We start from the raw sequence: 144179 nt of genomic DNA on the forward strand, positions 1-144179 counted from the left end.
TTCCAAGCATATTTCTCTAAGGGGATGCCCAGTAGTTATGTGGCATGAAGGTTTTACTGAGCTGAAGGTACCTTGTGCAGCCTAGTGTCTCCATAGTCACCCTGGAGAGTCAAGAGCAGCCCTGGATGTTTGGCATTGCCACTGGCAAATCAGCTAGAACTAAACCTGTGGAAAACATGTGACATTTTCCCTTGAGTGTGAAAACCATGTTGTACAGCCACAGCATGCCATTCTTGGGTGCCTGCCAGGTAGAGCTCCAGGCAGGAAGGGTCTGGCTGCTCATGGGTATCTATCGACTGATAAAGCAGCAAAACAGTGACACCTCATCCCTTCCACAGTGCTCTGCACTCTCTTCCTCAACCATGTCATGCTTGCAGTTAGTTTGCCTAAACATTCATGAAAAGTACACTGAGGTCTAGAACTCAGGAAAACCTTCTTTTCTCCCCACACCTATGCAAACAGAGGATTCAAAAGGTATAACTGATATCTCAAGATACTAAGAACTGCATTTGCAAAACTGTGAGTTTGCAGAAAGTTATCAACACAAGGTGCAGATGAAAGAGTTTTAACAATCTTTTCTGGATACTGAGTTTAATGGCCAGTTTTGATTTCTGAGAAGAGCTGAAGATGCACCCAAAGGCACTACTGCAATTTAGCCAAACTGTCAAATGAAGAAAACACCACTCAGAGGGATTTGAAGACATAAATAATCATGTCTGTGTAAGTGATCTACCTTAACAATCACATTCCACCCATTATGATTTCCTTAAAACTCAGGTTTCTGGTGATCTGGATGGGCCTTCCTCTCATTTTAAATTGTCCTGAAATTAGTCTTTTTCATTCAGCACAATTTTTTTTAATGGAATCTTCTTTCTCTCAGTTTTTTTTTGGTTTTTTTTTTCTGTATGCAAAGCTGGAACTATATATCCTCCTCAGCTTTATTATTAGTAGGCTAGACAAACCTTGTACACCTGGAGCACACTCATTAAATACCTGAAATACAGCAACATGCAGAAACATCAATGGACCCCTGAACACATACATCTTCACTATACCTGTTGCAGTGGTGGCTTGAACTTGTACATGCTGATTAAAGGGTACTTTCACTTCATCTGATGTTTTTGACAGAATTCCAGATTACAGCTAGAGTTCTTTTTAATTGCATTTAGTTGCGTTAGTTTTATTTAGTTGCATTAGTTTTAGTTGCATTTAGTTTTATTTCAAACTTCATTTTCCCTAAGTTCTGACTGCATAATAGTCCAGAAATGTTCCAAACCATCAGTGCCTTCAAAATTTGCATCATCTGCAGTGATGCAAATTAATGCATCTGTTTTTTGTCAAGGTAGTCATGAAAACACTTTTCAGCCCTTTATATTTGATCAGCCTTTGAACCAATACTCTCTTTCCAAGAACTTTCCCTTTCAGCTCAGCTAAACATCTTCTTTTTAGCCTTTTTCTTGCTCATCTTATTCTTTTTCCAATGCTTTATTGACATTTCTGAGACGCTTCACAAAAACCTTAGCTGAACTGCTGCTTCAACACATTTTACTCACACGTTCTACTTTTCAGGCTTTTTACCTTCAGGGTTCTCAGCTTTTCATAAGATTGTATTCTACTTCTTATGCCTTAACAACCAGAACTGAAGGAGAGTAAAAGGGCAACAAAAGCACACGCATCTAAGAAAAAGAAAAAAAAAAAAGTCAGGAAATATTTATCCTTTCTTCAAAATTCTGAAAGTTTTTAGAACTTAACTCCAATATAAATGCTTAAAGCAGAATGTAGAAGTAAGGAATAATAAAGATATGAAACATGTAAAATAGAAATATTAAGTCTAGAGTCACCTAGAAACTTCTCCAATGCCTTTCCAAGATTGCTGCCCTGTGTTCATGTCCTTACAGGCTTTAATGATTCTCAAACTTTTTATTCAATGCTCCTAAGGAAGAACTGAACAGAAGCTAAGCCAGGACTACAGTTAGTTTTGACATCTTATTAACTCAATTGTGAGATAACTTTCAAAGATAAAATATCTTGTTTAGCTTTCCTTCTGAATAAGTAAGCTTTGTGGCTTCTTTCCTACTTACCTCCTTTTCTGTTTGTAAACTGCATCCATTACTGCCACAATGAAGGTTTATCTCGTGAGCAGGGAATCAATATTCATGTGTTTACCTACAAAGGGAAATAAAGGGGAATTGTTTTGCCATCTTTTTCCACCAACTGTGGAATCATAAAATAGGCCTTACTTTATTTTATCAACAAGTCAAATATATTTAGAATTCTATACTTACCTCAGTTTACATTTTAAGTCACTTTGGTAACTGTTTTGTTACAATTGGAAAGCATCTCTAAGCTGCAGGTTCTTAATGCAACTGTAAAAATTAAGCCTCTCTATCTGTAAACACCTAAAACCAAATAACTGCAATATAAGCAAAATATCTGCCTCTTTCTTCTGCTCTACAAAGAATAGCAAGTGCTGAGATCTACATATGTATCAAAGAAATGAATGTCCATGGATTGAAGTGAATGCAATAGGGGGGTAATACAACACCTAGTTCAGATTAAACAAAAATGCTGCTGTGGTACAGTGTTGTTTCTACTGCTTTGATTGCTATAGAAAGAACACTTGTTTAAGAGGAAAAGGTGCCATAAAACTGCAAAGCCTTCCTACTCTGCCTTTGCAAGCAGGTGATTATGTCAATCACTAGGTCTATACACAAAATATGCCATGAATTGTCTCTCCAGTTAGATGCTGTTTCAGCAAAACGAAGATGGGTAAGACACTACCATCAGGTCCAGCTTAAACCCTACTAGTAGAAACAGCCTGCTACACGAGTGTAGCCTGCATTGTGGATCACCATTGCTAAAGCTTTCCAAAGGTCCTATCCATTTGCCTCACAGCAAAAATCATGAAATGTCAAGTGTTCTCTGTGTCTCTGTGCACTGAGTTACAGTCTGGATTAGATCCTGAATCCAGAAGATAAGTAGCCTCCTTGCTGCTCTGTTTCGATAGTGTGAGATTGAGACCTTCTGTTTCAGCCCTTCCATAAAACACAGAAATAAATGGAGCAGTTTATTCTGCAAAGATCCTTCAATTCCAAGAGCTTTCTGCATCATCCCTGGGGTAAGTATCACACCTACTCCCTGCAGTAATGTTCCAGCCTTTAAGATTTGGGCTGAGATGGAGCAGTTAAGACTCACAGTCCTTTTCAGTGTTTGTGGGTCAGCCAAGGTGGCAACTTAATACCTTTTCTAAAAAGCCAACTGGTCAAGTACAATGCCTATATACTGACAAACCAGAGTGCTGTGGCCTTCTAAAGATCAAATTACACTCTTGTGATCAGAAGCATATGATTAATTGTAAACATGAGGTTTACAAAACAGTCAGTGGTAGATAGTGGTAGTATTCAACCTGTTCCCATTTCTTCATCTGTCAGCAGAAAAATTTCCCATTGCAGTGCATTACAATATGGGAAATAAATATAATCCCTCTATCAACACAGCTGTATAAACATGTCAGAACCACTCTGAACAGGAAAAATTACTAAGCAGCTCACATTATAAAAACTAAATATCGGACCAAAACTCTGAACACTTTTTAGAGTTTTCACTTGATTTTACAAAAGAGATTAACTGGATTCAAGGTGGGCTTGCAGACAGGCTATTGTAAATTGGACCAGAAATCATCAGCCACCTACAGTCTGAATTTGACCCCATTATATTAAACAAAGAGCCCTGAGAAATAATTGAGCTGGGAGCTGCACAACAGCCTAAACCCCTGCTGGTTGACAGTGTCCAGCAGAGAACAAATGAACCCACTACTAATGGTAGTCAACAGCTTCTTCAGAACACTGAACTTACCAGCCTCTAAGGATAAAACATTATTCTGCATAGTCCTTAAACAACCAACATGATGCAGAAAGCTGGCCAAATTCTTGGCTCCTGTAGATTGCTAAAGCTCTTTTGCAATCAAAAGTTCATTGAGAATTTAGATTATGACTCTATCAACTTTCCTTACCCAAACAAGTATGTGAAAAGAGTAACAAACGAGCTCCAACATTATTCTGTGCGTAGGATCTTGCATTGGCATTGCAGATGGGAGGCTCTCTCAGCAGTCTGGGTGCAACGACAGAGTACCCAGAAGCACTGATGCACAATGATCATACATTATCATGCACACGGGTTGACTGAACAGGTGTGCTCCTCCCCAGGTGAACGTGTCAGTCTCTAATGTGCCAATAGCTCACCAGAAAACACTGTCACAGGCTCTGAAGTTGGTTCTTCCCCAGTGATGGCAGCTGTTGGAGAGATGGAGGCAAGATTAGGTTTTTTCACTTTTTTATTTTTAACATAGCTGAGCATTAAGTAGTTCCTGCTCTAGAATAAATAGTGTAGATGTACTGCTATGTGTTTTACAGGCATAATGAGGAGTACTGTGAATCTACAAACTCAAAAGTCTGACTTTCTGGCAGTGGTCACTGCTATCAACTATGGTTGGTGACATTCATGCTTCAAGTTAATGAAATAAAAAACAAGCTTCCTACCTAAATTAGCTGGAATACAAAGCCCAGCTGCTTTGTGGAGAAAAGAGAATTAAATAAGCCATGCCCCACTTAAACTTCCCAGCACACTAAGACTTCTCTCTGAACCTGCCACATCTCCAAAAAATGCTTCCATTCTTTTGCAGAAGTCAAAAGAGCAGGTAATTAGAGCAGAATCCGAAGGTGCTTTCCCAAGCCAGGCCTGACCTGCTGCTCCCATGGTGCTCAAGCAGCTTCCCCTGGGGCAGGACAGACACGGACCCTGCCTGACTCTCCTCTCTGCTGAGCTCTGGGCTATGGACAGGGCAAACCCTTCCGTCTCGTCAGACACAATGGTGGGGAGGAGGTCCTCCCTTCCCACTTGGGGCAGTTTCAAGTTTCACTCATTCCTCCACAGAGGCCTGGGCTGTCTGCAGGGCTTGGTTTTTACAGGGTTTATAGTGGGGAAGAGAGTGGCCAGCACAGAAATCTTAGTTCATCCAAAAAAAGAGCTTGTACTTGCTGGAGTGTCTTGCATTTTGTGAGAAACAAAATATTTGGTTTATATTTAAACTCTCACAGTGAACATTTTTTACTTGACAAATTGATCAGTGAAGGTCTTCTCAGGTTCTTCCAAACACCCTTCTGAGTACTGGAACTTGTGGAGAAGGTCTGAATCTCAGCACAGTCTGATGCAGAGACAGTGTATCATCTGCAGCATGTATACAGGGTACACCAATAATTCCAGTGCCATGTAGAAGGTCAGTCTGATTAGAACTCTTTTGCCATATTCTGTGTTTTGTCTTTTTTTCCTGCAACTGATCAGGGAATCTCAGAATTAATTAAATCTCTTGATGTACTTAGACAGCTTGTGGAATAAGTGGTAAGATGTTAGAGATACTGAACTTGTTCATTTGATTTCATCTCTGTAACCTGAGCTCCAATTTAATGCTGTACTTCTACCCTCTTGAAGATTAATTACTGTGTGAGTTAGCAAGTCATCTCACCAGCTTTCATTTGTGAAGAGTGGAAGTCAGTAAAAATGTAATTCAGGTATTACTCTGCCTTTGTTCATGACCAGTGAAAATTCCAAGATTTAGCAGTTAAATATATTTAACACTACAACACTCTTTTCTTGAAGCCAGCTCTAGGGCCAGCTCATGGTTACAGGTGAAGGAATATGACTAACATTTAAATTCTGTTTTCAGTTCTCTCAGTACAGACAAACTCATCCACAGTTCCCACTATCAGAGGAGTTTTCAGGATTTACACTTGTGTTAGTGATGAGATAGGAATTCTTTAGATTTTAATTTTTTTAAGCATATCACAGCTTTATAGGAATAACAGCCTTAACTTGGCAGGAGTGTCACAGGACTGATTTTACAGTTATAGTACGGGACTGCCCTGTTCCTGCTGGCTCTGCAGCTCTGAGCTCCAGGGTACCAAGGTGTCCTGTTCAAGATACCCTGCTCTGGACCACTAATCTCTCTAAATAAGATGAGGTAAATGCAGAACTCAGTGAAACTCCATGTTCTTATAGCTCTGCCATGAGGACACTCCAGCGAAGGGGACCAGATGGCAGCAAGCTTGTGTTTGTGCCAGAAATACAATTCTGGTAGCAAAAAAAAAGCTCAACAGCTTGAAAATAAAACAAGGTGGAGATATAGGAAAGCAAAGGGGTACAACAGACTCTTCAGTTTAAGAGTGATACATTCAAGAAGCTTTAGGTTGGTGGACATTAACTTATTTTGAAAGATTATGATCAAAATAATTTTAATTCTAATTTCTCAGGCTCTCGGATAACCATATTTTCTTATCAAAATGAAATTGATTAGCCTCCATCCATTTTCAGAACTGCTTAAGAGGTGAAAATCTACCCTTAAACACACCTGAGGTTTTAGGTTGTCTTGGTTAATGTATTTAAGTCCAGCAAGCTCAAGCACTAGCCACATACAGAAAGGTTCAAAAAGATGTTACATGCAAGCCCAGAAAAACCTGTCTTGCAGTTTCCACAAACCTTACTTTCCTTACTTCCAAGAGCAGAGGTAGCTTTGTAGACAACGGCTCTTTGTAGTCTTGACACTTGTCACAATTATACCTCACAGAACAAAAAGCCCTTCAAACTTGTTCTTCCTGATGTGCAGAAGCCCACCCCAGCCCAGTGGGCACTTGTTTTGCCAAGGAAACTCTTACCCATCCCTAGGATCACTGGAGTTCTTACTTTATTGTCAATATTGTCACTGCTCCTTGCAATGCCCGCTAACCTGGTTGTTCTGCTAATGGCACCAACATCCCCACCCTCAGTATGGCATACATTTTTACACAGCCTGTGCACAACACAGACACCAGTTATTCTTTCCTGGAAGGTCTTGTACCAGGAGGGCTAAAGGTGGCTTCTCAATTGATACCCTTAGGGTTAATGGATTTTTCCAAGGGATTGTTACCCCCAGGATTCAATCTCTGCATTGTTTCTCCATACAGCTTTAAAAGGGTTGCTTACAGAACCATTAAGAACTCATAGCAGTTACCTCCAGAAATACTATTTGTTTTCTTAAGATTCTTTTAGGTTCCTTAAGTTATACACCCTAGAAATGCATCCAAGCACAAGCATCACGGTCTGCTTTAGCAGGGTACCAGGTTGTCTGTTACAGAAAACATGCAACAGGTCTTGCATTAATTCAGACGTCCATCCCTTATCTTGACATCTGAAAATGGCACCTTCTGGCAGCTAGCTTCCCCTTTGGTATTGTCTTTCTTTTAAGGATGATGTATAGTGGCAATTTTGCTTTATCTGCTAAGACCACCAGCAAAGTGACAAACCTGGTTTTTTCGTTGGCAGTGTTTTTGATAACCCATTTGGACTGCTTTAGTGCATAGTAATAAGATGTCTAAAAATCCAATGTGTGTCTAAATTAAAAAGGGGATGTGTGATTTGTGTTGCCTGTGTGCATTTGTAAATATCTGTGAATTTTCTATATTGCTGCAACATGTTGAAATTTTAATGTTTTATCATTTAGTTAAAACAAACTTTATCCTAGTGTTGTATTACATCAAACATCTTGAGTATTACATTATTTTTACATACCTGAAAATCCATGGTTTGGCTATCAGTTCAGCAAGATTTGTCCTGCAAAGTAATTTTTAATTGTGATGGGAACACTGAAAGAACCTCCTTCTAAGACTAATGACAAATTTTTGTTAGATTTCCTAATCTGAAGAACCCGTTCAGAAATTCATTAGTAGTAGAATAATAATTTTCTTCTTTCTATAAAACTTTTAGAAAGAAATGGTCATTAATCTACTAAGAAGTTTTTATATTTCTCATACCATAAAACATAAGGCTTCCAAAACCTCTTCAAAAGGCCTGGATCTACACCTGAAAGTACTCAGCAGCAACGGTAATTGAGATGTTTAAAGACAAAGGAGAAAATTACATATATTATAAAATACAAACTATATTATATGCAAGCTGGGGGTAACCAAGCAGTAGAAGGCATTCGTTCTGTTCTCACCTTTGAAGGAGCCAGTGGCTCAGAGCAGCTGCTTTGGCTGCTTTTGTTTGTCACATTGAAGAGGAAGAGCAGGAAAGCAGCAGCTCTCAGAGCTTCTCCTCCCTGGGGTAAGAGGTAGAGGATAATTAGGAAACCCTGCTAGTCAGTGACTACACTGGAGCAGCTAAAAAAGATGTCTGTCATCTTATACTGTCTTAATAATGCACCTTCTTATTTCATCTTTTCTAACATCTGCCTGTTTCTGTAAATCTATGCTTCCAAATGAAAAAGAAATGCTATAATGTAAAGTCTCATCTAGTGTTGAAACATATAAAGTATTCAATATTCCCAATGCTGATATCCTTAAAACTGGGGTACAAAGCTTCTGCCTCAGCATCCAGCATCCTGGTATATTCCTTCAAAGTGTTAAGAGATGAGAAGACTAATAGGTCTTTTCCCCTGAATGATATAGCCCAGTTTATGAGCTGGAAACACATCAAAAGCAGCTTTTAGCTGCTGTCATCACACATTGTTATGCCATATGATTTCCCTCCCAGTCTGCAGTGTCCCCCTTGAGCTAAGGCAAAGACAATTACAATTCTTTCTTTTTCTCAGGAAAAAAATAGAAAACCACACTCCAGCACTATGTTCTTGTTCTTCCCCAACCTGGCAGCTCATTTGCTTCTTGCTTTGGTTAACTTCTTGCCAGGTTAACTAATGATACTTTTTCCCCCAGGCTAGGAGGATCCACACATTTTCATCCAAGGGTCTCGTCTGAACAACAAAGTTGTAACAGGGGCCAAAGCAGAAATCAGTGTTTGGTCACCATATTAAATAGTTCATGGTTTTTTATCCACGGTTTCATCCTTCAGGCCCAGTACTCCCCAGGGGTTCGCAAAGCTTACCTCTCTGAGATTGTTCTATGTCTCTGAGGTTGTCCTGATGTCTTCTTACAGCATCTTTCACTTAAATTTCTAAGCAAAAGGCCACTACTTACAGTCTTGATTTTTGAAGACCAGTAGCTTCCAATCAGCCCGGAAAATAATATTAATAAATCTTTTTAAAAAATTTTTTGTCTTCTCATTCCAGTAAAGAACTGGGGGGGAAAAGTTAAATATCTGAATTTTCTACAAAATGGAAATTCTGGCTCCCCACTGACACTCCAAATGGTGTTGAGACTCACCTTCCTATGAGCAAAGTGGCTTTTGATTTTTTGTTTGTTTCACTTTGTGTCATTTTATGTCACAAACTGCTAATAATAATAATAATCAGAAGACATCTGTATTAGGAATCTCCACACCTGTCTTTTTGGGAAGTTCATCTTTTGATACAAATCCAAACTTTGCACCTGAGGCCCACAGCCCACATAGAAAATATGAGCAGGTTTTGGAAAATTAAGCAGTGTTGTGGCAATGAGCATCAAATTAGATTGTCGTGGAAATTGCAGCGGCAATGACTTCAGCTTGTTTAAAGGTGTGAGGTTCTCAAGCACAGACAAAAGCCAAGGCTGGAGGAAGTCATCTAGCCTAGCTAGAGCTGAGTAAAGTCAGGGGTCCCAAGCCCAGAGCTGAGATCATTGGGAAATCTGACTTTCCTAATGCTGTTACTCCCCTGCCTGCCTACACATCTGACACAGAGGTGAGGTGACAGCCAAGCCCAGCACAGTAAGAGCAGAGGCCAGAGAGAGATGTAGAGGGGGCTGCAAAGGCCATGAACAGCAGAATGATGTGAGCTGGGTGGGAGCCCATCCCACCCCGGCAGACACTTCAGGCACCATTCTGAAAAACTGGAACCACATTACAGGATACACCCTGCAAATTGCTGCACCATCCAGTCCTTCAGGCAAAGAGCCCATTTCCCCACGTGTTTCAGGCTCAATTCAACTATATGTGGGATGAAGTGCTTGCCATCAGGACTGCCTAACGCTAGCACTGGGCTTGTGTAGGGGAAGGGCTCCAGGACTCCTCCTCACAAGGCCAGTACTGTCTGGATGGGATATGTCTTTAGGTGATTATGGTTGAGAAACACTCACATTTCAATAAGGAAAGGACTACACAAGTTGGCGCAGTGGGAGTTTTGCCTGAAGTCTGAGACTGAAGGCCCTCAGAGCACAGGGTGTGCTCTCCTCCCCAGCCAAAGCTCAGGGGAGCTGAGCTGCTCAGCAGCTAACAGGTACAGTTGGGAAGGCTCTTAGGTGCCTTTTTTCAGCAAACAAATACATTCCCCCACCCCCTTCCACTTAGGCAACACAGCGCATGGCTGTTTTTATTATGGTTCTGTCACTTCACACAGTCCAGCTTTACTTCAACAATAAAAATATAGAAATATAATTAGCATCTTTGTTTCAAGGCACTGAGTTTTTAAATTACCATGTGTGACAACTGTTATGGCAGTGAAATCGTTAAAATCATGTAAATACTTAAACCATGTAGGCCTGGGAGATTATAGTTTCATTAGAGAAAAGGCTATAAAGTTAGACCTAGGTAATTACCTTTCCCATTAATGCTCGAAAATTCTTTGCTCCACTGAGAAGTGATTGTGGTGCATCATGCCTTCTGTGCTTTTACATTCAAACTGCAGGAGCTTTTATTTCATCAGCACAAACTGCAAGGAAACAGCGGCAGCCTTCCAGGTGTACTTTGCAAATTGGGGTTTAAATGTGGAACACATCAAATTAAAATTCAATATTAATTATTTTGTCTTGCTAGGAGCCTGAGTAGTTTAAAGCAGCAAGGGTAATTGTCTAACTCATTGTATGTGTCTACAGCGAACTTAATCATTATGTCAGCTTCCTAATAAAAGGTTATTATAGAAACAAAGATCCCAATTTTACATATGGTAGGCAAGGGAGAATTCGAAGAGCTAGTCTCCAAGGTAGACTTGAGGTTCTTGACAAATGATGCCCATGCTGTGATCAGATACTTAACAAGAAATCTCGTTATTAACTAGGCCTGTACAGATAATTAGCACTTGAGCTTCAAATTTTAAATCTGGCTTGAGATGTATAATTTATCAAAAGCTCTAGCTCACTGTCAAAGTCCTATAATAAGGCAGTGTTATTGATGAATTGAGATTAAGAGCAGATTGAAGAGAAAATTAGGCCACTGGTTAGTCTGAAAGGTCTGATTTCAATATTTGCAGTACTAATTTGGTATTATTTTGGTAAATGGATGTGGTCCCCAAGTGCTACACAGTATAAAAGAATAAACTGTAAGTCATTATTCTAACAAAAAAAGTATTGTTTACTGTATGCTGAATTTTGCAGCACTAGCAGTCTGCTTAATAAGCTTCCTTACAGGATAAGTGTACCTGTTTTTATTGCATTAATTTATTATAACACATAGAGAATGCTGGGGTTTTATTCAGGTTTAGAAAATGTAGCTTCTTTACGTTAAAGATTATTTTACATTAGACTAATGATGATCGTGTATGCCAAACCCTAGTTTAGCTGTTTCATTTCCATCTTTGAATTTTCTTTGAAGCATTCTTCACATCAGAATGCAGATAAGCAGCATTTCCTATATTCAGGCTACATAAAAAGAGCAATCTTTTTTTAATGATCGCCGGTAGCAATTCATTGCAAGTGGTTCCAAGGGAAAAAAATGAAAGAGTGACTGTATGTAATCTATCTACAGTAAACTGCAGCTGCAGGGGTGTTAGATACACATTCATGACCCTTAGCATACTAAATCTTTTTGATACACATACTAAAATGACATTTAGGGCAATATCTGATATCCAGAATTATGTTGGATAAAACATAAGGTTGGGACAAGTTCTATTTGTTTTTCTTGGGGTTTAATTCCTAGCCAAAGCACATGGATCATATAAAAAAGGTGGTGTTTTACTATATATCCTATCAAATATTTATCAAATGCAACTGTGTATCATTGCATATATCTTATATATCACATCAGTATCCTCCAACAAAATAATAATGTCAGTCACTGCCTGTTTCCAGGAAACTTTGCCCCGACAATCCCCTGTAACCCCGTTATTGGCAGCAGCTCCTTTCCTCTCAGTTTCCAGCTGTCCAGCGGGGTACGCCAAGTCACAGCAGGACCTTGGGAGTGTTTGTATTCAACTGTGGCACTGAGCTTTATGGAGATTTGCCTTGTATATTGTGCACTTGCAGACAAGCGGGATTTCCAGGACCCAGCGGGGGCTCCCCGGTGTTTATGCTGAGGTGGTTTGCTGGTTGGCAAATTGCTTTGGGCCAGAGATGTGTGACAGAAGAAAATGTATTGCATTAGCTTTTCTATCAATAACATCTTAACACTGACTTATAACACAATTGCTTTCATGCTGATCCAGCCTCCTAATTTTAATTTTAGGACTGATTGAATTTTGCAATCAGGCATCTTTGGCTATACTGGAAAGAAAACCCTTTTCTTCCTTCCTTAGAAATAATACACTATTAAAAACATAAGCGACAAAAATATGAACAACTTCTACCACTCTAATGTGTCTTTTTCTAATACATATTTACACAAGTTTTGAAAATGTTCAATTTTTGATATATGCATTATAATAATTTTAAGAAGACTTAAAATAATTTATTCTTTTGCTGTTACTCAGCTGTACGTACTGGAGTATCATTTTGCAGAACTGCTTGAGTCTTAATAGATTTGTAAGGGATCCAAAAAAAGGAGGGTACTGAATTCTCAGCAGACAGAAATGCTAATATGTACTTTAGTGTAGGTTTTCATTCAGTCATTTACATTTGTTACTCACCTATTATGGGCTGATCCTGATCTTGTTTATGCTGATGACGCTTCTGAAATTTGAGATCAAGAGACTCTCCCAATTGAACTAAGACTTATATCGGTGTAAGATGTGAATCTGAACATCTTTAGGGTCTTTAATTTCGGATTAAAGTGATCAATAAGCTCCAGTTTAATGTTAGTCAGAAAAATAATTTAGGAAGCGTTTTAGAACTTTAAATTACATTTTCAAGCATACTCAAAGATAAAAACATTTAGATATTTCAAAATTTGACAGGAAAAAAATAGTAAGTATATGCCAAACAGAAACATGGGGCACATCTCAAGGCTCTGTCAATTTAGAACCTTGGAACTCCTCAGATAAGGCTGCTTTCTAATAAGTTTAGCTACCCAATTGTCTGACTTTAAAGTCCTTTTACATGAAACAGTCACACAGCTTGTAAGGGGAGATGCACACAGAAGTGGTGGTAGAATGTATGTTTCTATACTTGATTATAGTCATACAGCAAATCTCATCGCAATATAGTACTTTTCATGCATTGAGGTAGGAAATAACAGCTACCCAGTGATCCCTGATTAAAAGAATGGAAATGTTTATCGTACAATACCTGGCACCCTACACTGCCTCATTAGAAACAAATGGGTTTTGTACCCAGGTGGTTCATATACTGTTGTTCCTGTAGCTCCTTTTTAAGTGACTTGGTAGCGCTGATGTAAATGCCATTGGTGTATGAAAAGTAGCACATATGACAGCCGAGCTTGAGGATTCCTTTCAGCATAATTACAAACTGCGACTACTTAGGGCAGCGTGGCACAGGAAAACAGAATTTTGCCAAGACACATTCCTCTAGCTAGCCCAGGCTATAGGTACTATAGCATCATCCCAGTTATAAAATCGCGGGCCCTTGGCGATCGCTAGAAGAGAGGCAGAATTGCGCCTTTTCTGCGCACCCCCAGCAGTTGTGGCGCACGAAGCTGGCGGTAGGAGCTCAGGAGCGGGCACGGGAGGCAGCGGCCGGCGGGCGCGCACCGGGAGCACTGCCGTGTGAGGGCAGCCCGGCCGGGAGGGCGCCCGGACAGGATCGCGCCCCACAGGGATGGCGCTCGGACAGGATCGCGCCCCACAGGATCGCGCCCCACAGGGATGGCGCTCGGACAGGATCGCGCCCCACAGGGATCGCGCCCCACAGGGATGGCGCTCGGACAGAATCGCGCCCCACCGGGATCGCGCCCGCCAGCGGCCCTAGGCCGCTCTTGCGCGCGGCCGCCGACAGGGGGCGCCCGCGCACCGCGGAAGGCCCGGCGCTGAGGGGCCGCGGGGCTGAGGGGCCGCCGGGCCGGGCCGGGGCCGCCCGCTCCCGCTGCACCGCGGCCGGGCCGGCGGTGACGGGCCGGGGGTGCTGAGCAGCTGCAGGTGGCGGCGCCGCGTTCTGTTTACATCGGGCGGAAAAGAGCGCGATGCGGAACCGCCGGGTTTTGGCTTTTTCCCTGAAAAGGGCGAGAGCGGCCGCCCGGGCGGAGGACTGGGATGCGGTGCGCACCCAAACTTCAGGAAAATAAAGCATTCGGGATACAGACCGAGGCACATCAGCGGCCGGCGGTTCCCGTTGGGTTTGCACCACCCAAGGAGCCCTGGGGCTCTGCGGCGCCTTGGAGCGGGCAGCAGGAGCCGGAGCAGCCCGGTTCGAGCAGGCGATGGTGAAGAACAGTGCCTGCTACTATAGAACTACACATCCACAGAAGGGTTTTAAAACATACGCGGAGTTTGAATTTTGTCTCTTCTCCTCACCCCCTTTTTTTTCCTAAATTTAATTATTCCGGAAGACAACTGTCCGGGAAACTCACGGCATTTTCCAACTGGAGTAGAGCTCTATAGCCTGTGACAATGCACAGTGGTTGATGAGTTAGTTCTAGAGGCTTCTGAATTTTAATGATGTTGGAGATGATATTGTGTGTCCTTCAGCTTGTTAGAGTGACACTAGCACTCCATAAATCATAATACCTGTGTATTGTAAAATCAATACAAAAGTGCTATCTCAGCGCTAAACCTTAATAAGTTTTTCAGTGCTCTAGCAGCCTAAACTTTGCTGTAATGCCATTGGACCTGCGGGTTGGGATCAGAGCATGCTTAATTTGTTTTGTAATAGAGACTTTTCTTTAATGAAAGACCGATTAGTAAAGCTTTGGTTGCCACTCTAGTGATCAGTTGGCAGAACAACCTCTGCAATTAAACTCGTGTATCTCTGTCCTGAAGCAAAAAAGCAGGCTTAAACAGTCAATAAATGTTAATCCAGTCAGAACCTGTCTGTGCCTTTGAAGGCTGCCCATGAGGGGTTTTTCAAATCACATTTTTTTTATCATTTTAAATATGGAGGTCCCTATAGAGCTGATACGTAGTGTACAAGGCCTCCCACTGCTCTGTAATAAGATCTGGCATACTAACAGCTTTCTGTACAGATCTGTCATCGTTAGGTTTGTTTGTCCCTCCCCATTCCAGCGTAACTATCTGTATAGTTACTTGTTATGAAAAAAAGCATTTTGCCTTTATCACACGTGAGAGTAAAAAGGCTGCTTCAAAAAAAACACATCACTATGGATGCATATGATTTTTATAATTTACAAGTATTTCCCTCAAACTTTTTTCCATTATTATTTGTTTCTTTGCGGGATGACACTGAGGGGAGGAAGTTTACGTTTATGCATAAACTGCAAAGCATACATGGGAAGTATGGAACTGCCAAACTGTCCTTGAAACAAGCACAAAGAGAAGCTGAACCTTATTTAGATTGCTGCTGCTCTCTAGGATATGCTTCTCATGAAACACTGCCAGATACTCATCCAACAGCTTTCCAGTCTTGTCTGCTTGCTTTCTTTGCCTATGAACAGGGTAACAAAAGCAAGCTGATAACTAAAAGAGTGGGAGTTAACAGAAAGCTGTCAGATAGAGTTGGGGAGGGCAACTCTTCTGGAGTAAAAGAAAGAAGCAATTCCCAGTCTTTCTGTTTGAGGAAACAGTCTTTGCTATGAACTTCATTTTCTTTCATATCCCAGCCTATTTTTTTATCCACTCTTCCATATCCCAGGCTATTTTTCTATCTACTCCTTTAGCTGCATGCATGATGCACATAGAACATTAACATACATGGGAGAGTGTGTTAAATTTAGCCTAATCATAACTGGCATCTCCCTTATGTTGTTTTGTAGGATTTAGCTTTTGTTCTTCATTGTGAGACTGAGAGCTTCACAAAAAAAGATGATGAGATTTGTATGAATCATTGGATTGGAAAGAAGAATTTCCTGCTGGAGAGAGAGGGGGAAAAGAAGGGTATCTTTTTACAAGGGACCAAATTCATCACTAGCACAACATTCTGATTTCCCTGGAAGTCACTGTTCCTTGCCAGCATGACCCGGGAGTGTTTGGAGAGCACAGAAGGGAAACTTGGCCCTCTGGACAATACAACCAGTACAGTGCAATGATGCAGGGTTTCAGCAAAGGCAGTAAGTGCCAATACTGTGATGGGATGTTCACTGCTCTTTCCTGTTGGCTGCCACAATGGTACAAACCACCAAGTTGGCTTTAGTTTAAGGAAGGAAGCCAAGGGAATAATAGCTAAGTGTAGTACTGTAGTCATTATTATTAACTACAGTCATATTACTCATAAATATACACATATAACCTCCATATAATTATTTTCAATTATTTTTAAAATTTAGACTTCTATAAAGATCATTATAATTTTTTTTTTAAAACACAAAAATATACATTTGAAAACTACCACTCATCCTTCTTGTTTTTTCAACCCTTGCCATGGTGCAAGACCAGTCATGGCAGTGACAGAAGTCATAATGTAACCACCCTGTATATATGAGGTTGGTGGAGTTCAGCCTGAGGTAAACATTTTTTGCAATCATTTGCTGTAGTTCCCTTTTCATTATATGTGATTCCATCTTTAGTTTTGATTGTTTAATTCAGCCTAGTTATGGTATTGGTACTTGCCCTGATTTACCTCTTACACCGCCTCTGATTTCAGCCCTCTGTATGTATTTCTTTCAGCAGCTGGAATTATGCAGGATCTAGCAGACTTTTGTCTTCCTTCACCCTCCTGTGTTCTCAGCAGTCACTGTCAGCAGCCCTTGGATTCCTGTTCAGTTGGGTTATATGCAATGTTGCAGAAATCATAGAGGAGATTGTTTTAGAAGTACAGAAATCAAAACTGCTGGGAAAAAGGAGCCAGACAGCGCCTTTCAGAAAAAAATAGTACAAGCAGAGGGGTTCCAAATAGGCAAAGGATATCTTTAGATATTAGGAATTGCTTATTCAGCGCATGAAGCTGTATAGGCCATAGAATTCTAGGCAATGACAGCACAATAGCATGGATATTGATGGCTTGAAAGTCCAACTGATCCATGAAGGATTATGTTATTATGTTCCTCTGGTATAATACATTAATTTTTGCATGTAATTTTTTTTTTCCTAGTGGGATATGTTAAATAAAGTTCTTACATGTTTTTGACTGCATTTGGCTCATCATGTAGTTTAGTCAGCACATCCCCAAGTTTAAGAAAACAGGACTTGAGCCAGACAGCTGTTGAGTACTCCCAGAAGGGAATCAAAGGAAGCAAACACCTCAAGCAAAACTGTATGTGAGATACTTACTATCACAGAAGACCTACTAAAGGATGAAGAAATGCAGCACTTACAGAGAGAAGATGCTCACAATGTCTAATAAGACAGGGAAAAGTGAGCATGAGGATGGACAGAGATTGGCTATGGCCTTAGGGTTGGCCCATGGCTGTGTATAAAATCCCTCTAGGTGTTCTGCATACGTCTGCACACCTAGCCCTGCAGTTTATTTAAGTATTAACTAACCTTGCAAGAAAACAAAGCTCAAATGAGCAGAATTGATGTTGATTTCTTAACTTGTTGATTTCTTAACCATGTTTCTGACAACATGGTCACAAAGCTGACTAAGGCCAGTGGAAGGCAGCAAAATTAGGGAGCCATGCACACCCTCTTCATTCAACAAATTCAGTTTATTTGGTGTTATTGGTTACTCAGCCAGCATGTTCTGGAGAGCTAGAGGTGTATGTGTGAAGGTGAGTTTCCTATATAAGCTGGAACTGGGGTGGGGAGGTGAAGTGGGACATTAAGCACTTGGTTTTGTTTACTTTCCCCGCGTACTAGTGCTTGGTGAATGAAATCTCCATGGTCACAGCCTGATCATGATCATTTTTGCAAAGGGAGAATAAATCAGAAAATTTAAACCCATCCACAAGGTGACAAATGGTGCCTGAAGAGGCACATACATATCTCCTACATCTGCTTCATGTGCTTTTCCACTTGCACTCTTGGGTTGCCCACAGGTTTAGGTCAGGTCAGAGTCACAACAGCTGTTCTGAGTGAGTGCCACCTCAGCAGCTGGAAGGAGTAAAGCAGAAATTTGGAGCAATTCTCCTATGAGCCACAGTGATCTGGGCAGCTTCTCTAATTCTGAGACAACTCAAAAGCTCTTCCAGAAATTTAGGAGTCTCTGTCTGTTTTTTTTTTAGTGGACTCACAGGGTCAACTGTGAGTGGCTGCAGGAGGTGAAACTTTAAGCAGACTACAGCCTTATAAAATTTCAGCAGACACATACTTGAAAGCCTAATGATCAGTTTAGGTTGGCTTAATTGGGTTTATGTGTTCAAGGATATCCTGGCAGCTACTCTGGGAGAAAATTAAAGCTGGAACAAAATTTTGTTGATCTAATGGAGAACCTGAGCCTATGTCTGCATGAGAGGCAGCTCTTACCTGACTCCATGTAGTTGGGGAGATGGGCTGAACCCAAATATTTCACTGTTCATCAGCCATAAACTCTGTTTTGGGGAAGTGACAAAGCTCTGCTCTTGGGAACCTGGTGAGTTTGCTCAGTGCTGCTTACTCACTCACTTTCTCTCCCTTTCAAGTCTCATCCACCCATTGCAAAAATGAGTCCATGATGAATAGACTTTTGAATTGGCTTATAATTGGTTATTCTACTCTATAATATTAATTTTCATCTTCAACTGTTCATTGATCGAGGAATACTGGATGTGGATTGTTAGTTTTCCTCGTGACACTTATATTGAAGAATGATTTGGAGAGCATGTTACTGCATATTGATGACATTCTCCATCTCTTATGTCTTTTTAGAGTCTTTCTCTTTACTTCTTTGGAAGAAGTAAATTTAGCTTCCAAGGCTTGCATATTTTTACCTATTTAAAAATCAATTATTATTAGATTTTTAAAATGCCGGAGAAAAATAACAAAACATCCAACTGTATTAAAATTAAGAGACTCCCCTGAAAAAAGAATTAGTCAGCTTTGCTTCTCTTACCAGTCTTTCTGATTTGCTTTCAAATTCTTCCACTTCTCTGTCTATGCTGCAGTATTTCCAGGTGCATGGTAGTGACATGATTTCTTGGGCATTCTTACAGACCACAGTGAAGCTGAAACAGAAACATTTACAGTCAAGATTATTTATGCTAGTCAGCTCACTGCAAAATGTGTGAATATAACAAGCTACGTGGACACTTATGAACTAATAATGCGCTGAGATCATCCATAATATGGAAATTCAACAAACAGCAGTTTGCCACCCACAACTGGAAGAGATGACTCAGTTTGATCTCTGGGAAAGGCTGGCATTGTCACTGCTACATGCAAAGGGGAGAAGGGCACTGATGGCTGCTCCACATGAGTGTTTAGCGGCCTGGACGGTCCTGCAACTCAGGGGACACAGATCCTCCCTTTGGCACAGCTCTTCCAAGGGCTTCAAGGGCTATGTGCCCTCATGTGAGTTACTTTCGTGTGGAATTTTTCTGTCAAAGCTGCTTGGTGGTTTTCATGGAGTCAATCACACCCTGTGAAATAAGTTCATCATGCAAGTGCAATAACCTGCTTTCAAACTGCCCTTGATGATTTAATTTCAAACAAAAAAGCATCACAAGTCTGTACTCTTTGAACCTCAAACTTCCATGCTCTTAACAACTTGCTGCAAGAGCCTGACAAATAATGTAACTTTGTTTATTTAAAAATTTGTTTATTTTATCATTGTCTTCCAAGAAGTGGCAAAATTAATTTTAATTAAGATTTGTATTTAGGAAACAATCAACAAACCACACACATAACCACATGCACAGCTTGATTTGCTGCTGGGGTGAACCACAGTATGCCAAGCTTCAGCCTGAAGCTAATTTTTTACAGCCAAGTTATAAAGCCCTGAAAAGGGGGTTTTATTGTGGAAATGCTGGCAGAACCATAGTGGTGCTACTGGCTGCCTCTCTAATTAGTTTAAAGAATGGAAAGTTGTATTTTGCAATATGTGGTGAGCCCTCTTTTCCTGATGTTGCTGGTTTGCACTGAAACTACAGGATTAATTTGATGTTATTACAAGATTGAGAAGATGAGTTTTTTGCTGTCATGAGAGGTACTTTCAGGCAGCAAACTGGATTTGTACTTTCAATTATATAAATATTAAACGGTGCAATTTTGATTTGATTTTGGTGACAGTAGCAGATCCCTGCTGTGTTCGCTCTACTTTGAAGAAGATGTGGAGTCCACATGGTGTTTCTTGCATGTTTTCCAGAGACTACTTTTAAATTCCTTCAATAAAAGTTACTTTTATTCCTGTTTAAGTGTTTTGTGGTGATGTTTACAGACAAACATCCTGCCAGCAGACTAAAGTAAATAAAAGACGGGACACCAGTAACATAAAACACATCATTTTACTACTGTTCTCCCACCACCTGCACTCCATCTTCGCCAGAGTTCCCCATTTGTAATTATGCCTACCTGCACTGGCTTCCAGTGGTTTCAACTTTTTCAGAGCACAGGGAAGGTGGCAGAAGCCATTTACCCCACCACTTTCATTGTCTACTGCAGGGCTGCTGTAGTATCACTGGAGTCAAGCAACTTCTGTAATTTACCATCTCTTCAGCAATAAGCAGTTACTTTTTAACTAAGACTCTGTGGCTGTGCATCCTATTGCAGTGCTAACTAGCTCCTGCTAACAAGTCCCCACCTTGTAGACCAGCTACCCGTGACCAGTAAAACAGGAGCATTCCTTCTTCCAAAGGTAGGGCAAACATAAGGGAAATAAATACCTGCAATTATAATATTACACAGTCTCATGACATATCAAGCATATCTTAAAAACAGGCATAATTACACAAAAATGAATCGACCCACTGATTTAAATGAGACAACTACGTGATTAAGCGCTGTGCTATACTTTCATTTTCCTAATTTGTTTGCTTGGGATTTTTTCTTTTCCTAATACAGTACCCATGGTGTCTGAAAAATGGTACTCACAGTTGTTATATAATTGCTGTTTCTGCTGTTGTTAGTGCGCTGGGGCTGGGCACAGACCTATGCATCCAGGGAGGGCTGTAGTGAGGGTCTAAAAATTCATGTATATTTGTTTAAAAAAGACTGCTATTCCTTCAAGGGCCTACAAATCCTCATTAGTTATTATACTGTCAGGAAAAAGTGTTGTATTTACACCTGAAAACAAGCCATTGCAATCCTTCTCTCCTTTTTGGATAAAAATGTGACTTCCTAACAATATCTCCTGCTGTAGTTAACGTTATACCATTTGGCACTGCAAGGATTAATTGAGAGACAATAGGAAATTAATCTATTCTCTTTCTTCCAGTCCCTGCTTTCTACTCCCATCCATTTGCAAGGAGTGCCTATGTCTGGTACTTGACAGTACCTGCAAAGGCTTTGACATTGAATTTAGTATGTCTGCTGAGATTACACTAAAGGGAACAGTGGATAATTTTCTAAGTGCTAATCCTTAAAGCAGAAATTTGTGCTTGTTCAGCAAAGCAAGGTCTCCATTTCCTTTCTTCTTTTTATTTTATTTGCTGCCACCTAGGTGGGAGGCAGCCTCTCAGGAACGACCCGATGGGCTGGTGCATCACGATTTGACTCAACCAGATCTGACCCAAGAAGCAGTGCTCAGAATTAGATCACAGTCTCTGCATGCATTTAGATCTGCAACCTACAGTAGCTCTGCTAGTCTGCTGAGCAACCAGACTGGCTCTGATTGAAATTACCATTTTGATGCTCTGACCTTCAAATCTCTTAATAAAGCAGAAAACGAATTGTCCGCTTGTCCTTCTGGCTCTGGGGAGGCAGAGTGGCACCAGCTGAGTGAGCCAATACAAGATTTAACTTAATGCATGCTTCCAAATACAGCACCCAGGCAAGAAGGGAAAAAACAATTGAAGAGGCTGATCCTCATTTACAGCAGGGGCTGCTCCCACTGTCACACACAGAAGGTCGACAGGGGTCCTGCCAGTGCTTTGCTAAATGGGCAGTAACAAACACCTCCTGCTCCAGCACCTGGGTACATTTTAAAAGCCACCACCAATCCCACACTGCAACATTCACTCTGAATACTTTGTACTTACATAACCACATGCAGATGTCTGGCCACTCTGGAGCTGTGAGCTCCTCTTCACAGTGCAGAGGAGAAGGAGGAAAAATGGGGGGTTTCTTCAAAGGTGGTGATTGCAGCAATGGGGAGTAAGTTCTATGCTAATCTGAAGGTCACATAAAAGGTACACAGGATCAGTGATACCCACTTCTAGGGCAGTTGTACCCTATGGAGCCTGGAGAAAAAGACAATTTCATCTCTGAAAAAGAAATTTTTCCATTGAGTGCTGTGTCACCACGTGATGTTAAGTAGTAGGTAAAAGCTAGTAGTCTGGTATAAGCAAGAGAGGATTCAGCAAAATAAACCAGATTATTTTATATCTGTTTGCATGGTTTGCATTTCCAGAATAAATACGGGAAAATACCAAGACATCAGCTCTCAAGGACTGTAGATTGCAAGATTCTTTTTCAGCCAAGAGATATAAAAATAATTATGTTGTATTCTATGCAAAAATCACTGAAACAAGCTATACCCATTTCCCTGCCAGACTTGGTCACAAAAATAAATAACCTTTCTGCATGAAACTATTCATCCTGAAATTCAAAGAAAAAGAAGTGAAACTATTTTCCTAGGTCTATTGTAAAAAAAAAAAAAAAGCCAACCAAAAAAAAAAAAGAAAAAATCAAACAAAAAAAAAATTGGAGAAATAGTAAAAGCAAATTGAGAAGACCGATTAAAAAAATGAAGATTAAATGCATAGATATGCGAGAAAGGATTTTATGATACAGTATCCATGAAGCTGATAACTGGATCTCATTTATTAAACATTGTCATTATTAAAACTAAAATATATTGATGCTTTTCATGAGAATCTACAAGTACTTTTATTGCTTTGTAAAATACTATTGAATTTTACTCTATAAATCTAATCTGTGTATAGATTTTAAGGGTGTTCACTTACACATACTTACAAGCATGCATAATTAATTTTGAAATGTACCTTTTTGTGTTCTTTTAGTAAAATCCAAATCTCATATATTGCAGCTGACCTAGCTTTTTCATATAAAAATCTGTAAATTGCAACTTAGTGTATCTAAATAGCATTGGTCTGGAAATGTTTTTGGAGTAGAACTTGATTTTATATTTCCAGTAATTCCTGGTTCCATCCTTGAGGAAATACGCTATGCCCACCTTTCTAAAGCTATTTTCTCTTTCAGATGAAAATGGTAAGAATAATAATTAGTATTTTTACTATAGTATATTGTCAAAGTGGAGGAAAAGGGTGACAAGGTAAGCACTGAAGAATTGCCTGAAACCTGTCTCAGTGTTCCAAAGAGTTTGAATAGCTGTTAAGAGAGGAGCTGGTTTGCACAAACCACAATTTTAGGGAGGCAGATTCATATGGAATAGACATGGAGTGTTACTCAATGCTGCCTCTACTGAGCAATATGATAACCTAGTTCTTTGTTAATCAACAGGCAAAGAACAACAGGCAAAATATGCTTAAATAAGCAGAAAATTCATTACCCAAAATTAATTACTGAAAAATGAGTAGGAAGAAGAAAATACTTAGTACTATGCTTTCCTTCTGTTCCTTTTGAAAAATTTTAATTACATGTTCCAAATATCTAAAACATTTATGAAAAACATGTGAAGCTAAGATCTGTATCCTTTTCTTTTAGAGCTCTTTAACAGACCTTTGGAGGAGTCCCAGAGATGTTAGCCAGCCCATTAAGGGTAATGAATCTTGGCATGAAAGAACAGCAGAGCAGCAGCTACACGTGAAGCAGCCTATACCATAAATTATCTCAAATACAAACCAAATTCCCCTTGTTTATCATGTATATAAAGCACCAGCATTCAAGATTCCCTCCAGAAGTGCTGGACTGTATGTAATATTACTCATAGCATAACAAGGTCTAGTTCTGTCATTGCAATTGCTTCTTTCCTCAGATGATAAACTACAGACATGCAGCAGTAGGAAGGCTATCCAGAGATATAAAAATATCAACAGGTTTAACAAAAAGTCTGGGGCAACTGCATGAAGACATGAATAAATGCCCCTGTAGATGTCTTTGAAGTATTTAATTAAGTCACCATCACTGATAAAAGTTCATTGCTGGTGCAGCCCAGTGCAGGCCTGTGGACCTCAGGACTGAAAATGGATTGATTAGGAGTAACTCAAGATCAGAATATAGCAGAGAATGTGCAAAACCCACCATTCTGCATGGAAATACATTTATTGCAAGCAATACCCCTTAGTGCAAATATTTACCTGCCTCTGCTATCTCTGAGAAGGAATCCCCACTTGTGTGTCTGGGACGTTGTTAAATCGATGAAAATAGCCCATTTTAGCACAGCCCTTCCTGCTGCAGCCATGCAGACATCATCCCACCAAAGGTCTAAGGGATGATCACAATCTCCAGGAGCCAGAATACAAGTCTGGAAGTCATAAAGGATTAGAAGCAGAGAGGTTGCTGAAATAGGAGCTCTTGCCTTGAGTCCCACAGGCACATATTCTTAGGCAGGCAGGCAATGCTGACATGATGCTCTGTCAGAAGTTAAGCTGTGGTTTGTAAATGTATTTATTTAGAAATGCAGTGGAAACCTCATCCTGTGCATGTTGCATTTGCACATCAAATAATGTTGGTTTGGTGGGTCTTTCTGATTGTATTTCAGCAGTCCAGGTCTCCCTGGTTTTTTAAACAGTATAACTGGCAAACTGTAGGTGAGGTGATTTCCCCTAAATACCTGAGGTACAAGGTCATGCAGGTGCAAGCAAAATTGGATGCTCTTCCCAAGGAATGAGGTAAAACCAATGTTGTTTGAGAAATGTATGATCCTGTAATTATAACATTTCCTGTGCTGGGGTTATCAGAGTTTTACACTTAGAATGCACACTGCACTTTCACTGACTGAAAAGTCAGCCAGAGACCCTGAATGTGAAACTGAACTCCAAGGTAGATGGCCCTTCTGGAAGTCAGTTCTACAGCTCAAGGAAATGGAAGCATTTCTCTATCAGATCGCTTGAGAGAGAAGACTGTAATTAATTGAAAGTCCTTGGAGGTTTGCAATGCTGGAAACAATTCCCAGAGAGGAAGGTATCAGTACATAATCACAAAAAAGCTGACAGGTATGGGCTGTATATCAAAGATTTCTGCAACATTTATCTGGCATTAGTACAATATAGTGTGGGAATTTGTGTTTTTTCCTACAAACAAATACAGTATACACTTATTGTTTATATGTACAGAATCCATCTCGTATCTATCACCTGTTCACACGCACACATAAATGACATCCTGTTATGACTTAATTACAGTCAAATTTGAGCATCTGCAACATCTTTTTTGTGATTATATATTTCTTGAAAAGAGTTCTTTTGTATAATTATTGCCACCCCTTAAAAATTATCTCACAGAACAATAATGTATGAAGCAGATGCAGCCAATAAGAACATAAAAAAATTTTAAGTATTTCCATAAGACTCATGCTACTTGGGAATTTGTTATCTCTTGCAGCTGAAAGATTCTATTAGAATTTGTGTATAAGCCATGATAGTTTTCTGTGGCAGGTTTTGTACATAACAGCAACTTTCTTTTTGGTTCAGGGCAAAAAGTCAAGTTTGGAGCAGTTGCCTCAGCAGGAAGATAAAAGATGATGGTTGGTAATTACATCAGGTTTGCACTGTTGAGCAGATGTTCTTGCAGATAGATTTTGGCTGGCATTTATAGAACATCACTAGTGAATCTCATGATGGCATTGGAGGAAAGCTGCCACAAGTAGATGGAGCTTCCTGCTTCTAATAAAAAGATTTTGAACAGAAGAAATAAATTAAAATAAGAAAGAAGTGGAAAGTGTATGAGACAATCTACCTCACAAACTGGTTTTGGGGTTTTCTTAAAGAGTTAGTCTTAACACTAAGTTACCTGAGCATAGCCCAGTCAGTCAGAACTTGTCTTAACAAGCTATACATGGTACCAGTTCTCAATGTCCAGAGGGGTCACAATACTCTGCATAGGTCCAACATTAGAGAAATGGAGGCAGATTCAGGGCTGGAGGACATGGGAGCAGCAAAGAAATAGAAAGCTAAGAATACCCCTTACCTGCCTTAGACTGACAGCAGTTCGAAGAAAACTGGACAGCAACCAAAAAGTCAACACAAAAGTTGTTAGAAGGAGAACTCAGCTCAACTTCAGTGTCTGAGTTTGTAGTGGTAGAAGCAATATAGTGGCAAAAAGGATTCTACTGGCATCTTTGTAGGCAATTCCAAATGATTAAAAATATTAACTAATTATAAACCACCATTATTAACCACTGGGATGGAGAAACATTATTTCCTTCCCTGTATATTTGGAAAATGAGCTGCTTAAGCACACACAGCAACTTGGCTGCAAAAACATAGTTGTAGCTCAAAATCTCCTACTCTCAACCCTATGCTCAGTCTGTAGATAAGTTTCTGAACAGGTCTTTTTTTAGGTGTTAAGCGCAACGTAAAAAGCAGAATGGTGAAAACACATCACAGTCTGCGAAATTCTCGGTACTTCTACCAAAACAAGCTTCTGAAGTCTGAACACATTTTTAAATCAGCCACTTCAATGTAACTTTCTACTTTTTTTTTATGCACTGAATAATGGAAATACAATATCAGAACTGGAGCTGGGCGCCTGATTTGACTGTGCTGTGGGCTGCCAGAATGACTGTTAATGGAAAGATTTATTGATAAGAAGTGTTTTAAAAACAGGGCATTTACAATTAGATTAGAACCATTCCCCTTCATTCTACCTATCCTTAGAAATGCTGACTTTCAAAATCCCCTCTTTATTGTGTTGGGTGAACAATGCTAAAATAAGCTGCAAACCTGTTCTTACTGGCAGGTGCCAGCTTGCAGAATCAGATATGTGAGCTGCACTCGCTGTATCCCAAACAGGGCATCAGACACTGCAAGAAGTGTCAGATGGAGTTTCCTGTGCAGCACCAAGGGTGCTGGGAGTAATAAAAGAGACTATGTGGTTGCCGTATGATTTGCTTTTAGCTCTTAGTTCCAAGAGGAAAAATTTTGTCCAACAGTCAAATTACAATAAATTCAGAAGCTTTCTTAAGGCATTTAGGGCTAATACATGTCTCGACTGCAGCTAAAGTTGTTGTTTATTATACTCACTCCAGGACTGGATTTTGCTGCAGTTCTTCAAGGTGAAGAACTGTGTTACTGTCGTGAGAAAGATCTGAATAAAAAGATGCCTAGAGTAAAGTTGCTAGAAGAGAAAGTATCCAGCATGGGGAGGGACAAACCAGCAAGTGCTTACATATTGAAAACTTGAATTTTAAAAAGTAAATTAACAATAACCTCAAAATATCTCTCTCAAATAATCCTCTTTCCTTTCTCCCAGTTTTGAATTGAACTAGACAACAGAATTGCAGTGAGAAGGGTATGGCCTCAGGGTCCACAGCGGGACAATGCTGATGCAGGGGGCTCTGGTTAGTATAGATTTCTAGTTAGTATAGATTTCTGGTTAGTATAGAAGAAGAAAGCAAGCAGTCCCAGATCTGTAGTGTCACTGCTCACAATGTGTGTTTGCCCAAAAAGCCAGAAGACAAGAGAAAGCCTTTTCTCTCAAGTTTACACTTAGGTAATGAGCATATTTTTCTTCAGATGCGCTTGACTCCTTCACCTAAGGAATAATTTGGTTATTCTCAACAGTATGATTTGCCTTTGCAGATGTAAAACACAAAAAGGAATGCAGAACTCACATGGCTAATGCCTAATTCCACTGTGGTTTTTTTCATGGTCTCTCTTGTCCACTGGCAAGGTGCGTTCATTCTGCCTTGCCTCTTGCCTCTTCAAGTGCACTGAAGTGCAACTGGTTCATTTTTCCTGGGAATCTACAGTCTGAAAAAGAGGAAATGCAATTCAGGGGTACACTCCAGGTGTCATACAGAAAAGCATCCCAAGGATGGAGACAGGATAAAGAGCCAAAAAGTGGAGGATAAAGGAAAGGTTGAAAATGCCTTGCTTCAAAATGATAAAATGAGATTGCCTTGGTTACTATGTGATCCATACGGTGTGTTCTTCACCCATTTTGAAGAAATGGTACTTAATTCACCATACCATCACCTATATTTGTAATTCATCAAATGAAAAATGACACATATTAGAACATTGAGGTTTACTGTTCAAGTGATTAACTGAGAATCATTTGTATGATTAAATGCTGGAAAATAATTTGATTTCACATGAACCTATAGCATAGTTCTCATTACACAGAAGTGCTGCATATTAGTTGAAGCAAATTAACATTCAAAGAGTTTCTGGAGTAGCTCCTAATCACAGGCTGTTAATTACTATCATTACATTTGACTGCTGAAGAGACTAACCAAGGAATCAGTCTCATGATCTTGGCATTTGAAAGTGATCTTCACCAATAAAAGCACGTCAGACATACAGAAATTGCAAATTGCTGAATTTGCTGACGCAGTGGAAAATTCCGCTGACTATAAGTACCCATCTGGTGATAGATGCATTCTTGACACAGTTTCAGTGTTTGGACTTAGGAAATAATGAGTATCAATGTCCTAGCTAGGGAATATGCAAAGATGAAGGAGCCCTTTGTATCGTTAATTAAGGAAAGTAGTAGCAGAGCTCGTTCACAGATAAGCGACTGTACATAATAATCATGTATTTATGTGAGGAACTGTTATGCTATATTACTATAGTAGCAATTAGGTTTTCACAAAGTAGTTTTATTAAAAGGCATACTTATGTAATAAATAAACAATTAATTTCCGTGGCAGATTAATTACACACAGCTTAAAATGGTCACCATGCTAAGTGAAACGTACAGAGCAGATTCTTACAAAGGCAAATGTACAACTACATGCTTACAAGTGAATTTATTTTTCACTTGTAAATCAAAAGCTTACATGCATGAATTTCAGGATGGATGCCTCTGTAAAAAGCAGATCCATATGAAATTTTTGCATGAAAGAAAGACTCAAGCTGTACTCAAGGGACGTGGAAGGCCAGCCTATAAACCCAAGCTAAGAGAGCAGAGGAATCTCTTGAAAATGTCCAATGCCCCACTTAGAATCTGTAATCTGATGATATGAGAGATCTTTCCTGTGGGCTCTTCTAACATCTTTTCTTACCTTGGTCTTTAATTTACAATATAAAAGAACAGGGAGGGGATAGCTCTATTTTCATCCATATGTCAGGGAACCATTAACATGCTTTCCTTGATACGGTATAGGCCTATAGAATTTGGAATTAATATATTGTTTCCATTATTTCTCACATAACTCTAAATTATATTCAAAACAGTGCAATGACATAGAAAAGTCAGATGCTGTAGTACATTAATATTTCATAAAAATATGGTTTAACACTTTTTCAGTTCATGAATATCTGTAAACAGACAACTGCCTTCTTGAATACATTCATTATTGGAAGTTATTGTACTATAACGCAAGGAAATAATTCCTGATTTGTTGCTTGTTTACAAAATAATTTGTTGCAGATACTCTATATTCCTGTTGATGGCATGCTGCAAAAGCCAACAAGCTTTTCTGGACAGAAAAAGGGTTATGGCACTTCTGATACAATGGTCACCTATAAACAACATGTTGAGAGTTTTGCATGCTATAAATGTTTAGGAACTCAAAAAACTCAATTATCTTTCAAAGGAATGCAATTTTTTGGGGTGTTATCAATAACCTTCCCAGGAGGGGGTACACTGAGAATACCAGCTCAGAAAACTGCATGCCAAAGTAGCATATAAATTTAGTAATTTCTCCTTCAAAGTAAATTAATGCTCTGAATTGTTCAGGCTATACTGATGGACAAATACAGATTAGGACACAAATCCTGCCTTTGAATGTGCAGATGAAGCTCCTGTTGTGTTCCAGTTTAATGAACACCACTTTTTTTCTATAACTGATTTGAAATTTCTTCTAAGAGATTCTTTGAAATTATTCTTACTTTCCTGGCTACGAAGGAAACCCTCTTCATCCACAAATGGTGCTCCAGGAGTTAAGGGGAGCTAAGTTTAAAAGTTGAGATATCTAGATATTTTGAGGTGGTGGTGGCGTTTTGGGTTCTGCTTTTTTTTTTGAGTCCCCTGCCCCTGCCATCCCACAGATTTGGAGCAATACAGGAACAGTAACTTTCAAATTATCTCAGCAGAGATGGATCAAGTGATATCCCCACGATTTGACACTGCAACTGAAGAGCCTTAGTATCTAGAAATTTAAGGGATTTTGGGCATCTGCATCTTATCTCATAGTTCTAACTTCCTCTGGAACATAGAGAACTAGAACTCAGCCTGGTAGAAACAAGGACAACCTAAGTAAAGCCCAGGTAACTTTGAGTTATTTGTCTAGTTTGGCTTGCAGAAATGACTCTGTATCATCAAAATAAACTTAAGAACAAAATATAGACAATTTTAAAAATGTTTTATACATTGAGCATTATCTGTGACTACTTAGTTCCTCCTAAGGAAGTCTCAATTACTGTCCTTGGCAGGCTACCCGTGACAGTGGGATGACAATGTCAGTAGATCCAAACAAAAGTTCTGAATTAAGGAGTTCTTTGTGCTTACACCACAGCCACAGCAGTACTTTGAATAAATAATCTGAGAAAACGCTTTGCAAAGTAATGTTCTTTTCCCCTTAGGCTCATTGGAGTACTGCTTTTGAGGTCTACTAAGTCATTCTTAGGGTTATTAAAAAATATTGATTGCATCATTGGGCAAAAAAAAGTATGTTTTTAAGCAACATTTTTTTAGTTCTTGGGCAGCTCTATCTGCCAAGGTTGTGAATTTGCCTTTGTACACCACCGTTGTGTTTCAAAATGGAATGCAAAGTTGTAGGTAAGTGTCTGAGGCATGAAGTCATTACATAGCAAGCCCTGTGCCTTTCGTATTTCATGGGAAAATAAAAGCAGCTTAAGCAGCCTCTGTCATCTTTTTTTCCCTATTGGAGAATTCCCACAAAGCCTCCTCCTGAAAGGTATTGGAAAGAGAGAAGTTACCATCTGCCAAGTCTCCTCCCAGTTTACAACACGAGTGGCTGTGAGAAGTCTCCAAATCTGGTGTGGAGTTTACTCTAGTGGAGTATCCTTACCCTTTCCTGCAGGATTTTCTGCAGCCACAAGGATTTGGACCACACAAATTTGGTAGGATTTTGTTGCTGCTGCTGCTGCCAATGTTTTGTAGTACTAAGAAGATACAACAAAGTTCAGTTATAAAATCACATACACGGGAGGGGCTGAAAGCATGCCCAGAATCCCACTCCCCTGCACTGAGGCCACACTGCATTCAGCTACAACAATGGCTAAACAGCTTCTGGTAACCACTGAGAATCCAGAGACTGTGGAAAGACCTGCAAGAGGCAGCAAAGACAAGCAAGTTCTTTTATCAGCAAGCTATATTCCCATCATGCGAGGCCACAATTCTATCAGGTGATAAAGATTTTAAAAATTGCAAAATATTGGAAATTACTGCTCCTGATCATTCCCAAGAGATGATTCCTTCTCTTTTAAAGGAATGTTCTCCTGAGAAAAACACAGCCAATTCTGCTTTTTTTTTTGGGCCTGGTGTTGTAAATTTCTCCCCCCAATATTTTAGTTTTTTCTGTACAAGTGAAACAAAATATTTTTCTACTAATCTAAGGAGACATTGTGTATTCTGTACTTTTTATTTCTTCATCATCGAGAGTGATGAAGAAATCAAAAAATCAAACTAATTTTTCAGATTTCTTAGTGTTTCCTTTATTTTATTATGTTGCCATTACTGGCAGAAATAAGATCAAGGTGCATTATTTAATATTTGCTGCAGACTTTTGGCAAGTAATCTGAAATGTTTACTAAGATTTTCTGGTGCCACAGAAGATGATGGTTCAGACCCCAAGGCTGTCCCAGCTCTGTTTCTCAGTAGGAGGTGCCTGTGGCAGTCACAGTCCCTCTTGAGATGCAGTTACCCTTGGCCCCACTTGCTCTTGAACCTCTGCCTCATGCTTGAAGCCCAGCTCTCCACCTGGAGACACAAACCAGCCCATCCCTTCCCAGCTGCCCCAAGCAGAGAATTGTCTGTCACCACAGGGGTGGCACTGTAGGTGATCAAAATGAGGAGGTTGCATCAAAATTCCCAGCAGCGCCTCAGCTTACTCAAACTGAATCCTTATCATCTCACTCAACTAAACTACGCATCTTCTTGTCTGCTTTGGATCTTTGCTGCAGGCTGCCTGTGTTGTGCAAGGCACAACATCCTTACTAAAGATGTAGCAGGGACAATGACACTTCCTTCCAGGTGGTAGAAGTATGATCAATAAGCCCAATATGTGCCTGCTCACCATGACACGTGACATTTAGAAGAAACCATCCTTTCTGTCCTTTTGACCCATCCTTTCTTTTCATGGAAATTTGTCCAGTTAGCTTACCTCATTTATTAAATCAGCAAAGTACTGAATCATGTTTAAAACATAGCAACTTTATTACTAAAAATCAGACTGCGCACTATTGGAATGCCCAGAAGATTAACTGTAAATTAAAATTGTAAGTTTCAAGGTGAAGATACCTGCATGTATTAAATGGTTTCTTGATCACATTAGAGTCTCCCCTGGAGTAGTCACTTCACAGAGTTCAAGTAATTAAACACTATTTCTTTCATTGCAACCCTTTGGTCCTTTTGGTTAAATGTGATTTCTGTGGGTTGTGGTTATCCAGATTGTTCTCAGTGACAAATTTTTCCTACATAACTGATTAAATATCTGCTTGCCACTTTATCTTGTTAAAATATGTTTGTTCATTGTTTTAGGTGTGGATGACTGTGAGGGGTGGAAGCCAGGAAGAGGGTAACAATGGGACAATTAAACCTGTGCAGAAGGGACTTGCCTCAGGTAATCCTTGCCTTGCAAGCAAGACCCTGCCTGGACAACACAGAGGTGTTGTCCAGAAAAAGATTTCATCAGGGACCCCAAGGAGAGCAGTTTGAGGGCTGCAACACAGGCAGTCAGCCACAAACACAGACAAAATGCTTCAGTTAGCTCAGGGCACATCCTGAACGTACAAATCAATGACAATTAAAGCAGATTATGAAAAAGCAATAGTGGATGGTTGGGTCTTTGTGTGATTAAAGTGAGCTGAAAGTGCACGGCCAGATTCTTCCCCTATGCTGATGCTACATTACTGTAGCTCTGAGGAGGCAAAGTCTCTGCTTTCCTGGGGACCTTTGAACCAGTTCCTGACGGGAGATCAAGTAATGACTGGGAGCCAGTTCTATTCTTGAGGCTCTGCTCAGTAACTCAACTGCCCATGCTCACACAAGACATATTACTGTAGCAACTCCTGTATTTTTTTTTAGAAAACTTTGGGTCAGTTTTAATGTATCTTTGATTAGCCTGTTTGTAAATATGATCTTACAAGGATCCAAAGGCCACAAACATTGCCTGAAAGTATAAACTGGGTTAGGACCAGATATCCTCCTGGATTTGTACTTCCTCTCCAACAGCCTCTGGTTTTTCAGGAAGAGAGTAAAAAAATCTAAGATGTGTGCAGAGTAATTTCTCCTCAGCTATATTAACCTAATTTCCAGTAACCAGATGTTTATGGACTGGCTGTGTTGAATGTTTTCTCAGGATCACTTCATTTAATTTTTACCAAATAGCTCAAATATCTAAGAATTTATCTAATCACTTAAAAAACTCATTAATAATTTTGGTGTTCAGGATATTCTGTGGCAAGGAGTTCCTCAGGACCATTGCTATTTGTACTTGACAGGGCTCTGCCAATCCAAAGAGTCTGACCCATTGACTTGAAGCAATTTTTCTTCAAAGCTAACCACAAGCATAAAGAGCAGCAACAGCCCTAGAGAATCTGTCATATGAGAGCAGTGTGTTTAAGAGAGGTAGTTTCCTTAAAGAGGTAAAAATATCCAGGCAGTTTGCACAGTTTCCAGTGGAAGAATTATATGTACACTTTAGGAAGTAAGAGAAGTGAGTTTCCACATTTATGAATGAACACAACTGTGCAAAGCCAGGTATAAAAGCAAATAAACTTAAAGGTTCCCTGCTGCAACACAGCAAAATTAGTGAAGTGCTTTCAGCACAGAAATAATGAATGTGCTCCAGGCTTTTGGCTGCAGGGAGAATTCTGGTTCTGGAGATCTGCACAAACTGCAAAAGCTTGAAGAATATTACAGGGGAAAATGAATTGCAATTAACTAGAGATTATTTTAAAGCAAAAGAAGGTCGAAATAGTTCCATAAAGATACTGAAAGAAAGTTGAGGATGACAGGGTAGGTGACCCAAAGAGATTGCTACTATGAGAGTCTAGAAATGATTTCACAATAAATCAAATCTTCATCTGGATATATGAAGTCAACAGCATCTTTCTACACATAAACTTGGGAAACTGAAATAGTAGAAATAACCTACAAATTAAATAGATACGGCGAGGACAGCATTATTGCTGCCTATTCCAATCAATAACTACTCCCTCTTATCAATGATCAAATTATTTAGTAATGCAAATGGGGACATAAAGGGGCCAATACAACTGGAGGGATGTTGCAATCCCTAACCACTGTGTTATTTTACTCTGGCACTCAGACTTGAATAACCACTGAGGCAAAAACATATGTCTAGCCAATATCACATCAAAACAGCATGGGCAATGCATTACAGATTAGGAACTGGAGTTTTGGAGAGTGTAGGTCTGTACAGAACCACCAGCAGTTGGTGTCAGAACTCAGAAATCAAGGGGGAATGTCTGAGCTCAAGTACACTGTTTTATTGAAGTGTACCTGATTGTCCTGGGCCACTGTCCTCTACCAGCAAGGATTGGTAGAAACTGCCAATCTACCACAGTTCTATCACAACAGAAAAATATGCCTGAGCATGGAAATGAGAGGAAGAATTTTGTTGGTATAGCAGAACCCATGTTCCTAAATTACTCAAACTTCAGAGCTGAGTGACAATGACACTGAACTGCAGTGGTAGCTGGGAATGGTGGTAGAGGAAAAGGCCAAAGCAGGGAACAAAGGCAAATGTAAGCTTCAAAGATGCAGCAACAGTTTGTCAACACCTCTGTCAGCTCTTCAAGATGCATTTCTACATCTTCATAATCAGAAGCAACATCAATGCATTGCATTTTCTCTGTGGTGGGCTCACTCTTTCTCCCCAAATACTTCAGTGCCCCTCATTCTGTCACTGGAAAGCTACCAATCTGTCAATCACAGCCCCTGATGTCTCCCCAGTAATTCTTCCTCTTGCTTTCCAAAAGCAATTGCTGCATTCACAGCACTCACAGCAAATCAATCTCTGCATCCTGCCTGATCACCAGCTGCTTCCAGCACCTCCCAGCCCAGCTCCATCCATGCTGCCCTTCCACTCACCAGCAACAGCTTTCAGGAGCTTTCTCTGCCAGTGCTGCTTTGCTCTTAGACACAGGCTCTTGGGTGGAGTTGAACAAAGCTCTTCAGTGGTACCCTGAAATCTTAATAACACTCTTTCCCATCAGTGCCATATAAAGATAACAAGGGAGAAACACAATCAATTTCATCTCCAGTGTGAAGTGTGACATTTCAAAGAAGTCTATGGCAGATATTTGTATGACAGATACCTCACAGTTGTTCAGAAATCTCCTTTACTCTCTGGTGCAATTATAGCATTTTTATAGAATTTTTAGGAGCAATTCCATATAGTTCTTCTGCCTGCAGAGTGCAGCAAAATCCACACTGTCTGAATGCAAAGTTGTGCTACTCCTTGCTCACCTCCATAGTCTGTGGTCACCTCAATCAGGAAAGGAAACTGGCTCACCTCATCCTGCCTGCTGTTTCCCCTTCATCTTAACTCATCCTTGAGTTTCATCTTAACTCATCCTTGAGAGCCAGTGTAAAGGACAGAGCAGCCATGCCCATGAACCTGCAAAGCACTGAGAATAACTTAATCCAAAGAAGGGGTGTCAGTGGGCCTTGCAAAGACAAGCTTGGTAATTAGAGGGAGAATCCAAATCACAGAGACTGGAGAATACTTGCCCACAGCCATGGAGGTGACTGTGGCACAGCCAAGTCCAAACTTCACAGCTCCAGATTTTGCCCCATGACTTACCCAGGACATCAAAGCATTGCCTTTGTTTCCTTTCAGCTCTCCAACACAAACAAGTATGTGACTAAGGTGACAGCAACAGGAAACTCCAAGAGAGTTTTCCAGCTCCTTGTTAATCTTGATGCACATTTAGAGTAACAGTTCCATGACAGGTATGTCAAACCTAGAAAATGTAAAACTAGCAATTTCAGGCCAATATAAAGAATACAAATACCCCTATTTGCAAGAGGGTATGTTGCATTTATCAGGATTACTTCAGCCTTTGAGTTTTTTGTACGACTTTTCCCCTTGTTTTCTTTTTGCCTCAGTAATTCTACTGAATATGTGTGTGCTTGTGCAGGGGATGCCACTTCAGTCATACTACAGTAGGTAATGTTAAAAATGTGTGCCCCTTCAAAATCGCAGAGATGTGTGTGGTACCCCTTCTGCCGTGAGAGACAGGCCTGCAGCACTGAGCAGCTAAATGCTTTCTGGTGGCAGCAGTATTTTTCCGTGGCTGCGTGCTGCTGAAGTGTTTATCTTTGCTCGAGTTGCCTGGATATTGCAAAGCTACTTGAAATGATTCATGGGTCTGACAGATGTCTGGTACAGCTGGATGTGTCCTTGATTATCCCAAAAGTCTGGACAATGCTGTCATTCACCATTGCCCAAATTATCTCTGTATTGACTGCAGAAGCCTCTGTGACAGTACTGTAATGGCTAATTACCCAGGATACCTTTGATACTTACTTTATAGTGCTTTAGAAGAGTTTAAAAAAAAATGAGTGAGACAGAGGGAGAGAAAACGAAAGAATTGAAGGAAACACATACCAGTGAAAGTAATATTCTTATACATTATAAAATAGTACATGCTTTACTCTACATGAGACTATACTGCATGGGCTATTTATATTCAGCCTGTCCTTTGAAAATGGTCAGATTTCCAGCAAAATAGATAAGGATGAAATGCACAGAATCCTGACAATGATAAGTCACGGACAATAGAAGGAGCTATTAGCCAGGAGAGAATTGTATGTAAAACATTCTTGAAAAGAAGATGATGAGCAGCCATTTGCCTGCTTTATATGTTGCTGGAAAAATAACATTCTGCTTAGTAGATAACAAAGACTGTCACAGGTATCAATGCTAAACATGTATATTGTTATCTTGTTAAACTGCCTATAAGGAGGTATGAAAGTAAAGATCTCCTTTCCCCATGCTGTCATTAGTGTGCTTTGAAAAAAAAGCAGTTTCTGTGACATTAATTTATATTTAAGAAAAGGGGTGAAAGAAGATAGAGTACAAAAATCTCATTTTAGTGAAGATGAGGTCTTAATGACAACCCATGCAAAACATAACAGCAGATCTCTGCTTTTTAGGGCTGTCTCTCTTCTCATGGTTCAGGACAGGTCCTGACTGGAAAAGCGTGTGAAAAAATCCTTTCCCCTCCCCCCCCCCGAGTTTCAAACAATTCAGAAATTGCCCAAGATTCACCATGGTGAGGTTGTTCCCACAAAGTCAGTGATGAAATTCCCATTGGCTTTGGTGAAGGAAGAATTTACTTACCAGAACAAACCTTCCAGTTCAGACTTACGTGCCATCTATACTGAACTGGAAGATGCCAACCCAGTAGCTTCTGTGGTGGTGAACCCATGATTCTGTCCAGAAACCAAATTAGAATTAGTTGACCCAATGCCATCTGCCTAATACTGCCTTAGTGACATCAATATAGAGAATATAAAAAGAAAGATCACACCTCTGATCATGTGTTTATTCATCTTGCTTACTATTTATCTTTGTTACCTCAGAGTAAATAATGTGTTTGTTAGAAGGTGATGGATTATTGACAAAAACATTTGGATATCCCTTCAGATAAAATAATAACTTTCTGTATAACTCAGAAATCAACAGTCCAGCTAAATACTCCGAGAAAGGTGCCATTTCCCTGTTTTTCAGGCTCTTCATTGAGTTTATGTATTTTGCAGGTATATATGCTATACAAAGTCATTCACTAAAATATAACTGTTAAATAAAAAATAACAAATAGAATGTCTGGTGTTTAAAATGCAAGTGCTATCCATTCATTTTATTTGGGCAGAAGTAATGTGCTATTATATTTCTTACTATGACTGCATTATTTTTACAATTAGGGTTCTGTTACTGTTATTTAAATTTCAATTTTTTTCTTTTTATGGCTGAAAACTTCCTTACCTTTCATTAAGAGCAGAAGTGTCTATTTGTCAATCTGTTACCATATCTGCAAAAATTAAGAAATAAGATTTCAACATTTGTAGCAGAGGAACTAACCACAGACAACCACAGGAAAATACTGTCTATCTCTTTGCATGTTTATGGCACTGCAAATGGAAAGACTACACATTAAATATTGAGCAGAACAGAAATGTTTTCTGAAGTCCCATTGCTCAAGCTTCTGGAGGCTGAGACTCAAGTGCATGCAGGAAAATTAGGTTTCTACTTCTTGCAGTGTGAGCTAAATCCTGACTGCTACAAAATCTTGCAAAACTTTGTTGCAAGGCAGAGCAAACTCTTGGTAGCACAGGCTCACTGAGAACATGCAGCAAGGTGTCAGCTAAGGACCTGCCCTGACAAGATATATTTGAAACTGCTAATAATTATTAGAAAAGTTTGGCTAGAATAAAGCAATCTAATCTAAATAATCACTTGCGCTGATTTCAGTTTTAATTTTGCAGCATCTCAATACCTGGAAGGCATACATAGGGGCTGAATGTATAAATGAAAACTGTCAGAGAAATTACAGAAGAATTCAAGTACTTTTGTCTGCTAGAAATACAGATGCTTTCTCATGCAGTCCTTTTGAGCTGAGCAGTCAGGAACAGAATAATTTCTGGTGTTTACCTTTTCATCTGCCTAAACAGGATTGTGTGATGCTGGGAATACAGAAAACCCCAAGGTTGTTTAACACCAGTTATATTTGGTGACAGGTTTTGCAGTGCATTAGACTTCAGCTCTGGACTTCCCAATAGCTTTTGATCACACTGCATGATACAATTACCTAATTACTTAATTTGGGGCCATACACACAAACTGTCTGAGATGAGTCTATGTCTTGCAAGCTTTCCTTGAACTCAACATGTAGAAGTGAGACATTGACTGATGGTGTTCTGATGTGGACATGTAGAGGCTGTGCTTTTACTGGAAATTTCTGAAAATATTTAAGTTACAAACAAACAAATAAACCAACAAAATCGAAGCATTCTTGTATTTCGCATTTCCATACAATTCAAAAAGACCACTTACTGGTATGGCTGGGGCTGGATGGGACAAGCAGGAAAAGGTAGCACAGAGCAGTGCTCTGCCCATCCTCAGCCCTGAAACCACTCTTGATGATGGAGCCAAGAGATTGCCATAGCAGGTACTGCCCCTTATGTTCCAGTACCTCTTTATTTTGTTCTAAATTATTGACTATTTTAAAGATATATCTTATATCAATATTCCATGCCTGTGCTACTGGGGATGAAGTACTTGATAGACTCACCAGCCAGCTGCCCAAGGAGTGCTTGTTCCCTGCTTTGACGGGCAATCTTTGTACCATGATTTTCAAGGCACACGTATTTTCACTTGTTGTACCTGCAGCACTTCAGATGAGTTTTGGAGAGAAGGTCCATAGCCCCTTCTAAGGAAGGCTGTATCTGGGACTGCCAAACTAATCTCTCACTCTTTCTTCTTCCTAGTCACTTTTGAAAACCTAGAATTCAAAAAAAAAAAAAAAAAACCAAAAAAAAAAAAAAAAACAACAAAAAACACTGTATGACACAGATTTTACAAGCCAAAACAGACTGTTGACTGGGAACAGGGTGACAGTAATGATATCTATTGAGCAGCTTTTCCATAGTCTCAATCTTGAACAGGATCATTCTCACAAAAAACATCACTCTCCCAGCTAGCTGTCAAAGCCATATTTCTCCTCTCTCACCTCTTGTCCAATTGCAGATAACAAAGCTAATTGTTTTACCACAGTAACTCAAGGCTGAGAATTCCACTCACATCCCCTTTACTCCTACAAGGAATTTCTACCAGTCTTCCTAGCTGAGTTTGAGCCAGCCCATACATTTATGCTCAGATCCAGATGGGACCTGAATTGGGACTATCCAATTCACAATTACGAAATGAGAACTGGGATGCATAACAGGTTGTGTGTGGAACAAAAATACTTCACCTCTCCAGTGACTTTTGTTTTGGGAACACAGGAAATAGATAGGGAAAATGTTTTCTAAAGTAGGGGGGCCTGAGCTCTGCAGAGAAAGTGCTGTGCCCTGGTCACATCCCATGGTAATGACTGCAGGGGTACTGTATGAATTTCTTTTATGCTTCCTATGGAAAAGAGGCAGAATGTGAACGGCAGAGCTTGAATTCACTTTATACTAATGCAACAATTCAGAAATGCTAATTTTAATTAAAACTTCCTTTAGTATGCAGGAAATACGCTATACACTTAGGACTTAAGAGTTTTACTGTAATTTTGTTTTAATACCTAAATTAAATACTTGGCAAGAGACAACAAAATGGGCATTTTGCATAGGCAATATTTCCTTGGATTTAAAGGTTGGCAAACACAATTTTTGCTATTCACGATTTTAAAAGACTTTACCACAATATATAAAAGAATAAACATTGATTAGTTATTTTCACCAGTTTTTGAAAGATCTAAGGGAGCTGGGGGCAAAAAAGAATCTGTTCAGAAAATTGTCACAGAGCCCCATAGAGCTCAGTATTACAACTACTACTAAGATCACTGCAACTTTCTTAACAGCTGTCAGACACATTTACAATTCCAAGGATTAAAAGTTGCAAATATATTATAAACTTCACCACATGATATTTTCCAATAATACAAACAGCCTTTGCAGCTAGGGTAACATGAAATTCAAAGGAGAGCTTTGATTACATCTAATCTGGTAAAGAAATGAAATCATAAGCACCCTTATTTCAACCAACAAGGAAAGAAAGCAAAATAATACATCAAATCCCTGAATAAGCAGTCACAATAGACCTTTAAATAACCCAACTTTCTACCATATTTTATTATCCTTTCCTAGTTTTATAGCATTATCTGCTATAGAAATGCAGGGAGATTTGTAAAACACTATAGCATTTAAGTCATTACATTTTATAGCTAATTTCTAATGTGGATTTGATTTTTTACGAGCGCAAAAAGAATCTAATTTGCATTAGTGACAGTAACTAGAGAAATTTAACACCTGGCAGTGGTTGTACCAGAAATTGAATATTAGTTACTTGGGTGCTAAAAAGCACATTCATACCTTCAAGGGGGATTTTTCATTTATTTATGCTGTACTCTCATGTTTATCATTACAAGAGTGTTCTTGCATCATGGTGGAGGAAAACTCTCAGGAATGTAAAAATACCATGCACTCGATAAAGGGAGTTAGCAGCAACAGCAGCAAAATGAATCATTTATGCACTAAAGAACGCACAAACCCAGAAATAAATCTCCATTGAGATATAAAATTAGAACAGCAGCAATGTACAGACAATTCATTTCCATGAATGCTTTTTATTTATTTTTCCACAGATACTGCTGCTTTCTTGGAGCAATGTATTAGACCCAAATTATACCTCCATTTAAGGAGAGGGGGGGAAAAAAACCCAACAAACTATAGCTGACATGAAAAAGAACCACATTTCCACATGAACAATCCACGTATTTATAAAGGGTGGAAAATTAGGAGCTGCAAAATAGGCAAAGCCACTGTAAAATGATATGGGAAGTGACATTTTACATAGCCGGCTACAATTAACACATTGATGGCATTTTGCTGGGCTCCTTGCAGTGATAATGCTGTTGTCAAATGTGTTTAGTGCACCAAATCTCCTGGAGCCTTCAGCTAGGCAGCAAGCTTTTGACAGATTGAAGGTTCGGAGATAGGCTATCATGACAGATGGAAACTGGCACCGATGTTCAGCTTTCGCCGATCACAGGGGACCTGCCCCCCTTATTCTTCAGGGCTCAGCTCTGCAACCTTCCCCCTTCTGATGAAAGCAGGGGATGGCATTGTTAAATAGTGCATCTGTGTGAGTTAGACTACTCTGATGAAAGCATAAGGCAGACGCTCTGTGAAGCAAAAGACAGCCTCTGCTCTAACTGCATTTTAGATAGACTTGGGGAGGACTCCAGGGAGCTGGGATAAAACTTTGGTAAATTTCAGACAAAAAGTAAAAGCCAATGCTAACCATTAAATGGTGCTTCTTATAGATCTGTATTCATGGGCTGGAGGATTCCATACATACAAACAACCAGGAGCTATTGTGCGAGACTCCATAGCAGCCTCTTCATTACTGTTTGGATCATATATTGAAACTGGTCTCTAAGAATCCCATCCAGACAGCAGATCCAAAAAGATCAGATATCCACATGAAGGAAGGCTGTGAGAACAAGCCTGCTTTTCTGTGAGCATCCAGCTTCTTCAGAGGCTAATTAAATTATTAGGAGAGGCTGTTCTTGCAACTGGTCTTGGTTCTTGGATGCAATGTTAAAACCAGGGTGGGAGCTTGTGTTATTGAGCTTTACACAGCTGGGCATAAACAGGCAGATAATACAGTTAATTAACCTTTCACCCCCCAACACCTTTTGAAGAAAGGCATTTGTTATTTTTTTTAATCAGCCTCAGGATATTTTCAAGGCACTTGTCCTGGCTATATTTGCTTCTTTCTATCCCTGACAAATTCCTGTTTGATTTCTTTAAACTGGGCTGTAGAGCTTTCTTTTTGCTGTCTTAATCTTCAATTCCACTCTCGCTGATACAGTATTTGGAGCAGCACACTGCAGCCCATTTGAGGTATGATAATCAGCTGATTAGCTAGTGAAGTCGTTTTCCCTGAGGCTCTTTTGTGTGCAAAATCCTCACACTCAATTGACATGTGGACATCATAAAGCTGATGAAATGCAATTGTAATGAACAAGAGGGAGAGGCATCTGCAGCAGTCTAAATGAAAGACCCTTCCCTCTCGACATGCTAATTCAGAAAATCTGCTCTTAGCTTGTACTCCCTCTGGATCCCAATGGATGTGAGTCTCCATGAATGCATATTCAAAACAGCATATTAGCCTCAGTAGCAAGTGAAATTTGAGCCTGGATGGACCAATTCTAGTTTCAAGACAGATTATGCTGCATCAAACGTAGTAATGATTTGACAGTTCATTTGTGACGAGAGTCCTACAGTCAAGGTTTAATGCACAGACAGGCGCAGGTGCGCAGCCAGAACCAACAAAATCCAAAGGCTGCCAGTTAGGAAGCCTCATGCATGTGGAAAGGTGAAACATACTTAAGAAATTAACAGTATCTTCTTTAAAGCATCTTGTAGCAATGGTTCTACAGCCAGACCTTCCTTGTATGTCCATTGAGCCCCGGTGCAGAGGGACTGTGAAGGACAGCCCAATAAAGCAAAGTTGGTATGTACAGTTGCTGTACATTAGTCCCAGGATGGACAAATTAGAAAAAAAAAACAGAGGATGGATTGCTTTCTTAACCATGCTCTAGAAAGATAACTGTGTGTGCCTTCTCCTTATTTAGGCCAGCTCTGTCCCTGGAGAAGGTGTGGGGACACAGACTGCTGGGACCAAGCAGGCGCCCACAGCGCGGGCTGAGCTGTGCCAGGCTCTGTGCCTGCATGTACGCTGGATGCAGTTTTTCAGCTCTTCCCCAGTTCTTGCCCCATTTTGGGCTCCTCTGCCTCAAAACGCTCTAAACTGTTAATTGCTTTTACTGTGTGTGGACACCATACATATATAATGTTTTTTCTATTCCTTTGTGGTTTTTAAGACAGGGAGAGAAATTCTAACCTGTATATTCCTGTTACATAAGCATGTTTATCTGTGTATATATACACTTATATATGTATTTTTTAAAACAACACTTGTCTTGAGACATCAGAAATTCTTGAAAAAATATAAAATTAAATTTTATGAGTCGAAAATAATTTCAATATAACAATAAATTCATACATATACAGCCTTTGCTACACAGATGTTTAAATACTAGTTAGCTGACATGTTCTAGTGGCTAGAAACTCCATCTAAGCTCAGGAAGAGTCATTGCTTGACAGGACCTTCATATCAACCCAGTGAAATTTGTGCCATCAGGCAGGAAAACAAGCCTGAAGGAGTCTGCCCTCACCTCTTTTCCTCTGTGGTGGCCAGGCATTCAATATGCAGGTAACAAGGGAGAGGGGGGTGGGGTGTGTGCACCACATTTCTCTTCAGTAAATTTGGTCTAAATCCAATGCATATTAGGCATGACTCACTACTGGTGTGAGAAGTTACCTACAACAGAGTTGAAAAGCACACAATCCCCAGCAATACTTCCCTTGCTGATGTTCACTCCATATGATTGTGGTTATACTGCGCTTACTTCAAATTAAAATACATCTTCTATTTGCAGGGACATTTCCTATAAAGATTTAATTTGCAATTCCATGTCTTAGGGTTTTCCACACAACTGTTTCACCAGGACACAATTTAAAGGAACCATAAAACCTCCTTTAATTACAAGAGTTCCTACTTTTTCAGCGTGCAGTGTGGCTCTTTCAGCAGCACAAAAAAATCTCACCATGCCCTCTAAATAAGTATTGGTGGTAATGGCTGCTGTTAAAATGGAAACCTCCTAAAAAGCCAAAGGACACATCTTTATTCTGGCAACGCTGAATGGATGGAACACTGCTATCCTTTACATTCTTTTTTTTCTATTCCAAGCTGGTCTTGGGGGAATGTGAGGAACAAGTTTTTACATCTTCACGGTTTTACTTGCCTTTTTTTTTTTTACCTTCAAAAGAGGAAAAATGGGCTGGGAGGTACAGCAAGGAAGATATCTTAAAATGGCACAGCTCCTGCCATGGATCTACTGAGGACAGCTCTTCATCTTGCCAGGAGCTGTGGAAAGGAGGGGGATTTCTCTCAGCTGGCCTCCAGTTGCCTTGGCTGGCTTTATTATGGCCAGCTGGCTGATACCAAGGCACCAGCACTCTCATCTCTAAATACTGCCCTCCTCGTCAGCCAAATGATCTGCCTTCATTGTGTTACAAGGTAGCAAAGCTACCAGAAAGTGGATTTGGGAGAAATCCCCCCGGGTGAGAAGTCTGGATTTGGGAACATTCTAGCCCCACACTGCAGGAATTGATCCCTATTGATTGGTCCCCAAAGTAATGCATCTGAGCCAGTTTCCTCTCTTGTGAGAAGGGCTGTGCCAGGGATTTAACCACGTTGTTTTGAAACCTAATTATCCAAAGAGCCCACCAAAACATGTACAGATGCCATTTTGTGATGGTACACACATGCCCTGCATGGAAGAGCAACATTATCAGGGGATGTGGCTACAGACCTTTTCTGCTTACAAGGTACAAAGTAACAGATTAATTTGTGTAGCTTTAGTTTATTACTGAGCCTTCCCAAAAGAGGGATATTATGAAGTCTTTACAGACTGAAGAATTAGGGACCAACAGTTATTGCTGAGACTAACAAGATAAATATCATAGATGTTCAGACACATAAATATAGGAAGTATACACGAAGTACCAGCATTTTTTAAAATTTCCCCTCACTCACCAACTCAACAGGTACTTTCTAGTAATAATCATGGCTATAATATTATTCAGTCACTATCCATAATCTATTTTGAGGGCTGGGGCAGGTAAGGGAAGCAAAAAAATCTGCAAAATCACATTAGGTTTCTCATTTAGTTCTACTTACACATTCATGGCTTCATCACCACCAGTGGTTTGAGATCTTGCAACTCCTTATCTCCTAGTTTCTGCCACGTGTTCTTAGTGAGGCTCAGAAAGTGGACTTTTATTCTCTCCTTCTCAACAGTCTAGAAGAGTTATATGGACTCATTAATCATGAAAATCAGTATCATTCTAAACATCAAACTTTGATAAGAAGATAAATTACATTTCTACTACACGTCACAAGCTTGGTTCATATTTGTACCCCCTTCAAGTCTGCTCAAGTAGAGTGTAAACCAGTGTCCCATCCAATACATTACAGCAAGAATGCCTAGGCAACCTTTGTTGCCTGTTGCTTCAGAAGCATCAGATTAAAAAGATGTTTAACAGAGGGGTTTTTCCTTTTCTTTTTTTTCCTCCATTGAACGCTTCAAACTAGTTTGGCAATCTTTAAAAGGTTAATGAGTACTGTCTGCTACAGAATGCCAAACTGATCTAATTCAGAAAATGAGAAAACATTCCTAAAATGTAATCAGCTGTCACTTAGGAAATGACATACAACAAGATAAAGGTGTTTTACATTTCATTGCCTAAGCAGAACTTCTGAGAGGTCAAGAGAAAACATCAGGAGGTTCCTGTGCAAAATGTGTCTCTCCAAAACTGTTTCAATCTGGAAAAGCGAACAGTAGTCATTTCATGCCCTGGTTTCCTTCACTCCAGGCTGTCACAGCTTGATCCTCCTTTTCAAGTGCAGCACCTTTCACTTCTCATTGAGTGGCAGCTTTTGTGCATCCCAGTCCTCCTCCAGAATCTTAGGATGATCTGAGCACAGGACAGCTGGACATTGCACAGCAGCTCAGCAGTTTCAGGACCTCCTTCTTGTACCTTGGGGAGGCCTTCCTGGGGCTGGAGGAAGTCTCCTTGTCCTTTCCAGCAGAGCAGAGAAAAAGGAGATTGGCTTTGTGGGTCGGGGCAGTAAGAGAAGGCAGCACTTCTTTGCTCTGTGCAGGAGCAATCCTCAGCCAACAGTTTTTGTCATGGACCCATGGACAACAGAGCTTCAGAGGCCTTGCACTTCTCCTTCTAAACACCTGCTGCAGGCCAGTTTGGCAGACTCATATTCTAAACTTCTGCCAAGTCTTGGGAAGAGTTGTAAAATTACATCATTTTTCCTGAGTTGAAATGCTAAGTAATTTTAAATTGTTGATGGAATTAAGAAAACAACTTCAAATAGTAGGATCTCCAAATAAATGCAATGTCCTTACAGATCTTCAGACACTACAATTTCCTGAGATCCTGAGTTCTTGTGGCAGAAATGAGCTCTAAGCTGGCTGCCAGATTGTGCCCCTTTACACAGCCCTTTCCTGCCACACTCTGCACAGCATCTCTGCACCACTAAAGCCTTTAGTGATATCTGACAAAAACATCTTTTCACCTACAAGCAGTAAAGATACATCCCTTTTTATTTCATTTATAGAGCGCAATTTAAAAAAAAAATCCGTCTTGAGTGGCCTGCCAGAGGCTGCTGGACAACCAGAGCATGGTCCAGTTTTGCTGCTTTCCCAGTTCCATTTTTCTCCAGTGTCTGTGCCCAGCTCCACAGAACTCCCAGGAATGACCCCCAGACTTTTCCTGAAGTAATATGCAAGCAAACCATTAGTAGGTGCAAGTTACTTGGTGTTACTTGTTGGAACATGATGCAATGGGCTTACAGCACTTTTCTGATCACTTCAGCCCTGCACTGCACTCCATAGCAGAGGAATATCCATAAACAAGACCAGCATTTATTACAAAAAATTTAACCCACTAAGGCCACCTTCTTTTTTCCTTCCCAGGTGTACTTAGTGAGCCTCACTTTCTGCCAGCAGAAGGAGTCCTTCTTGCTTCATCTCCAGATTTGCAGGAGTATGACGTGTTCCTCCTTGCTGGCTGGCATAAACCACCTTCCATACATTCTGAATGTATCAAGAATGCTGTAAAGTTTAAATTGGGCTATCTGTAATTAGGTATGTTTTTAAGAGTTTGTGGGCAATTTCAGAGCAGGGCTCTACCATATTAACAGTTTCACAAGGAGGAAGCAGAATTTAAATAGAGGAAACAAACAGAAACACATTCTTTATTTGTTGGCAATGAAATTCATTTAAAAAAGGGGGGGATTGCAGTAAACTGATTTTTTTTTTTTTGCATGGCAGCTTCCTATAGACAATATTTAATTAACTATTCAATTAATTAAATTGACAAAAATACAAGTAAATTATAATTCTTGGTAAACAATGTCACCTAAAGAGCCATTAACTCAATTTTTATCACATTTGGAGTTGGTGTAAGTCTAATGATTTTTTAGTTTACCTGCAGTTAATGGTCTTTTATTTAATAGCATACAGGGAGGAGCAACACCAGATTCCTGGAATTTGAACACAGACATAGAAAAGAACCTACTTGCCAGTAACTGAGAGGTTTTCCTCCTGCCACCCTAATGTAAGGAATTACTACAAGCCAGTATTTTTATTCTGTGTCTTTACAGAGAAATTCTGGTATTGGTTATTTTTCCAACAGATACATGGAAAAAGAAAGCATTATTAGATTTCACAGTCTACTTTGAGAAAATTTGACAGAAAAGTATAAAGTAAAATTTAACAGAAGAGCAACAAGTCTAATGGTTACTGGTGTGTTTCTTATACCCATTAAATAATATAGAGGACCAAAGGACAGGAAAAGAAGAAATTTCCCAGCCCACCTAAGTGCAAGCACCTTTTGGGGTTTTTGTCTCAACACTACAGATACAAAGACAAGAAGGGTAGTAGCAGGAGAAACAGGGACAAAACAAAACCAATAAAATGCTCCTTGTCTCTTAGCTCCTGTGAGCTTTCCTCAAGGACTATCCTATACCTTAGTTAAGCTTGAGAGTCACATCCCAAGCACCTCTGAGCCCTGCCAGGGTGCTGGACAGGCTGCAATGTCTTTGGAGGGTTTGGGAGCAAGACCCCACAGTTCTACCTCTGCCTGGGAAGCCCAAAACACAGCCTGGGCCGGGCACACTTTTCCTACCTTCCCTTCCTTCTGTAGAGATTTTGAGCTGTAAGCTTAGGAGCAGACTGCAAACTCTCTGGGACAAGCAGGAGCGTGTGGTTTAAAGGCATGGTTCTGCAGCAATATAAAGGAGTGGTTATTACTAATAACAATATCTAGGAGCTTAACCTTCAATAGTATGCTGGCTGCAAATAATAACTTTCTAACTAATCAGCCAGTATTTTTTCAGGATCAGCAATGACAGCTCCACATCAGCTCACTTTCTGCCAGTGCAGTGGCTGCACAGGACAGTGGCTGTGCTGAATACAGCAATGCCCACAGCTACCACAGATTCCCAGGTCTGGCAATCAATAGAAAGGACCCTGTCTCTTTTATTTTCTATTGCCTATTTAATGCCTTTATTGATACAGTACTTGAAGTTTGCCATTAGCTCGTACATATTCCTATATCCCTCCCCTTTTGCAGTTTAGAGTACCATACAAACAATAAGAAACAAAATGTGTTACTTTTCTAAACAGGCAGGAAAGTTTAAAGATTACTGTGTAGTATGGCTTGATATAAATCTGTTGAGTTGATATAAATCTCTGTGTGGTACTTCAGATCATGTAGAAACTGCACATTTTTATCAGGATTCTCACAGTTCTGAATGGACTGTAAGTTCATTATTTACAATTGCTTATTTCAATGAAAACCAAGAATCAAAAAATTAACCATACAGTGAGAAAAATGGCCTGTAAATACAGGGCTGCAACCAGCTCTCAGGACACCCCATTCCATCCCAACCTGCAGTGCCCCCACCCCCATGCTGCTGCTCACCTCCTGCAGCTCCAGGCTCCCAGGAACCTCCTCTCTCAACCTGCAGCTGGGCCCGTGTCTTCAGGGCCAAGGAGACACACGTGGTGTGGCTGCCCACCACAGACACAGCCACCCAGCACCTTTCAACTCATCCTCCACTGACTTCCAGTGCTTCCCTGAGATTGAAATTGCAGCTTGATGAAACTGGATGCAGCTGGAAAAGGAAAACTAAAACCTGCTAGATATACAGTGTTTTGAAAATAAATTACTTGCTTCCCTAGTCATATCTAGGAGCAACACTACCTACAGAAATAAGGCAAACCAAAGCCATCCCAAGCAGTCTTGTGTGCATGCCACTGGCTGACAGTACATCAAGTGATCCTGCCTCAAATCAATGGCTGACTGCTAAATGTCACTCCTACGTATGACATTGATATGTTATAAATAGGAAGATTCATCCCAAGTGTTCACTTACACACCCTTCTTCATTCAAATAATTGCTTCTCCCTTTTACTTAGCCTGGACAAAGCTCTTCAATCTTGCCAAGACTTTGGAAGATCTTAGGGAGTCGTGTGGTTTTTAGCATTTATCAGAGATGGAGAGGTGAAGGCACTGCCTTGTTTGCAGAGAACCATTCACACAGTGCTGGACCACAGGTGCTCCAGTACCCCCCACACATGACAGCAGTGAACTCTAAACTCTAATAATTAGATGAACACACCTAATAGGGCTAAAATGTGAATCTGCTTTTGTTTCCCAGTAGAAATCATGAAATCAAGGAGGAGCACTTCCCCTTAATTCACCCCAAACATAGGTAACCTGCTTATAAACCCCAAGCTTATTTTGGTCTTCAAAGATAATTAAAGAACAGGCAGTTCTGCCTAAAGTCTCAGCAAACTAATTACTGGCAGAGAAGTTTGTACCAGTGTAGTTTTCTGAGCATTTCTCCAATCTGACAGATCAAAGGATGGTCTCTACTGTCTTGACTGTTCACCTTAAGTGAACCTCAAAATCAATCACGTCTGAACAGCACCTCTAATAAAGCAGTTGTACACTCTGCTGATGCTATTGCTGCTTTTGAATGGCTCCACAATGACAAAAATAATGGGAAAAGCTTTCTATAGTTTTGTTTTTGACAAAATGAATGGCTAAAATGATGTCTTTTCACTCACTAGCCTCAAAAATCTTTCACAGTTCAGAATCATTGCATACTCTTCACTGATTGCTTTCACTAAGAGCAGTATTTTCACAAAGCGCTTTAACTAATATTTTTTCCCTATTTCTCAGGACTACCCAGCATAAATTTCCTGGTGGTAAAATGGCTGAGTCCATTCCTGGGTGAAGCACCCTAACACAGCTCACAACTTTGGGGAGTTATTGCAGAAAAATCCCTGAAACCATCAACCTAGCACACAGCAGCAGGCAGAGGCAAACATCAAGTGGCATTAGCAAGGGACTAAAGCAATAAGCAGGAGGTGATATATTTTCTACAGAAGAAGATCTTTCACAGCTGTAAGCCATGTGGAGCTCACCCAGGCCTGTTTGCAGAACTGTGCTGCCAGAAACCAGGGCTTGTCTTGCAAAGGGTGCACCATAGGCCAACAAAGATGATATCAGGTCTCTAGAATCTCAGTCGTAAGAAAAGCCTAGGGAGGGTTGAGTTATTTTACCTAGAAAATAACAGCCACAGATGCGACCTAAAAGCCATTTTAACAATTTTGGGAAAGCTTTGATAACATTCTTAGGGATACTTTGGTCATAGTGGCAAGACACTCACAAAAAGAGAAGTGTAAACAAAAATATGGGATTAAAGAAGAATTCAGCAAACAGAACTATTTCATGCATAGATAATAAAAAAACAGAGGCAGTGTTCATTTCTACTGGAGTCAATGAGTAATTATCATTGATCTGAATTGGGTAGAGTTATCCTGTAGTAAATTCCCAAGATGAACAAAAACTTATTGCACAGCCATTAAAATGTTTTCCTCAGCTATTAATTTCCAAGCAAAAGCAGCAATGGAAAAGAGAAACAACCCAAATAAATGGTTAAAATACAGTAGAAAGAACAGGTGACATTTCTTCTTTCTGCCTGGGAGATCACACACCGGAGAAAGTTTCTGGATCTGAGTTTTCCTGAGCAGGCACAGAAAGCTGTATTTTTCACAGATGAGAAGCAGATGTCTATAAACCAAGAGTTTACTGCTTTGTGCCCCTGTCTGTGCATTCAGAGATGGGGAAGAGAAATTGTTGAACGTTGCCACTTGGACAAGAAACCAAGGCCATGGGAGTGGGGATCTGCAAATCAGGTCACTGTTTAGGCTGATTTAGGCAGGAATGCGCCTGCCATTGAAACAAAGCAGCTGTGCTTCTCCTACCAGGAGCACGTGTGGGGAGACAAGGAGCTTTTGTGATCCCTAACCAAGGGAATCTATGGGTAACCATCAATCCTGTCTGAAGCAGGGGAGAAGCAAGTTCATCCAGCACACTGCAGGAAGGGAAATGCTTCCCAGAGCTCTGACAGAAATGCTGGACAAGCAGCTAAATTTCTTCCCAGAAACTGCTCTGGTGACAATGCAATACCTCCTGGCTCCCTTCAGCCCACCTCTCGCAATAAATGTCAGCCTGCAGCCGTATTGGGCATAATTAGCCTATGATAATAAATTACCCACATTTTCAGGAAAATATTAGAGACCATCATTATTTGGAATAGAGCCGCATTCAGCTGCACAACCCTACCTAATATGATGGATGGAGCAGTCATAGCACTGAATACATTTATCTAGAAGGAAGTGATTATTTCGAAGATGAACACAGTCAGATATAAGTGCATATGAATCATATACTACTGCACACTGGAGAGTATCAGAGTAGCAGGGGTTGTAGGTCAGCTGACCAGCCCATAGCTTTTAGTTGGTAGATTATTTCACACATATACCCCAGGATTTTACAGCTCAGTCTCAAAATCCCTCTGAATTTAAAAATGATTCCATGTTTTCTCTTGGAAGAAAAAAAAAAAAAAGATATGGGAAGGGATTTTTTTTTTCTCCTACCTTAGAGACAATCTTTAGTGTTAGTTGACTTCACTGCCTGCCCACAGATATTGCCCAAAAAAACCCAGGCAAGCATATTGTTAAAATAACTTAGCTAACACCTATTTATTCTAAAAAATAAATAAATAAAAACATAAGGACTTGTGAGAACTCACTCCTGTCCAAGTGACTTCAGGACAAAACAGAAGTCATTACAGTAGAAGAGTCTTATTATCACTACAGCAAAACCATGCTTTCCTTTTTGACACATTTTAATTCCCAATAACATCTCTGCTATTTTCCAGTCATTTTAGTAAAGTGAAGAAAATAATCCAGGATCACGGACAAGGCTCACAACTCTGTTCTGCAACGGTGCCCTGGCACTGGCAGCATCTTGAGGTTTTTTTCTCATGTCTTCTAATAGTTGGCATACCTGTGCAGGAAGATAAGCCCCCTGCTCAGAGCCTGGGGTCTGCAAAGGACTCTGAATTAAGTCAGATGCTTTGAACAGAGTACTGGAATATGCAGCTGTACGTAGATTTGCCTTTCCGAAATGTTACAGCATGAATATAATTTTTGCACTTTCCTCTGAATTATGAGCATACTTGTTTTATGCATTTGGAACAACAACTGGACACTTCAGGCAAAGGAACCATACCTTGCAACTCAAGCAAAACCAAAGTTCAATGAATTTTCAGTTGTATTCCATGTTACCATCATCATCACTGCTGGAAGAGATGGTGTTTTTCCTCCCCTCAATCTGTCCCAATAACAAAAACAATTCTGCCAGCAGAATCCACGTCTAGATTTCTGCAAATACAGGTCTTATAGTCAGTCTGTGGGAAAGCTTACCAGCAGTACTAACCATGCAACATCTCCAACTGTGAAAAACTAATACATTGACCTCTTTGTGACTCAGATACAAGTGAAAGCATCTGTTTGGATAAGAAAACCAAAAGCAATTTTTTAAAAGCTGAAGTTATCTGCTGTTAGACATATTTAAGATGAGTTACCACTACACGTAAGGCTACCTTTTTTATTTTAGATTTATTGTATTTCTTGATAGGTCATCTGTTAAACATATTTATTACAACAGGCATCCATCCTAACATATAAATGCCTTGCTCATTGTAAATCAGAATTTTAGGCTAGTTTCTGAACATGGTACTATTCATATCCTAGAGCCTAGTCAGTGAAAACAATATTATAATTTCATAAGGCTTGATGTAAAGGGATATTTCTTTGGATAAAAAATAAATGTTTTCTATAAGAAATGAAGTCTAACTCTTTTTTTTGAGATTTCTCTGAAATAGTTAATTGTTTTAAACCATGGAGCTATTTAAAGGTAGGAATCAATACTACTCTCAAATTGCAAATATTGAACATTTCAAACCTACAATAAATTCAGAGATGTTTAAACATTTTAGGATAATCTGAATATTTATTTTCATATGTTTAACACATTTAGGAAGAAGTGAGGCACCTGAAGCTCTTTAATAATGCTTGCTGAAAGTGGCTGTAAAATCATAAAGCAGTGTGACTCATGTGGAAAAAAAATTAAATTGAGTGATCAGGGAGGAGCCTTTTATGGCTCAGTCCATATTCAGGAGCTGCAGTGCTTGAAGGAAACACTCATATTACATCTAATTTTTCAGCCTTTACAGAGCAGCCCATCACTTTTCCTCTGGATGGAAAGTTGGAACCAAGAGCTGAGCAAGCCTCTTGCTCTCCTGCACTGAGCTGTCTACACAAAGCCCTAAAGCATTGCTTCAGAGTTAGTGTTCAACCCAGAAAGGGCACTGCCACAGCATCTCTGATGCTGACATGGAGAAAAATTCCCTCTCCTCTTTTTCTCCTGTGAGAGCAGGGTCTCTCCAGCTCTCCTCTCTTTCACCAGCTGACGATGAAGGACTTGCCTCCAACGTGAATAGGAAATAATGGAAAAATATTTTGTCTGTTTTGTTAGTGCTTTGGGTTCTCACCTGCACATGGTCATAAAAGAAGAGATTTCCAGGTATCCTCACTCTTGTTGTTGGGGTATTTCACTCACAGTTTGTCTGTTCACACGAAGAAGGCAAAAATGGGATACCTTTCCACAGTCAGGCTTGTTTCCTCATAATTCCTGGTCAGTAGAGAAGAAAATTAATTCAAGATTGAGGGGTTGAAGAACAGAACAGAGGAAAAAACAGAATAAGAAAGAGAAAATAGTGAACTTTTTGTTTCCTGATTGGTTCTTTTATGTAGTTCATTCGTCTTTTACTATAAAATTGGTATTTTCAGGTAGGAAAAGCCCCAGTCTAGGTGAAAATTTATATTGAAACTTCTTACTCCTTCAGGAACAGGCTGCTATGGGTCCCCCACCAGGTCAGTAAGTCTTGCCAGTAAATCTGCTCCTGTGTTGGCTGCTCTCTCCAATGGTCCACAGGTACTGCCAGGAGCCTGCTCCAGCATGGGCTTCCTACAGTCTCCTTCAGGAATCCAGCTGCTCCAGGGTGGGTGGGGTCCTCCAGGGGCTGCAGGGGAACCTGCCTGGAGCACCTCCTCCTCTCCTTTGCTGACCTGGGCGCCTGCAGAGCTGTTCCTCTCACATATTCTCACTCCTCTCTTTGGCTGCAATTGCTTCCAAGTAATACCTTCTTTTACTGCCTCAAATCTGTTATCCCAGAGGTGCTCCTGCCATCTTGGGCGGGCTCAGCCTCGGCCAGTGGTGGATCTCTCTTGGAGCCAGCTGGCATTGGCTTCACGGGATACAGGGAAGGTTCTAGCAGCTTCTCACAGGAGCCACACCTGTAGCCCCCCCACCACTACCTAGACCTTGCCACAAACCCAGTAGAATTCCCGATATGCAGTTTACCTAATTCACGTGTGCACATTTACAAAACAGACTCACACTTGCAAATTTTGGGGCTGAAATAATTGCATGACTAGAACTTGGTGGTTAGAAGAAAGAGGTTGCTAGTTAGTAACTCTAACCAATATCCTCTCTGTCAAGGTAGAATTAAGCTGTCATGTTTCTTTAAGTGTTAAAAAAAAAATTCCTTTATAAATTTCACAAAATGAACTCAGATATGGAATAGAGATGTAATGATCATCTGCTTTGCTTTTCTGATAGGAGTTTGACTCAAATCCCAAACCTCTGAAGGTATAAGACAAATAGGAGACTTGCTCAAATTAATTTGCTAAAAGAACAGGTAATGATGAAAATTATCCCCACATTTGATGACAGGGAAGCCTGTGGTCATGCACACCCAGTCACCCACGCATCCTGTCACAGGAAACAAAGGATGCATATCAGAACTGAATTGCTAGGAAACCACTGCAAAAGAGCTATTCATATACTCACAGGTAAATTAATTAGTAAATAAGCAGCAGCTTATATGAAGCTGCTGCATCCTCAGCAAACTTACAAAGCCACAAGAGGCAGCAGGTCAAATCCATTTTTTTTTTCATTGTCATTCTGCAGCTATGTAGCAATTATTCAATGTAATGCACTAAATACAGGGTCAAGCTTTTTCCACCAAAGGCAATGTCAAAACTCCAATTGACTGCAATAGGAACAGAAATGGGCATTAAGCAGGCAGGCAGATTTTTCCATCTCCACACAATTACTTAATACATTCTTTATAATCTTTCTCTAAAGCTGTTAGTGTTGTATGAGATTTGTCCTCCAAAATATTTCTCTAATCTCTGGACATTTATTACTTAGAGATTGCTAAATATACAGTTGAATTTTCAACTTACTTCTTTGCAATGATGTCTTCAACTTCTCTGTGGTTTTGGCTGTGTTTTTACTGTTGGGCCTCTGGGAAGTGTGGTTTGGATAGTCTTTCTTTTTCTTCCTCCTCCTCTCACCAGCCAGAAGGTTGCTAGAATTCACCTTCACCTCAGTCAAACTGCTCAGAGACCTGTTGCTTTGGAATAGTCACAAATTAACAAAATTTTTTACAGGAAATCACATGGAACTGAACTTCATCTCTGTCCATGGAGTCAATGCTCCAGATCTCACAGAGACAGGGATAAGCTATTAGGTGTGATCTTCTTTTAAGCAAATCTACACATCATTTTCTGCCTTTTTTTTTTTTTTGTCATAATTTTTGCCCTTCGTAAGCATTTGTAAACTATGTTTTCAAGTTTTTGATTTTTACAAATATATGCTATTTGATGCATTTTTACCTTTACCTTGGTTTGAGTTATGTGAGTTAAGAAAACTGAAGAACAGCAAGACCCAAGAGCACCCTTGGCGTGGGGTTGTCCTTCCCAGCCTCCAGCAACTGATCGTGCAGGAGTTCCATGAGCTGGAGGATGATCCTAGTCCATTGCTCTTAATAACTGCTGCTGAGCTCTCCCACAAACTTCTCTAATCCATCCTGGTTTTCAGCCTCCATAACATCACAAAACTTTAAATTCCAGCCAAAGGATCCCTTCTTGTGTGTCCTGTTTCCTTCCACTTTTACTCAAGGCATCTTCAGATCATCGCTGGCTCAGATGCATTAAAAATGCCAGGGTTTTGCCTAATACAGTATTGCAACAATTACTATAGCAATACAAGCCCTTGAGCATTAGGTTTCTGAAGGACAGTGTTGTGTAATTTATTTATACTATTTTTTTACCTTTGTGCCTTCTATATAAAAACACATTCATGCCACAGCAGGGATTTTTTAAAAAGGCAATACGTTTCACAATTTTAAGCCATTCTACTGTATTTCTTGCTAATCCAAGTTTTTAGTAAATTTTGTACTTTCACAAATGCAAGCAAATTTCTGCTGCTCGCATGGAAGTACTTCTGTTATTGGACTTGCCTAATTCTTACTTGATTCCTTATTTAATCATGAGAACAGCAAGTTTCATGACCACTCCTACCACAAAATTCTTCCCATGCTTTTTCCCAGAGGATATGCGAGAGAAAATCAGGATCAAGGGTAACTCACAATTAAACACAACTGAGGCCACAAAATATTGTTACATTATTCACCCAGTATGTAAAATTCCGACGTGAATGTCGTAGAAAAGGGGTCACTACAGTTACATCTGGTACTTCAGACAAGAATTAAGGAAGTTTTAGCCATCATTTCAAAACACCTTCTCAAGCACATTAGTACATCATCAAAAATCATCAGTCCTAATGCCACATTTGTTCTCATTTGCTATAAAGAACCATAAGAAAGAAGTAAAGCATCCCTCAGATGTGCAAGTATTTCTACCCCAAAAAAAGTGCATGTTTGTCATGGGTTCAGAGATGAGGATACACCCCGAATCTCTAAAATCCTCAAACATACTTCCCTAAATTCAGGGGAAAACTTCCTTTTAGTTTAAGCTCATGGGGATTTAGTGCAGCAATGAAGCCTCCTCCAGCACCAGCCTTAGCTCAACCCCTTCCATTCAGACTGCCACTGCTTATTCTACAGAGTGGTTCAAGATCAGCTCCTGGCTCAGGATCTGGTCCTTACCAAATGCCCAAAGCTTCTAACCCTGGTGCAATGCTTTAGAAATTACTTGCTTGCGAGGGTTTGTCTAAATAAATTTTAAAAAACACATGGTAAAAATCCAAGGTAGCAGCACGCAAACATACATCAACATCAGTCAAAAAAATCAAAGCATGAATGCACAAAAATGCAAACAATCTCCCCTCAGAAAATGGGTCCTGTTTTCAAAGTTTGCATTTCTGTCACAAATGCACAAATAAAGCACCACTTGCTAACCATGGTGTTTGAAGAATGTGCCTCTTGCTTCTCTTTTACAGCATTTCCAGCCCAGCCTTTTTGTCTGTGGAGATAGGCTAATATGTAAATGCTTCCACAGTTTCTTCAAAATAAGAAAGAGGTCCTGGGAATTGAAATTCTATTTATATTTATCATAACTTGATAAGATAGCCTGTGTTTATTTAAATACCCTACCATTATTTCTTCTTAACAACAGGCAGCTCTGAAGTGCAGTTATAAGTCTGTTTACACCACACAGATATCAAATTGACTTGCTAATGGTAACTTTTATTCGGTATCCATGGGTTACTGTGTCATGTGATTTGACATCAAGTACAGACAGTGCTGATTAGTAGCATCCAGTTCTGTCCATCTCTGTGCATCACTGAACCATCTGGTCATTTATTCACTAATAAGCCCCTAATGGCCCAAATATTCACCGGCCTGTCATTGTGACATGGCATAAAATGCCTACATCTTTCAACTTGCTTTGACATGTTGCTTGTTTCACATCAAAACCCGTCATTTACAGGAAAAGAGCTCAGAGGGGTAAAAACTTGACCTAATCTGCAGTGTTAACACAAAGACAGAGGCTTTGTTATCTGGTAGCCTGACTGAAAGCATGTAAATGGGCATGAATTCATTTTGTACATTTTTCCATGCTCATTTTACAACATTCTTTAAGTTTGGTATCATTCCTAATATTGGTTTTTATGTGGGTTTTGCTGTGAAATCTCTTTTCTTTATCTGTTAATATCCTTAGGAGTGCTATAAAGGGAGCTGGATTTCCAGAGACATTTGTCAGTTTTCTATATGGAAAATATGTATCAATGGGAAAATTACAGGCAGCCACAGAAGTTTTCTAAACCCTTCTATTAAAGATTAGCATGATTAATAATTTTACCCTGATTTTTTTTTTATCTTTGCCTAGATAGCAATAGCCAGTGTATTACTTTCTGCCCTAAAGGATGTGAGATGCAATAATTATTTCCAGTTTAGTGTGTTAGATTTTGCAGAATTGTTGTGGATGAGAAGAATCTTGCCGTATATAATTGCATAGCACATTATTAACTCAACAGTCATGAATACTCAGTAACTGAAAAATCTCCCTCTTCAGTCCCATCATGCAAAATTGATGCAGAAGCAGGAGGTCACAATCAATGCTTTATTTTTTTCTTAATCTTACTGGATATAGCCACAGTTAAAATAGTTTAAAAAAAGCAAACACCCATTAAACTAATTGCTGTTGAAATCTTGGTTAATACATCATTAAAATGTGATTAAAGCATGATGTAATTGATTGTAACTAGAACACTTAGGGTGGTTTTATTGCTCTGCAGCCATTGGTGTGATGGGACACATAATTCACCCAGTATGTTAGCTTCACTTGGTGTGTGCCTCTATTGGCACACTAGCTCCTTGAAGCAAGCACGCCCCGCTCCACAAAAACTTCCATTGTGTCGCCTTCTGGCTGTTACACTGGTTGGAAAGTGATAAGTAAAGCAAAAATAACAATATATTAACAGGTCAGATTTGCATCCTTTTTTTTTTTTTTAATAACTCTAGTGTTTTAAATTTTCTATTATTTTCCTTTTTTTTTGTGTGTGCTGACATTGTGCACGTTGCCAGTGGTAGTTCCTGTTAACGACATGAACATCATCCAGGATAAGTCCTCTGACTGTGCCCGCTAGAAAATTTTATCAGAGAAATCAAGTCAGCTAATGAATCAATTTGAATGTTGGCATCTCCATGCTGAGACTCAATCAAGTTTAAATTTCATTTAATATTAGTTAGTTTACAATACTTACAAGTCAAATCCTTGAGCAGGTCTTAGGACACATACACAGAATTTAGTCTATGCATTCAAATGTTTCTGTTTTTTGATTATTCACTTCACCAATCCTTGCTGCACAATGTGATCCTCAAGGGCATCAATAAACACATTCACTCCTGTCTTATAAGCTTGAGAATACCTTTTGCACTTACTCAGAGCCCTCAAACCTTAAGAGGGCTGAAAACAAGCATTGTTTTGTGAAAAATATTGAGGTTTTGAAACTATTCTCTATTCAACATTAAAATAAACCCTAACAAAAACCAAATCGATCAAGATGTGAACTGATAACTGACTCCCTAAATGGGCATCTCATTCATAATGCTGTTAATTTCTCTTACTCTAACAAAAAAAAAAAAAATCCCATTTGATACATAGAAAATCTTTTTGGCAACACTTAATCAAAGAGAAAAATTTCTATTAACCAAAAAAAATCTGTTTTGATGACCTGTCAACTTCTGATAGAAAAATCAGTTTTGTCAACAACACAAACATTGATCAATTCAGGATACATTCCCCTTTGTGCCAGCTGGACTTAATACCAAAATACTAAACATGGGCTCTCAGATCCTTGTAGGTTTTGGTTACAACATTTTTAATATACTGAGTATTCTCAAATCAGTACTTACAATGTTAAGTAATGGTAAATATATCTATTGAGTACAAGTGACATCTGTGGAGTCATTCCTTTGCATCTTAGGTTTTCCAGATTTTGAAAATAAAGTAAATTCATGTTGGCTGAAAATTTTCATTTTAGCTATTTCAGTCTTACTGACACTTCCAAAAAACTTTCACAATTTGAATATTTTTTTTAGACACTGAACCTTTGAAATTGTTTTTAATTTGTATTATTTTAAATTTAGTTGAAATAAAAGTGATTATTTGAAATAAATCAGAGATTATAAAATATATATTTTAGGTACATTATTGAAGTGAACCAGATTGTATTGAAAAAAAATTATAATATTTAGTAAGAGAATGAATTTTAGCTACTGCCATGACCCTGATGTCTCTCAGGGAAGATGTTCTGTTTGTCTAATGGGCAGTGTCTCAGAAAAATTTCAGTTCTGCTCAGTGCCTAATAAGCCAGGGCTTACCAGCAGCTCTCCTGGAATAGTGCTGGTGGAATGGGAAATGGAAAGAAGTGTTTACTGCTGTGATTTAGGGGAAAACTTCCTCAGAAGAGTTACACTGCTCTGTCTGGAATAATGTTTTTTTCAGGAAAATACAGCACAGACTCTCTGAAAAGCATCTTGAACACTGTGGTTTTTTTCCTTATTACAAGATTTGCAAAAAACTTTAATGATGCTGTTAGTAGCAGGAATGCAGACACAAATGGCACATTTTTTAAACTAAAAAGGCATGATTCATTTGAACAAGTGTAAATGTGTCATGCAGTGACAGTCGTAGGTATTGGGTGGTAAAAGCTGCAATCATCAGCTGGCTTATTTTGAACACAGAACACTTAGAAAATATTTGATCCTGTTTCTAAGTGCAGAAATGCAATATCATCTTTCTAACATGTGCAGTTAATGGTAGAAAGCCAACTGTGTACATATGGATAATATATAGGCATTGCAATTATTGAGCCATGACTTCAGCTAGATCCCTTAGAATCAGAATTAGCAAGAGACAGCACCACCTATTTTTTAAAAAACAAAAAAAACAAAGCAGAAGAAATAAACCAAATGCTTGACCACTGCTAAAACTCAAAAGCTGTACTTTTTCAGGAAAAGGTGTTTTTAATGGCTGATGTGCTACACTTACCAGACACAAGTGGGTACATCCTCAAGGTGGCCATTTAAGAAGCCAATTAATAAGTATTTTAAAGAAATCTTACCATTACCATCTGAAATACAAGATTGCATTTATATCACACTATTTAAGCAAAGATCATGCAATAATAAAAATGGGAGTAGATGCTATTAGTAAATTTAAAACAGGTGAAAAAAAAATTACATCTGAGCAAATGAAAAAGGAGAGAAAAAACCTGCAAGCCCAATCAGTGGAGTAGCACGGCTGTCCTGGATACATTGCTGCTATAGACAGGCTAACTTTGGCCATCTTCCCCAGACCTCTTTGGCAGAGTGTTTAATTCCTAGCTCTTCAGAATAAATAGCAGTATCTTAACACTGGTAGCATGACAAACTGTCTCTCTACAGCAAGCAGTGATGCTTCATTTTTAATACATTTTTAATTCAATGTAATAACAAGGAAAGAGTTCCTGGCCACTGATGAAAAAATCTGCCACCAAGCTTATACACACTGAAACAGCAGCATGTTGCTACTGTTCACTTAGATGGAAATTAATGTGGTAACAGCATGTTTTAATACTGAAAGCCAAAAATGTAAAATCTATTAAACCAGCCTCTGAGTATTTTTCTTCAAAATACCCATTTCATATACACAAGTGTTTGTGGAAGTGGTGCTTGTACAACCCACTAAAACAGCAAGCATTAATACTGCATGCTTTTAGATTAGATAAGATCATAATGGTATTTTTTAACGTTCCACTTAATTACTTCCCAATCCTGCAAAGACATTTCTGCATTTGTTTAACATTTCATAGATGAATATTTCCCTTGATTTAATATGTATCCAAGTGTTTGAAATATTAGGGCCTGAGCACAAGGCTAATTATATGCAAAGAGCATTTGTAACTCTTTTTATGACATCAAATGTCCCATATTTGAACCTAAACATGCCTACTGCTCTGGTTAATTGATGACTTTCTATTAAACATTACTTGGAAAGCAACTGGTAAAAAAATTGAATTTTAAACTTGCATATTTGTGTATTCATACCCAAAGTGATGCTGATCATACAGAAATAAACGTCGTTTACTAATGCAGCAGAAGTACTGCTGATACATTAACCACACTATAATCAAGAATCTAAAAAATAGCATATGGGTCTGCATTGGCAGACACACAAAGTGCACACTGTGTGCACCCACGTGTGAGAAAATTTATAAAATTCACATCCATTAGTACTTACAAACCATTAAAAGAAACAATCTAATTAAATAAACCTCAGATTGGGTTAAATAGATATTGTAAGCTGCTGAACAGCAGCAGTGATATTCATAAGGTGATTTGAGATGCTGACCTAGATTTTTAGTGATTTTAGTCTGATTCCTTTTTTTGAAACCATCATCACAACCACTCTGTCCCATGACATTGATCTCCAGCTCCCACTTTTTGCTACGGTGATGTCAAACATTTTAACAGGCCATACAGAGGAGCAGAAGAACAAACTGCCCACTTCCACACCTGGGTGTTTGCACACACGGCCAAAGTTATCAGCTTCCTTGCATTTCCACACCCACTAATCACTCACAAATGATCTGATCCCATGTTTGCTCCCCAAAGTAATTAAAGGTGATTATCCCAGGGTCACCAGCAGGCTACCGAGAAGTGATTGCTACCACAAACAGAATGACTGGAAGTGAGAAAAGCACAACTGTGAGAGCAAATACAGAGCCATGCACATGGAGTACACTCTTCTGCAACAAGAAAATAGTGACTCAAAGTGCAGCACATCAGCTGCACTTTGATACAGCAGAGACTCTGAGCTCCACAGCAGAGATGCACAGAGAATGCTGCTTCGCCTGCCCACTGAGGCAAGCAGTCTTGCATTATTCTACCAGAACCCATCGTTGCTGTAGCTTAGTTTTAAGGTTTGCATGGGAACTAACAGAATCCCACAAGGGTCCTTGGGTGGCAGAAGCTCTCCATGCTGCATTTTCTGCCAAGATATTAATTAACACATTTTAAAATTCTGTAACAGAGAAAATGTGATTGGTGCAGCAGATGTTCTATCACCACTAACATTAACAAAAACTTTGAGCTTTCATCAGTTGAAATGCACCTATCATACAAAAATAAGTAAATAAATTTGAGATAGACCTGTCATATGGGCCTACCACTGGAGTTTGTCACTAACAACAGGTTTCCTGGCTCAGCAGAAGAAGGCTGTACATATGATTTCTTGATCCACTGTATCTGATGACAATTTCATTTGTGAACTGGCTTTCTGTGGAACTTGGGCTACAAAAACTACACATATTCTTCTCTCAGCAGTCAGTCTTTTCAAACACAAAGGTAGTTTTATTTTGGATACACACTTTCTAGCAATCTACCTGGAGTCTCCTGAGAGATGCTTAGATTTTAGTAAGTACAAATCCATTCAAAATTAATGGCATTTAAAGATGTACAGTAATTCTGAAAAAAGAGTCAAAACAAACTCAGAAACACAAAATCACAAATGCTTTAGTGGGAAAAAGGCTCATGGTGTACACCCACCACAGGGCAAATTAAAGCTGTAGCACAAGCCTTGATCTTGTTCTACAACCAAGTGTTAGAGTGAGCATTCATCACTGTGCATTTCCCAAAGGACCCAGTCCTGAAGACCTCATTCAGGCAAGCATTTTTTGGTTTGGCTCTAAGACGTTGTATTTTTTCCCTTCAACCTTGGCCCTGCTGCTGCCTCCTTTTCCCCTCTGCACTGAGCAGATGGTGCCCTTTGATCTGTGTCACTACCAGTTTTACCACTGCAAATTGGCAAAAGTATATCCTGTTTTGCAATGAAAGCCAATACCTAATACAGGTAGAACTGCTCTTTCTTCAGCCTGTTGCATGTATCAGAATCTATTTCTGCTGACCAAAATCTGGAGGAATATTTGACTCATCTTTACCTGCCTATACAAGAACAACTTGCAGACAAGGGCAGAAGCAGAGGGAGCATGGGAGCCATTCCATGCAGGCTATTGCTGCTACACCAGATCTTGGAAAATAAAGCATTGCTGCTTTTTAAAAAAAAATTCTTTCTTCTTTCTGCTATTATGCAGTTAAGTATCTGAATATTGCATGTAGCTAAACCGAAAGACTTCCTATGTTTTTCTCAAACTTGTACCCTACTTTTCTCTTATACATTTTTTCATCCCAGTCCAAATTTACTGACAGTGTCAGTAGCCCACTGTAGTGGCAAGACCCAATACATTTGTCCTTTTCATTCCAAGTTCTGACTCATATTCTTTTGTCACACAACACATCCAAAATTCAATTCTCAGAAGCAAGCATTAGGGCACGAATCACCAGACCTTTCCCTCCCTTGTCATGCAGCACTGCTCGCTTACTTTAAGAAGATGAGCTTCCCTTTAGCTGGCTTACCTCCAGAACTAATTATCTGAGATTAGTGACCTACACAAACCTCACTGATTTCAAGGAAATTCACCAAGCAGGCTCCAAAACAAATGCAAACCCCCATTTTTCCCACTAAAATCATATAAGAAAATGCAAATCAAAGTAGAAGTTAGGAGGATGTCACTTCTATAGTTTCAGATACTCAACATTAACAAGTCTTCCTGGTTTTATACATTTATTTACATTTTCTTTTTCCTCATTGATTTATCCCCTTGTTTTTTCCCCATAGGGTAACTCCTATTAAGGACTATATCCTGTCATTACTCTGTTTCAGGTCTCATTTTTGTGCCTTTTTCTTGATCAGTTGTGCTTTGCCCAACTAGCAAGATATCACCATTAAACGCAGCAAGTTTCTGATGTAAGCAGAAAAAGGAGAAAATAAGAGAACAAAGGGCATAAGGATAAGCTTTTCCTTTACAGTCCAGACCAACAAGGATTGATAAACTGCCCAGATAAAGGTTGTCTTCCCCCTGGTATGAGCATCTGAAGGGATATAAAATGTTAAGTGTGGGGATAAATACCACAACAAAGGAATAACAATGCTATTATTAATATTGCTTCTGCTTTAATTAATTCTCTTGTGACTATTTCATGTGTCATGTAAGGACCTTCATCATATCTGAACCTCCCAAATGCAATGAAAATACTTTCTCCTCGAAGTCAGAATCTCTTCTATGGAAAAGCAAAGTTTCCCTAAGTTAGCAGTTTCTCACAGTTTAAATGAGAGGAAACTGTTTGTTAGTAATTTCCAGCTCATTTTTGACACATAAAAGAGAAGCTTAGTTTAGACTACTTAGCCCAACAGGTTAAGGATGCTAGGAATTAAAAGTTTGGGTTTGGAAGGATTACATTGCTGGAAAGAGAATAATCAATACTATTTAGTTTTGGCACCTTCATATTCTTTTAATTTCTACCTACTGTAAGAAAAACAGTGCTAGGCAGCATTCCAGAAAATGTTGCTGAAACAAAGCAAGTATAATAAAGAGGGCTGTAACTCTTACTAAAAGAAAGAAACCAAGATGCTGAGATAAATCATTCATATTTATTCATATGCTTGTCTGTAGAAGGACCATAACTTCTATACTCATTCCAAGACTCAGTCTTCTGACTGAGTTTATACTGGCAATATTCTATTCTATAGACAAAATTATCAACCTGTAAGACTGTATGTTAAAGCCAGAAGGATTATCTTCATATATTATTAAATCCAAGGTATAAATTATTAGCACTTACTGATACAAACTGCAGTGCTTTCTTATTCTGAGAATAAAAGAAATATAGTCTAAATGAAGTAAAATAAATGTAGAGGATGCTCTTTTTATAAAGCAAATATTATAATGCCGTTGCAGAACTTCATTAACTCCATTGATTATAGCATTGCAGGGAGGTGGGGTTTTTCCTACTTTTTTGTTGTTATTTTCTTCAGGTTTTTTACAATTAACTAAGTTTGCACTTTATTTTTTTAATGTGCAACACTGTAAATGAGTGTGCTAAGCATTATTGGCTTATTTTCTTCAAACTCATCAAATGCTGTCCAAACATTTATATCATACACAGACTTGCTGTTCTGTAATTTTGCCTGATGTTGAACCAATCTAGTGCTTCGGCTCAAAAGGGCTCTAAGTCTACCAGACAACAAACATCCTGATATCCTATACTACATGTATAGAAGAACAAGCCACTTCAATGTTCTAGTTGTTCTAGGATAAGCACAATTCATATATTATAATTCAGCTATTCCATTTCTTCCTCAAACAGGTATTTTCCTCTGATGCTGATCAGAGGAGAAGTTTAACACCTCCCTCAGTTTAACAAGGGTAAGATTTCTGCCACGCAGTAATAATGTAAGTTTGTAGTACAGAGTGTTGTAAGAAGAAAAGGCAGAGGCATCAAATTGAGGAGACCAAGACCCATCATTCCCAGTCCCACTTCAACTCTGAATGCTTACTGGCTGGAATGATCTCAAACCCCTCACTTGTTACATAACCACTTTCTTCATGAAACAGAAGCATGGGTAGCAGAGTATCAGGGGCATTGAGGAAAAAGAGTTGAGATGACCCATAGATCCCAGGAAAACATTAATTTCGCTCCTGTATTTTGAAGCCAATGAATCCTGTAAGAAATTAAATGTTTGTGAAAGAAATGGTTGTATACATTCATTGGTTCACTTTTTCTAAACTCTGTTAAAGTTCCTGCTTGAAGACCTTTAGAAAAGATGAGAAAATTCTTATTTACTCTCTGAGAAGAGAGCCTTCTGTGTATTTAACTTACACTTTATTTGTTTTTAAAATATATTCAGGCATTCCTGTGTGATTTCTTGCTAATGTTTAATGAACCGAATCCTTTTAGATATTTGTCTACAGCTGCAAAATTCTCTGCTGGCTTCTTCCTCAAACTAGAGGTTTTAGCCCCAACTTATTAATAGATGCCAGTGAAAACATCAACTCCAGAGACCTTCCCAAGTGCCTTGTTCAGCCCGCTGCCCTTTACACTTTGCTTGTAACCGATAGAGAGTCTTAAACCTGCACCTCCACACGTGTGGAAGGCAGACCAGGGGCTACTATCTATGCACTGGTATCCCTGTGAAAGGCAAGCCAGGCAATCGAGCATCTTGATTTAGTCTCCATGCAAAAGGTCAGATTAGGCTCTCTCCTGAGGTCCTTGCTGTGCTTCTGATTCTGTGCTCATGCTGTGACGCCTACAAGAAATCCAATAGCCAGATCAAGTGGGGTTGTAAGGAACATGTGATGAAAAAAAATCAACATTTGTTACTCAAAACCAGAGAAATTCAAAACTGTCACACACAGTCCCCTACCTGCCCTTTCTCATTACTTTTATTATTCTTTACACACAAGCTTTTCATGTCCAGGATGGCAGCCAAACCCCCACAAAGCTGTGTGACTACCTTCCCTCACCTCTCAGGTAGGGTCTGCCCACCCAGTACCTCAGCTCCTACACTGGCAGCTGAGACCTCTGCCACAAGGAGTTTCCTCCGTAGCACAGAGCCACCAGCTCAGCCAGAACCCTTCACAGTATGCCCCCTGCTCTTGGATGCAGAAACCCAGCAATGGTGCTTTGTTCCTCCCTGGAAGTCCTGTTCAAGGGCATCATGGTCTTCCTCACAATCCAGGTAGGAAAAGCTGCTCAGCAGGCAGACAGCCATTGCTTGTATTAGCTGGAGGTTCCACACTCCTTCCTAGAGAGGTTCCATATACTGAACACCTGAGTAATTCTGTGTGGGAGGGAAGAAAACCAGGAGGGAACCTGGTGAGGTTCGCCCACCTCCCCAAAAACTCTCCTTTGCTAAGTGTGCAGTCAGCAATCTCTTCCAAGGGTTTTTAACCCCTGCCAAGGTTTAGGCAGACTGTGTGTGGCAGCAGCACTCAGCTCTAACAGGCTGTAAGCTGGAGAGCCTGCTAGGGACAGGGCTGCGTGTGTGGTCAGCACCATCAGTAACAAAATTCCCTCATGTGGGGAAATTTGGGTCCTCTTTCCTTGCAGAGAACATCACACAGTCTATCTGAGGGAGAGCAGGTCTCTTGTGCGCTGTTGGTAACCTGCTCTCCAGTTACAGTAGCAGCATCAGAGTTAACTAAACTCTAAAACTGTTAAGATGGAGAAACCTTAGACAAATACAGCACTGCTGGGAAATAAATATTAGAAGAAATTCAGCTGTTACCAATCCTGACTTCCTTTAGACATGGCAGCTGAAGAGAGAGAGACCTGCAAGAGCCCTCTGTAGGCTATTCAAACACCTTATTTAAATTTTGTAAGAGGATCTGAAACCATAATGATGGTTATGTGTAAATATCAAATACCTCAGTTATATCAGGGATCACTTGTCCAAAAAATTTTTTTTCTGCAAAGGATGCCAAACACCTAGAGACTTAAAAATAAGATTCTAATACATAACAAAAGCTTTCTTTTTCTTTAACAGTAAAATCAGAAAGATATGCTGAAGCTACAGCCCGAGAAAATCCTAACATAGTCTTGAATCCATGTTCTACCAGAAGATTTTCCCCTAAATTTTTAGTGAAACACATCTTTGGGTCCTAATTTCCAAAATATTGACACAGAACCTATCTTTCATAAATAAAATCTCCTGTTTTAAGCAGCTATACATCGAGCCATGAGGCTCTATAATCATTGCATTTTAAAATTTCTTTTAAAATGCAGTGCAGTTGTCAAATATGTGCTCATTTTAGTTATGCATAGGTAGGTTTGCAGTGGCATCAAGTGTTCAATTAGCCTATTCCCAGGTGAACATTGTCTGCAGATATGTCACTGGAGAGATCCCTTTCACATCCTTGCCTATTTGAAGATGGCAATAAACCAGTTCTCATAGCCTACTCATCTCAGACTGATTTCTGGAGCTGTGTTGTGACAATACCTTCCTACAGGACAGCACTCTAGTAGCTCTTCAGCAGAAAGCTACAGAGGAAGGGATGCACTCTGCTGTGGTGCTTTTCTTGGGGGGAGAGGTGCAGCCACAGCAGCAGCTCCTAAGCAAAGATACTGATTAATAATGGTCCTTTAATGGGACCTGCCTGTGAGTCAAGTGAAATAGGGTGGCTGAAGCACCACAGCACTTTGCCAGTACTCATCTGAGGAACATCCTGGTCTAAACCTCAACAAACACCAACTAAATGACACAAACTCCTGCTACAGGGAAGTCTTTGGCTCAGGCTGGTGAAACCTCAGTTGAGCACAGCCAGTTTAACCTAGCAGAGCCTCTCCCTTCACCGTAGAATATTAAAAGTGTCACATAGTAAGTAGAAACACCAAAAAAAGTAATAAAAAAATGACGTGTTTTCTTTTTCCCCTCTTGGCTGTTTCTCCCAACACCACCATACAGGTAATTGTTATATCACTACTCACCCACTCCTGGAGAAGTATGCAACCATGCCAGAAATCTTTTTTTTTAAATGGTTGGTGTAAAATGAGCACGATCTGACAGGACAGCCCCCACACAGACCACTACATACAGGTAGTTCTTGGTTTCCCTTATTTGCCATTAAGAACCCCCAAAAAGCAACCAAAAGACCCTGGCCATTCCAGCTGGCCATTAATAAGCTGCTTTCCCGTGCTCCAACCCCTGATCCCCTCCTGAAGGCCAGGCCATGCTGCGGTGGCACTAATGGACAGCTGACGCTGGGGACAGGGGTGAGTCCCACGCTGGTGACCAGGGTGTCACCCTCCCTCCCTCCTCCGTGCCCCGCTGTCCTGTGCCAGCCGCCCGCGCTCCTGGTGTTTGTCACCACCGGACAGACAGCGGGGCGCTCCCAGCGCTTTACAACCAGTGAAAATCGGCACCAGCTTCCTCATTCTGGCACAACATGTCTTCGCTTTGAAGTCTGGTTACTGGTTTTTACAGTTCTATTTTTAAAATGTATTAAAGATGTTTAAAAGTGGCAGGGACTTCCAATAAAAGCCGTGTTGTCCAGAATCAGGATGCTGGTCCCAATTTAAACCGGCTGTTAAACAATAGTATATCCAAATAAAAGTTGTCTGATTTACAAAATACCTCAGACTGATTGAACATTTATTGTCCAATTTTTCTCTTTTCACGTCTTCAGAGAGGTCATTCTCTCTATTTTTTTTTTCTTTACATCTGCAATGCTTTCAAAACTACTGTATGGAAAATGAATCCACTTACCATATTTTAAAAATAACTGTTAATGGCATATAATAAAGTATAATAAAGCACAGAGGCTAATAAAGATTTACATTTCTGTTGGCTCAATGACTGGTTTAAAGAGCTTACATCATTGTCAGAGCTCCATCTTTTGAATCACACCCAGGAAATACTGCTTCTGTTTTTATCATTGGGCATTTCTATTTCCTAGTATAACTTATATTTAAAATTTTATTTCTGCAACACATCTAAATTTCTATTTGGAGATGTGAAAGTAGATAAACAGGACAATGCCTGAAGGACAACATCACTCCAAGGAGGAGCCTGAGGGAGCCAGGGCAGTCTAATACCCTGAGTCTTTCTGGAGTTCCTTGTGACTGACCTCCTGTTTCTGGGCTGATCCTGGGTGAATCATTTCACATGTGTCTCGTCTGTTAAAGCTGAGCTCCTCAGAACAGGGGTTTTCTTTTGCTTTGTATATTTATGCAGGGTAACTCTGTAACTTAGGAACTTACGGTGCTACTATTACAAAGCAGCATAAAGCAAGCATAACATGAGTAAAAAAAGTCTAACAAAACTTAATGCAGAAAGGGAGGAAGTTTGATGACCCAGGATGAGTCAGCCTCTGCATGAAACTTGTGTGCAGATTTTCATCACTGAACTTTGCATTTCAGTACTCTCAGTGTTCCTATCTTTTAGTTATGTTCTAGAAACACAAAACTGAGACAGGCTTCCTGCCCTATCAAATCCCCCAGTCACATAATTCCGCCATAAAGCTTCACACTAATATCTAAAAATCTGCAATATTTTCTAATACCTTTGGCAGACACACATAGTAAAAAACTTTGTGCAAGACTGCTATGTGAGAAACACACTTGAACTTTCTGTCCTGTCAATCCCTTTCCTATAAATAGGAAAATCCTTATTTCCCATTCCACAGACTGGAAAACTGGGGCAAAGGACAAATAAAGTAACCTGCTCAAGGTGATGCTGACTTGCACTTGTACATCGTCTGCAATGGATGACACCCCTTGTCAGATAAATTGCACAGTAATAGCTAAGTTAGGCCTTCAAGATTCATGGTTAGCAAGTATTCCTAAAATTCTGATTAAACATTTTGTTTCCTAGTGGTTTTAAATTGGATGTGTCATTTTGTAAATGACAGATGGCTACAACAGAGTTAGTGATCAGGTTTTTAGTTTAGAACAGCAAATACAGGAATACATTGGCACCAAGTTTCAGGTAATTCTTTCTACTGAACTCTTGCCAAAAGTTCTGTATTTGTGTTATGCTTCTAGAAACAAAGATCCGTAAACAGGTTTGTTTGCCCTAAGTAAAATCTAGTATGCTGAAAAAGTCACATTAAATAGTTATTGATATAAAACACTAAGCAGCAAGGAAATAAAAGCAAATCCTAGCTTGCCAATTAAAAAAAAAAGAAAAAAACCCAAACATTCATACATAAAAGCATTCACTTGCTCCCACCCCAAATTAACCAAACTATCACACTGAAAAACACAGCATATATCTATACATACACATGCACATATATATAATGGAATAAATGGGGAAGTATGCTGTACATTTTACAGGATTATTAACTACATTTAATGTATTCATATAATTTTCACTTACTTCCCGTTGACTGTTTTTGAAAACAGCAAGGTTTGACCTTCATACAGAATACTTTCATTCACACATTTAGTTCTACTCATTGGTTTCAGCAGCTCAAGACATTGCAACCTACATCACATGAATGTTCAAGAAATCCAAAACACATGGAGGAATGCAAACAATTATTTGTACAGGTCAGAGCAGAACTTTTTTTCTATTTCACGGCAGCATAAAGGACTTCAGCAAAGAGGTCACAATGCTGTCAGCTCACAATGACATCCGAAAACTCCTCCAGAATCTACAGATCTCATTAAGCCAGCCCATACAACCCATCCATCCCAGAGGTCCACAGCACCCTGCGCTGGGCAGGACTGGCCACACTCACGTTTATTCTGCCTTGGCTTCTCACTGAAAGCAGGGCCCACTCCTACAGCCACTTACAGGTGCAAGCTCCTCCACGCACCTGGAGCAAAGCCTGCAATCATGCCTCTGTCTTCAAACAGAAGGGCTTCCACCACTGGTGTTTCATCTTCAAAAAAATTCTGTTTAAAGGCAATAATTGGACAGTGATTGTAGCAATGGATGAAAATTACTCCAGCCTTGACAATTCACCTACTGGTAATCAAACCATGTGCAAGTTTCAGCACTGTAAACCCTTGAAACTGAAAAAACTGCAGTTTTTTTCCCTGTAAACTCTTCATAACAGTCACTGACTGTTATTTGGCCATTCTTTTCCCTTGGCAATTAGAATTTGAGTTGTTTTAAACCTGATCTGATAATTTTGCTTATAAACATCTGTTCCCCAGAAAATGCAGTCAACATGCAGAAGAGACATAAAATTGAGACTTAGGTCTTTTAGCTAGCTTCATTTCATTGACTGGAGCTACATAAAGTAATCTAGTGGAAAGAAGGGGTGACTTCCTGGAAGTATCTGGAAGAAAAGAGGGCGGAGAAAAAGACTGAAAACTAAAACAAAAACCAAACCAAACCAAAAACCCAAAACACAAAAGAAAACCTAAATGCAGGATCGCTTTGATATTGGGAAAACAATTATATAGTTTTTTGAAGAATTATTAGATGGTACAGGATGGCTTAAACTGTTGAATTGTGCTGTTTCTACTTGAAAAGCCAGATAATACATGTGGTTTCTAGCACCCACTCAGTGTGGGTGCCAGATGAGGGATCTGAAGGGTAGTACTAGGGAGAGTGGGAATGAAGAGGCAGCTGCTTAAAGAATTAAGCTTCTGTGTAAACAAAAAATAAAAAATTCATTTCATCATTTGATTAAATTTCATATTTTTTTATGAAAACCAAGAAAAATTAAGCAGAAAAAAAAGAGCTTTGCTGAAAAAGGAACATCTCAGGAACATTAAAAGGAATATTAAAATTTGCTAGTCCATAGCAGATTCAGATCCTGCTACAACAAAGGGTCACATTTGTTACACCTGGAGCCTCACACTACCAGTCAGCTGCTTAACTACTACACAATGCTATACCTTTTTACATTTACTTATTAGCCTCTTTTTGTTGAGTTCATCTATGTATGAATTTACAGTACAGTATCACACCCATATTTCTCCATTACTTAACATTTGGGCTAGGACACAGCTATTTCAATTATTAATGTAGTTTTTCAATATTGAGAACATTCTTGATTCAACCTGCAAGATGCTGAATGTGACACTTTCATTAATTCTATCATTTACAGGGTGGGCAGTATGCCCTTCTGCTAGTTTTTCCTTAGACACTAGAGCAAAAGTAACAAAGGCACGAGTAGATTATCATCTACTGAAAAAAAAATATATTTTAGTTTCTGAGATAGAGTGGGTTTACAGCTGTTCCAAGTTTGCTTTGAGAACCTGCTGCTGTAAACTGGCTTCTGGAGCTCGATATCCGCATGCAATCTTCCTGGCCTGTGTGGGCAATCATAGCACTTCATTGTCCAGTGCTATCATTACAATATTGTTATCATCTGAGCTTGAGTCTGACACTTTCTCTAAGACCTTTCAAATAACCCCTTTACTAGGCTTCAGTACCAAACCATTCAGGGCAAATCTCTGCTTTGTGCTTGTCAGCCTTAATAGACTGGATGTCACTTTTGCCTGTAAAAAGTGCCCGCTCTTCAGCTGTCAGTCAGTCCTTGCGGTGTCAGCCGAGAGCGTGGCTGGAGCTGCTGGATTAGAGGGTAGTTACCACAGCTGTCAGATTACTGACAACCTGACACCCACATCCCCAACTTCCTTTGACTGTATTTGGTTTCCATCTCGCTCCTTGGACCTTTCTTAAGGTGGATCCCTATGCTCAAGTTAAACAATGTTGCAGCCAACTAGGAAAGTTTTCTTCTTGTCTCCGACTCTGTTTTCAGCCTGGTTTGTCTTTTGTAGACAGCACTGTCGAAGTGTTTTACAGAAAATGTTGGTAATTTATAAGGGCAGAAAATAAATTTGCTCTGGTCTCTAAATTAGCAGCATTATTTTTTTGAATCATGCCTCTGTTTTTTGAAGGCATTTTAGTTATTGATACCTACCTTTAGTCAAAGGTGTTGGGGAGCTTATACAGTTTTCTTCACATATTTTAAAAGTACTCAACACCCTGCTCTTTCAATGCTTCTTTAGTTCTGCTCTCAAAAGGTTACAGACTATGCAATTCTGTGAATAGTTTACAATTATTTAAAGTGGTGTGCATTATACCAACACTTTACAGAACCTGCCTTGTGTTTCATATTCCACAGTTTACACATATGTTTCTCCGACTTTTAGAGGATAAACTAGAACTAACCAGAAAAAAAACCAAACGAAAACCGCACCAAAACTTACATTATTTAGGATCAGAAATAAATTCACACTCTTGGCTGTGTCTTCACTTTTGAGGGACATAGTTTGCTCAAGCTTGTTCCATTGCTCTAACATCTCCCAAGGGACAAACCCTACAGCTCCATTCCAACCATGGCTCACCAGGGTAAATCATCTCTATTCTGCCTGTAGTTGATCTTGGCCAACTAGGCTGACACAAAGACTGCTTTTAGCCTCTCTTCTTAGATTGCAAAGAGAAACATCTATCTGTAATGATGCCTCTGTAGGCTTATGAAGAACTGAAGGGAAGAACATTTGACCAGGAGCCTGTCCTGTGAACAAAGCACATACAAAAAGCTGGACAAAATTTGTACTCAGGTATTCCTAGCCTATATTTAAAATCTCAACTTCTCTGCAGAAAAGGTCAAACTCTTCAATTATATTTTTTAGTTATTTGTTTCAAGATAATTGCAATGTGTCATTTAAACCCAGCCATTTTATTTTTAATCTCTTTGAATACAAATCTCATGGAAACAGTTTCATGTTGTGGAGAAAATGTGGCGAGGCATCATTAACACTAAATACTGTGGGGCAACCTATATCTTAGCATACATAAAATGGAAAGTATCCAGGCTATATTAAACACTGCTCTTCCCATTTCCATTTTTCCTGATTGTATATTCATTCTTTGGGTTCTTGCAGTTTCAGTACACTTGGGTGCATTGCCCCAAAAAACTAATGAGATATATCCTATCTTCATTAGCTGCTGAATAAGCACAAGCCAAACAGCTTTTTCAAGAAAGATCAGAGAACTGGAACACAACATGAATTGTTTTGCCCAGATGAAACCTGCCTGATCCTTTGTCTCAATTTTTAATTTGCAACTCTTCTATAAGATTGCAAACACAAATTGCTTCTTTTTTGTAAAATTTAAAACGCAAGATGGCTTATACCTAATGAGCTTTACAGTGATACTATTAGCTCCTCCATAAACAGGGCCACTTCAATTTTACAATTAAATTTGAATTTTTGTTTAGATAGAAACTACATTATGATGCATGAACTTTGCTACCTTTTCACAGTTGTTTTCTGTGTTTTCTTTCTTATTACATTTCATGCTTGTGCAGCTATTGCCTCGCAAGGCAGACAGGTGAGATTATGGATACTCCACACCTCATCTAAGCTCGCTATTCAGAAAGGCAGGCAGCAATGGTTTTCTCTCTGGAACCAGGAGGTCAATCATCCAGATTCTCTCTGGAGAGAGAATGGCAGCAATGGTTTCCTCTCTGGAACCAGGAGGTGACATCCAGACCCTGGGGGCGCATCAGTGGCACCAGCTTGGTTCGAGGCAGCCTGGGTCAGCAGCAGCAGGGCTGGCACAGCCAGGGCAGGCGAGCCCCGGGCCAGCCAGGCTCTGGTGGTACTGCCCTGTGAGCAGGTACCGGGGCAACTATGGGGACACAGGTCATCAGCTGGGTGGAACTTCATGACAGCCTGCTGCTGAGGAGGGCAACTGAGGGAAGCTGAGAGGGGCAGAAGTTCAGTATCTTACTAAGCTGCTTTCATTGATAGACTGATTTCTGGTTTGTTATCACTATATATAGCAAAAACAAATAAGCAAGCAAACATGGACTTTTGCTGTGTTTGTCACATGTTTTTCCAATTGGTATGAACTGCCACCTCAAAACACAAGTGATAGGCTTTAATTTCCAAATCCTGCCACTGTTCCAGGTGCCTTTAAACTTCTTCCCAAGTTCCAGACACTTTACTCAGTTCTATGATGGGGGCCTTACCATATTGCAAGCAGACACAATACCTAGGAAGAACTTCAGGATTTGGTCCTTTGTTCTAATCATAAAAGATAGAGTACTAGCAGTTCCCAGCCATATTTCTGGTACATGAGATTTCCTTGGGAAATCATTTAAGGGGAAAGACAGAAAATACCTCCAAATTAGTGACAAGGGTTCAAGAACATGCATAGAGTGTTGTTTTTCTTTTGCCTATGTCTATCCCAAATGAGCCAACTTTATTTAAATGTATTTAAAATACTTCTTTTAAAACTAGAGGCTATCTCAATAGACTGCACTGTAGTATATTTTTAAGTGAAAAGAAGATCATAAAAATGCATTATTAATCCATTTCAGCTGAACAACTGTCAGAAATGTCATACCTAAATCTATTTGCAGAAATTAACGCATTATATTACCCAGTAGATACTCAGGCACGATTCACAGTTGTGGATAAATCCCTGTTTGAACAGATGGGCTGAAATGTTGGGACATCAAGCTGAATAATTTGGGTACCTCCCAAGTAACCTCCATAACCATGGGTGTGTTGTTATTTTTCTTTCTCACTGCCAGGTACAGCTAGAGAGCAAAATCCAGCAGTGCTGTTCCATCCGCCACGCTGGCACCTGGACAATATTCACAGGATTAGCTAAAGGAAAGAGCACCGCAAATGACAGCCACACCTTCACCTTCCAGATGCAAGGTGAGGAAGCACCACATCTCCTGTAGGACAAGTCCTCAAACTCTACTGGAGGCACGTCACTTCTCTGCTCAAGAGCTTTCAGGTAATTTGTGGCAGGATGAGGGGCTGCAGGGACTCACGGTAGAGCTGGTGGAAATGCCAGTGTGTCACATTGTGACCGGAGCCAGAAACCACCTGGAGGCTGATGAGTGGGCCTCTCCCCACGGCCAGTTCACCAGCAGGGCTGCCTCCACAGGCATCCATGGAATGCAAAGCGGGAAGGAAGCTGACCTCCACTGTCTCTGTGGCGGTGCAGGCTCGGTCACACACAGAAACAGGAAGGCTCTCACCCCATCTCCAGGAGTTCTCTTAACATCCACCACTTCCTGACCATTATCTCCCTGTAGGAGCGGAAAGCTCTGAGGAGAAACTCCAACACTACAGTGAAGGGGACTGCTGCTGCCACAGACAGGACAGCAGAATCACACCTTGGTTTCCCAAAGAGCCCAAGGAGAAGCCTAAGAGGAAACAATTCTTTTCAGTCCTTGGAGGAGTGAACACTTCAGAAAAATCAGATCTTTCCTTGGTGACAGCAAGGACCAGGCTTATATTCTAGAGCTAAAAAAAAAAAAATCTTTTGTTAAGAATCATCCACTGTGCTCAGGAGTCAATTTTAAGCTTTAGTACCTTGATTTACTACTCTTTTGCAATGCCCCATGTATATTTCACTTGCAGAACACCACTGGTGAGTATAACATTAACAGATTGCTTTCTAAAATTCTGTTTTTTTAATAAAGGTTTGTGAGTTACAGAAGTGCAAAAATGCTTTAAACCTCTTAATTTGTTTTGTTTACTTCTGTAGGTTAAAAAACAGCCAATTGTTTTTAATTGGTTTAAAAAAAAATCGCTCGAGGCAGAAACCTGGAAAACCAATCTTCTGTCTGGAGTAAATTTTTACAGCTGCCTTTTAAACCTCTGAAAATAGGGTTTATAATGGAAGTGCTGACACAACCTTATCTACAATATATCAGTGTGAACTGTACCGCTATAATAAGCAGTTATTATGTATGTGTGAAAATAATGAGAGCCAGTGTCTGAAGAGAGTTAATGTAAAATGCTAAGCAATTGTGGTTGGTTGCACAGTATAGGTTAATATTCTTTCATATAGCTACACTTTTCCCCCTTTTGTCCTCCAGAACTCCTAATGAAAATTCTGATACCTGACGGTAATGATAAGCAGCCATTCACACATCCTTTGTGTCAAGGCTAGAGCATTAATGCTTTCCTTCATATAACATTTTGCATAGCCTAAAGCATCTATTAAAATCCTTTGTAAAATTCATGAAACAAAAGTGGTGGGTTGAGTCTAGTGGGAGAGCAAGTAAGCTGCTTATTAGCAAAAAGTCAAAAACACAGGGCCAATTACAGATCTGAACAAGAAAGGCTACAGAACAGCATGGGGAGTAATTCTTTCTTCAGCCCAATGGGCTCAAGTGAGAGGCAACCTAGATAAAAATATAGCAAATATTCTAAGCAGTAATTAAACTAAAATGTTTGGAGTTTAGAAATAGCTCTATAACAACTGAAGGATATGCTCAAGTAAAACAATTGTCTGGTCTCACATAGATGCTAAATTGGAAGGATTTAAGACTGCTCCCTAAAGGAATGACTAAGGGGTAGCCAAGAAGAGCTGAGAGCTCAGGAGATATGTAAAAAAATCTGTTTGGTATTTCAAATGCTATAAATTAGATAAAAAAATGAGCTTTTCTACTGAACAAGCAACATAAAACTGAATAAACCACAATAAGATTGCCCTTTTTCTGTTATAAACTTTACATTAAGCCTGTCATGTTCGATGACAGCCTAACAGACCTCATTCTTTACCCTTTGGAATTTGAAAGATTGGCAGATGTCGTGATTTCCTTAACACCAAAGACCTTGCAGATAATGTTCACCACACATACTTTCAGTCTGAAAACTTCTCATCCTTACTTCCAGAATCACCAGGTAAAATTCCCAAACAGAACTTGAGATTTTTCTCTGGTCAATAATTGTTTCTGACCCTGAGGAAAATCTTTTATTGACAAAGGAAAAACGTGACATGGGCAGCAATTTTTATGATTTGCTTTATTAGTCCAAACATGCCCTTACATTCATAATAATGAGCTGCTTTGCACAAAACAGCTCTTTATTATGAACAGAGGGGTATAATATTGTTAAGTAAGCTGAGTCAAAGCAGAGCTAGTTGAGGCTAGCTCTGAACTGAAAGCAGTTTTCCCTTTAAAACATCCCTCCTACCCTTTAAAATCTTTCGAAAAACCACACACAGTTATTTTTTAAAAATTGGAATGTGGTAAGAATCTCAACTGGCATTTTCTAACACTTGGTTAGTAAAGTTTGTGTGTTGTTATTCATTTACTTTTCAATGTAAGAATTGTTCCAAGATGTTCTGTAACTCGGGGTCATTATGCAACTTCTTAGGGGGTCATGCTTTATTCCTGTGAATCTGGGAGAGAATTTAACACCTATTTAAAACAAGGAAATCCTGGCCCTGCATTTTGCAGCCAAGCAGTATCAAAATGCAGTGGAGCTGCTGTGCCATATGGTGGGAGAGAGGGAGGCAGAAGAAAAGCTGCAGAAGGTTCTGCAACCTGCCCCATGCAGCCAAACCCTGCACTCACCCTCCTGAGCAGGAGTCTGGGGGACACCAAGGCAAGGGCAGTGGGAAGTCACTGACTGCCCTTGCTCTGGGGTCAGGGAGCACCTCTGCACGTGGGAGAGCTGCCTGCTCCTCTCCTGGAGGGCAGGGCTGTCAGCAGGATGGCCAGCAAGTGCCCTGGATTTCAGGAAGGGTCCTGATTTCTTCCCTCCTGCTGTTCTTTAAGCCACGCCTTAAAGATATATTCTTAAGCAGATAGCAACAGTGAAGTTCAAGTTACTCCTGATTCAAAAGCTTGCAAAATGTACTAATGTAGCATAATTAATTAAAGAACTTGTAATATGTCTTTCTTAGTCAATAGCTATAATAAAATAATCCATTTCTATTTCTAATACATTTCACTAGAGAGATTTGGGGCCTTCAGATTTTCAAAAAGTGAAGGGTTTTGTTTTTTTATTGTATCCCAAGTAGTCATATAACAGTTCAGCTACTACTTCATCAAACATATAACAGTCTAATTTAAAAAAAAATTGTTCAAGAAGCATATAGCATGGATGACATAATTGCATTAGAATAAGGAAATCAATTGAGCCAACCAGCCTTTCACTCCAGCTAGCCATTCACATACATTAAAGTCATCATGTTGATTGGAGGAGCATAAATATGACTGAAGTGTGCCAGACTTTCTATCTAAATGAAAAAAACCCACACAAACCGAATCTACAAAATTATTCCAAATATAGCATCAAGAAAGTCTTGTGGTTTGTGTTTGCAAAATGAGATTTTTTAAAATAAGATTAAAAAAAAAAGATAACCCTGAACAGACAAAAGATTTCAAAGCTCTATCTCCCTGTAGTTTCACTAACATGTTAACCTACTTACAGCAATTAGTGCTTCATTAGTAAGGCTAACTAACTGTTGCTATGCCCTGTAATGATTTGCCAGGTTTTCTATATACAAGTGCATAATCAATGTTTTCCAATTACTGCTATAGTGCAACCACTATTTCAAATAAACTAGATAATAATACAAACCCATTACTGAATCTGAAATAGCAGAGGCATTTAATTGCAAGGCAGTTCTTTTCAGCTTTTAAAATTTTTCACACTAATGAAGTGTCATACAAAAAAGTTGTATTGATTTTTCCACCACATGGCTTCAACCACAAATATGTAATTATCCCTTTTATATCTAGCAAGGGGATTAAAATAATCTATAGTATATAGCCTTTACTTATCCCTGATGGGTCTAGTAGTACTTTTACCCTTTTCAAAATATGCAGCTTTTTGATGAATGAACTTTCAGTAAAATGTTGCTTTATTTGCTTCATATCTCTACTTTTCTGAAGTGGTCTAGCGTGCAAGGATCAGAATTTTAAGTCTGCAGTTCTACCAGCAACAGAGGAAAAGGAAGCCACAAAAAGGAAGCCACAAAACAAGGACAAGTCTCTACTGCAGATCAGGGCCATATCACCTAATTCTGGTCCTCTTCCCCACCTCAGCAGTCCACATCAATTCAATTAAGTGCCCAGAGTCAGCATCTTGCCGGTAACATAACTTTTAATTAGCGCTTTCAAATTCTTCATGGAGTTCCCGTGTAGCGCTGCTGGCAGAGAGCTGCAGCCCTGTGGCCCAGCCTGGGCAGGGCAGCTGATCCCTCCATTTCCCTGGAGCTCCAGGACCTCCACAAGCAGGGCACCCCCTCTGCCAGGAGGGCTCAGTGGCCACGTCCCCAACAGGAGCGCTGGGACCACACCCAACACCTACAGCACTTGGGATGTCTTATTTTCTCAGCACCAGTTGGGTGCCACAATTTAAAACATTATTTTAGGAAAAGCAGGATCCACCAGATGCAAACTATATCAAAGGAACTACTCGATGAGACTAAGACATGTGATAAAAAACTACCTTGTTTTCATGGGTGTTGTAGACATTATTTCATTCCTCAAATACCTGGAAGGAATTCCAGCTTGATTTTACAATGGTTTCTAAACCATTATTAAAGAAAATCCATAAAATGCTGTAACACAGATGGAAGCAAAAACCCCATCAGAAAAGTTTTCTTTTTTAAACTCAAATGATCACAGGTATGACATGAAAAGGGGCCACCTTCCTCACACGATTAGAGCCAAAGCAGCATCTCTCAGTAGTGGTTTCACTAATATGTTAATCTATTGGCAGCTGTGAGTTCTCCCAAATATGCTGAAATTCATCAAAATTAGCTGGTCTTCTGTCTTGTGGAATATATGTTTTCATGACAAACTTTTGCAAATCAGACATAATTGAGAATCATATACCCTTAACTAGTATATGATATATAACTAGTGTATATATATATATATATAACTAATATAATAACTAGTTAGATATTCTAAAAATCTTATAAATATAAGTTGAAACTCTTGGATAAAATATAAAACCACCGTACAGCCATTGAATGAGAAATATTTTCGTAGAGGTAGGTATATTTTCCCTAGATTTTTTTTTACAAGTTACTATTTGAGGGCCAAATATTGACCATCTAACTAACCAGACAGAGGAACCTATCTAAACTTGTTACTAAAATCTAATTTCATTAACAATAAATACATTTACTAGACCACTTAAAAAAGCTCTAAGAAAAGTTAAAACTTGCAAAAACATTTTAAATATGAGAAAGTATTTAATCTACAAAAGAGCAGTACAAAGTTGAAATATCACAATGCTAATTTCTTTCTCATATGAATGCACACTATTCCTGGCAGTAAATACATGTGTCACAATAATTTTCTTCAGTAGTACAATGGACTGGGAAATTCCATTTAAAAATTAGTATTTTTAACCATAATAAAAATAATTTCAAAATTCAATGAAACACAAAATTATGTCTCATCCATATTTAGTGCAGAATAAAGCTGTTCCGTGATTTTTAACGCTGCAAATCTCTCGGTGCTGCATTTTGTACTTTTACAAATAGGTCAGTTGCATGTCTCCCTTTTCAATGATTTCAAAATATTATAAAATACTTCTACAGTCATCATAAAGTTTACAATAAGGCAATTCAGCATTCTCTTAATTTCTTTCTTCCTCGGCATGGAGTGATAAATAAAAATCAATCTATTATTCTTCTTCCATTAAAATGCTTTCTATATCAATTACAGAGAACAATGACTAAAATTGTATGCAAAAGTAAAAAAAATTCTCCTCAGAAGAATTTAAGAAAAATATACACACTCCTTGTGGAAGTGTGTTTCCAGGATAATAAAAGGCCATTACCTTGACCGTTGACATGAAGCCATCAGAGTCATATTTATTGATGAAACTTTCAGCTCCCAATCTGCTGCACTGAATGAGCATCATACAGCTGTCAGCAAAGGCAGAGCACAGAAACAGTGATAGCTTGTGACATTTTCCTTTCATAATTTATGAAAACAAAATACCTTAGAGTTTGCAGAACACCAGAAGAAATATTTTAGAGTAGCCCCTTTAAGGAAAAAGCCCATGAGATAAATATCTTAATTGTTTATCTCTATTACCAGAGAAACATACCTGTTAGATTGATATATCCATGCAGAATTAATTGATAATGCCTAAGTAATGTACTCAATGACAAAAAGAAATGCTGCCACACTGCAAATAAACAAAGTGAAAAAGACCTAAAATTAGAACCTTAAAGTAATGGTACTGTGAGAATGCTTTGGGGTTCTTTACAGGGAAATACACTTGAAAACCTTTATAAAATTAATTGCATTAATAAATTGCTATAATAATTCGCATAATTTCAGAGGAAATAAGACACAATTAGATGACAATTTAAATATTTTAAACTCAAGGTGAACATTTTTTAATATTTAGAAATGTTATTTGCACATATTAGAAACAAACAAAGGGGAAAATATGTCATGATGTGTTGTGTATCTTCCACCTTCTCATTTTGTGTTGGCTGGATAAGCTACAAAAATTAATGTGCTTGAAGCTTCTCAGGTACCAGTACTTCTGCTCACAACTCATGTAAAAAATGTTTGGATGCCAAGCCCCACTATGCTGTATCCCCTTCAGGATGGATGCTATCAGCACCAGATAAACTCAGAATCTTACAGCAGTCCTGCCAACACCCCAGTTCAGGATGCTCAGCACAGGCCTCCCACTTTGCCCAGGAAATTTCCCTTTACAGGTTGAGGAAGCATTAAAACCCGCACAGTATGCACACAGTAAACATCCTCCCCATGTTTTTCTCCACATGCTCTTCACACACCAGCTGCCACCAGGGAGGACACTCTACACTCACAGTGGGATGCAGTTTCTCCCATAACAACCCAGATTAGAATAATGCATATTTTATATACACGTCCATATTTCTGATTAGCTGAGACTTTCCACCTTTGAAGCTCCCAAGGGAGAGCTGTGTGCAGCTTCCACTGCTTGGCAAAGCTTTGGCAGCAGTTTTGGGGAAAGAGGTGGCTATCACAGAAGTGTTTATTCACCAATTCATTATACCTGATGCACATTTTAAAACTGTCCACTAGAGCCCAGCAGGCAGGTTTAAAACACGCTTACCCAAGACTGGGAGTGGTAAGGTTGTGTTGTGACTCCTCTCAACACGCCCTGAACACACCCTGGCCAGCATCAGCCCTGGAGAACACCATGTCTCACAGGGAACACTTTACAGACAACTTCCTTACCCCTCCTGAAGAGCACATGAGGAGCTTAGTGACCTCGGCACTAACCTGGTTAATAAAAGATGATGCAAAGTTACTTTCAGACATTGCACTGGTCTCTTTACAAGATTAATAGCTGCAGCAAGGGGCGGTGACAGCTGCAGAAACAGGACACTTTCTACAGCTGCAGTCACATGACAGATCTTGGAAGTTTCTTGGTGCTGTGGAGCAGGGTGATGGATGGATGCCCACCCACTCTGGCACCGGCACCACACAAGGGCAACATCTGGATGGAGCCTGGAAAACAAACGTGGGAGCAGGAGAGAGAGGCAGGCAGGCAGGCAGTGCTGCCAGGCTTGGCTTGAGGAGGAAGGGAGCATTTGTATCAGTTAAGGATCTGACCTCGAGCCTTATGGCCATCAGCAGCAAGTTCAGCACCCGTACCACCGCTTGAAGGGAAGATTACCAAAGTCATTAAACAAATGATTAGCCTCCCAGCAGGTCAAAAATAGTGAATCAATCCACTTTTGTAAAGCATTACGGCCAGAATGTGTGAAAGCTTTATAAACCGATACGCTATGGATTTCTGGACAAAACCTCTTCTCTGCCTGCTTATAATCTTTTTTGGATTTGCTCCCTTTTGCTTAATAGAGTCTTAAAACTGCATCTCTTCTCTTTATAATTTTATAATAAGCTCTGAAGAAACAGTCAGGTTTTAAGCCAAAATTCTAGAAAAGATGAGTTCAGAATACCTTGAAAAACAGGCGGAACTGTGGAGGAAGCTGTAAAAGTAAAAGTACTGTAGATTGAGTATTGACAACCACCTGCCTTGTGCTTGAAAAACAAGTGGTTTTAAAAGCAGGATAATTTTGATGAGGACTTAAAAAAACCTCAACTCTGCACTTGTGCATTGAACACAACTGAGCCTCCTATGAAGTATACCTGTCTATACCTCTTTTCTTTAGAAGTATTAACAAGCATGCTTTCATCGTCTAAGCAACTGCACAAACTATCATGTTTTCAAATAAATTACAAGATAAAGACTCAGCAAATATTATATGCCTGCCTGTATATTCTAAGGCTTACCTACCTATATGACCACAAATTAGACAACCAGCTTGAACCCATCACATTAGAGATGTTCACAGCCACAAAAAGTCTAAGGTGTCTTTGACCCCAAAGTAAGAAATTAATCATCTGCAAGTCCTGCATTAGATATTAAAATAAGTACATTTAAGCCTAACCCATAACTGCAAATTCAAATGCTGAAATTCTTCCTTTTAACTTCTTCATTGGTAAACTCTTAATTAGGTCAAATTCTGAGAAGCAACAAACATCTGGCAGCTGCAGTGGTTTGCCCAGCATTTGTGCTCAGGTCCCCTCTGGATGCAGCTCCCCGGGAGCTCTGCCAGAACAGCCGCTCAGAGAGGTGTTAACACCTAGAAATTATAGTGCCATTTCTAACTAACCCTGCAAACCATACTTGTTGCGTTCACATGGATATGTGTGGCTTGGGTAAATAATAATTTATGCCAGACTTTTTTCCTCTTGTGACTTTAGTTTTGATATCACATCATGATTCAAAGCCCGGTGCACCATAAATTTTCTCCAAATGTGTAGTAATTCCTTGGCGCAGTCTAAAGTTATGATTCATTTATACTGGAGTGACAGCATAATACCTAGGTGTCAAAATCCATTAAAACTGTTCAATGTCTTCTGTTTATTTTTAGAACCAATTGAGACTTAACTGATGGTGAAAAATATACAGTCAAGTGTGTTTACTTCACCTTTACAAAGAATCCGTTATAGTCCCAATTAATTTGTTATTCCTGTCACAACAGGTACTGGATACTTCAAAACTGTCATTACCGTTTCTCTCTGTTTCTTTTGGGTTTTTTTTTTATATGAAGGCTTCTGTTTATTTTTAACCCATTAGTAGGTAACAGTTTATGTTTTTTTGCAAAATAGGAATTTCACATCACTTTCCATTCTAATTAAAATAAATGTGATGAAAAAATATGTTTCCCAATCAAATTACATTTATTGTGCTCAAAATTTTCTGTGTCATAGCCAGGAGTCCTAGGGCTGAGTTTAGTGACCATTCTGAGGATGATCTAACTTGTGTATCACTACGATTGGCTAGATAGAAATTAAAATTATGCTGTGTGCCAGTTACAAACACCAAAACAGTTCTTAGCAAAATTCAGAACATCTTTTGCCATGCTAAGTTTTAACAGTTCATTCTTGCTATTGAAAATTCAGAACATAGTTTCATAAGGGGGTAGGGAAGGGCAGGGAGAGAACCCCACAAGACCTCCATGAGATGGGTTCTAAATGTCAGTCAGGCACCAAAGCAGAAGCCATCAGGATAACTCTCTGCAAATAGCTGTAAACATAACTCCAAAGAAGAGTTTCTAGTGGTTGTGTTAGACAAAGTGCAAATGAAATACTGATGTCCAAACTGTTTTTACAATACTGAAACCAAGTCATACGATGTTTGGGGAAACAGCCATGCTATGAAACAAGTATGTTAGGAGTCAAATGAAGAACTGAGTGTACCTGCACATGCTGGTCCTGGTGCTAGTCTGTTCTGGGTGCTGCCTACAGTGGACCCCATCCTTCCTGGGGAGATGGGCCCACAGCCTCCTCTTCCCCTTCTCCCTCCCTTGCCTGGGGATTTTGGCACATGGCAGGAGCTCATCACGTCCCTGCCCACCCAGGGAGCAAAGCAAGGAGCTCCTGGTCCCTGCCCTCTGCTCCAGCAGGAAGTCAGACGGAACACTCAAAGGGGCAAGGCAGAAAGAGAACCACACACTCAGGACTTGTGGCTAAGGGTACCAGCCTAAAAACAAGCCAAAGCCAGGGCATCACCTCCTCATGGGTTAAGAGCTGAGTGGGCAGGAGCTCTGGAGTATGTATTGCAGTTCATAGTTTTACAGCACTCAGGATCCTCTGCTTTGTGGCTTTTACTTCTGGAAAAATAAAATACAGGATTATAATTGAGTATAGGACTTAACATTACTTAAATGCATCACTGGTGACCCTGCTGCTGCCCCAGCAGCATGGATTGTCATTCATTTCTGAGGCATGTTAGCTCACTGAAGCAAAATGAGACATCACTTTTTTTTTATTAATCTGTTATAAGGATTTTATTGCAATTTGGATGATTATACTCTGTAGTCATAACTATGTAAAATTAAGCATAAATAGCTTAAGTGACTCAGAGGAATAGAAATTAAATAGGCCTATTGGAGTAAGTCTATCCTCCTATCATTATATTATGCTATCTACATTATATTTTCTGGTCTTTTGACTTGTTCAGTTTAAAAAATCTCAGAAATGGGGCTTTCAGGATTTTTTCTTTTTACAATTGCTGCCTAACCTAATAGAACTTACATTTAGTTAAATTATTTTAATACTTAGTTTCACTACAATTGGGTCTCTTTGATTCACCCTAAGGACCGTATCTACTTCCTGCATTCTTAATCATTCATTACATCCTTCCCCTTCTTTTACCAGTTACAAATGCACATTCTGCCCTCTCCCATGTTGGTGCTTTAGCTCTTAGAATACAATTCAGAGCTCTTCATTAAGGCCATCATGTCTAAATCCTGCAGCTGTTGCTGCTGGACACCAGAGTCCCGGCTCAGTGGGAAAGACCTGAGCCCAAAGCCATGTCTCATCTCTCCCTTGTACCTTGGACCATTTGCAGATTTCCATACTGACCTCATGCTATTGCTTCCTGCCACAGTTATAACCAAGAAAAAAAGCATTTCAGTAAGAAAATAAGTGGAGTCCCCTTTACAAAACCATCCACACTCTTTGCAGGATGGGGGTTTTCTAATGGATTACATTTTTGCAAGAGATCATTTTCAGACATTTCAGAATAACTACATGAAGTAAGGGGCAGCACTGCAGTGGGAGGAACAAGCAATGAAAGACCACAAGGAGCTGCTGAATTATCAGCTTCCTCCATATTATTTCTTGTAAATTACTTGTTTCTCAGTCCAAACTGATTTTTCTGACTCCCCTACCTGTAAAAACATATCAGCTTTTGCTACCGGTTTACAAAATTAGGACTTATTCCTCTGAGGCTGCCCAGAGTGACCTAACACACTGGCTCACCTCTCTTAGTCTGCACTGCCTTTGTACAAGAAAATGGAATCAGCAGGAAAAAAAATCCCTCACTGCATCTAGCTGCTCTTTGTGGACATCAGACGCAGTAGTTTGGAGCAGCTTGCATATACAAAAGAGGCTCTTTTTATTCACAAAATCTGTACACAACTTCATGCAGCACAGCAAAATCAAACAGCCAAGCACTAAAGGGTCCAGCACAATCACTATCGCAGTGAGTCACACTCTAGGGACTCGTGCCAGAAACTCACAACTTTTAAGTCCAGTCATGACCAGGAATAATGTGGCTTACACCCACTTAAAGCCAACAGGCCTTATTTGGGTAGTTTCAGTTCTCATCAGCTAACTCTGCCTTCCAACACTTATCCTTCTCTAAATCTGTATTTATATAAATGCAGGTCTTCTGTAATAAAATGTAATGGTCTAGTGAGAATCTCATGTCCATGTGTTAGGGTTGAGGAAAAAAAAAGGACAAGGGAAATTTTGGGGAGCATTGTGTTAAGTATCACAAAGCAATCAAAGGCCTATGGTTAGATAAATACTAACATCATGAAAATACTATCTTTAAAATGTCAGTACTGAATTTGTCTTTAGAAAGAGTGCTGTGGATTGCACACAAACTCATCTATTTATTGGACTGGTTTAGGAAACAGGCAAATATTTGAATCAAAACTCTTCCTACTACAGAACAGTTTTCAAACGTGCAACACTCACAATGAAAGAGCATTAGAATTCTACTTGTACAGCTGAATTTTTTTACTGTGAAGCATCAGCATGCAGGATTGGAATTTCTAAGGCAGAAAACACATTTTTCTCAGCAGTAATGCTTGTCCACAGGCTAAGGGGTGGTTTTGACCACAAAGGGTGTTGGACTTACCCTACCAGCTTTCAGGTCCTCCTCAGTACAGACTTTAGGACAGCTGCTTATGCAAGGCTGGTTAATGCATCTGAAATCGCAATGCACGGGTGTTCCTGTATCGATTTTCTGGAGTGCTTTACATCTGCAAGAAGTAATTCCATAGTTATGAATCTCTGGATCCATAAGCACAATCATATGACTTTGAATCAGCTGTAGAACAGAGAAATAGTGCCCATTTCACAGCTCTTGCTGGCCTGTGGTTTTAGTGGTGAACTAGTGCCACACTCGGTGGCACTTAGTGCCCACTGTTCTTTGGGTTTTGTTTGGGCATTATAATCAACGTCTGTAAGAGAGGGAGGAGATGTGAAAACCTATGTAATCAATGGCTAAGTCTAGATAAATCCAGAAATGATTATTTGGTTACTTCAGCTTTTTCTTTTCAAGGAAGAAACCTCATGGAAAGCTCTCTCCAGCATTAAAGTGAGCTTTCCTGCAGTTTGTTTCATTCACAAAGATTTCTCTCTTCTCTAGAGAAGAGAAACTTGAGCACCCAGTCTCATCCCATATTATCAGCTTCAAACAAAATTTAATACCTTGTGTTGGAGAACACAGTTCAAATAAAATAAATTCCTGAAGAGATAATTTGTGTTAAGAAATAGTCTTGAAGGCCAGAGATTTTCTCTTTTTTTAACATACAAGGAAAAGGAACCAATGCGGGTAGGATGGCAGGAAAATATTTGTATTTGCAGCCACTCCCACAGTTTTGTAACTAAGGGGAAGGTTTCTTCAAGTTTTAATAAGACCTTGCTTTCCTCATTCATTCTTTTTTCCTAAATAGCTGTTTCAAAGTAACACACAGACTTCTTTAGCTTTCACTGTATGAGCTCACAACCAAACTACGAGGCTTTTGCATGCACACTTATGGTCCATCATTATGAAATGTCCCTGGTTGGGCAGGAGAGGTGCTCCATCACAAACAGCCATTCATCAGCGCTTGCCACGCCGGCTCACACCTGACCCCTGCAGCAATAATGCCGCATCAAGTAGGCCAACTACCCGGTTCAGCAGCAGAGCAGGGAGCAAGAGCCAGCCTCAAGATTAAGTGCACTGCTTCAGGTTTGCATTCCCAGGAGCTAGGCGGGCTCATGTTGTATCGATTGCAGAAGTTTACCAGTAAGTACCACAAACAACAATAGCCAGGTCGATGATCGGCAGCGCCTGCTCAGTAGTCCCCCCGGAACGCCGCGTGCTCCGGCCCAGGCATCGCGATCATGACGGCTGAGTGCGGGGTGAGCAAGGGTTATGGGCAAGGGAAGAGTGAGAGCCTGCAACATCAAGTGACATTTAAGCAACTTACACGTGGGAGCACAATGAGAGACAACGATGCAATTATATTTCTCCAAGTTTCCAACTGCAGCAAAACCCTGTCATCTCTCAGTGTTTGTGTGTTCGGCCAACTCCATGCTCATTGCCCTAAACAGCTCTTCAGGAACAGCAGAGGAATACATAAATGCAGGTATTAGTGAGTATAAACTATACTCGGTTTAGTAAGAGCAGAGCAAAAAGTTTCCCAGCATGTCTCTTCTAACAGCCACAAAGGTTTGGCATCAGGATTTGAGGAAGAATCTATTTATAAAATCACTGTGTGTTTGCTTTGAACACAGAAAACCTCACAGACTGGTCAAAACCCTGGCCAAACTTTTGAAATAAAATATTTGTTCTGATGCTATGATTAAATAGAAGCCTGTATTTAAATCACTCTAGGATTTAAATGAGAGAAGCCCTGAGAGTTGGACTTGATGATCCTTGTAGGTCCCTTTGAGCTCAAGGTGTTTTGTGGTTATATCAGGATTAACATCCAGATTTATTAGCTACCCTCCCATGTGCAACCAAATCCCACAGCCATGCTGAAAATCCAGTTTTAACTTTTTTACTGTGTATTACATAAACGTCTACCTAAAAGCTCATACTTAGAAGTATGGAAGTTCTACTGAAATCTTATTTGGTATCAGTATTAATGAAACAATTTAGAATGATGTTGTAGGAATCTACAGAAATTCCAAAGCCTACCTAGGCCTAAAACATGTTTCAATTATCCTGAGAACTTAATATGCTCTTAAGGTGCTTTGTCTATATGAAAATTCAAACATTAAAAATAAATGACAGTGAGATCAAAGTCAAATTGGTGCATACAATATACTTAAGTTATAGTTTCCAACCTTTCAAATAATAGAGATTCTAAGGCAGGGTTATAGGGTTTAACTATAGTATATTTTTTTCTTCTCCCTGAAAATGAAGACCTACCTGAAAATAATTCTCCCCATGCATCTAATAGAAAAAGTAATTAAAACCTGAGCAAGCATACTTCTTTTTCTGTTTATATAATTATCTTGGATGTCCAAAAAGATTTCAGTACCATGCATATAAATGTCATTTTTCAGATCGCAGCATAGTACCCATAATGATGCTTTAATTGTTCAGAAAAATAATATTAGTGTCATTGCAAGTCTATGAAATTTCTGAAAGAGTCATTGTATTTAATACAAGTATTTTTAAACTACTGCTGTAACTCAAACAAACTCCATTCCAGGTTTTACTTTGGAGAACATTTTTTTTTACTATATTAGTTCAATTGTGTTCAAAAATAACTGAATTAGAAGAAAAACTCTATGGAATCTATATTTTCTTCTGTGAGTATACTGGAGTAGTTCTAAAGGACAAGTTAGGTGGGTGAAATAGAGAAGAAAACACACTCTTAGGTCTTGATTAAATTTTTTTTAAAAAAGCCAAAAGCTTTTTTGTTTTTCCTTAAAAGATGAAGGTATGTACTCCAATAAGACACAGGGTAAGAACATCCCTGATAGCTCAATCTATTCTGAGATAATGTAAGAATTAGGTTACAAGCTTGCCAATTAATTATGTTATGTGACACTTGGGACCAGTTGAAGTCTTGCTGATGTGATTAAACTCTTTTTATCTGCTCTGTGGAAACATTTATGCTGAAGTACTTATAATGATTTCAGTTTAAAAATTATTGTTACATAAATTTGATAAGAGGAAAACAAAAATGTGGAAATTACTTCAGGCTTTAGACAACAAAAGAATCCAAGTGCCACAATAGGCAGCTGATCTCATCTATATCCTTGCAATTAATAGGAAAGAAGTCTCACTCCACGATCTTTGTTTCATCTCTATTGTAGAAGTGCTTAGCAAGCACATTATAACCCACAGGTTTCCATTAGGCCAGCACACAGCACCAGTACTTTATGAATAACACAAATCCTGCAACTATAACAGGGGAATAGCATAACAGCCTGGAAAAAACTCACAGAAATGTTTTTTAAAGTGCCATTGGGTACAGGTCTTTCTTCACAAGTAACCCCTCAGAGCCATGCTGTAGCAGCAGGGGAGGGTTGTTCTTGTATCACCTTCCCACATCCCCAGCATCATCACAGTTTGAGGTGGGATTGTCTTCCGTGAGACAAAACCATGTGATCCCATCAGCGCCACTCACCCAAGGCAGTAGGAAAGTACAAGTGTCACTTTCTCATCATTCTTTCTGCTAATAGGTAACAACCATACAGCTCTTTCCTCTAAGCTGAGTGTTGTTACCTGACAGAAGTAATTAAAACAAATAAAGAGAAGAATTTGCGTCTGGCTGCAGTAGGTAACTCGCCTTGACAGGGTTTGATTGTGACAGCGCCAAAGCAACGCTTGGTGCCACTGGACTGTAGGCAGAAAGTAAGAGGCGGTTGAAGGGAAAAAAACAACAAGAAATAAATAAGAAGAATTTTTGCCTTTTAACCACTCAAGATAAAATATAGTCTCTTTGTCATAGTCAGTTTATCGCATTAAGCCTGAACTAATATTTTCTAATCATAGTGACCTCATCCTGCCAGAATGCACCGGCCCCTAATCCTTGCTGTAATGTTTTCTCATTAGCTGCTCAGCATTGGCCACACTGGTTGTAGCAGCTAAGCACCGCCTCAGGCACCACTGGAATTAATTACCAGAAGAAACACTGCTGTTTTGAATTGTCATCTTGAATTTATCACTTGCCACTTAATGTAACTCATCTGACCTAATAGCTGCTCGGTGTCCCCGGCGGCGGCGGCGCGGGGAGCTGCGGGTCCCACCTGCCCGGAGCCCGGCGGGCAGCTGCTCCCGGCCTGCCCGCAATCCTGCCCCGCAGGCAGAGCGCGGTAACGATGCCCGCAGCAAATTGCAGATGACCCGCAGCGCGCCCCGCTGCCGGAGCCGGGAGGGCTCGCCGGGAGCTCGCCCGCGCAGCCGGCCCCGCTCGGAGACAGCGATCCTCATCCCGCTGCGTGCGCCAAGCGCTCGTTTCACTCGCGTTACATTCCCAAAATGTAATCCAAGTGACCGTTCATATACGGATGGAAAAATGGCTGCAGGGGAGCTCACAGAACTAGACCTGTAGCATTTTCTCCCAAATCGTGAAGAAATTGCTCCTTGGAAAAGGATGGCGGTCAGTAATACAGGTATGAACTGCCTCTACATCCCTCCCCCTGCATACAATTTCCGTGTGTGGCAAGATGAAGGATCTTTCTAGGGTTTGCATCTTGAAAGTCCATAATAAATGCATTTTTTTGCTTAAGGTAAAAACATTTACCTGGTAAAAAGTACAAGTTTTGCTGTGCACACGCTCTCATCCCCATGCCTAAATTTTATTTGTGAAGAACTTATAATTGCAATTGACTCATTTCACCATTTTCTGACAAAAATAGGAATAGCCAGAGCACCCAAATTTCTTCTCAAAGCTGTGTATTTGCAAGCTCCATTGAAGTGCTTAACTCCATAAAAGATGTAATTTTACTGTTGGTGAAAACAGGGATGACTCAGTGTAATAAGCCAAGACTATCCTACAGATAACGTAAATATCAAAAAAATTGCCTTTTAGTAGGCTTCTGACAATAACAATTCCGAACACGTTTCCTAGGCAAAAAGGTTTCCTCTTGTTACCACCCTGTATACTCATCACAGTAAACTTAGAGAGATGTATAATGTGATATAAACATTAATAGTTTCACAATTGTGTTTTAGAAAGACTATTTATAGAGAAAACACAAAATGCCTCCCAAAAGTATACTTAGACGTAAGCCACCATAATCTTCTTGCTCATGCAGCAGGAAATCTAATACACCAGCTCAATAAACCTGTAGGAAACAAAGGTTTTATGTAGCATTAAGAGTCACAATATTAAAATACCACATATTACATTCAACTACTCTTACAACACTCATTTTAAGAGCCAAGAAAATTAAGTGCCAGTTTGAGAGTAATAATATCAGAAATGCAGAACGAGACTAGAGAAGCACAAAACTAAGAGGAGCCCTCATGATATATTTGATGCTTGCATCAGATCCAAATATTTGATAGTACTGACATTCATCAGAAAATACTGCCCCAACACACTAGTATTCCCTAGAATGTGCTGAGAAATGTGAAGTCTCATCAGCTGACTTGAAGATGTTATTTCAAAACATATACTTTACCCTCTTTATTGTTAAGAACAATAAAGTCATCATGATCATGGATGCGTCAGTCAAAATCCATGTTTAAATATAGGCACATGGGAAAATACATGTATGGGTTTGTGAGACTACATTAAATAGGGTATAGAGATCACTGACCTTGTGGTGGAATAATCTAGACAATTCCGTGATTTAATAATTAGGTCCTTTCACAAAAAGATTATTATTATTTTTGGAAGGTGTTTAAGTGTTAACCTGGTAACTACTCATCAGATTTTCAGTATAGGCAATGCTTTGTAGGATTCAACTCCTGGACACGTGGCTCTAGAACAAAAGATAAGCCCAAGAACTAAGAGTCTCTACATTTCCCATTTCCAGAATACAAAGTATTTGCTTCACTTCCAGCTAGCAGTAAAAGATATAATCTGTTAACAATTCATATATTTTAGATACCACAAAAAGCCTAACATAGCTTTTGCATTTGTTTTTAAGTTCACAACTGGATACTCAGTGGGTTAGGTTTGAGGAAAACTGTTGGATGGAGAAGAAAATTATGTTTTCCAGCCATTCATACTTTGAAAATGGTTGCTGGATGGACAGTTTGGAATGCTTTGTTAAAATTGATTAGTAGATGAGGAATGAGTGGGGTGATCAAGATATGTTTATCATATAATTCACACTTGCTTATATTGTTTATGCATTTATCTAGTTATAACAGCTCCTTCCAATCCATGCAAGTAAGTGGAAAGAAGGATTATTTTTATCAAGTCATAGGAAGACTTCAAACCCCTTTAAGAGCATGAAATAATTTTTTTTTAAACAGCATATCCAATTGTAATTCCAAGCAAAACTTAGATAAACATATCATTGAATAATACCATCTTCACAGTGGTAGTATAAGTATTCTGAGCTGATATTTATATCACACATTTGGAAAAATGACCTTAGGTGTGCATTTGTGGAACATAAGTGCTTATTTCACCCTATTCTTTAATTATAAAAATCCATATTATAAACTGGAGGAAGCACCAGCTGGCATAAAAAGATTCCTTACTAGAGTAAAGTATATATAAAAGCAAATTGTGTCTATTTGGTTTTGGGAGACTGAGTTTATGCAAGCAATTGTCATGCAAGCAGAGTTGGGAGTAATAATGTGGCCTTTAATGACGGAATGATGGACCTGCCAAACACTAGCTCCTGCCATAGACTGCTTGTATTTCCCTGCACAAAGATGCCCATCTGGGAGTTATTAACATATTCTCGTCAATTCAGAACCTGCTTTAACATAATCCATATTTGCTGGAGAAAGTCCAACATCAGCCAGAGAACAGTGGACACGTGATCTGATGACACATTTCAAGCAGCACACATAAAGCATGCTTGGGCAGCTAAGCAATTCAGAAATGCAAATAGCAAAAACACTTCTCTTCCTAGATAAAAAGGACAAATCCCTTCTGGCATAACATCTTCTAGACTTTTGATACTGAATGGAAACAAAAGAGGTAGGAAGGGGACAGGTAGGAGTTTTTCATTTCATTCCAAGCACACTGACACAGCCTCGCACAGAAGCTGCTGCTTTCAATGCCCAGCAAACGCTCTGCTGCATGGGGGCAGTGAGAGAGAATACAAATTCTCTGCTACCAGCAGTATCTTACACTTGTTTGTATGGTACTTATGAAAGTGAGCATTGTTTATTTAAAAGGACCAGAACTCATCATCAAAGATACCCTTCATTAGAAAATTATTTGGTCCTACAGGTCAGTCTACTCCTGGAAGCTGATGTTTTCATAGAATTAGAATTTCATTGCTCTTTATAATTTGGGGTGATTCACTATGCCTAAAGTTTTCTGAAGTTTGGCATTTATTTTAAAGTCTGCCCTGGTCCTTCTGAGGCCTCACTACATTATCAAAACTTCAGTGCCAACGGGACACTGGCAGTGCCAGCACTCACAGAGGGCTTGGCACAGCACTCCCCAGTACAGTGCTCCAGAAGGCTGACACCTAAAACCAGCCCTTTTTAAACCTTCAACTCAATGGAATGTGATGTTTACTGACCTCAGTTTCTGAATGGGTAAAACCCCAGAAACTATTTTTTCCTCCTTTTTCATTCTGTCTTACTCAATTTTGTCATTTTTGGTGTTCAAACTAATACTGCTTGTGACCTTTAAAGACCTTCAGGGAGATACCACTTTTCCCATCACCCAGCCACTATGGATTGATTCCAACACATCTGTGAGCTACAAAAGGATAGTGTAAACAATAGCTTCCCATTAAACTTCAGTTAAACATTAGGACTGCTGTCGAAAGATCATAGTTAAAGATAACTGAAGTGTTACTATATTCCTTTGTGTAGCTCAGTCATGACCCTAATTAATGTGTCTAGTTTAGACATGCATCTCTTTAAGTAATGGGTGGTTTGTTTGGACAATTAGGCAGAGTTGACAAGGAAATTTTCCATCAAACTGGGTCATAAAAAGTACATTATTCAGCATTATTATGAGTAAAACACTATTTATTACCCGAACTTTACAATACACCATTATCAATCATTACCTGTCATTAAGGTATGTTAACATGAGATCAAAGAGACAAAGCCAACTTAAACAAACAGGGGTGCAGAGAAGGCTTTTAGACTTGCTTATTTAAATTGAAACAAGTGTAGCTGAGTCCATTGATTAGCTAGAATTTCCTTTCAACTGAAGATGCAAATCAGGTAATCCCAGCAATCTCAGAGCAGCCCTTACTCCTTGACACAGATCACAGCTGTGCTCTTTCCAAGAGAGTGGTGGCTGGATGCACCCATTACAATTGGGGAAAATCCCAGAGGGCTTTCTGGCTGCAAGTTTAGATTCCCTCTCATGTTAACTCTGGCCTATGCTGTTATTTGACCATTCATTAAAAACAAATAATCTAAAACAGAGAGAGAGTCCTGATTTTAAGGAGTTCATATCTTCCAAAAAACCTGAATCACTGATTCAGCAAGCTATTCCACACCTCTAAGCCCCAGTGTTTGAGACATGGAAGTGGATTCACATTGACCTAAATGCCATGCAATGCTCTCAAACACAAACACTCAGTACACTTTGTGTCAAACAGAGAAAGGCCTACAAGAGTTCTCTCATCACACTCTGTGCCACGGATCTCAGCGGACATCCTGAAAATCAGGAAATGATCCCTGAAAGCCCAACCCTGTAGTGCACTGAATAATACTGCTCTATGAGCCACATTACAATCAAACTGATGCAGTATTTCCTTGAAGCTAGCACAACATGTAAACTGTTGGGCAAGGTTTTCACTCAAAAGAACAGATTTTAGATGTGTGAGCATGTTTGGATCTTTTCCAACCATGCTATTTAACAGTCTTGCTCCAGTTTGCAATTTTATTGTGCCCTGCATGATTCAATGTTCCAGAGAGCTGAGAAGGACAAAACTGGAAGTCTCAAACTATTTCTGATCATCCAACCTTATGCCAAATCTTTCTGAAATTTTTGAACTACTTGAATTCCTTGTTTCTCAGTACACCATTGGTAATATTTTTTATTTTCCAGATAGGTTCTAAGGTTCTAAGTCATAGACACACATCAATCCTCATTTCCACAGAAATATTTCCCTCAAAAAGTATTTCCATATCAAATGCATCCATAACATACTCTTATTTCTTCTATTGATCACAACTTCTATACGATGATAGAGCCAAACATTTAGAAATAATTAATAACTATTCTCATGTTTTCTCTGACACTATATATATCTGGAAGGCTATTGCCAAGGAAATGGTGCTGTGTCAGAAATCCAGTTTCAGAAGGCAAATGAGGAGTAGATAGGCAGAAAAAGGGTACATAACCCAAATTTGTCAAAGCAGGCCAATTTGCAACCTCCCCAGTGCAAAGAGAACACGTGGTAGGGCCAAGTAGGGTTCACTTGAGTAATGAGCAAAAGCTATGAGGTAGGAAAAGAATTGTAAGAGAAAACATTAATTGTACCTCATACTTTTCTGGTTAATTGTGGTGTTTTGGGGATTTTTTTATACCATCAAGGTGCTCCATTAACATTTTATAAATATTCTGAGAAAATAAATCTTGCAAGCATCATGACACTGGCCACATTGATGGAGCTACCCCTTATATCAGAAAAGCTGATGATTCTCCACTTTGCACCTTTAGAAACAATTTCATTGAAAACACCACTCAAAATTAGTACATTTTCCTTTCATTCTCCTACCTTTTTTTGGTGTAGCTGTTATGTTGCTTTACTCAACCTGGTCTATTGCACTGCATATTGCCGCATGATTTTACCTTTTACAGCTCATTTTTAATTGCTTATCATTGCTACCTTTCATGTAAAGAGACAGGGCTCTGCCATTCTTACTAATTATCCAAATCACTAGTCACTGCTTGCATGTGTGTGGCCTTGCCTAAAGCTTTTAACCACAAGTTGTGTCACTAAATCAAAGCAAGTTGGAGGTGTCTCTGCTGTAGTGATAAACTAATAAAGGTTACATGGCATGTCTTTTAAGCCTTTGGAAATATTGTTTCTAGGATTACAGCACTCAAATACTATGAATAATTTGATGGAGGCAGGGAAGGCTGGAAGGTTATCCCACGCTGTGGGTTGGTGCACTGCTGTCCCACTGAGCTGAAGCCACAACTGCATTTACTCAGCCTCAAACCCATCTGTTGACAAAGCCCACCACAGTGAGGGCACCACCTTTACACTCACCTCAGGATGGCTCCAGATTCAATATTTGTGTTGGGGACCATTCTGGAGAAGCTCTTCATCCTATTCACACTGACCTGGGCCCACCTCTTGCCTCACAGTACACTTCAACTTACTCTCTTAGGAATTTTAGTGTTAATTAACAATATCCCATTTTTTTAAATGAAGTAGTGAGATCCAAAATTGAGAAAAAGCTGACATGTCCCTCCCTGTTAAGGCGTGGTGGCAGTGTGTGTGGGCATGTGTGCACTTTTGCCATGCCTGCTCTTGGACAGGATCATAGTGATGCAGCCAATGTGTCAAGGCAATCACAACTTGTTTTTCTGAATGGATACACCTTGCCCTGTCTCTCACATACACATCCACTTCCTCTGTATAGCACTTCATCCTTTATTTTTCACTCTAAAGCCATCAAAATAAGAAGTAAAGAATTAGTTGTACCTGTCCAAAACTTTTCCCTTGGCCTTCTCAATTGCAATCAAATATGAAGCAGGGCAGGATTTTTTTTTCAGATTTTCCTCAAAAATACTAAGACCTCCCAAAGTAAGTCACTGTACCATGAGAGAAAGAAAAGGGAAGAGAAAGCATCTTCCAGTAGACTGAGTGGGCTCATGGAGCAATAACCCAATATATGAGGTTACTTGCACCCATTTCTGACTCTCAGTTTCCCTTCTTATAAATCAGTCCCTGAGGTAAGACTAAAATGTAGTTTATGGTGCTCCATTCTCTGCTCTCCCTAAATCTTTAATAGAAAATGGTTCATCTGTGGCATTGCAGGTGGAGGCATTCATTCTGAAAAAGACACTTGGCTGGATTAGCAATGGCAGAAAGAGGAATTTTCACTTTCCAGCCCTGACCCTGGCCCACGTGGTCCGGACTGGAGTGTACACATGGGCCATTTGATAAGCCTGTCTGTGTCCACTCTGACAGAGCTTTCCACCCTCAGCCCTGCAAACCTTGCCCCCAGCAGAGTTCAGACAGGCCACTCTGCTCCTAAGAGTATTTAAGCTTTGATGAATCTGATTTCACCCTTTACAAGAATATGTTAAAAGAAAAAAAAATATCTTCGGTGCTAAATGAAACAATTACTGAAATTTCAGCTAAAATCAAAATTAAACGCATTTGATTGGTTCACATTTTCCTGTTTTCCTCTGTTTTGTTTTTTGTGGTTTTTTTTTTTAAGACACTGGTTAGTAATTTTACATCCTAGCAGGAAAATGTTAAATAGTTATATTACACCGTTACACTTAAAATAATTAGATTTTATAACATCTCTCCAGAGACAGATATTTAATACTCTATAGATAGGTTAATTTATCATAAATCAGTGTAATATCTTCCTTATTTCTGTTCATTCATTTTCAAGCTATGATACCAGGCCTAGAATAAGTCACACACTAGACATCACACAGAGATTTCCCATTTCATTAAGAAATGCAAAAACCTTCCAGCTCCTGTTGACACCAGTTTTTCAGCTCTGCACTGTCTCAATCAAAGAAGAAACTTCTGTACATGAAAACAAGCACAACCACCAGTTAAGGTGCTCTGAACTGCCATCACACAGAACTCATTCAGGTCACCACAACTTCTTCATGGTCAAGTACACAATCTCTGTTTCCCAAATTTTCTAGCATTACACTTGTCCAAATCGGGTCGACCAATTTCTTTTTTTGGACAAAGTCTTCGATAGAATTCAGAGGAAGTTTTTTCTGAATCAAGAAAAATTTTTCAGAGTAGTTTGCCTACCCTTCATGGTTATGAGTGCCAGAGCCTCTCAAAGGGGGAAGCCTCCCCCAGACATCTCACTAGCACCAGCTCATGGCTCATGAGGGAGCAAGGGCTCTGTGCTGCAGCCAAGCTGGGCGCTGGCAGAGGGTGGGCTCATCAGGGCTGAGCTCAGCCGCTGCTTGCTCTGATACAGCTCTTCTCAAGAAGACCCAGAAGGTTCAAAGAACATGATCTTCCGTTATTATGAACATCCATCAGCTTCATGCGGCCACATATTCCTCTTTCAAATGGATGAACACAGGGCAAATCCCCCGTAAGCGCACTAAAATCCATCCACAGCAGCTCTAAAGTTGGTAGGAATTGTGTGTCTGTTCTCTCATGGCAGGTCACCCACAAGGCTGAGCAGGCCTAAATCCTAATCTATTTTGCAATGAAAGTATTGTGTGAAGCATGCAGGATCTGGCCTCAGGGTGGACTGGTAAAAAACCAAACAAAAAACAGGTCACTACCCCATTAATCCTCATTACAGATGTTACCAAGGAGGAAACCTTTCTCTGATATTTGCATTTCTGTCTTATCCCTTGCCCTTGAGTCAACTCAGTTTTGACTTTCAGCGACTGGGGTGTTCACAAAGGAATAAAGTTATAAAACTGGCCCAATCTTCTGCTGGAGTAATGAGAAATTCATGTTGTGTTCTTGGTGGGTTTTTTGTTAAATCACAGCCTTTGCTATTCACTAACAATCAAGTGCTGAAGAGCCAATAATTTACAAAAGGAAATGTAAACAACTTTCTCTGAGGAAGGACTGCACACAGTAAGCTGGAACCTCCTTCAAGTTAATTGCAACACAGTTCACTAATGAAACTTTCCATCTATTAAATCTTAACAGGCATAACTATAAAAATGGCGCCAAGCTCTCCCTCCTGCCTAGGAATGCCCCAGACAGCATCTGCAGAGACTTTCACACTTATTGTCTTTGCAGGGATAAGCTATTATCCCTAAGCAGCAATGGCAGCACACCAGTAATGTGGTTCTCAAATTAATTTGAATGCTGGCTGCAGCAAAGATCATAGCAGTGGTACCTGGTCCTTGCCAAGTACTGTGCAGGAGATCTGACCCAAAGTGCTCTGAAGCTGAAAGGAATTATCTTCCTTTGCTTGCATTGAGTTCAAGATTAGGGTGAGGATGGGCAAGGACATGACCTGCACTTCTGCCAAGACCTGTGCTTGCCTTAGAGGCAAAAAATTTAAATTCTACACCTTCACACCTGTTTAAAAGAGAACACACTGTACATCTCTCCTGGCACACAGCATCTTACAGGGACAACCTTTGCTTTTTTGTCCTCCTGTAGAACATCATGATCCACTACTGCCCTTAATCTTACGTTTAATATCCTCTCACCAATGCTTGTACCTGCTCAGACTCTTAACTGACACTTGTGTTTCTTATCTGCAGGAGTTATCCAAGATCATCTGCTGGATGCCATCAATGCATTTTTAAGCCTTGCTTTTCTGCCACCTGCTCCATGTTTTCAGCTGTCCTTTGCTCCTTATCTACAAAGCATTAAGAGTGACCCAGAACACGTGGATTCATTCACTCCTGAATACTTTAGTGACTATTTTATAAAAGATTAAAACAATTCTCCGTGTCCTGGTTGACTTGAGACTTGCTGTCCAGAGAGGAAAAACATCCTCTAGCTCTTTTTCTTGGTTCAGCAAGAATACTGAAATTTTATGTGAAAGGCTTTTTAAAAAGTGTCCTGAACTATTTAATTTCCTACTGAAAATAGGAATCTGCACTCAATGTCAATTTTTCATTTAAGAGGAATGACAAAAATCTTGGCTTGCAGCAACTGCTTGTTTACATTATTAAAAATATTAATGCTCAGCTACATCTTTCCTTTGTATGAAATAGTCCTAGAGTAATTGCATGGCTGCTAGGTGCCATAGATATGAAGCTGAACTGTTCTGGAAAAGGATATAATTGCAAAAAGGAGGGCTGGAGCTAGAGAGTGGAAAAACATCCTGTACTCTTGTTATTTTAGTAACAGATTCTAGCATCAGATGCCTTGAAATAGCTTTTATATTTTTTACAGAGATGGGGGAAGAAGTGTATGCTGATCTTGTACTCCTGAGAATTTCTCTGGAAGTATTTTGTTGAACAAGCCTTGGCAGCCCATCAGCATCTCAGTTCAGGGCCAAACACTGAGATGAACCATTAACAGTTCACTAATGAGTTCTGGATCTAGCAAACACTTCCTATGGAAAGTTATAGTGCCACCCACAAAACAGATAAAGCACTTCTTGAATTCTGAGAGCTAGTAACTGACCTGTATATTCCAAGTACGAGTCCCAAAGTGCTTTCCAAGGTTTTCCACCTCTAAGAAGGGTCCAGGCAAGGTGTACATAAATGTTATATACTAGCATGACACTGAATTAACTATAACATTAGAGTATTCCCTCGGCAGGACAGCAATGGAGTCAGTGCCAGTCCACACAAGTTCAAAGTGAATCATTCTCTGCCTAAATCCCTTCACTTGAGGGGGCAGGCAATCAGATAATGGTAGAGGGGAGCTTTTTCCCTTTCCAAGGTCAGCATCATCTTTTAGTCTTTGAACATGAAATTAACTGTTGCTGGTGAGTATCGTGGACCAAGCAAATTTTGCAGACATCTGGCTCACAAGAAGCCAAGTTGAGAAGCAGTTCCAAAGGCATAGCAAAGCACATGGCTCCTGCTGCAAGGCTTTTGTGAGAGAAACTGGGAATGAAAATTGCTAAAATAAAATTTAATGGGGTATCCCTAGATTTCATCTGTAACCCTATCTTGTCCCCTTCAATGTTTCATGTTGGAGCTGCCTTTATTTTCTGTGTTCGTTGTACAGCAGACTCTGCATTTTGGTAGTGAGCAATGACTAAAAAGAATTCCACTTGAATTATTTTGATCATTCATTATCTATCCATAGGACAATATCAAGGCATTTCCAGTTGTGTTTGGAATGGAGATACTAGGAAGTGGGATAATTATCCAGCACAGCTCTACTCTCATCCCATTAGCCAATTTTGAAGTATAAACTTAAAGTAATACTAATAAAGGTAACTGAGGTGTTTTTCTCCAAATCCAAATTTCTACAGCCATGAATGTCTTCCCACTATACAAACACAAACCCACCACTGCAACCCCACCAGCAACCAGCAAGTCCCTACTCACATTCAACTTCAGCTGAAATGTCTGCGCCATTTCTTTTTGCTTAGCACCTTTGGCTTGCACTTTGGTACAGCTGCATTCTTTCCTTCCTTCGAACTTGCAGTTGTAACTCTGTTGAGTGGCCAAAGGTGCCCTCAAGGCAGAGGCAATCCATGCAGCCACTGAGGCCGTGCAATGTATGGGGTCGTGCACCCCGAGCAAAGGGACTCTTGGGGTGCAGCAGCAGCTGCCAGCAGCAAGAGCAGCTGATGGGGCTGGCACAGGCGGAGCAGAGCCTGCCCTGTGTGTGGCAGGTCTGGTGAGGGATAACAGGCAGCCTTCCTCTCCCAGCTCACTGCAATGTAACAGCACCTCTCTCTCACACGGTGTCTGCGCACCGCGTTGTCACACAAACTAATCCCTCGCGCTTGGATGGCAGGCCTTGGGCTTTAAGTGACATCCAGTTAACTGGGAGGTGACTGGTGGCCAGAACCTGCACAACCCATGTGCCATAAGATCAGCTTGTTTGCTCCCCAGCCAAGGCCCACTTTCTCCCAGGATGTCTTTGTCTCCTCTTAAGAGTGGGACAATTCTCTGTACCATGGGAACCAGGACAATATATACAAGAAGGGAAGCAGGTGACTGATCTGTTTCAGTTGCTTAAGCAAAACCTGCTGAAAAATAAAGAAGCAGCAAAGAACAGGAAACAAAAATTGTTTCTGATAATCATCACACCCAGTGAAACTCTCAAGCTAGCAGAGAGTTAAAAATACTGATGAAAAATAAAGTCATACTTTAATGAAGAATTTCTGCATTAAAAAGAAACCCTCCATACAAAATAAGCAAATTATTCTGAACCATCACAAGCATATAATTTTCTCAGCTTGTGTTCAAACTTTTCATCCCAGACCTGTTTCAAGTTAATTGCATCCTCTGTTAAAACTTAGGTGGAAGGTCTTTAGATATTCTGAATACCTACATGTAATCCTATCACAATGAGAACAAATGTACTATGAACAGACACTGGAAGAACAACTGATAACAGTAACATCACCATGCTTACACAGACAGACAACCTGCAGCTGGGCACTCCTTACTTCGAACCTTGTGTGCCAAAGACCAAAGAGAAACACAAATAATTTTCCTTAACCAAGACTTGAATGAGTACTTGAAACTTCAACTTTTCCTTGTTATCTCTGCTAGAGTCCTTACAATTATACGTACACTTCTTTTTGTTATGTTTCGTGACAGCTTCCCAGAACCTATGAATAACAGCGTGGTAAGATTTTTTAAAGGATGTGCATATTTTTAAGGAAAATGAAAAATAGGATAAGGCTGTGGTGTTCAACCTTTACTATACTGCATGATGGATATAGAGCAGCTCCGCAAGAATTTATGAATACTACATGCTGACCTGGTTATTGAAATGTTTATTGTTTGACCATATTGACTTAAATCAACAGGACTATTGCAGAAATAGGGAGAAATCACTCAAAATAAGATGCCCCAATATAGCTTCTTAGAACTAGTTAAGAAAAAATTTCCTAAAGTATTTCCTGTTAAGATTCTGCCTCCTGAACAAAGCAACGGTATAAGTCTTCCCTGCCATGTGAAGCCGCATTTGGAAGCAGAATAAGGAACATTCATGTTCTGTATAGATAGGAAGCCAACAGGGAGTTGTTCACACAGGGGACATCTGCCAAAGCATTTAGATTTTTCATGCTTTGTTTGAGCCTAGAAATTGATAAATTTATAGGCAAGACAGAGACAGGTCTGAGAATTTCAAAGTTATCTTTTTTACTTCAAATTTCAAGTTTATGCAACTGAATAAAAATACTTGGCCATTACCGGTATTATAATTTGAACATATCCCCAGCTAGAGAAGTATGATTATGAGCCCAGGTCAGTGTCCTGGCCTACTGCACTGCTTCTCAGCATTGCTTTTTGCTACATAAATGAAAACAAAACATCTGCCAATTATTCACATCAAGCCAGAACTTGGAGCTACAACAATGTGGCTTAAAATAAAAATCAGCTTTTGTGTTTGGTTTTGCTTATTTTTCTTCACAAAAGACTCAGTTGTTTCAGTAAAAGAAAAAAATATTTAGTGTAAATATTAAAGTTGTTAAATTCTCACGTTTTGTGGGTTATTTCTGTAATACATGACAGAAAATGAGACTTCAAATTTTTAGCTGAAAATTATTACAATTAATTGATTACAAAGATACAGTATACTAAAAGCATATGATAAAGAAAATTATTACTAAATTTTGTATTCAGAAGTATTCTTTCATTTCAGAGGATTACAATTAGTATGTGTCATTGGAATGAAAGAAAATAAAATTATTAGTAGTAATTATTTAGTAATGTCTCTCTGTATATAATAAACAAGTTTTCATTCAAAGGAAAACCTTTAAGTCCAGCCAGCACACATTCATTTGCCAAAGACTGAGAAGCAGCATATTGAGAAATAAAACTTCAGACAATGCAGTTATCAAAATTTCTGACGCAGTCATCAAAAGATGCAGACACTAGGTATAGAAGCCCACCAAAATAAGAAAACCAGCAGAGCACCCAGCTGTAGTCCCAGTGCTGTCAGACAGAACGAGATGGCAGACACGTGTTGGGAAGCTGTGAGTGCTGATGCCTTGCTTGCCCATCCCAGCCACAGCTGCTGGACGGCATCAGGAATTGGCAGGAGGTGAGGTCTGGCTGCAGACCAGCAGAGGACATTTCTAACAGAACAGCCTGTGCTGCTTAATAATTTTCTGGGTAATATGGAAGTCCTATCGCATCTGGCCAATCTCACTATCACCCTGATCATGAAACACTCCCTCTTGATTTCACCTCCTAGCAGGAGCAAGCAGGAAGGGCAGCATGACAAGCCTGAATTGAGCTAGGCATCCTTTCAGTCAGTTACCCACAAGTGCCACCTTTGCCATCTGTTTTCCCTCTGGGTGGCTGCATTGCCCTCTGCAGAGGGCTGTGCCCTGAAAGCAGTCCGGGTGCAAAGCTGCACCAGACTCAGCAGTTTATGCAGTAAGAAAGACATTTTGTCGAGAGCAGGTGACAGGAGAGCTCCAAAACTGGTGTGGGTAACATTGAGCGAGACCTGAGGATCCAGCTATCAGCCATAGGTACCACAGGAGGTCTCCAGGTGGCTGGGCAGAGGGGCCCATCACCCTCCTCTGTGACACTTCCAGGAGAGGCACTCAACGTGGAAAGCTTCAGGTGGCAACACCATTTGCAAGTTTGTGGGGCTTGGGAGAGTCTGGTACTTGTTCCCTCACACCCAGCCCCAAGCAGACAACTCTCATGCCCCCCCCAGACATTCTGCAAAAGCTGTACTTTTAATAGGGCTTGCAAAAAGACTGAGGGTTTGCTTCTCAAATAAAGAAGGGATGAAAGGAACTTTCCTGGGGTTGTGCTGGCTCAATTCCTGTTTGATTGACTGCTCATGCTGTTGCAATGGTGGTTATTAGAGCTGGTAAAAAACACAATTTCTGTCCCACAGGAATTTCCTATACTTCAACATTTGTTTTCATTCTGAAACAGCATTAAGTATTTCAAAATAATGAACACTTTCGTAGATTGAATGGCCCTAAAATAAATTAAAACATGTCATTGTGCATGTGTGCATGGGCACATTTTCAATCCAAAGGTCTAACCTCTTTTCTCCCCTAGCCAGTCACAAGGGTTTACAATAGTTTTATTTCCAGATTCATCATATCAGTATTCTAGCTGATTGCTATTCCTTGGGAATACCAGAGTGACCTGAGCTGTCACCACACTGCTTTCCCCCCACTCCCGTCTTAGGTCCCCCAGTGTGCAAAAATCTAAGATATCTTGGGAGCATAAAGCAATCATTTGAAGATTTCTCCAGAAAACTCAGAAAGCACTGAGCTAGCAAGAGCTAGATGCTACACACTTGTTTGCTTCCTGTCCTTTTGTGGGATGCGCTGAAGCGAGAAGGTCATTAAAAACTGTGAACCTCAGGGCTCTTGGCTGTCAAATGGTCATTTGGTTCTACAGATAGCCCAGGCAGCTCACAACAGTCTGTACCCAGAACTAACACAATTGCACTTCTTGCCTAGCTGCAGTGCACAATTAGTGGCAAAATCCACCTTCTTTTATCTAACATGGCAGCGTTTTGAGGGAGGAGAAGGAGGATGCGGGAGCCAGCAGCTGGCAGGAGCAGGCATGGGATGACCTGCAGGGGTTCTCCAGCATGGTAATTGCTGCCTTGCTCTCTTCTTCCCCTTTTAAAGCAACACATAGCCTAAAATGGACAAGTGACATTCTGTGCCTCTCTAAAGACACGCATGAAGGAACCAACTGTCCTATCTGCACACCTTCAGGGTTCCAAAGAGAACCTCATCACTATTTTGCACCATTCACCCCTCACAGATCCTGCCATCCCTGGCTAAATCCCACAGCACTAAGGTTAATACTGCATCACAGCCTACTAGGTGGAATGTAGCTGCACAAGTGTCTCTTGACTTGAAATAGTCTTTATGAGAAGCTTTGCTTTAGGGAAATAATGGCAGCAAAAGAATGTCAGATTTTGCTCTTGTCGTTGAAGAACAAAATCTAACAAGGGTGGTTGTCAGCTATTATGCTTTTGTACTGAAAAATTGTACAACCCTTTTAAGTTACATATAATGATTTTATAGCCTTTTAACAAGAGGAGCACCACTGGGTAGAATTTTAACAAGAGAAGCAGGATTGGCAATTTATTAATTTATTTTAAAACAGCTGAATTCCCCAAGTTCTTCCTTGATTTAAGCTACGGCCTGTATTACAAACAGAAGGTATTATAAGCATCTAAAGCAGCTATGGTTTTGATAAAACTCTCTTAAGTAATGATGATCCTGCAGCATTCAGACAAGTCAGGGGTCAATATGACCTTATTTGCCTGGGCCTTTCATTAGGAACACTTTTTCTGCAGTACCATACTTCTGGTACCTCTGAATACACAGAGGATTCATGCTTCAGTTCTGCATGTATTAAGAATGCAGCCATAGCAACTACTAGCATTAATGAACTATTTGCTTATGCAGTAATAATTAACTTCCATTACATTACTTTGTGTGATTACTTTCTTAATTGCCTGAATTATGCATCCATTTAATATTTAATAACCATTCTCAGAAATCAGACACTGGTAAAAAAAAACAAATTGCTCACAGTTTCCTTGCAATAATTAAGCTCACAAGAATAAATGAAACCTTTTAAAAATGAATGCCTTGTGATTATATCCTTGCATATAGAGCAAGATCCTAAATTAGCTATTTATTAAGTCTAAATTTAAGACCAAATAGTACATTTTTCACTTACGCCTTGGGAAATCAACCTATACAATACCTGACATCACCAGCATAATTAAGTGCCATCTATTTACTTTGAGAGTCACGAATTCTGCATTAGTATTTAGAATATTCAGAAGTGAAAGGGAGGAAGTATTTTTAAATGCTTCCTTGGAAAAAAAGCATCTTTACCTGAGGTAGCTGCTTAGCTGTGCTTAAAGTACTGGAAAGATCTGTGAAGCATAAATAGCCTTCTGATGGGGAAGGTTGGGAAGGATTTTTTTTTTTGTCATGTTTTAATTTACATACAAACAATAGAAATACATTCATGCAGCCTGAGGTCAGGCTTACCAAACAGGATGAAATTCATTGTTGTATATGAAAATAATGTTTACAATCAAAAACAAGCAGTCTGATCTACTTTTTTTTTCATGTTGTCATCTGTCTCTGAGCCCTCATGTCCTGCTAGCACCCAAGCAAAGCCACATGCTGATTTGCAAAGTGATGATGCCATTACATTATCTCACACCAGCTTTGTTTCCCAATGGCTTGCAATGCAGTCACCAGCTTAAATAAAATGTGCAACTGTTTTATTGGACATTGTTTTGATGAATAGAGTCTACTGAGCCAGACAAGACTGGTGACCTGTTGTGAGATTTTTATGTTTTGCCTTTTTTCTCCCCTTAAGTTGCACTTGCAAAACTGCTCTGCTATTCCACATTGATTATGGCATCTGTGTACAGATGTGTTTATCTGAACCACAACACAGCTCTGCTGAAGCTACAGGGATACCAGCACGTTACTCCCTCTCTTTTCCCATACACATGCACTACAAATAAAATGTGTGCCATGAAAATCATTCTGGGCATCTTGCGCCCAAATGCACCTAATCCAGTAAAGAAAATAACTGAAAGACTTATTTGCCAAGAGGTGGGAGAAGGAGGAGAGCCTGCTCTTCCCTTGCCCACACGGGTGGATCATTTTCAGCAAGATGCACATGAAGCTGCAGGGAGCCAGGCAGGGGGCGAGGGGTGATTCCCATTTGGGGTGTCAGGAGCCAGTCATGGCTGCAACCCCAAGTTCCCAAACTGAACTAAGTTGATGCCAGTCTCACTGGCTGTTGCTACAGTGGGCAGCATCATTAGGATTTGCTTTTTAAATGATCTCTCAGCCTGTAAGTCTGAGAGCTGCTAGCAAAGCAAGGTTAGAAAGAAAATGATGGCAGCATGTTGATGCTTCACAGACCTCATGATAGTTTCCGTCTGTCATTATTTACGTCTGACTAGATGCGTCATGTCAGCTACCTAGAAGGCACTTTAATATGAAGCTCTTGTTTTCCTCTGCTTTTTCACATCCAGACTGGGTATTATTATTTTTTTTGCATCACTACACTTAGGTGAAGCTTGCTTCAATCTCTCTGTAATGACACACAAAGAAATAAAAATTGTTTAGCTCGTGTTATTATACATGCTTCTATTCTAACAGACCTCTTTGACATTGTTCACAAAATGGTGAATTTAAATCAATAAACAGGCATCTATCAAAAGGTCAACTTAATTTTATTCTTTCAGCTTTTTTTTACCACCATTTTAAGCAAAATAATTTCTTCCTTTAGTTTTCGGTAAATATTCTGTTAGTGGATTACAGCAGCAACTGGTAATTTTAATGGCTGATGGTATTTAGTAGTTCAATTAACATTTCATTAATACTGCTTTCTAATGTGATGAGTTCTGTCAGAGTCAATGTAAATAAGGTTACAGCTATCAAGTGTATGTCAGTTTTGCCATTATACTACCTCTTGGCAATTCAGATTCAGAGGATTCACTGGCACTGGTTTGGGATGAAATGTGTAATTCACTCCTGAGTAATACAGGCAGCCCTGAATTCAACCCGATAACTTTTTACAGCGATAGCATCTCGTGAGATGGAGAAGGACTCAATCGTCCCAGGCTCCTGGCAGACAAAGCTCTAGCTCAGAGATATGCTGTGTCTAAGCATGTGTTGCCACCCCAAATGGACTTTAAAACCCACCCCTCTGCCATTTACCAGGGAGGTACTCGGCCACAACATTTTTATTTGTGCCCAAATATGGCAGTTCAATCATTTTGTGGCCAGACTTTGCTGAATAATCATATGAACTTATTAAAACAACCTTTTCTAATCCTTTAACTCAGCAAGCCTGCAGTTCTGTCTTCTCATCTTGCCCTCTGTGAAATTTAGTGACAAGTTTTTTGCATGCTTCCATCTAGCTGAGCTGTGAGGGATCTTGCACACTCTTCAGTACATTAAAAACAAACTAACCACAATCATGCAAAAAATGATTCAATGATATTTGATCCACTGAATTTTGTTCACTTTTGTTTCAATTTCGCACATTAGAAAATGCCTTTAATGAGTTAATGGTATATTTGCATTGTGTATACTTTGGACTTTTAAATTATTATATTGCTTTCTTAAAAGTAAAACTGGAAGGGTGAACTATTTTGTTTTATAACTCACATTATGATCGTTAAAATTTACTAGGGCATCTAGGCTTTGGTAAACATTACTGATACAGAAGAAATTTTAAAGGTCATCAAGTTTTCCCACTCATCCTCTCAAAGGGAAGTTTTGGTTTCCAATGGGCAAATTAGCATTATCAAATCAAAAAGTATTTTCTCTTAACCACTAAAATAACATTTACCTTTATATGGGCTCCAGACAACCAAACAAAAGATAATGCTTTCCCAAAGTTACAGGTACAGCTAGCTCATCTGTTCGTTGAGTTCAATTCACTGGGTACAGTATGTGCATTTCTGGAAAGCCCACATATAGGTCACAATTATTAGAAGAATGCTGGATTTTTGCCCTTCTCCAAGAAATCCACTTAAAGGAATTTAAGCTCAGAATAATGTATAAATGGCTCACTTCATATAGCATTTATTCATTACTTGTGTAATTTGATTGGTTGCCCAAGTCGTAGGATCTCTTTCTCTGTTGCTCAGTTGCGTGACATTAGCCCTACAAAGACACTGCTGATTTGTCTCTACAGACAAGGCCCTAATGGTTAACTCTTTGGGAAGCATTAAATAGGTTTCCCTTTACTCCTGAAATAACCTACAGGGCTCTGACTGAACTTTGCGAAGAGGAGATTAGCCTGCTTTCCCAGCATCATAACAGGGAGAATCACATCATCATAAATGTAGTGAGAATGAGCTCTTATTTATGGACAGACTGAAAGGTTTTCACGGGAATTAAATCCATTTTCCAATACTGGCTCTTAAATTGTGAAAAGAAATATAAACTGAAGATAAACTTGCTCACTATCAAGACAATTACACCCAATCTCCTCTGTATGTAGTTTATGGTGACAACATCTATATTTTTTCTGAAGCAACTTTATTTCACCTCTTATTTGAATCTCATTAGTAAAGGTTAATACAGCAATACAGTTAGCTCCTCGTGCTTATCATGTGATCTGCATGTGCCCAGTGTTTTCTGGGCAGTATCTGTTATAATTACTGTAGAGCACCAAGTGACACCAACAGCTCTGGATGTTCCTAAGGTCTGTAGATTATAGATTGGGTTGTTCTTGACATTTTTATGGGTTTGGTTTTCAGGTTTTGGGTTTTTTCCTCACAACTGCTGCCATGAAAAGGGTCTGAAATGAGCAGAGTGATACCCAGGATTTCAAGAGTGCACCGGAGTGCTGCATTTCAGGACTCCAGTGGTGGGCAGTGCCAGATGCCCATGAGAGCTGCTGCGAGAGCAGGCAGGATGGAGACCTTTGTGAGCAGACAACAGAGGGTGTTTGGTAACCAGCTTCTCCGTTTTCCTCTTCGCCTGGAATTAATGCTTGGCTGAAAATTAACTGCCACTAAAAAATTGCTAGGTGCTAAAATAACCAAGGAAAACCTGTATTTCCATTTAAAGTCCAAGAGCCTTCTAAATCAAGCTTTCTCCTTTGTTTAACTTTCTAGGGTTTGAAATTCAAGTGCGGAGCTCCTTCAACTTTTTACCGGCTCCATACGCTAAACATGTCTCAAGTTCTTCAGCATCTCCTACGCCGGGAATTTATAGACTGCAAACCACCAGCAACATTTAATTTGTAAATTCAGTTGATAGCTCAGAAAACCTCCTCTCCCGCGGCCGAGTTGGGCGGGAGCGCTGTCCCCGCAGCGCCGCGGCGGCAGCGGCGGAGCAGCGGGCGGTAGGTGGCAGTCGAGCCCCTGAGCTCCCTCCACGACTGCCGGCTCCGCATCTTTGCCAGGAGCGCTGCGAAAACACTGTCTTTTTAGGTTTTAAAGGTTTCATTTCCAAAATGATCCTTTCCGAGGCCTCGGGCTGTACAGGCAATAATGGATAGTAATAGGTTTTAGATGAAGAGCCCAAAAAGCCTTTAAACTCTGTTGCCTGCTTTTGAGTTCTGAGTTTGTATGGATCCTAGGTTTTTGGGGATTGTTCTAAACTTATAGGATTGTTTTCTGATGGGAAGAAGTGCCATAATTGTCCAGAGCTGTCCTGAGGCTGTATACACAGAATTTACCCTGCGCAGAAGAGAGACAGCCCCGTCCCAGACAGGGCATGGTTGGGCAGCAGACCTGCCCACAGGCACACTGCTGGGCTAAAGCCAGAGCCCCTGCTTCACAGGCAGGCACATACAAAAGACAAAAAAAAAAAAACCTTCCAGTGAATTAACATTTCATTTCCTTTTCTACTCTGCACACCCTGAGGAAAAAAAACAAAACCTTAAGATCATCTCAATTTTTTCCTCCTATTGAAGTGGCAAATATCATTAAACATAAGTGTCTAGCAGGAAAAGTTACACAGCAGCACAGTCCTGTCACACTTGCAGGACTATTAATCAAAGAGGGACTCTCCATGCACACACAGGCCTCTCAGTATATCTCCCAATGGGTCAGCATCAGTTGTCTTATATAGCAATATTCAGCAATACACCAGTGACAGATCTGACCAAAATTTGGGTTCATACCTCATAAAATATTGTCAGTTCCATGAAGCCATTTTCTAAGTAAGAGTCTTGTATTCATCACTGCATGCATCAAGTAAACCAAAATTAAAGTAATGTTTTTAAATGACTGAAACTATGCTGCTAGCCCTCTCAATCTCACTTTCCATTGACAAAGTGTTTTGTTCATACAAAATTTTCCTCATGTTCATACGAATTTTCCTCATGTTACTTGTTCACACGTGAGGAACTTCTGGAGAAAAAAGTAAGGAGAGGTGGTATATTAATATTTAATTTTCAGATGGATCATTCAGATTTCTTCACCATGCCATAAGAGCCAAAAGTTTAGTTTTAATTCTGCAGGGAAGTACAATAGCCCTGGGAAACTATTTTTTTCCCTTTGCTGGGACCTCAGCTTGAGTGGAAGTTTTGAATTTTGTGAACACAGAAGTGGCCTAACTAAAGCACTTCACAGCTGTTGATTAGCTTGTAGTACTCAGCAGAATCATATAAAGAGCACAAGGAAACCTGACTTTTCAGAGTGATTAAGAGTACCTTGAATTTGGACAATGACTTTCGTCACAAACTGCCATGAGACGATGCAACCCAGCAAACATGAAGAACAGAGTGTCAGATCCATATGCTGATACCCAAGATTATCTCTCTTTTGAAGGTGTGTTTCTACAAGGTTTGGTATAAGCTTTATCAATTAAAGCTCCGAAGTATTAAACGGCTGACTGGGGACATTCTCCCTGTTCCAGAAATATTTCATCAAGGGGTCAAGAAAGTGACTTTATGTCCTTGTTCTACAGGTAGAACAAAAAATGAGAAATTGAAGTGCTGTTCCATGAGCAGTACAGTCAAATACAGTGATAACACAGGCAGACCTCGGCAAACTATTACATTTTAAAAGAATTTTGCCCAAGAAAATGGAAGAAAAAACTTTATATTACTGTAGAGTAGCACTTTTAATTATAAAAAATAAAAGAAATATTAATCATGTTTATTCTTTCAATTTTGCAGTTTTCTTTCATTTTGCTTTATTCTAGAGTTACATGACATTTCCAAACTGAAGGTGAAATTTTTGAAATCTGAATAGGATTCACTTTGTAACAAAACAATTTAAGTTACAAACTCAACTCACCAGCTGTGAGTTAGGGCTATAAACCATTCAGAAATCGTTGGGAGATCAGAGCCTTGTTTTAATGCTGGTTACAAACTTCTGGCCCTGCCAAAAGGCAATCAGGGATGATCAGGTGGCAACAACAAACTCCAGATCAAACTAAAAGCATTCCGATTGATACTCAGTCCCAAGCTGACAACCCTTGATGATGGGAATTCTACCATATTTCCAGTGAAACTGGTCTGAATATGACTGGGTGAGCATCTGCATCTATTCATACTGGAGACTAGAAAGGTAGAGCAAAGGAAACAAACTTCTAGTAATTTATCTTATTACCTTTAGTAGCACAAAAGCCATCTTAAATGTTCAGTATCACCTTTCCAAAAAGAAAAATGCACCATAACCATGCCAGTATTGCTGATCAACACAATAAAACTCAGGCTCACACGATCACATGAACATTATCACATTTACATCATGCAGTACAAACAAGCCAGCAAAATATAGGCATTCTACAAGTCAGAGCTGATAAAATAGGTGTAGAACTAGAAAAATACAGATTGATTCCTACAGACAAAAAGAAGTTGGTGTTTTCCTCCCAATATTATAAGTCTGTATTCAAAACAAAATGGGTAGTAGGGGACAGCAAAGGTCTTAGCAAAACTTTTGGTAGGCATTTCTGAAGAAGTTACCAATGGCCTAAAGAGCTGCAGAGCAGTGGGGCTGGCTGCTGCTGCAGCCACCCTTGCACAGAACAGCTTTTCCAGTTAATTTTAGAGTCAAGTATTTCTCATCTGAGAGGCAACAAAATACTTGACACAAGGTTTTCCTTTATAAGCAGACACTACACAGCACCACTATTTGCTATGAATGGCCCTTGTTCTAGCTTTATACTGCTAATTGCCACTTGTTTTCAAATTTTCATTGTGGAGGGTTAAAACAAAATCAAAATAACTGAAACGATGCATGTGCTATCAGGGACTGCTGTAACAAGTGTATTTTAACAAGGCTTTTTGTAGACCTGCTTATACGAATATTATATTGGAACAGGTCAGCGTAGACCTAAGGTTCATCAGCAAAAGAAACCATAATTCTTTCCTCCAAAGCACTAGATAGCATGTGCAACATTGCATGGTGCCAACTGCATATTTTAAAACTAAATGCATATTTTTGACTCATGGTAAAATAACAGTAAGCTGTATGCATAGGCCAATACCCCAGAAGAATATTTGAATAGATCATAGTACCTCTGGCTGCAGGATGCAGAATTGTGGACATAACACACTAAACAGACACTGAGTTGAAAATACTTCAGCTCCTTTCCCTGTAATACCTATGACAGGGTATTTTACATTTGATTCTTCTACTTTTCTGAAAGCAAAATAGTAAGAACATTCCTGTGATAAAGACAATTTATGATAACTCATGAATAAAAAGTCTAATTTTCTAGTACTTCTCTCCTTTTGGTTGGCTGTGTTCCTCACCTCATGTTCCTTTGAAGGCAGACATAAGATATTGGCCAAGGAATATGTATAGACGACCAGACAAAGTTAACTTACTAATACATAAAGGAAAACTTTCCTGGCCTTTCAAAAGTTTTGGGTTTTTTTAACTAGGAAGTAGATCAGGAACAACAAGGGTAATAGCAAAGTTTGGGAGTAACTCCATAAGAGTTTTTGCTTGGTTAGACTACAAGATGACTGGAAGATTTAAGTCGTTCTTCCATGTCTTAAAAGATGAGAAAAAGTAATCTAATTCATAAATTATCATTTTGCTGCATTTATTCATAATTCATGATGCAACTCAGATTTTTGCATATTTGTCATGTCCTTTGTGGCACAAACCTGAAAGTTGTAAGCCAGGCTATTCCTGACGCAACCAGTCACCTGCAGCAACAGTTCAGAGCAAGAAGATCATCACATATGCGGTCAGGGTTTTCCAGAGAGCACATAACCTGCTCGGTGGAACAGCTGCTCTACTGGCTCCTGCATGAGCCAGTGGATGCGGAACATCCTCTGTGTTACCAGACAGTTTGCAAAGAGTATGTGTCACAGGTATAGGACACATGGAGAGAGATATTAGTCATCAAGTTTAGGGGAGGCATTCCACTGCAGGTTTAAGTTTTTCCATCACTGAAACCATAAGAGGAACTTGCTTACTATCCTAAGCTGAAATGTCTAGTCCTTCTTGTAATCACATTTGTCATGCAACTACCTGTCCTTTCCAGGCAATGATCACAGATTTTAACAAGCAAAACTCCAATTTTACATGTCCTTTTACATGTCCTTCACTGTGAGAACGAAGTAGAAGAAGGGGTCTCTGGAGAGGCTGCTGAGCCAAAGTCCTTCCCTCTCCATCAGGGTCAGGCTTTAAATCAACTCAAGTTCCCAAGACTAGTTTACTGCACTGGTTGACATTTAGCCAGTTATGCTTTCCTGCAAGTGTCAACTTATGCTCTGTTAGAACAGATACTACCTACTACAGCAGCAACCAGCAATTTACTTTTAAAGACTTGGAGCAACCAACTGGACCTTTTTATGTTTGATGTTCAGCCCTTTCCTCTTTCCATGCATCTCTAATATCCACTCCACACACCTTTCATGATTTTTGCAGCAGCCAGCTCAAAAGAAATGCTGAATTTAGTATTTATCTCTATTTTATTCAACAGGCACACTCTGATTTGGGGAATGAGAGACATGAAAGGTGTAACATTGAAAAAACTAGTAGGCAGATTCAAGAAAACACTCTTTACTCACCTCAGTTACTGTTTCACAGGCTTTATACACATGGTACATCATCTTTGCTCCGTCTCCATCTTCCTAAAACTTCATTGTCATGTTTTTCACTATTGAGTAAGAAACAACACAGACTCACCCAAAGGTTGATTTGCACAGCACCTCACTTCACTTCCAAGTCTCTCTTTTTATTCTGAAACAGATAGACCAGATTGTTCAATTAATTAATACATTTCACCTGATTGGGTGCTTAACAAATAACCTTTCTTATAAGTAATCTTTGAGAAAAACAGGAAAATAGAGAGTAGGAAAACAACACCTGCAGGTTGTTTATAATAACAAGGTATCATTGTTTATCTTCAACTCCCTAAAGTTTCACAAGCTGATTCTAGGAAAACTTATCTAGTTTTCACACTCTCTGACCAGGCTGTCACAGCCACAATGTTTGCTATACACATCAAACTTCTTTGTTGTTCTCATCCCTAAGTCAGATTTCTCTTCAATCTTAAGCAGCACCACTCGTAAATCAGCACTCCTTAGGAGACAGGTAAAGGAATGAGTGCTTAATCTACAATTCTTAGATGGTATTCAATTTATTGGAATTGACTGAGCAATACTTGTTCTCTCTAATTGAATAATTATGTAGTGAAATGAATGCTTATCTGCAGTAATATGTGCAGTAAATACAGATGACTGACTTTAGAAAAAAAATAAATGCATGAAGGAGGATGTATTTATTATTTTTTTACCAAAAATATATTTATCTATTTATATCTTTATATATTTGGAGGAGGGTCTTACCAAAATCTTGGATTTCCACCTGTGATTACCTTCATGCATAACTTCAGAAACTCTTTGCTTTCCTTGAACACTACTCCAGTTCACAAGGAATTCATGTCCTGCTACTGATATATGCTCAGAGATTCCAGCATCAATCACATCTGAATTTGCACTGCAAGCATTGTAGATGCATTAACATTAGGAGTACACGAGACTGGAGTAACAGGCTTCCTGTGCTATCAGAGTCCTTTCTCTGTAATGATCTTTGCACTCAGTATTGGATAACGAGAAATCGAAGTCCCAGCAGCCTGCAATAGGTGTATGAATTGTCTGCTTGCATCCCCCTCATAGATCTCTGACAGGGCTCAAACAGTCAGTCTATAGACCCTGCTCTCTCAAATCCACTTACCAGTCTCAAGCAGAGAGCAGAAGCAGTCACAACTGAAACTACAGAACAAACATACACAGTATTTCCAACAAAGCTCTTGCAGTCTCCAGCATTTTTTCAAGAGATTTCTCGAGCTTGTTAGGGTTTCTGCATCTAGCAGTCCTTGACCTGGCATTTCATCCAATTATTTGTCAATTCTACCCCAGACCCTCTGCACAGCTTTGACAAGGTACATTATTCCCTTCTGAAAAAGATGCCATCCCCTGCTCTGAATCAGTTTCTACAAGCTTCATTCAACGGCTCTTAACTCTTGTGCTGAAAGAGGTGATGACAGATCTGTCCCTCTCCACCCAATCACAGTTTTTTTAACCTGTCATTACCATCCTTGGATGAGTTTTCCCCAGACAAGAGAGTCCCAGCCTACTCAGACCTCTGCATACACACTCCTCTCCCACTTCTGAATCTTCCCATCTTAATGCATCCTCATGGAGATTAGCGAGTCAGACCTACTTGTGGTACCCAAGGTAAAGGTGAGCCATAGATTTATATGGCTGCATAATGACATTATCTGTTTTGTTCTGTGGTCCTTTCTTCATAATTCCTAAAATTTGATTTGCTTTTTAGCCTGCTGTCAAGCACAGGCTGATGTTTTCATGGAACTATCCATCATAGCCCAAGGTCTCACTCCTGAGTAGCAACAGACAGCTTGGAGCCAATCATTTTATATGTGAAGCTAGGATTGTTTTTCCCCACATGCATCACTTCACATTTATCTACACTGAATTTCAGCTGCTATTTTATTGCCCAGTCACACAGTCTCTTCAGATCCTTGTGTAATTCTTCACAGTCTGCCTTCATCCTCACTGCCTTGAATAATTGTGTATCAACAGCAAACTTAGTCACCTCACTGCTCTCCTCCCTTTTCAAACCCATTTATATAAGTCCTCATAAACAGTGCAGAACCCTTGGAACACTACTGCCAAACACCATTTGCTGCAGTTACCAGGCACTTACTCCCCTGTCTCTTTTAAGGAATTATCTCTCTGTGCAAGGACTTCCCCTGCCTCTAAGACTTCTTAATTTTCCTAATTTTGGTGAGGGGGAATGTTAAAAATCTATCAGAATTTCAGGTAGAAGATAACTTAAACACTCCTTCCCTTCAGCTTATTGACTCTTTCAAATAAACAACTCCAAACTTTTTCCTCCATCAATACCAACCTATAGAAAAAGTGCTTTTAAGCAGTTTTGTTTTCAAACACAGCTTAATTTTGAGATGTTAGGGACAGTGCCATGCAGATGAAAGAGCAAAGAAAAGAGGCAGAAAAACCAGCTCTCCCTTCAGCTCCAAGATTGAAACTTGTTTCCAGTCTGACCCAGTGGCCTGACTGCTGTAATCCTCCATTTCTTAAACCACAACAAGCAGCCTGGTGAATAGTGAAGCTAATCCAGATTTTTTTCAAATTATTAATTTCTGACCCATTTGGGTGCCCAATAGGGTTCAGAGTTCTGCTGGGCTCATTTCTTCTACAGCCAGTGACCCACTCAAGTCCACCAGAAATGAATCCAGCAATGCGACCTAGCAGGAAAAAGCTGTTTGTCTAAGCAGCACCATTTCTCACCAGCTGAAGGGAATACAGGAGGACAGAGGCAATGGTGGCATGAGCCTTCTTACTATAACAAACAGGAAAGGCATGGAGAAAAATGAAATAAATACCTTTATATTTAAAATGAAATAAATGTTATCTAGGTATTTCCAGTATACACCAGACTCATTCCAAAGGGGTCCATGATGCTTCAATTATTTTTACTTGTGTAACCCCATTTGCTCATAAAAATCCAGCACTGATAATGTAAACATTAAGGGCTTTTATGACTTCATGCTTTGGAGCTTCAGGAGCTTGGCAAGTCTCTTCTCCCTGGTGCAATGAGCCAATCTCACCCTGGCACAGCAAAGGGGGGTTTAACCTGACTAAATGAAGCCATAACCTGTTATTAAAGGCACCTGTTTGCAATTATATCTGAGTGCAGTGGCTACAACAATTTCTCCACATTCTTTTGGAAATCTTACTTAAATAAACAGTGTTTTCCTTGTTTATGCAGGAATATTATTTTGATCCAGCCACAGCACAATCACACCCATAAATTTTCCATCAGAGAGAGCACTGGCAGGGAGGACCATGCAGCATGGGCAGCTGTAGATAGACAGGGATGGCTCCCATTATGTGCTCCATAGCAGGTCTTTTTGAGCAGTTACAGTTTTCTACCTTGAGCCATTTCTACAGGAGTGAAGCTAAACACAGGAAGCCTTCTCTTTCCTCTGCACACACGCACTGGGGGCTCCCTGACCCACAGCCCAGGAGCAGCCTCCAACCTGGTTTGGATCAGCCTCTGCACAGCCACTTTCTGCTGAGTGTCGGGGCACTGCACAGCAGCCCGAAAGGAGGGAGCACAGAAACATCTGTCATGGGTTTCTAAGTAATGCGATCTTAAGAGAGAGGTGAAACAGCAGTTTTACAGGGTGAAAACTATTTTTTAATAGATTTCATGTTTGAATCATTCAAGCTTCATTATTAATTTAAAGAGAATGAAAAATTCATTTCACACACTCCAAGCAGTTTACCTAGTTTTGACATTCAAGCATAGAATAACTTAAAGATGTAAAATAAATTAAGGGCAATTTAGGATCTGACAGCTATACTCAGTGATCGTGGAAGAAAGCTAAGGCTCCAATTCTTTATATATAAAAGCAGTTTAATTTAGAGTTTGCTGCTGTTTGAGCAGCAAGAGGAGCTTGCTACCTCCACCTTTATCCCAAGAAAACACCTCAGTACAAACCCTAAAACAGAGGTTAAAAAAGTGCCTAAGCTAGGTTCTTAAAATTGTTGTTCCAATACACTCTGTAGGCTTCCAAAATAAACCCAGATTCACTTTTGAGAATCTGGATACTGCTATTTAAAAGCCTCCGTAAGACCTGAAAGTCTAATTTCAAGCACTCAGATTTGCAACTTGCAGCCTTATTTACTAAAGAAGGAAAATAAAGGAAGTGAAATACCTTCAAGACAATACTGGGGAAAGTATTAAGCTGCTTGCTTGTAAATCTCACAGTATGATACTGTTCACGCAGTGAAGGAACACAGTTCTTGCATTCAAACAAGCACTTAAAACTACAACACTTGAAGGCAACTGGAAAGATGAACTTACTAACCTGGTAATTGCTGGGACCTTTTTTGAAAGAGCAGATTGAATCACAGATAATAACTAAGCCCATTCTTTCATATTTATGAATAATATCAGCTGACAAACATTATTCCAAATCTCACAGGGACACTTTTCTGGATTAAGAAGGGGCTTATATTTTCTGAAGGCATAAAAAAAAAACTTTGTAAATGAAAATTGGAAAGGAAAAGTATGTTCTAAAATTGTGTCATCGAAAAAATAGCCTTTATCTTCTAGATTAAGAAGTATAGCTTGAGAACATGCATAAAGCAGTTTCTCTGAGCTTATTTTTTGCAGTGATACATGCTGATGTAACTATGTACAGCTCTGTGTGGGGGATGGTCCCCCCCCTTGACTTATAAAATAGGGGAATGAGCATTTTGAAAATAAAACATACTTGTATTGTTGAATTGTAAAAATATTCCCAGGGCTTATGGATAGAATACAATGCTATTTGAAATCTAGATCTTACAACTTAGAATCATTTGTCCCCTTTTGTCCAGGGGACAAAAAAGCTATGCAAGAAGACAATATTTATCAGAGAATCATCAACATGACACAGTACTTATTACTGTAATAAAATTAATTTACAATACTTCTAGATTGGTAGCTGCCTATAATAACTTAATTTTTTAAAACTGAAATAATATTCACATGAAGAAGTCTTGCTTCATTCCTCACCCCTCCCACTTATTTTTCCATGGAAGGAGAACGAGCTGAGACACATTTGTGTCCTCATCTTTCCTTTCTGGAATCATATCTTCATGGTTTCCAGGGAAAGGAAACTACAGATAGAGCAGCCTAACAGCATCCCAGCACAGCTTTTTTACCCTTCCCCAAACAGCCATATACATCTCCAGAACACACACCAGCAGTGATTACCAACTCATCTCCAGTTTAGTAGACAAAGAAAAGAGGACCACAAAAGTGAGAAGGAAGAGCAGAGTTTCACCAATACTAATGCCAGAGAAAACAAACTGAACATCAGAGTATTACAAGTGAACTGAGAAGTTAACAAATATATCCCCATTGGGACAAATACATGACTGTTAATAACCTGTACATGACTGTTAATAACCTGCACAACAGCAGCTCACCAACTGAAATCAGTACTGATGTTTTCTAACTTAGCTATTTCCTCTTCTTAAGGAGTTTTTGTGCGCAAATAACCGTGCAAGAAGCAAACACAATGGTGGATTGTTTTATTCATCGTCACATTATCACCAGCTCTGTCTGCTTGTCTCACTTCTATCTCACACTGAGGATCAATCCCTGCCTCTGCTGCCAAAATGGCTTTTGGCACTGAAGCCCAGTGGAGTAACAATTGCAGATAGTCCTGCCAGAGTCATCATAGACAAGAACATCATCTCTCCCTGACACTGAAGCTCTGAGTTCTCAGGGTTGCCACGATATTGCGTTTGAGAGGACCATACTTCCACAAAGAGTCTGAGTCCTCCCTAGCTGTGCAATAATTTTTAGAGAGCTATAAGCACGACCTGTGCATGATGCACCAATTAAAGCAGTGATTTGCCTCTCGAGGTCTGGCTTGACTCCTTCCCTCCAGGACCATAACAGTTTTCAAACAGCTGACTTGCACTTAAGTCTCAAAAGTTAGTCAAACAAGAGTCTCTGGAGTACAAAAGATAATTTTTCTAAGATTTCCTCTATGGAACTCAGTGCTGCAAGAGCCTGGTGAAAAGTTCAGCTTAACTCTCTGGCAGTAAAAGAATAAGCTGTTCTTACTGATTTGACTTTGATGCAGTAAAGTTTCCCACACACACTTCGTCCAAACACATGCAAACCCAAAGAAATGAAAATTTTTCCTGTACAGTCCTGGAAGCAAAGGAGAAGAAAAAACATTAAGTAAACCCACATTAACTTATTTTTAATAGAGAAGAAAACTAAAGCCAGTGAAATGCATATCAAGTTAGGTCAACTTAGCTTAGCAATGTAGCTATCAACAGTAATATTATAATGAGCTGGTTCCACCAAGTCAGAACCCTGGTATCTCATGAGGAAAGCTCCTCATGGCCAGCTTCGCAGCCATAGAAAACAAAAGGTGGGTGTAAGCAGATGTTTCTTAAAACAGCACCTGGTGCTGGTCAATAGTCAGGATCCCACACATCCAGAGTAGCAAAGGTTCTTCTTTTGCCTTACTGTCCACTGTGGCAGCCATAAATTATATTGCTGGTGTAGGCAGCAATATAATTCATCTGAAAATTCATCTGACACCAAATTATCATCTGCTCCCTGCTAAGTCAGGAATCAATAGAATAAGAGCTAAAAACAGCAAAAAAAAAATTTTTTTTTCCTTCTGTATCATATTGCTCACATTTTCTAAAGCTTCTGTGAACCATGAAGGGTGCAAAGACTCCATGCAGAGTACCAAAAAGCAAGAACAATCATTTGTAGAAGTACAAGAGAAAAAAAAATAGGTATCTTCACTCAGATTTAGTCATAGGATGACACAATATCTGCAAGTCCAGTAATCAGTGTAGACTGACCCTTCAAAAAAATTGCAGGCAAATGCCTTTGTGCAAGGTCTCAAAGCTATTATTTTCATGTGTGATAGAGCTATTAGAGGAGAATCTGCATAAGGTCAGCTAGTAGAGAATACTGCAATTTTAGACTCTTTTATAAATCCTTCTTTTAAATGGGTACAGTGCATTCCAAGGATCTGAATCTTCCCAAATTGAGGAAGTGTATATGACCCGGATCAAACTCTGCATCTTGAAGCTAGGTCTGGTTTTCACCAATTCAGACACACCCATACAGTTGACCTCCTGGAAAGGGGAAGGTGTTTTGGCTTTCTCTACTCAACACTGAAACATTGAGAAAACACAGAACACAAAAATCCACAGAAAGCTCCAGAAGTTACATACCACTGACAAAAACATTAAGTTTTTTAATTTCCTAGTTATCTATAGAACTTCATATACATTACAGTGATTGTATCACTCTGATGCCCAGCCCAGACTGATCAAAGTCCCCAGTTTGATTTTTTTTTTTTTAGTGGGTTATGTTTAGAAAGTGTATGTAGTTAATATAAGCAAGCTTTTCCTCTTTCAGCATGTGCTCCTTGGGGGGGATCAGAGGCTGCAAGGGCTGGCTAAGATCTAAGGAACACTCAGAAGGGAGCATTTAATCCTCACTGTGGAGGCAGACAGTTACTCTGCAAATTAGAACTAAAGAAAAAGATGACAGGGTAAGGTCCAGTTTGCAGAATCCTAAATAATCTACCCCTTGAATTCAATATATTTTTATATTAAAAGGACTTTCTTTATTTTAGAAAACAGAACACATTAGACGAAGAACTGGTACAGCAGAACTGATCTTGGCTGTAAGTATTGGTTTTATTCATACTTCATCATGAGACATAAAAAGGAAAAAAACACTTTTTTTGCCAAATATGTATCTGCAAATTTTTTCCTGGCAGTATTTATTTCCAAAAGAAAAGCAGAGGAAGCATACTTTTTTTAGTACTTGAAAAATATGTTTAAACTATTGAACATTTTACCTTTCCTTTTCAGAATATTTTGCAATGCTATGTTCTCAAGCACCTAGAGTGTCATAGATCTGTCTAGACTGGACACTCCTGCAGCTGTATGAGTTGTTTCTCCATATAGGACAGGTTCATCTTCACATATAGCAATTTAAAGACAAGTTTAGTAGCAGCATAATTATCATCAGTGAACAAAGTGAATTAAAGTCCATAAATAGTTCACTACTTTGAGCTATCTAGTGATGTCAAACCAGAAATTTTGAGTAAAAAGAGCCTGGTTCTGAAGACCTGTTTGCAGAATTTACCCAAGCACTTCAGAAAAGTCAAGTAAGAAATAAATCCATAGCAAAAGTGTCCCTGAGGAAACCATGACTTATTTTTGTACCATTATTTAAAATCATCACTGCCATCCAGCTCTGGATGAAATCTTGTTTCTTTTTCTTTTTTTTTTTTTTTTTTTTTTTACTTTGAACTTCATTATAATAAAATCCAGTCATTAAAGACGGTTTTAAAAAGGAATTGCCAGTGTTTCTTATCCAAATGTTTTTCTTTGAAGTTAACAGTAATATCACATGACATACCACGCTTCTTTTATAGATAAAAATCCTATGATGGGCACTGAATGATTACAGGAATAGGCCAGGAAGTATTCATGCAGCACCAGTCCCTGTGCAAGCAACTTTATTTCTACTGAAGCAAAAGGGGCAGAGAAAGGAAACAGAAGCAAATACTTTCAGAGATCCCTTGTACTGGTTTTACAAATTGTGGTAGACATTTAACTCTTGTTTCTGAACTATATGTTTTGAAACTCATTTGGATTAGAGCTTTCACATGTCCATTTTTAAGGGGCCGTTTTAAATACAATTAAAACTGGTGTCAGAAAGAAACCCCTGTGATCAAAGTAGAGAGGAGAGGGGCACTCAGCAAACCGCAACACAACTGCACACATTGTCTCCTTCCTACTCAGGTAACCCCTGAACCTCTGCTCAGCACCACTCCACAAAGACTCTAAATTAAACAGAATAAGTCTAATGCTGTTACTACTGTGTCTTATTTTTATAGTCTTGTTTGGTTGTGGTAGAATTCTCTTCTCAACACACTGTTTCTCCCCTCTGTTGATTTTGCTAGGTGATATTTTCTTTACACATTTGTATCATTTAATCTCTGCCTTTTTTATGAGGCAAATTCCTTTGGGAATGAAACACAAGAGAGACTTGGATACATGGCTACAAAACATGGCTACAAAACCTTCTGGTGCCAAAGTCTTGAACTGGCCCAGTTATCCTGCTAGTTGTTATTATGTAGTTTCTGAATCTTTTGCAGATGAAGTGCTTGACGGTTGTTCTCTTTAGGGTGACACGTAGTTATTCACTCAAGGACTCATTTACTCCTGTGCTCTAAAGCAAAGCAGCAACAGCCATCAGCTATGTGAGAGAACAAACAGAGAATTCCCATAAATACCTGCTTCTGGTCAATTCCTAAATAAATCTGGCCCGTAGTACTTCCATGCATACGTACTGTGTGGCTTTGGGAGGAGGAAGAAAAAATGGCTACAATGGAAAGGAGACTGAGAGAAACCCACAGTAAAATACAGAAAAAAAAATAATTACAGAATGAAGCACTGACTGGGAGCAGAAGCAAAGACACAGAATGCTAAGAAAAGCTACAATGCAGTGAAATGCATGGGCTGAAAAGAAGTTGCTATAAACCTTGGAAAATAATTTTTCAAAGTACAGACAAGGAAGTATATCAGAGGGGAAACCCACAGAGATATGCAAAAGCAACAACAGTTTCTTTTTTCTTTCTTTAGGGAAAATAGCAGCTCAAGACCAGCTTTGGCTTCTAGATACTAAAAGGTGAGAGTAGGCAGAGGATATACACTAAATTATCAGCTTCTGTTTTGTCTCTTCCACTTGTAAAAATCAGTTTAGAAGATTTGGCCTTCCTGACATATCTATCCATGACAGGAAAGTTTTAGCTGAGTAAGATAAACTACAATAATATATATGTCAGTTTTATTCATAATAATGTATACACCTGTATGTTAAATTAGGACAGTATTAATATGCTTATATGGCTGCAACAACATGTCTTGTCCTAGCACAGAATTAGGCTGACAATCTGTATCTGAGCAAGACTTCACACTTCCTTTTAGTAAAATCAAAAATGTTCCTTTCAGAAGGTGAGCACTTCCAGAAACTGTTTGGTTTTGCTCAGCTCTCAGTGTCACCTGTCCCTCACAGCTCCTCCACAACCTGTGCTTGCAGCATCTCCAAGTGCTTTTTTCTCTCCAAGAGGTTGAAACTGCCATGCAAGTCCTGCAGACACATGGCAAATTAGTATTTCATTATTGTTTTGTCAATGTTGAGATTTTAAACAGTTTGAGCATATGACATAGCCAGTTGGTTCATGTAGGCTCCCAGGCTAATTGGCACTTCCACAGGCTGCACAATATCTCCCCTGCACACCCAGCTGCAGTCAAACCCAGCTCCAGTGACAATTTCATCAGCAGTGCAGGAGTGTGAGCAAACACTTTGCTCAGAGCTGCTGCACACACAGCTGTAATAAACTGTGCTTTGAGCACTTCAGCCCGGGTATAAGCTGATTCTAATTTACACAGGTATCTTTGGAAGACTTTTCTTTAGTCAGAAGCAATTCTGCAATGACTCATAGGAAAACAAGTCCCATCAAGATTCTGAACTTGGCTGTCATTAACAATTTCACACCATGCCTATTTATTTTGAATCCTGTGTTTGTCACTGTGAATGAGCCCAGAACAGACCAGTAATGGTTTTATTATGAAATTTTGCAGGATTTCTTAAAAATTCTCACTGTAGCGCATGGACTTGACTTATAAGGTAGGGGGTTTTGTTTTAAAATAAAACACTTCAAGCTCATATTGACTATTAGCAGTGCATTAGAAGGCAGAATTCATCCCCTGGGCTTTGTTCAGGCCTCTCTGTAACGTATACTAGTATTCTGTACGTATGTAAAAAGCAAAAGATCATAGTGGAAATAGAAAGGTACAACAGCTAGCAGTAAACTAAAGAAATGTGCTCCGCAGGAAGGCTTAAAAAAGTTCTACAGCTCAAGGTACTACACAGACTACTTGCTAGCTACATATTTTAAGTTCCTTTGGATGAAATATAGGAAGTACTGGATAACACTTAGCTCCTTAATTTTGTATTTTTGTTCAAATTGAGAAAAATAAGTATATGCTGATAAAAATTAAATATAAACAAAAATATAAGAAATTCAGGCTGCCTTTTCCAGCACACAGTAATATTACTCTTCTGATCATATTGCTTCTGTAAATATCACTAATTCTTCCACCTTAAAATAATAGCCTTGTCAATGATTTGTACTGCTCCAATTTCATCTCACTTACAAGGGACATATATAAAAATTGTAACAGTCTTGGCTTTTGAAGAACAGCTGCGCTAATGTGGTCATTTTAGTTTGCTGAAATGCAAAATGAATTAAAACCTAGCATCTTCCTACTCATTCCACCTACTATTGCACAGAAGCTACTGGAATTCTTTTTGTTCCCTTCAGTGGATTTAAGGCAGTTACAGATTTTGTATGCTCTCCCTCGAAGCTACTGTTTCCCAAGCTGATGCTGATAAAATGCTCAGAGAACTTCCAGGCTGGACTATCAAAACCTCATGAAATGGCCATGATTGACACTTTCTACTGTGTTCCTTCAAAGGCTGTATGCTGCAATTTCCTCCATCCAAGCATCTCTGCCACACCCATTTAATCCATTGCGTCTTCAAGAGACTGACTCCAATAAAGATGCCATCTTATTCAGGGTTTCCTGTGAGGACTCCACCAATTCTTTCAGCAGACTGCCAGATGTGAGCAATCCCAGCACAGGAGTTGCCAGTGCCACCTATCCAGAATACATCCACTTGCATGCTCTCAATCTCACCTCCACGAGCAACGGATTACTGGGATCCCATGGTTTTTACTGAAGGATGAACCCCCACTGCTGGAGGATGAACCCACACTGCTGGAGGATGAACACACACTGCTGGAGGATGAACCCACACTGCTGAAGGATGAACCCACACTGCTGGAGGATGAACCCTCACTGCTGAAGGATGAACCCACACTGCTGAAGGATGAACCCACACTGCTGGAGGATGAACCCACACTGCTGGAGGATGAACACACACTGCTGGAGGATGAACACACACTGCTGAAGGATGAACCCCCACTGCAGAAGGACGAACCCAGACTGCTGAAGGATGAACCCTCACTGCTGAAGGATGAACCCACACTGCTGAAGGATGAACTCACACTGCTGGAGGATGAACCCACACTGCTGGAGGATTCCACAGTCGAGAGGAACAGCCCTCAAGCATCGTGCACAGGTCCATTGCTGGACTGGGCTAGACCTGGGCAGCCTGGTGCTGTCACTTCTTTAGTCTGTGCACGTTTCCTCTCCCTGTAGAAACACCGACCTTCACTAGAGGTAGGTACAAGCAGCAGTCATTTGTGGGAGTACAAATGCTCCCAGCTGGTCCCCACTGCACAAAGTGAAAAATATGCTTCCCCATACAAAGCCACATGAACAGCCCTGATATTTTAGTAAATACTCTCCCCTAGAATGCACATCAGACACATCCTGAGCTGCTTGGGACACTCTTACATCCATTTTCCGGGTTTCTCTCATTTATTTTTCTTTATTTCCTTTTTCTGTGTCTCCTCCATTTCCAAAATCCTTTGTATGTTTAAATGAATTGCTACTATTCCATCAACTTTAGTCACCACCTCTCAACAACTGCACTTCTATTACTTTTCATTGTGACTCAAGCAATACAGTTATAGCAACTACATTTGTAAATCCTCTGAGCTGTCACTTCCAACAGCTGCAACCTGCTGATTGCTCCTTTCCTCCCTGCATTCTCCAGCCCTTTTACCTCCAAGAAGTTGTTTGAAATGTCTTTTTTTTTTTTTTTTTGGTGGAATAAATTCTACTTTTAAAGGTAGAGACCTTCCCCCATGCTTTTGAGCCTGACTGAATTTTAATAAGGGGATTTAAACAAAAATTAAATTTGCATATGCCAGTTCCCCCTCCATGTACTCACATCACTTTTCCACCATCATTTATCTACTTCAAAGCTGATAAACACACTGTATGTATTAGCATTTTAGCTCAGAGATGTACCAGCAAATTCTTTGCAAGTCCCATGGCAGATCCATGAGATAGTTTTTTCTTTCTGATTTTTCTTTATTGAGGTTGGGTTTTGTCTAGCTGTGACTGCTGCTGACTGCCCACAGAGAGCACACACCCTTCCTGACTCTTATTTCAAGGCAGGATTAGGCCAATCCTATAAGGTCAGAGCTCAGAATGCCCAGGAATTTTTTTGTCCCCATTTCCAAGTCAAAGGAGAAGCAGAGGTGTTTGGGTAGCCCAAGGCATGGTTCTCCAGGGCAGCTGAATATGACTGGTATGGAAATTGGTATGAAAACTGCAGAGAGAAAAGGGAACACCCTCTACAGCCTATAGACTCAGGTTGCTCTTGATATACTAATGGAAAGCATTGGTATGTTCTGGCTTTGAGACAAAATTATATTTTAAAGCTATGATTTTGTGGAATAGCCTCACTATTACCCTGCACAGGGGCTTGGGCCAAAGCAGAAGCAGTTTTTCTCGAGCATATATTAAATATGGCTTAGCAAAAGTCACAATAAATGCATCAAAGAATTTCAAAGAACAGCAAAACACTATTTGTAGGCTTAATTGCAACTGACTTTTATCCATTTCTACTTCAAGCTTTTTTCCATGTAGCTCAAACAGTAGTGGTAAAGACTGCTTTTAGAGAGACTAGTGCATGTAATGGGCCATTGGTCAGAGCCATAATGATTGTTCATGGGTTCCTGTACCAGTGTAGATTTATAACAACTTTAACACCCCAACACAACTGTCTGACATAAGAGTACAGCAACTAAATATTCTGAGCGATCAGCCAAAAGTCTGTTGTGTGTAAAAATAAAAATTATGGTCAGAAACACAGCAAGTTGCCAATACAGAACAGAAATTGTTTTCAGAGTATTCCCTGAAATGGCATCAACCACAAACCCTGAAAATGTTTGTCTTTCAGGACATCTGGCTTCTTATTTTTCCTTATTATTTGCATGCATTAAAGTCCCTAAGGAGCTCCAGACTAATGTGTTGCCTTCCTCCTCCATCTCATAACTCCCACCTATCACCAAGTGTTTCACAGCCCCTGTATCAGCTTTTTCATCTCCTCAGCATTTCTCTTCTACTAGATTTGTTTTGCAGCTTCTTTATTAGGAATGAATAGCATTTTTTAAAATTTTCTCCTCCATGGTAATTTACCTTCCGGGTTATGAAAAAAATTTGGAATATTTTTGCTAGCATGCAGAGGGCAATTTAAATAGAAAAAGAAATCCTATTTGTTTCAATAAAAGGATAACTCATCTTTCTTTAATTCACTGTAGGGGTTTTTTTTGTTGTTGTTTTTCTTAGGGGTTGGGGATTTTTTACATTCTTCACTGGAAGGTATAACATGAATATAAAACACTAAGGTTGTTATAGTAGAGATAAGTACCTACATAGTAGGGGAAAGTCATTTAAAAAAAAAAAAGGTGATGCTGAAGAGTTTCAGTGGAATTTTATTCCTCTTGAATGGCAATATTAAATCAGCTGAAAGTAAGGACTAATATCTTTAATATTAAACATTTGACATTGTCCACAAACAATATATCTAACCAGATTAATGACTCTTCTTTTTCAATAAGTAATTCTTATTGGCCAGGCTTTATAAGAACCCTAAAAATGAAAGGCTTTTTGTATCAAGACTTCTCATTTTACTGAGGATTGGTTTTGTGAGCATGAGGGAGGTACCTGAATACGCTGCAAAAGGACACTGCCAAACAGTTCAAAGACAGTTTACAGTACCTGTACTGCTTCCACCAAACGTGGGCTTTCTGCAATATGCAGAACTTTAAAAGAATTCTAGACAGGTCATCCCTTTTTGCTATGCTCAGCAGAAGGCTCAACACAGCCATCCTTTAAATCATATCTACAAAGCACTTCCAGTGATATTCTCTGAGATCCCTTTCTAAGCAAGTATCCTCTAGCTTGAACTTAAAAAAAGCTTACTAAACTCTGATTTACTGTGACCATTTGTTTCCAAGAGCTTTATTGCCTAACCATAGATCAACTTGGCTTGCTTCAGTCATTAATAACACTACATTATTAGACCAATTATAACATTCTAAAAGTTTAATTTGTAAACTATTACAAATAATTATTGTTTCACAAAATGAGGTTTCCATCCTATTACTAACATATATTAGCTATGCCAGTTCTGGTCTAATTGTGGCTTTGATTTAAGATACTTAAGTCAATTTTATTGATAAGCAGTGTCACCTACAATATATCACAGAGGACCTGAAAGTTTACAGACAAGAACTAAAGATACAGCTGTAAGGATATTTTTGTTGTTCCCTACACCTTGATTAGTTTCAGGAACCAGACAAACGATGCCAAGGACAATCCTGGGAGGGAAATTATTGCCTAGTGATGTAACTTGTCATTTATTTTAATCCTGTAGGAAAGTTTCATCCTGCTAGCAAAAGAGGATGTAAATGTTTGCTGCTGTATTTACAGACCTTTCCAGAAACCCAGTAGAATCTGGGTGGTTCACTATAGTAGCAGCAAACTCAATTGTTTGCATTTTTTTCTTGCATTCAAATCAAGCGACTGCAGAAATCTTAATACATTTTCAATTTTCCTTCCTTGATTACTCAATAGAGTTGTCTGGGTTATGGTTAGAGACCCGTGGAACCATTTGTTCCTGTCAAGCCTGATCTGCTTTTATTGTGGTGGGGTTTTACTCAAAGGCTTTCCAAGAGAGGCTCTACTCTGCTAGAAGCTATGAAGGTCTATCAAGTTTGGTTTAATCTCTGATTAGACCTCTAAAGAATGCAGTCAGGCTGTCTTTGTGTTTTGCCTTGCACATCAGTAAGAAAAGATCCAGAGAAGCTACAAGAAGAACTCAAGAAAACAAATAATGTCCCCTGTCACATCCCTGGGAAAGACCTGTCACCTCCATTAGTGGAGAAAGATATAGGTCAGGCAATATGCAAGATGCTTAGTGCCTTCATTTTCCATATTATAAAGAGATTCATTTTAGCTGACATATAGGCTTACAAGCAAATTTCAGGATAAATGGCATAAACCCTGCTATTAACTGTGTTGGAGACACTTTAAATATCTCTATCAATACAAACATCGCTGCCCTTTTAGCTTGTACCCTTCCAGTATCAGAAGAAAAGCAGTAATGCAAGATGGGTTAAGAGCTAGAGCCACGGACATGCTTAATGTCATTGAGGCTTCTTGAATGGAAGCAGTGTCATCACGAGGGGCTTGTGTCTGAAGGTGAGAGGACAGAACTAGCTTTGCCTGATTTCCAATGCTTGTGATGTCATACTGAGGTATTATCTTTGAATCCCAGGTAAAAGATGTGGAAGTAGAAGGAACATGATGAAACAAACTATGCAAGGAAAAAAATATCTGATAGAGGGAGATAAAAGAGCTGAAAGAAATCCAAATAAAAGACTAAGAAGTACTCCAGAGAAAGCTATGCTGCATATAGCTGGCAGCCACTTCAGGTACTAAATTTCACAAGAGTGGATAAAGTGATAGTTCCTCAAGAACTGCACAAGTCTTTCAGCTAGCAAGAAACATCAGCACTGTTGGTCCATCACATGGACCTGCAAAGCATGCAGGCAGAAAGGAGGGGTCTATGGCACAGAAACGCTGATGTGGTGACTTGGCTCCCTTGGCCAGGCTTGAGCCAGCACTCCCTGCTGTCCATTGAACCCTGCCCAGCATCAAGTGGGTTTGCAAGGTCTTTGCACTATCTTGAACATAGTGACAATACATTGATGGTACATCAAGAGACCTGAAAAGCTGGTTTTGGATAAATAATCGTAACAATGTCTAATCTCTTACGCAAGCAGTGGAAGTCAACAGGATCCAAAAGCACCTGGAGCACTCCACAGCTTGGACAGGGACAAAACTGGGGGCTGCACATTAATTTGTGGCTTGAACTCAATCACGTTGTGAAATTAGGAAGGAATTGGCTTGATCATATCCTTCTTCCCTCTGAAGTTTATCATTCCTTTCTAGGATCTTTTGAAGGCAGCTGTCATGCAAGGCTGTAATTCTTATCTCCTTCTCCCAGTGTTAGTGAGTCCAACTCAATTATTTTTTCCCCTTTCTGTTTTAAGAATGCCAAAAATTTCAAATTTTAATCAAGGGCTAAAGCCAAAAATGTGATAATACTGGACTGGGGGGCATTTTTAAAACAAGCAGTTTATTACTCTAAACGTCACGTATCTATGAGAAACTTTCCCCTCATTTTATAACACTAAAATTGCTAGTGTGCATAGGAGCTTTCTTACCAAAGAAGGCTTCACAAAAATAGAAGTTTTCACTGTGTTTTGCTTATTAAGCAGCCTTATTGTTTTAAGAAGTAGTCAATTAATCATTGAAAATGTTGCCCTGACTATAATTAATAACTACAGACAAAAGACTATAGAAAAAAGACAAGGTAAATCAAGAAAAGCAAACATCTCCAAGAATAGATTTTTTGCTCTCTTTATTGCTCCAGGAGCTCCCAGATTGTTCTAACAGAACCTATGGCTGAACTACTTAAAGTAAAAACATGGAGAAAAAGAGAAATGGCTGTTAAACCACAGCCACTTTTGAAGCTGTATATGCAGGAACAGAGGAGAACCAATGGGACAGAAAGGATTGAGCAGTAACACAGTGCAAATAAAAATGGGCATCAAGAATAAGAAACCAAGTTCCTCCAAGTAGAAGCATTAAATCATACACTGGTATAACTATATAAAGATGTGTAAATCTGAAAGCCAAATTTTGCTTGAATGTACAAGTTTTCTAATCACATTTCATGAGCAGGTAATTGGCAGCTCTAAGCAAGCAGGGATGGAAAGAAGGAAGTAAGAAATAAATACTTGAAGCAATTCTTTAGATGCCAACAAATGCCCCAGCTACTATTTCAAAAACCTGGGTCTCCATCTAAGGGGTATAATGTAGGATAATACAAGATATTATCCACTCAGCTTCTGCAGAAGCTTCTATTTTTCCACATTATAAACTGACGTATGCACTCCTTTAATTCCACCTATAACAAAATGAGTTCTAGAATAAATAAAATATATCCAAAACATTAATATCACTAGCCAATATCATTAAACTAGCAAAAATTTGTAATATAGAGTTTGCAAAAGGAATTTTACATAAGTAGATATGGCAGGCATAATTGGGAAGAACTTGTTCTACAAATCATCAAGGGCCATCTCCACCACTTGCAGTTAAATTAAAAACAGGCTTGGTCTTTAAAGCTAAACTGGATCCTTTTTTAAAAAAAAAAATTGGCTAGTAAAAAATTTCCTAGTAAAAAATGTAAAACATTTTAAGGCCACTGGCTTAAAATAAGCACTCTACATATGAAATGATTGACAAATATTTATGGTTTCCATTTTATGTACAAGAACATATACAACATGATATAACACATTCATTCTAGTTGTGTATGTACTAAGTAAATAAAAATACTAGGAATGTATACATTATTCCTTGCTAATTTTTTTCTGAAAAGCTGTATATAAACTCCAAATCCTATTTCCATTCTTTCCAGTTTCCATTCTCTCCTTTGCAACACATTTCATATTTTTAATTATCAATGTGCAACACAGGATGTCATTTGGATGTCAAAGAAGCAATCAGCTGGAGACTGCTATCATTCAGAAGCTACTTTGAGACATACAGAAAAATTTTTAACCTTTAAAAATGCTACAGTATATTAAGAATATAAGAATTGCCTCTGTTACTTCCTGGAATGATGAATTTTTATTTATACTTAGGATTATTGCCTTTACAAAGTACTGAATTCAGCGGGTGCCTGTCTCAAATTATGACAGTGATTTCTGTGTAAGGAGACATGCTGCTGAACTCAAGGACTGCAGAGTGAAATACTTGAAAGGAAACAAAAGCCCTTGCAAGCTGCACAACAAGTACAGTACAGTCATCATCAAAGCCTACCAACTGAGCACAGTTTATACTCCAGACTAACAGCAGAGGCAGCCCGGTTCCTGCTCACTCCACCTAGGGCAGCTCCAGCAGCTGGATGCACTCCTCCTCCCTCCACTCAGTCCCTCATCATGGTGACAACTCAGGGGACCCAGTGCAAAACCCCTGACTGGGACTCCCAGAAATAAAGGCACATCCCAGTGTTACTGCCAAGTGACATATTAAAAGTTCAAGCTACTATAGAGCAAGGAATTCACCTTTCTAGCATTTTTCTTAAATAGACATTTATTTTTATTTGATCGTTGTTGATGCCTTCTTTTTGCACTGATGTGGTACTCAAATGTGCAGTTTGGGATGGGAAAACAAAAGGTTTTCCCAAGTAGTGGCAATCATGACTGTAAATGTTAACTTGTATTGCAGAGGCACACCTGCACACACAGACACTGCTCCAGATCTTCTCCTCTCCTGCTGCGCAGAACAAGCTTCTCCCACACTCATCTTTGATTGATGAGGCAAATTCTTACTCCATTTACAGCCTCTAATTGTTCCCACACAAAACCAAATGTTTCTCTTCCCCTTTTTAAACCTCACCTGATGTGTCTATTTTGCTTTCTGATTAGAGGTATAATAATGCTGAAGGGGAGAGATTGAAATAAGCATGAAGATGTTTTTCAAAACACAAATTCAAGGAAAAATCCAGATTTTAATAGTTACACTATGATGGCATCTAGGAATTGTATTTATTAGTAGATTTGCAGTGCATACTCACTATGTTTTAGTCATCCATCACTTTTGACTCTTCTCAGAGGTACTTTGGCTATATTTACTGTAGACACCTAGATGAAGACAAGATCTTTGGCAAGGGTTGTTTAAACAGTATATTTTATATCCTTAAGCTTCTCCCTGCCTAGTGGATTTCTATTATGGGGCATGAAAATCTTTTTTTCATTAAAACACACAAGAAGCAGAACCACAATTTTATTCGTGGAATTCAGAGTGCATGACAAGTCTGCAGCCACAATGCTGACCTCAGTAGGAGAGGATCACATAGCAGATAACACCAGATTTGGATCTTGAGATCTATAATAAATAGCTGCAATATATAACACATCAAAGCAGTTCATGCAGTCGCAGTGCTAAACAATTATTGCACTTTCTGGGACAGTTAAGAGGCTGCAGAGAAGACAACAAACAGCACTCACACATAGGAACTTCCAATACAAACTCACAGACTTCAGATCTATGCTGAAGCAGAGGACCTTTGACAGAAGTAGCATCCACAGTATTATTCTTTCCAAGTAATAGGATGGGTAAATAAAATCTGTTTGGGAAGGATGGGCTTGTATTGTCTGTGACAGTGAATTAACCTTCGGGGACCAATTCCTGTCTTTCAGCAAGTATTTTCAGAAGGATAAAGGGAAATTCCACATTTGAGAATAGAAAACATCTCCACAGCCATTTTCCAGCCCCCAATTGCAGCATCCAAGGCTCAGAGCAACTACAGTATCTAGGCATGGGGAAAAGGTGTTCATTTATTTATTTTATAAGTTCGGGAATACTCATTGATTTTAATTTTCTTTCTATATGGTTAAATTTGAACAGGAGGCACATTATGAAACATTTGGAAAAGCACTTGGTAGAGCACATTCTGCCTTGCAGGTGCATCTGCACAGACTCATTCCAAGCTCTGAAGCTCAGCCCCAGTGCTCTAATCAGACTCTGCAGCCAGGCAGCACAGCCAGTACCTCCCCAGCCCACTGCAAACAAGTGGAGAAACCTGAACTATTCCCTCTAAAGCAGGGCTTTGAACGTTCAATTGCCTGAGTACTTTGGTTTTTTCCCAAAAGATTCAGCATGGAAAAGTGGTAATTCATTGCTATTGCACTTACTCTAAGCTTAAAAATTTATTATTTTGTTGAAGGGTAAAATTAATACCCAATAAGCACCTGAAAGACTCAAAAGACCATCTTAAATAAAATTAAATAAGTTTTAATTTCTTCACTGGGAGAACATTATGTTTAGATGTCAGACTGGCAATATTACTTGTGAATACTATTGAATTCTGCTATTTCAAAGCTATAAGGGACCAGTTTGGGGATTCTGCAAAGTTCCTTCCAATTAAAAAAACCTAGGCTAAACAAAGCATTCAGTTACTTCATTGTGATATCAGAAAATTACACTAAAAAAGGACTGCTAGGTAACTGAAAGTTTGTTAATATTTCCCTTTGTGAAAAATGCAGGAGAGTTGATTTCAAAAATGTTATTATAAATGGAAACTATAATAGTAATTTTTCAAAAAAGTAATCCAATTTTTAAATTTTCTGAAAAGTTTGAACAACATTGTTAAGAGAGGAATCTAAAATGAAGGTCAGCATTTGAATTCCTGAAACCAAGGGTCCATTGTTTACTTTAGTCTCTTTACAACCTACTATTATTATTATTAGTAGTAGTAGTAGTAGTAGTATTAAAGCAGTTAAAATCTTAGGCTTCCACTTCCAAGGGGTAATTCAACAGTAATCATTTATTTTCAAACATTCAGATTCAACTACTTCCAGTAGTATGTGCAGTATGGTAACACGTTGCACGGCCACATTTGATTTTTAAAGTAATATCTGACACCAAATTTAACACAAGGGGCGTTTTTCCCCTCAATACCACTCCAGATCACTCAAAGACTACAAAGAACAAGAATGCCACTCAGAGACATTTGGCAACATCAAATTTTGCCAGTTTTCACTTGCTAAATCCTATTTGACCTGCTGAACTTTCAATAGTTCAGGGGCATGTTAGTCTAAACTAATGCCTTGAAGGTCCATGAGATTTAACATCAAAAACACACAAATATTTTATAGTAGTGATAATACGTAACAGTACAAAGACTAGAAGGGCTCAGAACACACAGAGCTGGGCTCTGGATCAGACCACATGCAATGAGCATCAAAAGTGCTTCATACACTGTGCATACACCAGTACTTGCATTGCTGCCACTGAAACACTGCCTGATAATGTCAGGGTGGTGCAAAGCATCCCATTCTTTCTGGAAAGCCATCAATAGATAATATCCAGGATGAAACAGGGGTGAACTTTCAAATGAGACCAATGCACTCTGTGAGAGAAAACAGCTTGCTCTGCAAACTGAGGCTCCTGCTGCCTGTCTCGCTCTCTCCAGGTGCAATGCTGGATGTTGTATTATATTGCTTGAAAACAAACTGTATTGATAGGAGACAAGAATAAGTTTACCTAATCTAAATATGTAGTATTCAAGAAAAAGAAGGGCAGACAGAAGGCCAAAATCATGAATTATGCATGCTACATCATCAAACTCCTATCCTACTTTAGAGCTGGAGCAGGCTTTGCATGGAAAATGAAATTAGGATGGAACTTATATTGAACAATTTTCTCCATAACTGGTTCTTACTCACCTTAAATGTAAAATTTTATTTAGCTTATATCACAGGAAGGCATCCTTATTAAAGTAGCACACCCACATGTGTCCCTTTGAAAGGATTTAATGCAAACAAGTCTAAAATAATTGAAGGGGAGACATTTTCTGACTGTTCTCAGAAGGGCTTAGTGAAGAAGGGGATAGCAGGAAAGAATTACTTTATTATATTGATTTCCTTAGGAAAAAGGAAAAAAAAATCAAAGCAAGGTAGGTCAAACAAACCAATTCTCTTTTGTAAAAATCAATAAAAGCATGCAGAACATGAGTGAATTTACATGTAAAGAAGGGCTTGCAACCGTAGTGCAAAACAAGATCTGCACATTATTACTCTAATAAGGCAGGTAATTCAAGAGGCTAGCTTGGGTCATTACTGCCCCATGCTATTTTAAAATAACTCAAAGTGCAATGTGTGTGCCTTTTTACTAATTTAATCAAGCAATTCATCTGAAATGACTGATTATACATTACAGCTCACTAAAACATGTTGAATCATAGCATATGACAGAGCTGTAGCTACTTACAACACATCTACCTAAAGCTGAAAATTTGCTCTATATGAAACTGCAAAGCTGTCTAAACTTCTACCCAAGTAGAAGTTACATTCATAACTCACTGCACTGCAGTGTCCCCTCCAGGAGGTGGCTGGGTGACTTCTATCTGTCCAACTGCTTCTGCAAGACCTTGAAAGATCTTGTGCTAGAGAAATACGTCTGTCAGCTCCCAGCCAGTATTGGCTTCAGCAGCTGTTCACTGTAATAGCATGGAGCTGTTCAGGAAAGGAAATAGTTTTGTTATTGGAAAATTGTGCTGTTGTACATCTGTGGGAAATAAAGACAGGCAATGGGTAAATAAACACATTGGAGTGAACCCAAACAAACAAAAATGAAAGTCTTTAACAGCTTAAAGTATTTTTCTTAAGTATACCATCTGTCTCCAAGTATCAATTATATAAAAACAAGGAGATGGATATAAATACACAATAAATTGTGGGCTGCTTAAGTACACATTTGTTTAATAAAGAATGTATTTCATCACAGCCTAACTTTAATTCTGACTTTAAATAAATACTATTACAGGAGACCTCTCACATTCTAACCATAACAACAATAACGACTTCTGCAAGAGAAAACCATTAAAAATTATTCATTTACACATTAATGACATTTACTGACAAGCATCAAATAGAAGTCTGCATATATACATTTTGTTAGATTAAGTGGGAACATACTTTAGCAAGATATCTGGCAGAACTGAGAGAATTCATAGCAATTAAAATGCTATAAAATCCTACAGCACGTTAATACATTAAACTATTAAAAATGCCTGCAATAGTATCCATTAATGTGTTGATTTAAGGAATCCTCAGCACATTTCCAAGGGTCAAGACTGTAGCTTTATCATGAAATTTGGGGGTTTATTTTGTATTTGGATGAAAATGTGTTCATCAGGGGCTAGTATTAAAAAGCTTATTTTCTGGTGATTAGTTATTACTATTTTCCCAGTGAAAATTAGATTTTAAGTTTTGGGTTTGTTTTTCTCCTAGAAACTTCTACAGAGTAAAGTAAACTGTTAAACTCACAGAAGGGAAGGTGCATGCAGATCAGCTCAGCTGGGCTCTCTACAGCCAGACCAAGAGCAAGATTTAATGGCACTGCATCACAGTGCCCCTTCACAATCTCCTTTCAGGAGCACTCCTGGTCCTGCTATGAACATCTTTTTGGAATGCAGCACCCACAGAAGAGTTTGCCTATATTTACCTATATTTGGTACCCCTTTGCCCTGCCTTCACTACAATTCTCCATATAGCTGACAGAGAAATTCATAAAATTGAACCCAAATGAGATTACATTGATAATACAGTGCTCCTTTGGAGACCACCTTTTAGAACAAGGTGCAATACAGCAAATCTCCAAGCTGAGCAGGTGTGATAATGAATTCAAGAGCTGAGAATGTGTCACTGTGAATTCAGTTGTTCTCAAAACTTAATACGTGCAGGTTGCAATTTGATGATGCTTTATGCAATTGCAGGGTTGTTACTGTCAGAAACAATCTGTTTACTTTGCATATTTTCACATTTTTGTGAGCTGCCTAGATTCTATCTTCTGCAATTGGCATAGAGATTTACCAATTTATTTTATTTTTCAAGATGAGTAGCCTTGCAAAGGATCTGAAAAGGTCCCAGTATGCAAAATTTGGGAAAATT

At 39.4% G+C, this 144179-nt stretch overlaps 3 long non-coding RNA genes across 3 annotated transcripts; all 3 read right to left on the minus strand.

Moving 5' to 3' along the window:
• Positions 1-891: 891 nt before the first annotated feature.
• LOC119703436 lies at positions 892-2168 on the minus strand. The gene is made up of 2 exons (XR_005257630.1): positions 2082-2168; positions 892-1676 (listed from the first exon to the last, which is right to left on the minus strand). It is a non-coding gene; the product is annotated as an uncharacterized LOC119703436 (long non-coding RNA).
• Positions 2169-14274: 12106 nt separating this feature from the next.
• LOC119703057 lies at positions 14275-56695 on the minus strand. The gene is made up of 14 exons (XR_005257536.1): positions 56524-56695; positions 54765-54904; positions 53441-53592; positions 45954-46074; positions 39727-39936; positions 38421-38466; positions 37776-37867; positions 35943-36393; positions 35519-35619; positions 27885-28023; positions 22168-22368; positions 20543-20853; positions 19086-19197; positions 14275-16871 (listed from the first exon to the last, which is right to left on the minus strand). It is a non-coding gene; the product is annotated as an uncharacterized LOC119703057 (long non-coding RNA).
• A 29693-nt stretch (positions 56696-86388) lies between these two features.
• Positions 86389-118557, minus strand: LOC119703058. The gene is made up of 3 exons (XR_005257537.1): positions 118060-118557; positions 90333-90456; positions 86389-88293 (listed from the first exon to the last, which is right to left on the minus strand). It is a non-coding gene; the product is annotated as an uncharacterized LOC119703058 (long non-coding RNA).
• Between the last annotated feature and the right edge of the window lie 25622 nt (positions 118558-144179).

The sequence above is a fragment of the Motacilla alba genome, chromosome 7, assembly GCF_015832195.1.
Source record: "Motacilla alba alba isolate MOTALB_02 chromosome 7, Motacilla_alba_V1.0_pri, whole genome shotgun sequence".
Taxonomy (NCBI): Eukaryota; Metazoa; Chordata; class Aves; order Passeriformes; family Motacillidae; genus Motacilla; species Motacilla alba.